The sequence below is a fragment of the Panthera uncia genome, chromosome X, assembly GCF_023721935.1.
Source record: "Panthera uncia isolate 11264 chromosome X, Puncia_PCG_1.0, whole genome shotgun sequence".
NCBI lineage: Eukaryota > Metazoa > Chordata > Mammalia > Carnivora > Felidae > Panthera > Panthera uncia.
Window position 1 is genome coordinate 31,445,906 of NC_064817.1, and position 136,155 is coordinate 31,582,060.

At 41.4% G+C, this 136,155-nt stretch overlaps 2 protein-coding genes across 2 annotated transcripts in view; both read left to right on the plus strand.

The window, feature by feature from the left end:
• Positions 1–27,001: 27,001 nt before the first annotated feature.
• LANCL3 (LanC like family member 3) lies at positions 27,002–121,445 on the plus strand. The gene is made up of 5 exons (XM_049643677.1): positions 27,002–27,650; positions 102,535–102,658; positions 105,888–106,085; positions 112,556–112,763; positions 119,595–121,445. The coding sequence occupies exons 1-5, from the start codon at positions 27,078–27,080 to the stop codon at positions 119,752–119,754; spliced, it is 1,263 nt and encodes a 420-aa protein (XP_049499634.1). The 5' UTR covers positions 27,002–27,077; the 3' UTR covers positions 119,755–121,445.
• A 9,140-nt stretch (positions 121,446–130,585) lies between these two features.
• Positions 130,586–136,155, plus strand: part of XK (X-linked Kx blood group antigen, Kell and VPS13A binding protein) — a 60,231-nt gene continuing 54,661 nt past the window's right edge. The window contains exon 1 of the mRNA XM_049643225.1: positions 130,586–131,082. Coding sequence (XP_049499182.1) covers positions 130,679–131,082 — 404 coding nt within the window. The 5' untranslated portion in view covers positions 130,586–130,678. The remainder of the gene's footprint in view (positions 131,083–136,155) is intronic.

The following is a 136,155-nucleotide window of genomic DNA, read 5'->3' on the forward strand; positions in this document are numbered from 1 at the left end:
ATTGTACCACACTTTGGCAGAAACCAACTTCTGAAATTTATAAAAATCTGAGATACAAAGAGGCTATTAAGAATACTTGTCTAGCCGTGTAGGAGGACGCTGGGCTCACCGCACATCCTGCTGATCACTTAGATTCCACCTACACCTGCCTAAAGAACCCAGAAAACCGCCAGAGGATTAGCAGAATGGAGTCTCCGGAGCCAAGCGCAGACGAGAGGCCCACGGAAGAGGGTAGGAAGGGAGGCTAGGAAGGGAGGAGAGGCGGTGCGTGCTCCACGGACTGGCGGGAGGGAGCCGGGGCAGAGGGGCGGCCCGCTGGTCAAGCAGAGCCCCCGAGTCTGGCTTGCAAAAGCGGAGGGGCCGGACGGACTGTGTTCTGACAGCAAGTGGGACTTAACATCTGGGAGGTTATAAGCTAACAGCTCTGCTCGGAGAACGGGAGGGCTGGAGGACAACGGGAGGGAGAGTTGTTGAGCCCCGGACTACAGAGCTCAGCTTGGCGGGGAAAAAAGGCGCTCGCCAGCGCCATCTCCCTCACCCATCCCCCAGCCAAAATCCCAAAGGGAACCAGTTCCTGCCAGGGAACTTGCTTGCACCACGCAAACACCCAAAGCTGTGCTTCTGCGGATCCATCCCTCCAGTGGCGGATCTGACTCACTCCCGGTGCCACAGGGCCCCTCCCGAAGCGGATCACCGAAGGAAAAGCGAGCTGAGCCTGCCCCTTCTGCCCCTGTGCACCTTGCCTATCCACCCCAGCTAATATGCCAGATCCCCAGCACCACAAGCCTGGCAGTGTGCAAGTAGCCCAGACGGGCCACATCACCCCACAGTGAATCCCGCTCTTAGGAGAGGGGAAGAGAAGGCACACACCAGTCTGACTATGGCCCTAGTGGTGGGCTGGGGGCAAACATCAGGTCTGACTGCGGCCCCACCCACCAACGCAAGTTATTCAAGACAGCACAGGGGAAGTGCCCTGCAGTCCTGCACCACTCCAGGGACTATCCAAAATGACGAAACGGAAGAATTCCCCTCAGAAGAATCTCCAGGAAATAACAACAGCTAATGAACTGATCAAAAATGATTTAAACAATATAACAGAAAGTGAATTTAGAATAATAGTCATAAAATTAATCGCTGGGCTTGAAAACAGTATAAAGGACAGCAGAGAATCTCTTGCTACAGAGATCAAGGGACTAAGGAACAGACAGGAGGAGCTAAAAAATGCTATCAATGAACTGCAAAATAAAATGGAAACAACTACGGCTCGGATTGAAGAGGCAGAGGAGAGAATAGGTGAACTAGAAGATAAAATTATGGAATAAGAAGAAGCTGAGAAAAAGAGAGATAAAAAAAATCCAGGAGTATGAGGGGAAAATTAGAGAACTAAGTGATGCACTAAAGAGAAATAATATACGCATAATTGGTATTCTAGAGGAGGCAGAGAGAGGGAAAGATGCTGAAGGTGTACTTGAAGAAATAATAGCTGAGAACTTCCCTGATCTGGGGAAGGAAAAAGGCATTGAAATCCAAGAGGCACAGAGAATTCCCTTCAGACGTAACTTGAATCGATCTTCTGCATGACATATCATAGTGAAACTGGCAAAATACAAGGATAAAGAGAAAATTCTGAAAGCAGCTAGAGATAATCGTGCTCTAACATATAAAGGGAGACCTGTAAGACTCGTGACTGATCTCTCTACTGAAACTTGGCAGGCCAGAAAGGAATGGCAGGAGATCTTCAATGTGATGAACAGAAAAAAAAATATGCAGTCGAGAATCCTTTATCCAGCAAGTTTGTCATTTAGAATAGAAGGAGAGATAAAGGTCTTCCCAAACAAACAAAAACTGAAGGAATTCGTCACCACTAAACCAGCCCTACAAGAGATCCTAAGGGGGATCCTGTGAGACAAAGTACCAGAGACATTGCTACAACCATGAAACCTACGGACATCACAATGACTCTAAACCCATATCTTTCTATAATAACACTGAATGTAAATGGACTAAATGCGCCAACCAAAAGACATAGGGTATCAGAATGGATAAAAAAAACAAGACCCATCTATTTGCTGTCTACAAGAGACTCATTTTAGACCTGAGGACACCTTCAGATTGAGAGTGAGGGGATGGAGAACTATTTATCATGCCACTGGAAGTCAAAAGAAAGCTGGAGTAGCCATACTTATATCAGACAAACTAGACTTTCAATTAAAGGCTGTAACAAGAGATGAAGAAGGGCATCATATAATAATCACAGGGTCTATCCATCAGGAAGAGCTAACAATTATAAATGTCTATGCACCGAATACCGGAGCCCCCAAATATATAAAACAATTACTCACAAACATAAACAACCTTATTGATAAGAATGTGGTAATTGCAGGGGACTTTAACACCCCACTTACAGAAATGGATAGATCATCTAGACACATGGTCAATAAAGAAACAAGGGCCCTGAATGATACACTGGATCAGATGGACTTGACAGATATATTTAGAACTCTGCCTCCCAAAGCAAAAGAATATACTTTCTTCTCGAGTGCACATGGAACATTCTCCAAGATAGATCACATACTGGGTCAGAAAACAGCCCTTCATAAGTATACAAGAATTGAAATCATACCATGCATACTTTCAGACCACAATGCTATGAAGCTTGAAATCAACCACAGGAAAAAGTCTGGAAAACCTCCAAAAGCATGGAGGTTAAAGAACACCCTACTAAAGAATGAATGGGTCAACCAGGCAGTTAGAGAAGAAATTAAAAAATATATGGAAACAAACAAAAATGAAAATACAACAATCCAAACGCTTTGGGATTCAGCGAAGGCAGTCCTGAGAGGAAAATACATTGCAATCCAGGCCTATCTCAACAAACAAGAAAAATCCCAAATACAAAATGTAACAGCACACCTAAAGGAAATAGAAGCAGAACAGCAAAGGCAGCCTAAACCCAGCAGAAGAAGAGAAATAATAAAGATCAGAGCAGAAATAAACAATATAGAATCTAAAAAAAAACTGTAGAGCAGATCAACGAAACCAAGAGTTGGTTTTTTGAAAAAATAAACAAAATTGATAAACCTCTAGCCAGGCTTCTCAAAAAGAAAAGGGAGATGACCCAAATAGATAAAATCATGAATGAAAATGGAATTATTACAACCAATCCCGCAGAAATACAAGAAATTATCAGGGAATACTATGAAAAATTATATGCCAACAAACTGGACAACCTGGAAGAAATGGACAAATTCCTAAACACCCACACGCTTCCAAAACTCAATCAGGAGGAAATAGAAAGCTTGAATGGACCCATAACCAGCGAAGAAATGGAATCAGTCATCAAAAATCTCCCAACAAATAAGAGTCCAGGACCAGATGGCTTCCCAGGGGAGTTCTACCAGACATTTAAAGCAGAGATAATACCTATCCTTCTCAAGCTATTCCAAGAAATAGAAAGGGAAGGAAAACTTCCAGACTCATTCTATGAAGCCAGTATTACTTTGATTCCTAAACCAGACAGAGACCCAGTAAAAAAAGAGAACTACAGGCCAATATCCCTGATGAATATGGATGCAAAAATTCTCAATAAGATACTAGCAAATTGAATTCAACAGCATACAAAAAGAATTATTCACCATGATCAAGTGGGATTCATTCCTGGGATGCAGAGCTGGTTCAACATTCGCAAATCAATCAACGTGATACATCACATGAATAAAAGAAAAGATAAGAACCATATGATCCTGTCAATCGATGCAGAAAAGGCCTTTGACAAAATTCAGCAACTTTCTTAATAAAAACCCTCGAGAAAGTCGTGATAGAAGGAACATACATAAACATCATCAAAGCCATTTATGTAAAGCCCACAGCTAACATCATCCTCAATGGGGAAAAACTGAGAGCTTTTTCCCTGAGATCAGGAACACAACAGGAATGCCCACTCTCACTGCTGTTGTTTAATATAGTGTTGGAAGTGCTAGCATCAGCAATCAGACAACAAAAGGAAATCAAAGGCATCAAAATTGGCAAAGATGAAGTTAAGCTTTCACTTTTTGCAGATGACATGATATTATACATGGAAAATCCGATAGACTCCACCAGAAGTCTGCCAGAACTGATACATGAATTTAGCAAAGTTGCAGGATACAAAATCAATGTACAGAAATCAGTTGCATTCTTATACACTAATAATGAAGCAACAGAAAGACTAATAAAGAAACTGATCCCATTCACAATTGCACCAAGAAGCATAAAATACCTACGAATAAATCTAACCAAAGATGTACAAGATCTGTATGCTGAAGACTATAGAAAGCTTATGAAGGTAATTGAGGAAGATATAAACAAATGGAAAAACATTTCATGCTCATGGATTGGAAGAATAAATATTGTTAAAATGTCAATACTACCCAAAGCTATCTACACATTCAATGCAATCCCAATCAAAATTGCACCAGCATTCTTCTTGAAACTAGAACAAGCAATCCTACAATTCATATGGAACCACAAAAGGCCCCGAATAGCCAAAGTAATTTTGAAAAAGAAGACCAAAGCAGGAGGCATCACAATCCCAGACTTTAGCCTCTACTACAAAGCTGTCATCATCAAGACAGCATGGTATTGGCACAAAAACAGACACATAGACCAATGGAATAGAATAGAAACCCCAGAAATAGACCCACAAACGTATGGCCAACTCATCTGACAAAGCAGGAAAGAACATCCAATGGAAAAAAGACAGTCTCTTTAACAAATGGTGCTGGGAGAACTGGACAGAAACATGCAGAAGGTTGAAACTAGACCACTTTCTCACACCATTCACAAAAATAAACTCAAAATGGATAAAGGACCTGAATGTGAGACAGGAAACCATCAAAACCCTAGAGGAGAAAGCAGGAAAAGACCTCTCTGACCTCAGCCGTAGCAATCTCTTACTCGACACATCCCCAAAGGCAAGGGAATTAAAAGCAAAAATGAACTACTGGGACCTTATGAAGATAAAAAGCTTCTGCACAGCAAAGGAAACAACCAACAAAACTAAAAGGCAACCAACGGAATGGGAAAAGATGTTTGCAAATGACACATCGGACAAAGGTCCAGTATCCAAAAGCTATAGAGAGCTCACCAATCTCCACACCCAAAAAACAAATAATCCAGTGAAGAAATGGGCAGAAAACATGAATAGACACTTCTCTAAAGAAGACATCCGGATGGCCCACAGGCACATGAAAAGATGCTCAACGTCGCTCCTCATCAGGGAAATACAAATCAAAACCACACTCAGATACCACCTCACACCAGTCAGAGTGGCCAAAATGAACAAATCAGGAGACGATAGATGCTGGAGAGGATGTGGAGAAACGGGAACCCTCTTGCACTGTTGGTGGGAGTGCAAACTGGTGCAGCCACTCTGGAAAACAGTGTGGAGGTTCCTCCAAAAATTAAAAATAAATCTACTCTATGACCCAGCAGTAGCACAGCTAGGAATTTACCCAAGGGATACAGGAGTACTGATGCATGGGGCACTTGTACCCCAATGTTTATAGCAGCACTCTCAACAATAGCCAAATTGTGGAAAGAGCCTAAATGTCTATCAACTGATGAATGGATAAAGAAATTGTGGTTTATATACACAATGGAGTACTACGTGGCAATGAGAAAGAATGAAATATGGCCGTTTGTAGCAACGTGGATGGAACTGGAGAGTGTGATGCTAAGTGAAATAAGCCATACAGAGAAAGACAGATACCATATGTTTTCACTCTTATGTGGATCCTGAGAAACTTAACAGAAACCCATGGGGGAGGGGAAGGAAAAAAAAGAGGTTAGAGTGGAAGAGAGCCAAAGCATAAGAGACTCTTAAAAACTGAGAACAAACTGAGGGTTGATGGGGGGGTGGGTGATGGGTATTGAGGAGGGCACCTTTTGGGATGAGCACTGGGTGTTGTATGGAAACCAATTTGACAATAAACTTCATATATTGGAAAGAAAAAAAGAATACTTGTCTAAGTTACGTGCTAGTGTGTCGCAAAACCAGAACTAAATTTATATTGATCCTTCCTTCCTGGTGAAAAAGAATATAGAGATAAAACTTGGAAGAGATTGAGAGCTTTGAACTATTTTTACCTCTCCTGCTTTCCAATTAGCTTAACATTACAGCATAACTGGCTCAGTGATCAGGGAAATTTTCAGTCACCAGGTACTTTCAGAAATCTCATTCTACTAAAGATAGAATATCTGATCATTCTTGTCTACTCCTGGTGGAGGAGTAGACAACTGTTTCCAACTGTCAATGGAAAGTGAGGGTAACAAGGGGACTGCTCCTTTTGATTTAATTCTAAAGAACTAGAAATTGATGGTGATGTAGAAGTGTTAGAGATCCGAAGAATATTGTTATCTTGTTGTCTTAGAAACTGCCTGACTTAGACCTTGGATATATCTGGATACAAATTTGGGAAGCAAGGATTTCAAAATTCTCACAGAAAAAAAGAGAAATAAACTCTCCTATAGTTGTGCTATAGGCATGGAGGTGAAAGATTAAAAAGAGTTTGGGATGTTTTGTTTGGCCAGCATCCTTTACCTTGTGCTTAGAATTAAACACCTTAATTTCCACTGGAGAATCACTTCTCTTCCACTCCCAGAACATGTAATTTGGTCCCACACATGAGCATAGGACTAGTGTGACCAATCAGATTTGTTCTGGAATGGGCATGTGACCCATATCAAGCCAAAGAGAGTTAAAATTTTATTTGAAATTTATTAAGTTTGCTAACCTGTAGAACTGAAGCCTGTCTCCACTGTCAACTGGATGCTATTTTGTCAGCACAAGGAAAGAGCCTGCCTAAGAATGAATCCAACCTAGGGGGTATAGTGCAGGGAAGTATGTGAGAAGAAAGAGGGAGACAGAGAAAGACAGAGAAACACACACACACACACACACACACACACACACACACAGAGAGAGAGAGAGAGAGAGAGAGAGAGAGAGAGAGAGAGAGAGAAATTAACATCACTATTTTAACATTTGGTTCTAGCCATGGCAGGATATTTTGGTTAAAAGCCTGTAAGTTCCCTTTCATTGAAATTCAAGTAGAGAGGTTAAATTGGGTCCTGTCTAATACAGAATAAGTATCTAAAGAAACCAATGCAGTTACATAGGGAATTTTCTGAGCAACAAAAATTTTTTTAAATATAAAAACAAGATAAAGGAACTAACCAAATACAAATAAGTAGGAGTATCATGAAGCCTTAAGAATGGCATTAGCAGGGCACCTGGGTGGCTCAGTTGGTTAAGTGTCCAACTCTTGAATTTGGTTCAGGTCATGATCTCATGGTTTGTGGGTTTGAGCCCCATGAGCCCCAGGCTCTGTGCTGACTGCAAGGAGCCTGCTCGGGATTCTCTCTACCTCTTCCCTGATCACGGGCACGCTATCTCAAAATAAATAAATAAACTTAAAAAAATAATGGCATTAGGAAGACACAGACAATTTAGGCTCACTAAGTAAACACACAAAAAGAAGACATGATTCTTTTTTAAAAATTATTTTCTCAGTAAGAAGATATAGGAAATTACAGGCGTATTCATTGGGTCATAAAAGATGATAGAAGGAAAGCCCAAACTATTTCACTTCTATTATTTTCCATCGAGGAAAATTATTTTCAAATTGAAAAGGTTAGGACAACAAAGATCAGGAGAAAATACACACTCTAAACACTTATAGATTCAAGGTTATGCCCGTCTGAAAACAACTTTGACTGATTTGAGCAGAGAAGCGATTTATTAACAGGAGGTTGGGTAGCTCCTAGAAACTCTGGGAGGGGTAGAAAGCTGGACACAGAGACTAAGGGCCAGAGACATTGACCTAAATGACCCCAAAGAATAGCCTCTTGAAGATTCAGCTGTCCCCATCACTGTGCAGTGGATACTAAAGCTTCTGCCACAACTACAATGGTAGTGGACATTACATGCTACGACTAGAACCCTGTCTCTCCTGCCCTGGGAACTCTGTCTTGATACAACTATACTTTCCACCTGAGATGTATCTCATAGCCACAGATTTTTGAGCATCCTTGGCTTCAATTCAAAGACTGAATGCACTGACAAATGTATCCGATTAGCAAAATGTAGTTTTGTACTCACATTCTCAGTGCAAAGAATGCTGGAGAAAATCTGAATCTGAATATGGCATTTTTAATTCTACAGGAGGAGGTAGGTTCTGCCTCTCACTCAAACTCATGAAGTGTGGATTCCTCAAACAGAGGATGAAATTCAACTCATGTGCAGCCAAAACAACTGGCAATACCCTCCACAGACCACAGTTAGTTTGTTTGCTTTGAGGGGTTGATTCTTAAGGATTATTGACAATGGGAATTCCCAGGAGAACCAGAAGCATTTGGAAACCAATTTTTATGAATAATAATTGAGGGAATTGGCAAACTTTAGTCTGAAGAATGATCCATTTCCTATAGTACTGTGAATACTAAGATGACAGCATCACTTTTTCCAGGAATGTTGTCTAGTCCAAACCTCATGTGCCCCACCCACCCAACTCTTCCATATTGGTCTGTTGCTAGAATTTTCCTAGGAGATAAAACTGGGATAATTGGAGCTTGCTCATTACAGATAAGGATATTTTAACAGATGTAAATGTCCTCTCATGGCCCAACTCTAGATTCACAATAAGCTGCATTTCCAGGGAAATACTTGTAAAAAGGCCAGAGGATCATAGCCCCTAGCAGAGACTAATATATTGTAATGTATGGGCATATAGACCATATAACCATATTGGCTATATGGAGCCTACAATAGCATCCTTTATCCCTTTACTCCTTAGTAATAAAACCCTAGTTTTATATACAGTGGCAATACACCCGACTAAAAGACTATGTTCCAGTCATCCTTAAGTTAGAGAGGGCAATATAACTGAGTTCTGGACAATTAGAAGGAAGGAAAAATATCCTGTGGGATTTCAAAAAGAGCACCTTCAAAGGGCTAACTCAGCTTAGAAGAACAACATTTTGCCCTCCCTCAATTCATTCTCTTGCTGCAAGCTTGGAATTTAGACTTTGTAGCTGGAACTACAGTAGCCATCCTCAGCCATAAAGCGTCTCAGAAAATGAAAGCCATGTACTAAATACAGAACAGAAAGACAAAAGCACACCAGGCCCTTGGTGTCATTGTGATGTTATCTTATTACTCCTGCCTCTGTGCCTTGGGCTTTTTTTTATTGTGGTTAAAAAACATGTAACAAGAAATCTATTCTCTTAAACTTTTAAAGTACAGCACAATACTGTTAACTATAAGCACAATGTTGTATAACAGATCTCTAGAGATCTTCCATCTTGCATGACTGAAATTAGACCCTTCGAACAACATCTCCCCATCTCCCTCCCTCCCAACTTGAGCCCCTGGCAATCACCACCTACTTTCAATGAGTTCCACTACTTTAGATACCTCACATAGGTGGAATCACATAGTACTTGTGCTTCTGTGACTAGCTTATTTCACTTAGCATAATTACCTCATGGTTCATTCATACTGTAGCATATGGCAGGATTTACTTACTTTTAATGGTTGAATACTCCACTGTATTTATATATGATATTTTCTTTATCCATTCATCCCTGGAAGCACATTTAGGTTGTTTTCACCTCCTAACTATTGTGAATAATGTTGCAATGAATGTGGAAGTACAAATATCTCATTGAGATCCTAATTTCAATTCTTTTGGATAAATACCCAGAAGTTGACTTCCTGGATCATATGGTAGTTCTATTTTTAATTTTTTGAGAAATGCCATATTGTTCTTCATACAGTGGCACCATTTTACATTCCCACCAGGAGTGTGCAAGGGTTCCAATTTCTCCTGTTCCTAACAGGTGTGAAGTGGTACCTCGTGATTTTGATTTACATTTCCCTAATTATTAGTGATGTTGGGCATCTTTCTATATACCTGTTGGCCAGTCTTCTTTGGAGAAAGGTCTGTTCAAGTCCTTTGCCCATTTTTAAATTGGGTGTTTTGTTTTTGCTATTGAGTTGTAAGTGTTCTTTATGTATTTTGAATATTAACCCATTATCTGATATATGGTTGGCAAATATTCTCTCCCAATCTATAAGTCACCTTTTCATTCTGTTTTTTGTTTCCTTCACAGGTTTCCTGTGCAAAAACTTTTTTTAAAATTTTAGTCAACATACAGTGCAATGTTGGTTTCAGGAGTAGAATTCAGTGATTCATCACTTACATACAACATCCAGTGCTCATCACAATAAGCGCTCTCCTTAATACCCATCACCCATCTAGCTCATCTCCCACCCACCTCCTTCTATCAACCTTAAGTTTGCTCTCTATCATTAAGAGTCTCTTGTGGTTTGTTTCCCTCTCTCCTCTTCCACCCCTTTCCATGTATTCATCTGTTTTGTTTCTTAAATTCCACATGAGTGAAATCATACAGTATTTGTCTGTCTGATTGACTTATTTCATTTAGAATATATTCTAGCTTCACCCACATTGTTGCAAATGGCAAGATTTCATTCTTTTTGATGGCTGAGTAATATTCCATCATATATATATGTATACATATATATGGGTATATATGTATGTATATCACATCTTTATCCATTCAGCAGTCAGTGGACATTTGGACTCTCTCCATAGTTTGGCTATTGTTGACAGTATATGCAGAAACTTTTTTTTAAATATTTATTTTGAGGGGGGAGGGGCAGAGAGGGAGGGAAAGAGAGAATCCCAAGCACAGAGCCTGATGCTGTCAGCACAGAGCCTGATGCAGGGCTTGATACCACAGTTGTGAGATCATGACCTGAGCCGAAATCAAGAGTCACTTAACCAACTGAGCCCCCACAGGCTGTGTGTGCAGACCCTGTGTACAGAAACTTTTTAGTTTGATGTAGACCCAAAGCTTTTGTTGCCTGTGCTTTTGGTGTCATATTCAAGAAGTCATGGCCAAGACCAATGTCAGAAAGCTTTTCTCCTAGGTTTGCTTCTAGGAGCTTTTATAGTTTCAGGACTTAAAGCCCTTAATCTATTTTGAGTTGGTTTTTGTGTGTTTTGCAAGACAAGGGTCAAATTTCATTTTTTTACATGTGGATATTCAGTTTTCCCAAGACCATTTATTGAAGAGACTATCATTTCCCCATTGCGTATTCTTGGCACACCTGTCAAAGACCATTTGACTATATATGCATGGCCTTATTTCTGAACTCTGTATTCTGATCCATTGCTCTATATCTCTGTCCTTAGATCAGACCATATTGATTTTTGATTACTCTAGTGTTGTGATATGTGTTGAAATCACTAAGTGTGAGGCCTTTAGCTTTGTCTTTCTTCCTCAAGATTGTTTTGGCTATTCAAGGCCCTTTGTGGTTCCATATGAATTTCAGGATTATTTTTTCTATTTCTGTAAAAAAATGCCATTGGCGTTTGATGGGATTTCATTAAATTTGTAGATCACTTTGGGTACTATGGATATTTTAGCAATGATTGTCTTATGATCCATGAACATAGGGTGTCTTTTCATTTATTTGCATATTCTCTAATTTCTTTCAGGAGTATTTGTAGTTTTCAGTGCAAAAATCTTTTGCCTCCTTAGGTAAGTTTCTTCCTAAGTATTTTATCCTTTTGATGCTATTGTAAATAAGGATGTTTTCTTAATTTCCCTTTTGGATTATTCATTGTTAGTGTAGAGAAATCCAACTAATTTTTGTATGTTGATTCTTTATTCTGCAACTTTACTGAATTCACTTACTAGTTCTAAAGCTTTTTTGTGGAAACTTCAGGGTTTCTACATGTAAAATCATGTTATTTGTGAACAGAGATAATTTTACCTTTTCTCTCATTTGGATTCCTTTTATTTCTTTTTCTTGCCTAATTGTTTTGGCTAAGACTTCCAGTACAATGTTGAACAGAAGTGGCAACAATGGGCATTCTTGCCTTAGTCTTGATCTTAAAGGAAAACATTTCAATTGCTTACCATTGAGTATAATGTTTGCTGTGGGCTTTTCATAAATAGCCTTTAATATGTTGAGGTGAATTTCTTCTACACTTAGTTTATTGACAGTCCTTTCTATCATGAAAGGGTGTTGCTTTCTGTAAAATGCTTTTTCTTCATATATTGATATAATCATGCAATTTTGATCCTTTCTTCTGTTAATAAGGTGTATCACATTTATTGATTTGGGTATATTGAACCATCCTTGCACCCCAGGGATAAATCCCACTTGATCATGGTGTACGATCCTTTTAATGTGATGTTGAATTCAATTTGCCAGTATTTTGTTGAGAATTTTATATTCATTGGCCTGTATTTTTCTTCTCTGGTAGTGTCTTTCTGGCTTTGTTTCCAGGGGTAATGCTGGCCTCATAAAATGAATTTGGAAATATTTTCTCCTCTTCATGTTTTTTGAGGAGTTTGAGAAAGATTGGCATCATTTGTTCTTTAAATGGCAGAATTTACCTATGAAGCCATCTGGTCCTGGGATTTTCTTTGTTTGTGGATCCATTCAGATTTTCTATTTCTTCATGATTCCATTTGGGCAGGCTATATGTTTCTAGAAATTTATCCATTTCTTCCAGGTTATCCAATTTCTTGGCATGCACTTGTTCTTAGAAGTTTCATGACCCATTTTATTTCTGTGGCATCAGTTGTAATGTCTTCTCTTTCATTTCTGATTTTATTTGAGTCCTCTCTCTTTCTTAGTCTAAAGGTTTGTCAATTTTGTTGTTCTTTTCAAAAACCCAACTCTTTTATTCTTTTTTTTCTATTCTCTATCTTTTTTTTTTTTTTTGAGAGACAGAGCAGGGGAGGGGCAGAGAGAGAGGGGGACAGAATGTCCGAAGCAGCAGGCTCTGCACTGTCAACACAGAGCCTGATGCAAGGCTTGAACTCACAAACCATGAAATCATGACCTGAGCTGAAGTCAGACACTTAACCAACTGAGCTACCCAGGTGCCCCTGCTCTAATCTTTATGATTTCCTTCCTTCTGATATCTCTGGGCTTAGTTCATTCTTTTTCTAGTTCCTTGAGGTGTAAAGTTAGAGTTTTTATTTGAGATTCATCTTTTTTAAGGTGGGCAGTTTTTGCTTCCCTATTTGTACTGCTTTTATTGTGTCCCATAGTTTTAGTGTTTTATGCTTTTACTTTGATTTGTATCAAAATATTTTCTAATTTACATTTTGTTTTCTTTGACCTATTGTTTGTTCAAGAATACGTTATTTAATTTCCACATATTTGTCAATTTTCCAGTTTTTCTTATGCTACTGATTTCTAGTTTTATTCCATTGTGGTTGGAAAAGATACTTGGAGTGATTTCAATTTTCTTAAATTTGTTAAAACTTGTTTTGTGACCTAGCATGTGATCTATCCTGGAGATTGTTCCATTTGTACTTGGGAAGAATGTTTATCCTGTTACTGTTGAGTGGAATGTTCTATGTATGTCTGTTAGGGCCATTTAGCCTATAATGTTGTCAAGTTCTGCATTTCTCATTTATCTTCTGCCTGGATGTTCTATACATTATTGAAAATGAGATATTGAAATCTACTCTTACTACTGTGTTGCTGTCAATTTCTCCCTTCAGTTCTGTCAATGTTTGCTTCATATATTTATATCCTTTCTTCTTGGATGCATATATAATTCTTTTATCTTCCTGAAATTGGCCACTTTATGGTTATATATTGTTTTTTGTCTCTTGCAACACTATTTTACTTGAAGTCTATGTTATCTGGTATAAGTATGGACACCCCTGCTGTCTTTTGGTTACCATTTGCATGAAACATCCTTTTTCATCTTTTTACTTTCAGCTTATATGTGTCCTTAAATCTAAAACGAGTCTTGTAGACAGCATGCAATTGAATTTTTAAAAATCCATTCAGTCACTCTGTTTTCTTGAAGATTTTAATCCAATTACACTTAAGGTAATTATTGATAGGCAATAACTTTTTGCCATTTAAAAAAATTAGAATCTCACTTGTTGTTTTGTCCCTCTTCTCCTCTTTTGCTATCTTCGTTTGTATTTTTTTGACTTTTTTCTGTAGTAGCATCATTTCTCATATTCTTTTGTGTGCTTCTTAAAGGTATCTTCTTTGTGGTTACCATAAGGCTTACCAAGAACACCGTATAGTTAAAACAATCTACTGTAAGACGACAGCAACTCAACTGCAATCAAATACAACAACGTTATACTTTTACTTCTTCCCCACCATACACTTGGTTATTGATGTAACAAATTACATTTTATATTGCATATCCATTAGTATATTTTATAGTTTTTATACTTCATATTTTAACTTCCATACCAGAGTTAAAAGTGATTCACACATTGCCATTTCAGTATTACAGTATTCTTTTTTTTTTTTTTTTTTAATTTTTTTTTTCAAAGTTTTTAATTTATTTTTGGGACAGAGAGAGACAGAGCATGAACGGGGGAGGGGCAGAGAGAGAGGGAGACACAGAATCGGAAACAGGCTCCAGGCTCCGAGCCATCAGCCCAGAGCCTGATGCGGGGCTCGAACTCACGGACCGCGAGATCGTGACCTGGCTGAAGTTGGACGCTTAACCGACTGCGCCACCCAGGCGCCCCCTACAGTATTCTTTACTTGTCTGTATATTTAACAGTGAGCTTATATTTTCCTATGCTTTTGTGTTGCTGTTTTGCATCTTTTCAACTTGAAGGTCTCCCTTTAACATTTCTCATAAGGCAGTTCTAGTGGTGATGAACTCCCTCAGCTTTTGTTTATCTGGGAAATTCATTTAATTTTAAATGTGGTGTGGCAAAAAAATAAATAAAAAATAATAATAAAGGGAACATTTTGCCAGATAGAGTATTCTTGTTTGGCAGCTTTTTCTTTCAGCACTTTGCACTCCTGGACTGCAAGGTTTCTGCTGAGAAATCCACTGATATTCTTATAGGGTTCCCTTGCATGTGATGAGCCACTTTTTTTCTTGCTGCTTTCAAAACTTTGTCTTTGACTTTTGATAATCTCATTATAATGTATCTCAGTTTGAAATCCTTTAGTTTCCTCTTATTTTGTATCTGTTGGGCTTCCTGAATTTGGAAGTTCATTTTCTTACCCATTATTTGTGAAGTTTTCAGTCATTATATCTTGAAATAAGCTTTCTGCCCTTTTCTCTCTCTCTCTCTCTCTTCTCCTCCTAGGACTCTAGTAAAACACAGATTGGTCCTTTTTTTGATGTCCCGTAATTTCTTTAGGTTTTCTTCACCTTTTTTTTTTCTCATTTGACTGGATAATTTCAAATAATCTTTTCTTCAAATTTGCAAGTTCTTTCTTATGCTTGTTCATGTCTGGTGTTGAATCTAAGGAACTTTTCAATTCAATTATTGCATTCTTCAGATTCAAAATTTTTGTTTGCTTTTTTTATATTTTCTCTTTGTTGAACTTCTCATTTTGTTCATTCATGATTTTCCTGAGATCCTTGACCATCCTTATGACAGCTGTTTTGAATTTTTTGGCACGTAATTCATATACCTTTGTTTCTTTAGGGTCAGTTCCTGGAGATATGTTTTGTTCCTTTGGGCCGTTTTCCCTTGTTTCTTTATGTTCCTTATAACTTTGTGTTGGTATTTGCACATTTGAAAAAATAGTCAACTCTCCCATTCCTTACAGACTGACTTCATAACAGAGAAATACCTTCACCAATCAGCTGAGCTAGAGATTCTGGGGGCCTCTAACCCTTTTTTTGTGATGGTGTTTTCTTGGATTTGTGCATGTAGATTCCTAGAGAGATTTTTTTTTTCCAGGAGCTTGTAATCTCTTGCTCCCTCTGGTGTATATCTTCTATACTGTTGGTCCTCTGAAGCAGCAGCATGTTGCCCAGCTCTTTTTTTGTTCTCTGCAGCCCCAAGGCATCTAGAGTATGTATGCCAGTTCCTGTCTGTTTTCGGAGACAAGTGAGACGGAAATGCCAGAATGTCACATGCATACTCCACTCCACTCCTCTCCAACTGAGGGAGAGGCCACCAAACTATATTAGCCTTTGTCTGCTGGGCCATGGGCCTTCTCGAACAGCAGCATGCCACACAGTTCCTTTTTGTTCATAGTGGCCCTGAGGCATCTAGTGTATGCTGGGCCCATCCACACTCTGAGATAGGCAAGGTAGAAGCCAGTCCCTCAGGGAGCCCCCCAAAATCCAGAATGGTGGAGACATGTTCCAGTCTTCTCTTCCCCCACTAAAAGAGAGGCTGCTGAGTTATGTCATCTCTGTCTATTGTACTGTAGTTCCCTAGGGCTTTAGCATGCTCCAGCTCATTTTTGTTCTCAGCAACCTCCAGGCACCTAGACTATGCCAGTTTCCCATCAGTGTTCCAAGACAGGTGAAACAGAAGCCAGTCCCTTGGGCAGGCTCCTAAAAGTCAGAATGTTGGATGTATGGTTTGGTCTTCTCTTTCACTTCCTAGGTAAACCTGGAGCTAGGAGTTTGCTGCATATTGCATGGCACTGTGCCAGGGAGAGGGGCTGTGGCCAGAGCGTACCACAAATGCTCCTATGGACTTCAGTGTCACTGGTTTCATGCTTGTCCTTGGGTGCAAAAACCTCTTAACTGGCTTTCTGAGTTCTCACACGGGGAATTGGTTCATATATTGTTGTGGAATCTATTTCCCTGGGAGGGAGGAAGGTCTGGGGCTTCTATTCTAGTATCTTATTGACATCACTCTGTATCTGTGAGTCTTTTAATATGTGAGAGAAATTACTGTGCCTAAGTTTTAACATATTTTTCTTCTTAAGCAGCTAAATCTAATCCTAATGGATGCAGATAGATGCCTACTTTAGGTGGTAGGTAATATTATACAAAGTCTTAAAGCTTTATAAACATAGGATGATATAAATCTAAGATTCAAAGTATTTTTCTTCTCACAAATATTTTATGAAAAAGAAGTTTAAAAGAACAATAAAAATACATAAAAGTGCAGTTCTCAGGAAAGCAAATCCTCCTCTTTGATTTATTTTTGTTTTTACCCATAGGAAAACAATGGCTCTCATGCTGTTTTGGTTAATTAGGAAGAAAAGAACAGACATCCAGATGTTAATCCTTTAGCCAGCCTCAAACTCCACATTTTTTTGTGGGGGGGGAGGGTCTGGATACTTAGTCTGCACCACAAACCAGAGTGAGCTTATACTAGATAAATGGCTTCATTTTATTTATATTTAATCATTTGGTAAATGAAATAAAGCCTTTATAAGAGATAATAGACCTCAGATTTAAAAATAAATATTGAGACTAGATAAATATCTCTGCTTTTTCATGACATTTATCTGGCAGCAAGAACCTATTAGACTGTCATGATGTTCTATTCCATTGACTGATCTTCGGGCTCCCTTTTATAGAAGGCCAATCTTTTGGATGCCTTTACACTCATCATTTATATGTACTTACCTACTTATCTCTCCTGAATCCACTAGTATTCTATATCTGAATTCCAATTTTGTATGTCTCAGGCAAAACACAAAATCCAAATGCACAGTGGTTTTGACAAAAAGAGGCTAGGTGTCACCATCTGAATAAAAACCAATTTTACCGAGTAGTGGTGGCCTAGAGCTTCAGTTATGTGAAGGTTCTAGTTGTGAATTTCAAGTAACTATGGTGAGCTACTTACCTGCATGTTAAATACAGAGATAACATTAACAACTTTCTGAAACATCTTAATTGAAAGAGAAAATATAATTAAGAGACTGAATAGACTTACTTTTTTCTTTTTTCACTAAGTTTGGGTTGTACAACTTCTAGCCAAGAATAAACTGAATTTCTCTGTCAGTCTTTTCCGAAGTAGTTCAAATAACCAAAGCAACCAAAGACATCTTAGGGTTGTTTCAAAGTTGTGAGAGTTTGGGGAAGTAGGGAGAAACTTTGAAAAGCTTCCATTGTACTTAAAAGATTGAAAACCAATGAGTCAAACATCCCCCTCATACAGCGCCTGCTTATCCTCCTTTGCACATCTGCTCTCCTCCATGGCTTTATGTCATATGTTTTTACTTTCCTGCCTACTCTTAGCCCTGCAGAACCAGATAGCTTTCAAAAAGATTAATTTTATTCTGTCTTATGCATCAGCAACAAAATTTGTCAACTTGAATCTTTATTATTAGCAATCACATCAAAGCTGAAAAAACACAGCATGATTTCTTTTTCTACCTTAGAAGTTGAATTTGTCACGCTAAAAAAAAAAAGAAATCTTTAGGCTTCTAAATGGAACATGTTTGACTTAGGAATCACTGAGAAAGAATAGGCAGGCAGAACAAATAAACAAACAAACCCTCCCCTAGCAACTCTTTTCTAAGGAGAATCAACTTAGAAAAAGAGGAAGATACAAGAGGTTAGGTGGTAATCAGGCAGCAGGAACCCACTTCTTGAAGCAACTGCATGCAGAATAATAATGATTTTGGACAAATGCTAACATTTATTCAGAGCTAGACATCAAGATAAACCCTTTATAGGCATTATCCTAACCATCCTATGAGACAGATTCTCTTATTGTCACCAACTTATAGATAAGAGAACTGATGGTAAGGAAAGTTAAATTACTTTCTCAAAGTCACACAGTAAGATTTGGTGGAGCAGGAATTTGACATCAGGTCTCATTTCAACACCTCCACTCATTCATTGCTGAAGAGCTGTTCTCAGTCAGTTCTTGTTCTCAACCATTCCTCCAAACATGACTTCTAACAACCTTTCTAAACATTTTTCTTGCTTCCCTCCCTGCCTACCCAACTTCTCTAAACAAGTCAAAGCAAACTACTTTAAATTATCAAAAACCCCAATTAGTCCAGACTCCTTTCTTTTGTAAGTGACAGACACCCACTTGAGCAAAAGGAACATATGGGATCCCATAACTAAACAGTTCTTCAGGTGAAGCCAGGCACAGGTGTACCAACAGTGTCATTAGGTCACACTTTTTATCTATGGCCCACTTTTTATCTACTGCTTTCCTCAGTGTGGCTTTAGGCTCAGCCTGCATTCTCCTTGCATTCATAGCATGGCCACAAGCAGCTATTTAATCCTACTTTGGCAATCCCAGCTTTCCCGATGGTTCTAGCCTCCCATAATTGCTTCTCTGTGGGCAGGCCTAGGATATATGCTCACCCTTGGGGACACGGGAATGGCTTAGCTCCCTTCAAACTACATGTTATGGGAATGAGGGATGGCTGTTTCTCAAAGGAAACTCAAGATATTACGGTATCATTGATTAAAGAAGGGAATGGAAGTGGGGTTGGCAAGCACAACAGACCTTGCTCTGAAGTCTAGCTGCATGCCTTTTCCCATATTTTCACTATATGAACCCATTTCCAAAGCTTACTCTCCACCTCTCTAATAAGACTGAAAGCCATACTCAAAAGTTTTAAAACTGAATTATCCACTGGTCTCCTTCTCATACCTCATATCTGTTCTACTACCTATGTCCTTTGACCTAGTGTACAGCACCTCCATTGGCCCAATTGGCCAGAGCAGAAACCAGCCATAATCACTGATTTTCTTTCATTTTTCTTCCTTACTCCCACATCCAGTCAGTCACCAAAGCCTGTAAATCCTACCTGCTTAATATATCATGACTCCTTCTAAGTCTCTCCATCCTTCCTGCAACTGACCTAGCTCAGATTTCCTCATTTCTTGATTATTCGGCTTATCATTCTGATAAATCTTCCACTTTTCAAATATAGCCTATAAATTCCTAGAAAAAAATCTTTCTTTTTTTAAAATTGTTTTTATGTTTGTTTTTTTTTTTTTTTTTGACGTTTTATTTATTTTTGAGACAGAGAGAGACAGAGCATGAACGGGGGAGGGGCAGAGAAAGAGGGAGACACAGAATCGGAAGCAGGCTCCAGGCTCTGAGCCATCAGCCCAGAGCCCGATGCGGGGCTCGAACTCACGGACCGCGAGATTGTGACCTGAGCTGAAGTCGGACGCTTAACCGACTGAGCCACCCAGGCGCCCCTATGTTTGTTTATTTTTGAGAGTACGCACATGAGAGCAGGGGAGGGGCAGAGAAAGAGGGAGACAGAGGATCAGAAGCAGGCTCTGTGCTGGGCTCAAACTCACAAACTGTGAGATCACGACCTGAGCCAAAGTCGGATGCTTAACCAACTGAGCCACCCAGGCACCCCAAAAATTGATCTTTCTAAAGCACAGATATGATCCCATCACTCCTCCTTCCAATCATTCAGTGACTCCCTATTGTATGACTGCCATGGTCCCCAGTTTCCTCATTGTTAGAGGAAAGGATTAAATTGATGATTTCTTGGATCTTTTCAGCTTCACTATTCTGTTCATCTTTGCTAACTCAAAGCACTTAGCTTTCTTTGGTTATCTGGTAATGGATTTTTCTGCCTTTTGGACTATAGGCTAGGACCCCAGTTCTTTCTGGATATCACTCCTAATTATATCTCATGAGAATGCTGGGCCAAGTTATATTGAGAAGTCATTTCACATTGAGGACAACTGGAAAAGTGTGAGCGTGAGAATTCCAGAGTCATAATCAGTTATCAATTATCTAAGACATATCTGATCTTTTAACTACCACTTCTGCATTCATGCAAATGTTTAGCAATTTTATCAGAGAAAAACTCTATATTTCTAACATCAGCACTTCTTTCAACAATAAGAACTATAGATGTAGAAGTAGAAATATTTTTTATCACAAGACAAAAAGCAGGAGTATTAATTAATACATTATTCATTACCAGGTCATATTTGACACCTGTTGAACTATACCACCATAGGGGTTCTCAATCACTCCTCTACTCCTAATCCTGAATATTAGAGGAAACCTTAAAAATGACTACATGTAGGAAACTGTTAAAATTTTCAAGTTAAAAAATTTACTCTGGCCAAAGGAACACCCCTATCTTCACTTGCCAATTTAAGGTAACTTTACAGAGATTCATCAGTTTAAAATAGAAGCATTTGTGTTTTAGTACTGCCCTGCACAGCAATAATTGATTATAGTGCATTCTAATCACATATCCACACACATACATTATAGTACTCAAAGGTATAATTGACACGTATTTTTCTCATATCCAGTAAGGTAGGGTGTACATTATTACTTGTTCTTGACCAATGTGACTGATCACACTGGGCTGTCCCTCCTTCAGATAGAGTGATAGGTGACAGTTTACTTACTTGTGCCTGGTTCCTAATCTGCCATTACATTGTGTACTGGCAATCATGTTTGACATACAATAGCTAAAAAATGCTTAAAATGGATAATGCTGGATGTAGAGAAAAAGAGACAAGAAAGAAAATCAAATCTCATGTTAAAAATGCACATTTTTTAGGGCTGCTTGTAAGAGGAGCACTATCGAGAAATTGATCAAGAAAGCAGACAGCAAAGCTTAGCCATGAATTAGGGATTGGTGGAAGTTTTTGACATTAAGAAGGGTATCACAGACATCAATAAATACTTACTGTGCAAAAATTGTGTGCCAGGCATTAATCTAGGTGCTGGGGATAAAGCAGGGAACAGAGACAGAAATTCTTGTCCTTCTGGGGATTACATTCTAGTAGAGGGAGAGATACAATAAACAACATAAATCAGTAAAAATATATAGTTAGTAGATACTAATGGTTGGGGCAAAGGGCTGTAATTTACATGATAAGTTATAGGGGTGCCTGGGTGGCTTAGCTGGTTAAGCGTTGACTTTGGCTCAGGTCATGATCTCAAGGTTTTTGAGTTCCAGTCCCACACAGGGCTCTCTGCTGTGAACACAGAGCCTGATTTGGATATTCCCTCTCTCTCTCTCTCTCTCTCTCTCTCTCTCTCTCTCTCTGCCCCTCTCCTGCTCATGCTCTACCTCTCTCTCAAAAATAAATCAACATTAAAAAATTTTAAATAATAAGTTGCAGAAGACTTCATTAACAGAGAGGTGAAGGGGCAAGTATATCTTTTGAAGAGAATTCCAGGAAAAGAAAACTGCAAAGAAAACTTTCAAAGTTTAGACTCGTACTAGTTAGTAGGTTTGAGGGCTATCAAGGCAGCCAGTGCGGCTGGAACTGAAGGAGCAAGGGGAAGAAGAATAAGAGGGTAAGTCAGAGAAGTAACAAGGGCCAGATGGCAGTGGACCTTTTGGGCTGTCATACAGGCTCTGGAGTTTACTTTGAGGGACAGGTACAACATTGACATCAATCAGAAGATAGGATCTGACTTGTATTATTCCAGCTGCTATTTTGAGAAGGGGCTCTAGGGGGCAAAAGAACAGAAGCAGAAGTCTCTAAGGTTTAGGTAGCTGAAAAATCAGAGATGCATTTCCAAAGAGAAAGTAGTATAATGACTAGACATAGCACTGACTCAGTTATCTAAACCATTTCCATGATGCACCCTTTGAGCAAAACTTTGGAAAACTTTCTGAAATTTTTTTTAATGTTAATTTATTTTTGGGACAGAGAGAGACAGAGAGCGAGCAGGGGAGGGGCAGAGAGGAGACACAGAATCTGAAGCAGGCTGCAGGCTCCAAGCCGTCAGCACAGCTGACAGGGCTCGAGCCCATGAACCCCAAGATCATGACCTGAGCCAAAGGTGGCTGCTCAACCAACTGAGCCACCTAAGCACCCCATCCGAAAGTGTTTTTAAGGTGGTTTATACCCTAAGATGTACTAAACCTTAAGTGTTGAGATCTGACAGTTATAAAATTACTGATGTTTTTTCATATTCACCCTTAGGCGGCAATGATTTGCATAAGATAAACCCTTTGATTTTAATATTTTCTTTCTGGATAGTTCTGCATCATTTTTATGTGATTTTCTTGACAAACCCACTAAAACTATTTTTCCATCCAGAGTTTTGCATAATCTGAATAAGGAAATCCTGAGGAAGCACTAGGAACTGGGCAATTCAGCAAGATCACAGAAACCATGTGTTGGGAGCTGCTCGTCAGCAAATGCTGCCAGAGATTCTGTAAAGATCGGGACAAATCTCGCAGATAAGGGCAAAATAATTGTCTTTGGCAAGATTTTGTATAGGCTGCATATTTCTTTGTGGGGTCACCGCTACTTCTAAAGAACCCAACTCAAATTATTATTTTGGGACACAATTTTCTGTGTGCCTGAATATTTCCTGTCTCCCTGTCCAGAGTTCCCCCAAATATTCCTCTCCCTAACTATCTGCTGCCCTGTTGCATGAGCACTATTGATTACAGGGGACTTTATGGCATTGGACAATGGGAAGCTAGCAAGATACTCTGGTTACCATTGCCGCATAACAAATTACCCTAAAACTTGGCAGCTTAAAACAACTATTTTATTTTGCTCTTACTATTGTGGGCCAGGAATTCTGGAAGGGCTTGGGATGGTGGTTCTCACGGAGCTTCTGTCATCTGAAGGTTCAACTAGACTGCACATCCAAGGTAGCTCACTCACCTAGGGTGGCTGGCAACCCAAGAACCTGTAAGTGGCCTCTTCATGTTATCTGCGCTTCCTCACAACATGGCAGCCTCAGAATAGTCAGATTCTTACAAGGCAGTTCAAGGCTCCAAATAGGAGTGCTCCAACATAGAAGATGGAAGCTGCATCTTTTTTTTTTTTCAGCTTTGGATGTCATGTAGTATAGTTTCCATCACATTCTGTGGGTTATAAGCCCACTCAGATTCAAGAAGAGGGGGCACATACCCTACCTCCTAATGAAAGGAATGGCAGGGTCACATTGCAGAGGAGCACATGGCAGAGGAGATGTTGCTAAGGGCCATATCTGGAAGATGTAACCTCCGACACAGAGTTAGTAAAACCAGATTGTGTGAAGTCACTGGAAAGTGTACCGGCCACCAGACCGTGGAGAGACAAAGAAAGGAGGTAGAAACTGCAGAATGTTTACATTCTTACATTCATAACAGCAAAAAGGAGCCAAGAAAACAATGGGGGGGGGTTAATCAAATCAGGGTAAACTTTCAATAAAGGCTTCATTCTTCATTCTATACTCCAGGTTACCTTGCTATGATGCTCTCATAGTAATTCGTTTACCATTTCACAAACTATTATTGAGTGCCCACTACATGTGCCAAGGACTGTTGTAGGCTCTTGGTGCATATGAGTAAATCAATGTAACAAAAAGCCGTATGCTCATGGAGAGTGTTTTCTAGTGGAGTCATGATATGAAAATAAAAAACTACTGCTTACAAATTAAGTAAGTGGCAATTGGAGGCAAGGCCTCGTGTGGCCTAAAGAGCTAGCTCTACCCTGAAGGATGCCCTGGACTGAAGTTTTTCCGGGTACAACAGACCAAGTGGTGAGGTCTTTGGGAAAGACATTTGTAGGTAAAAGGGTTAATGTGTCCTGTGAGTTTAAGAGGACTTCCGGATGCCACTAGCTTCCTGCTTCTCCCAAATCATGCTGTTTCACATCCATCTTGTGCCCTTTGTTCTACTTGTTGGCATCACTGTCCAAACACCTAGGAACCCCAACACTTCACCCCACCCTGTAAACACACCCGTTGTCATGTACTTTGGAGTTCCATACAGACACCCTGTATTTTTCATGTGATTTGCTAATAAATTAAGGCAGGTAAGAATGTGCCAGTCCTAAGACCAGACCTAAAGAAGTCTTGCATGTTTTCACTTGTGCTCTTGCCCCGGTGCCACTGCCATGTAGGCATGCTGGGGTTGGCTGGAGGATGAGAGACATGTGAACTAGACAGAGCCCAGTTACCCCAATCACCCCAGGCAACAGCCAGCCCGCCCCCAGACACATGAACGAGCCCAGCCAAAATCCCAGATGCATGAGCAATGAACTTCTTGTTACAGGCTGTAAGAGCTTGTGGTTGCTTGCCTTGCAGCATTTTGGGGCAACAGAGGAGGTGATGCAACTGGGAAAAGGCAGAGCTCCCTCTCGTGGAGGTCTGCTTACAGTTTTATTTTGAAGTCAGGCGGCACGAATCCCTGCCATTGCTGCCGGGATATATAAAAGGATAATCAAAGTCAAAGTTAACAGAGTTGCCTCTAGATTCATGGCAAGGGGGAAGCGTGGAGAAATGAAGTGGAATAAGGCTTCATTTCTGCCTGTGAAGGTTTTCATTTTATGTCTCCTTGTCTGAAGGAACGAAAGTCACTCCTAAATGCTTCCTACGCCTGAGGGATGAGGAAGAAGCCCCACGGAGAAACTGAACATTCCAGTTGCTTCTTTGATACCTTTAACTCAGCAAGCTCCCTGCCTAAAAGTGGACTTAGCTTTTTTATTGTTATAATTAAAAATAAAACCTGTTGGGGCGCCTGGGTGGCTCAGTGGGTTAAGTAGCCCACTTTGGCTTAGGTCATGATCTTTCGGTTCGGGAGTTCAAGCCTTGAGTCGGGCTCTGTGTTGACAGCTCAGAGCCTGGAGCCTGCTTCCGATTCTGTGTCTCCCTCTCTCGCTGCCCCTCCCCTGCTCATGCTCTGTCTCTCAAAAATGAATACACGGTAAAAAAATTTTTTTAAATAAATAAAAATAAAACCTGTTTTGGCAGCGTTTTATAGGATGGATGGAGGCCATACCATCCACTGTGTGGACGCGTCAGTCCTGGCAGTAATCCTGGCACACAGAGCTCCTTTTCCAGAATGCATCAAGCAAGGACAGAGGGGCAGGCCATTTAATCTCTGCTTCCAGATCATTGTGACAATTAGCACTTTTGAGGAAAAAATTGCCTCCAAACAAAAACTGGCCTTTCAAGTAAGTTGCTCTCCCCACAAAGTGTCAGGAACGTTTCTACCAGTACCAGGAGACACTTATTCTTTTGTGTCCTGCACAGTCCCTATCCAAATGCAAATACCCCTGGGAGAGGAAACCTTTGGCCTTCACTTGTCAACACTTTGGGAAAGGAAGATTTTAAAACAGCTGAGCAAAAGAAAGGCAACTTGTTTGTGTAAGTGCTCATCTTCTTTCTCAGCGGACTACAAGCTCCAAGAGGCCTAGGACCATCTCTACATTGTTTATCCATCTAGTTCCACAGTCCAGGACACATAGGAGACCCTCAATGACGCCTGGTGGAAGGAGAGCAGGAGGGAAGAAACACAGGGAGGAAGGGAGGAAAGAGGTACCTAAGAACACGCAGAAAAGGGTGAAAAGGCCTAATTCAGATTCTCCCGCAGCATTTGCCTTTATATTACCTAGTTACTGACGCTTACTATGCATGCATGGGAAGGAGGGGTCTCTAGAGTAGGAGAAAGACAGAACCCCCCCTCTCTTACCTTAGCCTGGTGTGGGTCTTTGCATTTTTACTCCTGTACGCTCCGAGAAAGGCCACGCGACAACCAAGGCCAACGGGGTTTTCCTATGGGGGCCTTCCACCGATTCCATGCTTGAAACGTGATGGCCCCAGCCTTTGGGATTGAAACATTCAGAATGAGAACTCCAAAGTGACCAAGATGAAAAAACAAGTTTCAGGAGGGCGCTCCGTTTTTTCCTAGTTCCCCCCCCCCTCCCCCAGCTCAGTGGCTTCTCAACCTTTACTGTGCGTGTGAATCACCTGGGCTCCTGCTAAATATGCTGATTTTGATTCAATAGGTTTGGGACGAAGTCTGAGCATTTTTAACACGCTCCCAGGTGGTGCCGATCTGCTGACTCGAGGACCACGCTTTGAGTATACTGGGGACTCGAGGTCTTTCACCTCCACCGCCAGGTGCGTGTGTACGCCCAGCCTCAGCGTTCCGGATCCGTGTCCCGCGCGTCCCTGGCCTTCCGCCGGGAAGGGAGGAGCCGGGGGCGGAGCGGGAGGAGTGGCGCGGGCCCCGCGTGGGTCCTGCCGGAGATCACCTCGGCCCCTTGGAGAGGCGGCCGAGCTGCGGCGGCGCAGGAGGGGGCGGGTTCGGCGAGGGCGCGGCCTCTCGGAGGGGGGCGTACGACGCGCATCCCCCGCGGCCGCCTGGGCCACTCGGGAGCTTCGCGGCAGCCGGGTGCCCCACTTGGCAACCCGCTCCGTGCTTCTTCCTCGCGCCCGCCTCCTCTTGTCACCTCCCGTCTCAGCCTCCTTGCTCCATCCCCGCCGCATCAACCGCCGGCCGAGCGCCTCCGAGAGCCAGAGGTGGTGCGCGGGGCTGCAGGGCGCGCCCTCAGGCGGACCCCGGCCCGGCATTGGGGGGCACGGGCGGCAGCATGGACACCAAGCGCTGCTTCGCCAACCGCTTCGATGACTACCAGGGCAGTCTGCTGGCGGGCCAGTGCGAGGAGGCGGTGGCGCCCTTGGTCACCGCCACCATCGAGCGCATCCTTCAGGAGCTGCCCCCGCTCGGGGGCGGCCCTGAGGCCCGGGGGGCGGCGGCCGCGGCCAGCAGCTGCCAGGGAGGGCTGTACGGCGGCGTGGCCGGGGTGGCCTACATGCTCTACCACGTCTCGCAGAGCCCGCTCTTTGCCGGGGCCCGGGAGCGCTACCTGCGCTCGGCCAAGCGCCTCATAGACGCGTGCGCCCGCGCGGAGGAGTGGGGCGAGCCGGACGCCGACACCCGCGCCGCCTTCCTGCTCGGGGGAGCGGGCGTGTATGCCGTGGCCACGCTCGTGTACCACGCCCTGGGACGGTCCGACTACGTGCAGCCGTTGGGCAAGTTCCGGGCTCTGTGCGCCGTCTGCGCGCCGGTCTCCTTCCTGGAGTGCGGCTCCGACGAGCTGTTCGTGGGCCGCGCGGGCTACCTGTGCGCCGCGCTGGTGCTCAAGCAGAAACTCGCCCAGGAGGTAAGAGGCAGCCCCGGCCGCGGGGGGGCGCTCGCCGCCGGCCCGGCCCTTCCCGGGACTCCTGGCGGCGGGAGCAGCGCTCCCTGGCTCTTGGTCACTCTGGCGCTGTCATTTCCTTAGTCTACAGAGGTTCATCTCCGGTGTTTGTCTTCCCTTCTGTCTCTCATTTGTTGGGATTCCGCGCCTCTGCGATTTGTTCGTGTTTTGCGCCGAATGCGGTGGCCTCCCCAGGTGCCTCTTTGCGCAACAGCTTCAGGGAGGCCCTTTGAAGTGAGAAAAGAAAAACTAGAAAATGAAAGGGATATCCCTTTCTTTGACCCTCCTGCCAAAAAAGCTGAAGCACCCTCGAACCTTAAGAGGGCTAGCAAAGTACTGGAAGTTTTGGGGGCTGGATATGCTATCATTGTTTGTATCGCTAACGTGGAGGTAAATTGCTTTGGCGACCGATCTCCCCCATTCCCTGCGCCCCGGGTCTGTAATTCAGAATTCCTGCCCAGCTGCGGGTCTCCTGTGCTTACTGTTTGCTTACTATTCAGTTCATCTCAGGGCTCTTTGAAAATGTATATCTGATGGGGCTGTCCTCTTTTAAATACATAAATGCAAACAGAATTCTACCCCATTATAATAGAATGTGCATTTTTTCATTTTAAAACGCGTAGTTAGGATTGTCAAGACAACAGCATACTTGACAGGGCAGGTTTTCTTAATGAAATAGCTTTGCAGTGGCTTCTTGAAGTGAATTGGATCTCACAACTACATATGGGGTTTTTTTTTTTTCTGGATCCACTTTGAATACAGCATGTAACTATTAGAAAAGAATGTGCCAGTTCCTGTGGTGTAGGGGGAAAAAATCCTCCAAAGGATCATAGTAACTAGAACGGAAAGAGGCATTTCATTCATAATCCACTGGAGCCAAATATTGTTTTAGGGAGGAAGTGACACATTTAACTTTATTTGGGTGAAACAGGCGTTTGAAGAAAACTTAAAGGTGCACAGAGTGTTTTAAAAGTGTAATTAGATAACTTCCAAGATAACAGGAAGACTTGATATTTTTTTGTTTATTTATAGCAGGTGAGGTTGATCCAAGTGAGAAAAAAAATCACTAAAGACTGTGCACTGTGCTAGCAGGACAGCAAAGATCTGTGTGACAAAGTTGTCTTGAAATAGTTCACTCTGCTTCTGAGTCACTGTTATCTGCTAGCAGTTCCCTAAGGGCCCTTCCAATTGTATGAAACCTTTCGGAAGGCCACGGGGCTATTTACATATCATTTGCATCACATTTGCATCTGCTCCTCAGACCTTGCAGTCTGGTGGTAGGCAATTTTCAAATTCGTTATTTGCTTCTTTCCTTTGCATGCTTTGGGGCCTTCTCTCCAGAATGGAGTGACAGAGTGGGAGACCCATCAGGTCATACAGGTGGAAACAGACCAACAAGGACTCCTTGCCCCAAAACTGGTGACCCAGGGCCAGTCTGAAACGCTGATCCAAAAAGACATTTATTAAGACCTCTCTTCTGCCTTCCTGCCAAGCCAGATGTATCTTTTTATACTAATCAATTTGAGGTGCTTTGGCCCCTGCTCCCAGGAGATAGAACAAGCTCTGAGGGTTAACATACACACACACACACACACGCTCTTAACCTGAGCAAGGAAGCCAGTCTCCGTGCCAGCCTCAGCTGCAGTAATCTGAGAAATTCAGGCTTGAAAGGTGCAGGGCAGGGGCTAAGCATGCCTGGCTTGAAGCCCTTATGAGGGGAAAATAGAAATCTTCTGTCCCATCCCCACTCGCGCGTCCTAGCCAGCATATGGCTTTGCCCTCAGTAGATGATCCATAAACCTTGATTAAATTGAGTTGCGGACTTCTGTCATTTCTCTCTAAAGAATCTGTTCTTCTATCCTGGGTTTCCTTCTTTTCAATGTCATTTATATGCACTTTCCTCTGGCAGTTCCCTCAGTTCTCACCCTAGTCTAGATCCTCCCCACACTACTTGGCACAGCCCTGGCACCTAATAAATAGTTGAACAAATGAATCCCCATTTACTAGGATTAGTGCAGTGTACTCTGGGCTGGATTCTCTCAAGAAATTGCATGTACCTCTGAGAAACCAATCTTAAAAGTACTTCATCATGTTATTTCCCCATTCAACATCCTGCGGTGGCTCCCTATTACCTTTTCTCCAGTGGCTTCTCATCTTTTTTAGAGCTAAGACACTTAAAATGGCTGACAGGGTCCCACATGATCTGGCCCCCCTGCATACCTCTTCCACTTTTGCTCACTCTGCTTCGACCACACTGGCCTTCTTGCTGTTTCAGGCATTTATTGTCTCGTGATATTTGTACTCGCTGTTCCCTTTGCGTGGAATACTCTTCCCCTAGCTATTTTTATAGCTAGCTCTCTGACCTTGTATAGGTCATTCCCTCATCAGTGAGGCTTTCCCTGTTCACCCTGCTTAAAACTGCAACCTCGTCCCCTGATTTCTGCCCTTTTCTTGTTTCATTTTGTTTATGTTCTTTCCCAATTAGAATATAAGCTCCGTAAGTGTGGAGAGTTTTTGTATTATTGCTATATTCCCATATTAAGGTGGCGCCTGGTACATATTTAGTTACCTCAACCTTTCTTCTGGTATTATTGCAAATATTGTTTACTCTGTGGCTTGCTTTGCCACTCATTTTTAATGGTGACCCATTTATCAATATTTTCCTTTATGGTGGTGGCTTTTGGTGTTCCATTGATAGGAATCCTTTCCTACCACCAAGGTCTCAGCAAATCTGTGTTGACTGAATAAGTGAATACTGGTCTCTTAGAAATTTTTTTGGCGTAACCTTTAGACCAGTGTTTGTTGAACTTTAATGTTCAGAGGAATCACCTGCAGATCCTGTCAATAAAATACAGACTGATTTAGCAGGCCTGGCATTGGACCTGAGATTCGGCATTTCTACCAGGTCCCAGGTGCTCCTGCTGGTCCAGGGACCATGCTTCGAATAGCAAGGCAGTCCAGTGCTGCATAGGTTTTGGCGTTATACCAGTCATGCCTGCTAAGAGATAGCATAAGATACCTTTCTCTGAAGCTTGATCTATTTTTTTCTAAGGTTGTAGTTGAGAATACTGATTACTGTCTCCTATCATGCTCTTGTTGTAAGGATCCACAAGGGGAATTTCTCTCAGTACTTAGACACAGGAATAGTTGTGCTCTTCCTGGAAATTGATTGAATTTTTTAATCTTCAGAATATGTCACATAACTGACATGTTCCTCGCTTGATGGTGGCTACTGGGAGGCATATGGCAAGAATTGTCCACATAAGCTTGGGTAAAGTGCCTTATCACATGTACTTTTGTATGCTAGTGTTTACCCAGGGGTTTATAATTTTTTTCTTTCTTAGTTTACCCTTTTCTGAATTTTCTTTCTTACATTTGATTTTATTGTTGGCTTTTATAAGATTCAGAGAGAAGAAAAAAATGTGTGTATATGCATGTAGAGAAAGACAGCAAAAGGAAGTGTCACTCTTACCAGGTAAGATATTTTTGTTCAATTTAGCTCTCCTGGAAATACTCAAGGGAAGTAGCTTTGATGGTTTGTTAGGCAGATATCCTTGAGCGATGGGACACTAAAGTCCTGTGAAATCACACCATAAAAATTTGTACTGGGTCCACTATGCTTTCCAGATTGGTGAAAATGTAGCAGGGAAAGGGAAGTTAGAAAAAAACGGTGGAGGGATAAAGGGAAGGCCTAGGGGCCACAGTTAAAATAATTTTGCCACTGGAGACCTTGGACAAATAATTTGACATCTCTGAGCCTCAATTTCCTTACTTGTAAAATGGATAAATGATAGCTTCGTCATTAACTTATTCTGTCGTTTATTCCTTCATTCCGTGAATGTCAGGTTTCTACATGTTCCAGGCACCTTGCTGGATGCCAGGAGTTAGTAGTGAACAAAAATCAATGTAATTATGTTATCGCAAGTGCTCTGAAAGAACTTAACAGAAAATAACTGGGGACGGGGCAGGAGAGGGGAGGGGTGCTGCTTGGCAGACATTAGACAGGAAGATTTCTCTGTGGAGGTGATGTCCTGGCTCATCACTGAAGCATGAGAATGAAGTGGCTGCTTTAAGAGCAGGCATTCCACGCAGAGGAGACAGCAAGGACGAAGTCCCCAAGGTGGGAATCCGCTTGGAGATTTCACAGAAATGGAAGGCTGCCAGCATAATGGGAGCAGAGCGAACAAGGACTGGAGGGATGGGAGAGCTCCAGACCAGGTAGGGGTGGGGAGCAGGGTCAAATCAGATCCTGCAGGGCCAGGTCAGTCAGGAGTTAGCACATGCTTCAGGTGTAAATGGTAATGTCTGTATCTTCGTTACCTTTGAAAAAGATCACCCTAGTTTTCTGTATGGATAGTGGATTGAACAGTATTAAGAACAGTCATAAAGGGGACTGGTTACAGGAGTCCAAACCCCTTTTGTGCCAAGGACTCCTTTATAAATCTGGTGAAGCCTTAGCATTTTTAGATGGATAAAATTAACACGTAGGACTACAAAGGAAACCAATTACATTGACATCCAGTTACCAAAACATTTTTAAAATTGTGATGCAGTAGCGTATGTGTTTCTTTATTAGCACATTAAATAACAATATTTTGCAGCAAGCCTAAGGATTGTGGTACCTTTGAAACAGTGATGAGGGTCAACGATGTTTCGAGCTGCCTTCAACAGCTGCGGTGTGACAGGAATATATCTGTGATTTTATAGGTGGCAGAGTCACAAGTACTTTGGTAGTTTGTGGTCTTCATTTGTAACGAAAAAAAAAATGCTAAATTGTTTAAATGAGATTTGAGAAAACCCAGATGTGATTTTATTTCCCCAACCAAAGGGAACTGTTCGGGAAGTTGCTGTGGTGACTCACTTTAGGTAAAGTGCCTAGTGTAGTGCTGGGTGTATAGTAGCTGTTTAATGAAATCAATGTTACTCCCTCTCCTGTCTACTAACAGAAAATCGAAAGTGATTCTGAATAGCCCATAGAAAATTACATGCAGTAATTTGAAGGAATCTATCTTCTTGCCATGATTTAAAAAAATATATATGTATATTGCTGGATTGTTAATTGGGTCCTTGGCTCACTCCTAAGGCAGGTGGTTGGCAGCTGTGTAAGTGGGGAATGCTTTTAGCTGCAGATAATAGAATGTCCAGTAAAAAGTGATCTAAATAATGGAGACATTTATTACCTCACTTTCTTGTTTTTTAATTTTTTTTAACATTTTATTTTTTTTTTTTTTGAGAGAGAGAGAGAGAGACAGAGCATGAGCAAGGGAGGGGCAGAGAGAGAGGGAGATACAAATCCGAAGCAGGCTCCAGGCTCTGAGCTGTCAGCACAGAGCCTGAAGCGGGGCTCAAACTCACGAACCGAGAGATCATGACCTGAGCTGAAGTCAGATGCTTAACCGAGTGAGCCACCCAGGCGCCCCTATTACCTCACTTTCTAAAGGGTGTCAAGCTAGGCCATTTCAGATTGGTCCAGCAACTCGAGAAAGTCATCAGAACTCCAGCCCTTTCCAACCTTTTTCTCTGCAGTTCTCAGCGTCTGAGCTATCTCTCTAGGGTTGTAAGATAGTTACTATCATTCCAAACATTATGTTCCCTTACACCTGAAGTAGAAAGGAAGGATCTGAGGCTTTTTTCTTTTTTCTTTTTTTTTTCATTGTATAAAACGTTTTATACTTGAAGAATTTCCCTTCTGTCTCATTGTCCAGCACTGGCCACTTCTGGTTTCAGGGGAGGCTGGGAAGACTAGTGTCCTCCATTTCTAACCTCTGTCATTGGATGAAAGTTCTGACCAGAAAGAAGAAAGGCAATGGAAATGGCTGTTGAGTGGTTACCAAAATGTCTACCTCTTGACACCCCTCGGCAAGGTCTGTCTTATCACCTCCCGCTTCCTTGGCTATTGTGAATAGTGTTGTAGTGAACATGGGGATGCATACATCTTTTTGAGACCCTGTTTTCATTTCCTTTGGATAAATACCTAAAAGTGGAATTGCTTGATCGTCTGGTAGTTCTATTTTTAGTTTTTTGAAGCACCTGTTTTCCATACTGACTGTATCAATTCACATTCTCACCAACAATGCACAAGGGTTTCCTTTTCTCCACATCCTTGCCAACACTTGTTGTTTCTTGTCTTTCTGATGATAGCCATTCTAACAGGGGTGAGGTAAGATACCATAGTGGTTTTGATTTGCATCTCCCTGATGATTAATGATGTTGAGCACGTTTTCATGTACCCATTTTGGCTATTGGTATGTCTTCTTCGGAAAAATGTCTATGCAATTCCTCTGCCCATTTTTAAATCAAGTTTATTGAATTGCTAGGAGCTGTTTATATATTTTGGGTATTAACTCCTTCTTCAAAATATGGTTTGCAGATATTCTATTCCATAGGTTGCCTTTTCATTTTGTTGATGATTTCCTTTGCTGTGCAGAAGCTTTTCAGTTTGATAGAGTCCCACTTACTGATTTTCACTTTTGTTGCTAGTGCTTTTGGTGTCGTATCCAGAAAATCATTGCCAACACCAATGTCAAGGAGCTTTTTCTTTCTTTCATGTTTTACAGCTTCAGGTCTTATGTTTAAGTCTTTAATCCATTTTGAGTTAGTTTTTATGAGTGGTGTAAGATAGAAGTCCAGTTTCATTCTTCTGCATGTGGTTATTCAGTTTTCCTAGCACCATGTATTGAAGAAACTATCCTTTCTCCATTGAATAGTCTTGTTCCCATGTCCAATATTAGTTGACCATGTATGTGTGAATTTTTTCTGGGCTTTTGATTCTGTTTCGTTGGTCTATATGTCTGTTTTTATGCCAGTACCAGACTCTTCTGATTACCATAGCTTCATAATCAGGAAGTGTGATGCCTCCAGCAGTGTTGTTCTTCCTCAAGATTGCTTTGGCTATTTAGGGTCTTTTGTGATTTCATATGTATTTTAGGATTCTGTTTTTTAGTACCATGTTGACTAGCCGTGGTGAGCATGAGCACCCTTGTGTCTTGTTCCTGATCTTAGAAGAAAAGCATTCAACCTTTTATCATTGAGTATGATGTTAGCTGTGGGCTTCTCTTATATGGCCTTTATTATGTTGAGGTATGTTCCTTCTATACCTAGTTTGTTGAGAGTTTTTATCATAACTGGATGTTGAATTTTGTCAACTGCTTTTTTTCTGCATCTGTTGAGATAATTGTATGATTTTTGTGTCCTATTAATGTGTTCTATCACATTTATTGATTAGCATGTGTTGAACCATCCTTGCATCCCAGGGATGAATCTCTTTTGGTTATGTTGTATGATCCTTTTGATGTGTTGTTGAATTTCGTTTTCTAGTATTCTGTCGCAAATGTTTGCATCTTTATTCATTAGGGATATTGGACTGTAGTGTCTTTATCTGGCTTTGGTATCAGGGTAATATTCCTTCTTTTCAGTTTTTTGAAAGTGTTCAGGAAGGACTGATGTTAATTATTTTTTAATCGGCTTGGTTGAATTCTTTAGAACCAGTTGGTCCTGGCCTTTATTTGATGGAGGTTTTCAATTACTGATTCCATCTCCTTACTCCTTATTGGTTTGTTCAGATTTTCTATTTTTTCATGATTCAGTCTTGGTAGATTGTATGTTTCTGTGATTTCATCCATTTCTTCTAGATTGTCCATTTTGGTGGTGTATAATTGTTCACAGTAGTCTCTTATCCTTTGTATTTGGGTGGTGTCATTTATAATGTCTCTTTCTTTCCGATTTTATTTATTGGAGTCTTCTCTTTTTCCTTGGTCTAGCTAAAGGTTTGCCAGTTTTGTTTATCTTTTCAAAAAAACAATTCTTAGTTGATCTTTTCTGTTGTATTCCTAGTGTCAGTTTTGTTTCAGCTCTAAACTTTATCACTTCCTTCCCTCTAACTTTGGGCTTTGTTTTTTTTCTTCTTTCTCTAATTCCTGGAGGTTAGATTGTTTGAGATCTTTTCCCCCCTGGTTTTTCTTGAAAATTATTACTGTCCTCTGGGCATCTGTGTGGCTCAGTCGGTTAAGTGTCTGACTTTGGCTCAGGTCATGTTCTCATGGTTTGTGAGTTCAAGCCCCATGTCGGGCTCTGTGCTGACAGCTTAGAGCCTGGAGCCTGCTTCGCGTTCTGTGTCTCCCTGTCTCTCTGCCCCTCCCCGACTTGTGCTCTGCCTCTCTCTCTCTCAAAAGTAAATACACATTAAAAAAATTATTACTGTCCTCATACTCACAAGGTAAAACCAAACAATTAGAGGATACAGAAGGATACATAACAAAATGAACATCATTGTTAATGATTTTTTCTTTTTTAGACACATTCAATGTAAAATACCTATATCTTTATCCATCTACACAAATGATCATATTATATATATTCTAGAGTTTATTTTCTTAACGTACCTTGGACATCTTTACACATGACTGCATAGAGAGAGGTCTCATTCTTTATACTGGTTTGATTACATGGCTATACCATAATATAACCATTATTGATGGACATGAAATGGATTTAAGTTTTTTTATTTTTTTGCTGTCGAAACCAATGCTGTAAAGAACATACACAGATAACAAGCATCTATACATACACAATACTTACATGTAATGTGCACCTACATACATGTCTTTTTATACATGTATCTTTGCCTTCCGTTGTGCATGTAGGTTAAAATTTTTAAAACACAATTGCTCAGAGTTTACAGATACTTTTCATTTGCTAGAGATTATCAAAGCTGCTTTCCAGAAAGATTTCATCAATTTCCTTTCCCTCCGTGAGTGTTTGGGAGTGCTGGTGTTTTCCTCATTATTTTTGACGTTGGGTTTTATCAGACTTTTAGTATATGACAGACTGATGGGTGGAAAATGAGGATGGAAGTTTCTAGGGTAGAAAATGAGTCCCCTTATTGTTCCCTTCAACCCCCACCAAACAGAATACATAGGCAGGATTTCACTCAGTCTGGATGTGAGTGGTCTCTGTTTGTAAGCAGCTGTGTACTGCACCCCACATCAGCAAACCCCTGAAGTCTGGCTCGATATGACGGCAAGTTGGGGAATGTGGATTTTTGTAGGCTGAGTCCAGTTCCTAATCGCCTGATCATAGACTGCCTAGGAAGTGGGGCACTTCTGTGGATTATAGCTTAGATCTTTTGTTACTCTTGAGCCAGAACCCTGTAACTGCTAAAAGGATGTAAGAACAGTGATGGATCACTTACTGCTTATGCTGTTGTAAGCACTTTACATATTTTATGTTATTTTATACTACCAGCAATGTTATGACTTAGGTACCATTACACTCTCCATCGTACCCAGTCAGGAACCTGAGGCACAGAGAAGTTGTGGAAGTTGTTCCAGGTTACACAGCTGGTCAGCGGCAGAAATAGGGTTCTACCCTCTACAGGCTGATTATCAAATTTGTGCTATCAATTAGTGCTTCTCACACTTTATTTTTTTATTATTTTTATTTTAGAGCCCAAATCTAGAGGGAAGAGAGAGAGAATATCTTAAGCAGGCTCCACACTCAGCTCTGAGCCTGATACAGGGCTTGATCCCACAACCCTGGGATCATGACCTGAGTAGAAATCAAGAGTCAGACACTCCACCGACTGAGCCACCCAGGCGCCCCTTTGTTGTGCAGACTTTCATGTGCACACAGATCTCCTGGGGATCTTGTTAAAAATCAAGTTTTGATTCAGCAGGTCTGGGGTAAGGCCCAAGATACTGCATCTCTATCAGGCTCCCAGGTGGTATTGCTGCTGGCTCATTAAGCAGACTTGAGGAAAAGCTCCAACTCACTGTTTTTCTTCCAATTTTATGGGATTGCCTATGAACAGATTTGACCGAGTCCCCCAAAACTTCATGATTTTCATCATTTGTCTTTTGTACTGAAGATGATTTCCATAAATGCCAGAATATTAGCTTTTCAGTTCGCAGTTAATGCTTAAGGAAAAATACCCTGCCTTGGCCCATCCCCTTGCAGGTTTAAGGACTCTGTTAACATCTGTGAATGAATGCATGGATTTCCTTTTTTTTTTTTTTTCTGGTAATTATACTTTCATACTATTTTCTTAGAATTCCTTTAAAGGCTCAAATAGACCAAATTCCAGCAGTTTTAAATTATTTCATAATAATAGAAAAGATACTTTATTACAACATTTCCAGATGAGATAGAAAATATGATCTTGATGCTCATGGAACCACTCCCATTTTAGAACCATCCAATGTAATTTACCCATGTGATGTATTGCTGCCCTACTCTAGTTCACATGGAAAATGCTAGACCTTTTCCTGTTTATTTTTTACGATACAGTGATTTAACAAACCTACTCAGTAATGCAGATTTCCTTAGATAGAATTTATTCTTAGCTTTCATCTATTAATCCACATGCCACTAAAACCTAAAATTTCCGTTTGTATTGTAATTATTTGGCAAGAGCATGGTTTGTAATTTTCTTATTAATGAATACATTGGGGAAAATGTGCACAGTAAAAATTCTTTTAAATGTATTGAATTATTCATTTGGCCAATAACTTAACCTCTCTGTGTTCTCTGAGGAGGTTGTTTCTATGGAATTTCACTATATTGATTGGCCTCTGAATGTGAAAGTGATAGATTGTATTAATTTTTTATTAACTTGGCTGTTTTCATTCTTGCTGGTTAATTTAATGAGTGATGTTTGTCATGTGACTGGCTCCTACAAAACACACAGTAGATTTCTTTTGAGTGTCAGGGAGTTCCTTTAATATCTCCACATGGTGATGGTCTCTTGGCAAACTGGCCAACAATCCATGATGTGGTCAAGTTAGTGTTTTTCTTCATGATTCACTTGTACTGACTGATCTCTGACCTGTATTCATTAATTAAGTACACCTCGGATGTGTGGTTTGTCCCAGAGAAAAAAAACATGTTCTCGTGCATTATTTGTGTATGTCTAAGTCCACTTATCTTCTCCTAATTGTTTTCTTTATGGATTTAGTTACTAGGGAAACCTACCAAGTTAACAGACTCATTACTCTTGGGGTGCTAGCCACTTGGACAAATTAAATTTTCAGGAAGTTATTTGATCCATCTTTTAGCAAGCTGAACAAAGAATTTGTTCTGTGTAAGATCATATTTCCTTTTCTGAATAGCTTTACCCATTCAACAGCCCAAAAATATAGGACTTTGACACATTCAAGTGCGAGTATTGCTACCTGGCCCATAAAGAAGCTGTTTCTCAGATAAGAGGCAGTCCTACATACTTCATGGGTGAGAACATCATCTAAATTAGAGGTGGCAAAACAAATATTGGTCATAGCACTATGTGCAGTTACCTGTCACTGTGCCCATCTGCTGGCTCCATTGCTTTGCATGGAATGTATTTCCCTGTGCTCAGTGGTGTGTTGAAATCTAGTGTCCATGGCAACTAAAACATTACCAGTCTCAAAGCAAGCACTGTGGGGACCAGCTGAATCTCCACTTATACAATGACTTTAGGAGGGAGCTACATTCCTAGCAGACTTTACAGCTATCTAAGGCTGAATAGATCCAGTGCTCAACCAGAAAGGAAGTATTATTCTCATGCACGTTCCAAAAATATAATCTTACTATTTGAAATGTTCTTTTCTTCATGAAGCAAAGAGAAGTGCACATGCATCACGAATCACAACTGCTGAAGTAGGTTGGTCTCTCAATGAAGGCATTAGAACATAGTGGTCAAGGGCAGCCCTTTCAGAGTCCAATAGCTGTGGGATTGAAGCCTGGCTCCACCACAGTACTTGGTTGATCTTAGCCAAGTTTCTTAGCGTCTTTGAGCCTGAATTTCCTCATCTGCAAAATGCGATCCAAGCAGCACTCACCTTGCAGGTATGTTATGAAGATCCATGGCGGGGGGCACCTGGGTGGCTCAGTAGGTTAAGCATCCAACTCTTGATTTGGGGCTCAGTTCATGATCTCAGGGTTATGAGATCGACCTCTGTGGTGGGCTCCATGCTGAGAACTCCCCGCCCCCACTCTCTGCCTTTCTCCTGTACTCACTGGCTCATCTCCCCCTTCTCTCTCTCTCTCTCTCTCTCTCTCTCTCTCTCAAAAAGATCCACTGAGAATATGCATGTAATATGCTTAGAGGGTCTGTTAGGCACAGAGTAAAGACTGTAAGTCAGCCATTATTAGTATTTTGAGTATTATCATCATCATTGTGAAGTGATACTCTGTGTTGGCTAAATAACATAGGTATGCTTTTTGGACATTGAGCCAGTCTGTCTAATATTCCTTGTGGTGGCATTCAGAGCCGCTGTGCCCCTCCTCCCCCGCCCCCAGTCACAGCAACAGACCTTTGAGATCTTCATACAGAGGCCATAAAGGGCTGGAGGGATATCTCTGCCATGCCATGCAGGATTAAGCTGAGCAGCTCAGAGAAATTGTGTGTCAAAGTAAATTGAGTGGCTGGTCATCACCCCTAAGACCCGAACTTATGTGTGCTGCCCTCTGCACTTTACTTTCTTTGGGAAAAGGGCTGTCCTTTTCTTAAAATTTCAGGCTCTTTGTGGACTTATTCTAGGAATTGGCTTTCTTGTGTCTCTGATGTGTACTCCTCAGAGTAAATCACCTAATTGGCTTTCATCGAGTGGAAATTGCTATGCAAGTGATGTTGGAATATTTCTTGGTCTGTTCCCCTAGAATCTGAGTGGCAGATTCAGGGAACTCTCTCTTGCTCTTAAGTTCTCTTCTTCTAAAGATCATTTGCTTGCATGGCACTAATTCAGAATTTGAGACGAATTTCAATAGTTGAATCTGGTGAAGTGACAACATCAAATGAGTTTTCCTCAGCAAATGTTCCAGATCGTATATATTTGGTAGCTTGTTTCAGAAAAGGATTAATACAATTAAGGATTCTTTCAAGTGTTTCTTAAGCTTCTGGGCCCAGAAATTACGTTTTTCTTGCATTAATGCACTTTTCTATTTGCGTTTCAACACCACGTCACATAGGCTCACTGTCAATTCTACGAACTTAAATCAACCTTTTTCTCCTTAGCTCCCAACTCCTGTTTATATTCATTTATAACATAGTCTTAATATTTACATTGCTCTAAGAATAAAAGTATGACTTCCTCCTATCCCTGATCATCGAGTGGTTATGTATGTTCATTAGTGGTGCTTACAATCTTCACTACTACCAACTGGCTCTAGGTCTTGGACTTCATCTTTATGGAGGTCTGTTATATTTTTCTCTGATCTGTGGCCTTAGGTCAGTATTTCTCACATGTGAGCATGTATTAGCACCCCTGGAGGGCGTGTTCTAACACACATGGTTGGGCTCCATCCCACTTTCTGATTCTGTAGGTCTGGAGTAGGGCCTGAGACTTTGCACTGTTAACAACTTCCAGATGCTGCTGCTCATTTGGAGACCACATATTTAGAACCACCGCCTTAGACTATTCCCATAACCTTGAGCAGACCTCTCAGAAATGTGGGAACTAGGTGAAGGCGTAGGGTGATAGCACCCCAAACCTTTAATCACCACCAGAAAATAACTCAAGGACAGGACTTACTATATGACAGGCACTGTGATCAGCATATTTTATCCATTTTAGGGGAAAAAAATTATGACTGAGGGAGGTTCAGTAACTTGCCTGTCATCACACAGCTGGTAAAGTTGTTGAACCCATGTTTGTCTGACTGTAGAGCTACTTCACTTCCAGGGCTTTAAGTCAGGTAAGACTTGTGCATGTTTTTCTACTGAAGAGGAGAGTGAGTTGTACCCAAACATTTGGAAGAATAGACTCTACGAAGCTGAAGTTGTTACTGAAGTTTAACTTAGAATTGAATAAAAATGGGGGCGCCTGGATGGCTCAGTCGGTTAAGCGTCCGACTTCGGCTCAGGTCATGATCTCGCAGTCCATGAGTTCGAGCCCCGCGTCGGGCTCTGTGCTGACAGCTCAGAGCCTGGAGCCTGTTTCGGATTCTGTGTCTCCCTCTCTCTCTGACCCTCCCCCGTTCATGCTCTGTCTCTCTCTGTCTCAAAAATAAATACATGTTAAAAAAATTTTTTTAAAGAATTGAATAAAAATGGCAGTACAAGAAGGTGTTCTACAATTGTCACAAACTTCCAGAAGCCTCAGCTTTCTGGAACACTAGAAAGGTTCAGGAATGGGAGGTTCTCAAAACCCATGGTGGTAGTGTGGGGGCTTGAGTCAGGTCTGAAATAGAACTAGCTGCAAGTAGCATAGCATGGTTAGATCTCTGGATCCTTTCCCAAACCCAAGCAACTAGATTATGGTCTTGGGCTAGTTCTCCAAGAGCTGACTCTGGGATGTAGATTGATGTGGAAGTGCTTCATCAAGAAAGTGTGTCTAGGAGAATCCAGCATGGGGGGGAATGGGGGGTGAGAGTGAAGGACAGGAAGCCAAGCAAAGGTGTGATTTAGCTTAAGTCCCAGCTCTGTCTCCTCCTGTAGAGGAGCTCTGAAGTGTAAGTTACATCACAGAGTTTGTCCTGATTAGAGGCCCACTCTTAAACCAGAAATTCACTGCAGCTGGGGATGTGGGCTGGAATCTTCACAGGTATGTCCATTCTGTTGGCATATGGCCAATGTGGCTCTTGTAGCCTAAAAGTTGAACCCTGGAAGAAGGCGGCAGGTGAGGGTTGTTAGAAGCAAAACACATGGACCCTGGGGGCGGGGGTGGATTCATAGATTCAGTGGAAAGGATCTGAGGGGATCTGGTAGGAACACACAGTTCCAGACCTCAGTAGAAGGCTGGATATTCACGTTCTTGACAGATTGAATTAGAGAATTCTAGGCTTTGAGGCCCAGGTCACAGTCAAGGGCAGAGATGAGGTACTTCACTGAAAATAGCAACATTACATGCTGAATGGTGAGACATCTCCCCTGCCCCCCACAACACACACACACACACACACACACACACCCTAGCCTCTTCCTTAACCCCCAGAACACTAGGAGACATGCCCACCAAGTGGCAGACTGAAGGAGGGCTTATGGTTGTCAAATAGATTCAGCAAAAAAGAACCACAGATATTGGCATCTGTAGATGTATCCCCTCCCAATGACAAAGCAGTTACACTGCCTTGTCACCCTACAGTAAATCCCACCAATTGGCTCTCATTCTTCCCCATCCAGAGTTCCCAGTTAGCTTTTTAGGTTGAGGCTCTTAAATAGAACCTGTCAGAAGACCTTTGAAGAAAGCATCTGATGTGAAAGACAGTGATCATAACAGGAAAACCAAACTTGGAGTAAACAGTTAATATTGGGAGCAGAAGAAAATTTCCTGAGTGCCCAAATCTATAATTAATACTGTCAGAGAGGAAAGCGATCACATGTATGAAGGCAGGATGTTATTGAAAGCAGTATTCAGAGGACAGAAAAAAAACTCTTTGAAATTAAAAATATGATCGCAGAAGTAAAAATAATTCAGTAGAAAGAGTAGAATATTAAATTGGGGAAATGTTCCTTAAAGTTCAGCCAAAAGACAATGAGATTGATAAAAAGAGCAAAGACTGATTAGAGGAAGTCCAGCCTCTGTCTAGTAGTCCCAATAAAATAGAACAAAGTAAATGAAAGGGAAAGATGATGAAAAAGACTCAAAAATAGTTTCAAGTGCAAGACCTGAGTTGTCAGATTTAAGGGGCCCGACAACATGTTGAATGGAAAAAGAAGAAAGAGCTGCTTTTTTTAAAAATGTAATTTATTGTCAAATTGGCTAACATACAGTGTGTAAAGTGTGCTCTTATTTTCAGGGGTAGATTCCCATGGTTCATTGCTTACATACAACTACCCAGTGCTCATCCCAACAGGTGTTCTCCTCAATGTCCATCACCCATTTTCCCCTCTCCCCCATCCCCCCCATCCACCTTCATATGGTTCTCTGTATTTAAGAGTCTCTTATGGTTTGCCTCCTCCCCTCTGTGTTTGTAACTGTTTTTTTCCCCTTCTCTTCCCCCCATGATAAAGAAGAAAGAGATTCTAAAGACTTCCAAGGAGGAAAAAACAAAACTGGTTCTGTAAAAGGATTAGCATTGGGCTTTGAATAGCAATTGAGGAAGCTACAAGACAATGGAGCAAGGCCTCCAAAATTCACAGAGAAAATTACTTATCAGCCAGAATTCTATAGCAGCCAAAATGATCAAGTGTGAGAGTAGAAAAAAAAACATTTGCAAGGTCTCAAAAACAATTAAAATATTTTTTCTTTCAAAAGCAATTTTTTTTTCTTTCAAAAGCATAAGACCTAAGTACTCTAGGCTCACAGAATATATGTTAAAAGAATTTAGAGGCCAGAGGTTCCAAATAAACCAGCCACCATCTGGAACACTGCAACAAATTTTTAACTGGTAAAAAAAAATATTTTTGATCCATTGCAAAGGAGGACTGAACCAAGAAATAGGACAATATGGGAATCTCAAAACCTGGAGCCCCATTGCAGGTGGAATCATAGGAAGCTCCCAGAGTGATGGTAAAGACAGCCCAAGATGACAGCTGGGCTTGAAGGCAGCCTTGAAGGCAGCCAGTGAGTACTGAAGCAGGGCTAGAGCTGGAATGTTGACAAGAGGGGAAAAAATTAGGTGGCCTACCTGATGTGTTTCCGTATACCTAAGGGAGTTTTGTAGGTCAGTTGGAAAGTTCGGGCATGAATTTGTTACAGGCAGAAAACCCAACAACAATAGAAAAAGAAAAGACAATTATTAACCCTGAGGTGGGACCAAGTAGGAGAAAAGAAATGGTAATCACTGTACCTAGTTTTGCTCAGTGAGTGTCGATTGAACCAAATATTGTTTTGGCAAAAAATGTAATAAAACTATTTTGGGTGTTTGAGAAAGGAAATGTATGTATGGAGAGATAAGAGAGCTAAATCTTCATCTTCCATGTTAGGAGATTAATAGCACCTAAAATGGAAAATTCAGGAAATAGCTGTATAAGAAGAAATATGAAGATAAATAGGTAGCAAAAATACAGGTAAGTGTTTGAAGTTTTTGCCTCAGAGGAGCAGAATATGGATGGAGAGGGGCGGGGCAGGAGCCTGCTAACTCCTTTTTAAAGCAATGCACGTGTATTTTTTTTTTTTTTTTGAGAACTCTCAATACCAAGAAAATAACTCTTTTTAAAATTAACCTTGTGCTTTTGAGTTGTGATCTCTCCATATTCTGTTCTGTTCTTCACATTTATGCTGTTCCTGCTCAATGATTCAAAAGTGTGCTGAGAGACCGTTTATGGAATGTTACCTAGTAACGGAAATAATGTCATTTATAGGTAAATTTTGTCAACAAATATTTCCTCGTCAAAAATCTGGCTTGATCTATCCCTTATATCCTTAGAAGTCCTACTAAATTAAGAAATAATGGTATTTCATTAGTTTGAATGGTCAAATAGCTTTGTGTCCGTTAAAATCTTCGTGTGGTTCAATTTAAATAGTCGTGCCTTCCTTAAGCCTAAAGTATTGGCTTTATTAAGGACCAGAGCTACATTTGAGCTTGTACCCAGGAAGGAGGAGGAGGAGAGAGCCCAGTTAAAATAATTACAAGTGAAAAGATGATTAGAATATGATAAAGACTGGTTGAAACACTTATGTAAAGCAGAACAAGAATAAAGTGCTTCCAAGTCATTGCAACCAATAGTAACTAATAATTATATAGACCATTAAGTCTGCTCAGTACTTTTCACATAAGCTATCCCATTTAGTTCTCACAATATCTCTTTAAGTTAGGTATTATTACTACTACCATTTTCAGAATAGAAAATAGAAAACATTGCAGAGAGGTTAAGTAGACTTCTCAAGGATATAAGGTTGATAAGTAGGATAAAGATAACATTTCCAAGTCCAATACTTTTGATAGGAACCAACCAGTTGGAAAGAGACAAGAGATAGAATCAGAGTTTACCTATAGGACTTGCGGCTCCCAACAGATAATGGACTGAATCTAGTCTGGAACTCATGTTCTCCTCTGAGGTCATTGTCTGCTGCTGTGGGCTGGCGGTACCATTAATGATGTTAAAATTCCCCATTCCCTAAATATACTAATCACTGTTCACTGAATGGCAGATCATCATTTCCATTCATGGAGAGAACCCTTGAAGGAGTTGGCAGAGCCCCTAAATCGGCCCTGGGGATCCAGGACTGAATTAGTTGCTCATTCCCACCCCCGGTTCCTCACAGCAGCTTGAAAAGTCAGAGACAGGAGGTGTCTGGAAGGCGTTCAGGTGCCAGTGAGACGTGCCCAAATAGAGCATAGTCCAAGAACTGGTAGTATGATGTTGAAGACCAGCATGGACAATAACGGGTGAGGATGGAACGTAGATGGCAAATTGTGAGATAAATCATCCCTAGCAGAAAGTTTCTAACACCACATTTGTTATTTTTCTGAGTTTCTTTTGTTATTTTTCTCACAAGCCCTTTTTCTTAATCATTCCCTTTCCGTGGCATGTCTGGCTGCCCTTTTGGGTGTACCGTTCACTGCACATTTCATGTTTGTTTTCATCTTACACGTTTCCGAGGGAACCTTCCCTGCAGCATACCTGGGGCAACTCCGAGCCGTTAATCTCCACTCCCTTCTTTCTACTACTGAGCCGAATAATAAGCACAATCCTGGCAAACAGAGGATTCTTAATACTTATTTACTGAAGGAAGGAAGTAATGCAGACGAAATGTTTTTAATTTCATAAAAGTAATAACCCCCTTTATTTGAAGCTCAGGAAGGCACAACCCATGTTTTAAAAGCAGCTCTTACCTAAATGTGTTGTAGCTTTTATGGGTCTGACAGCAGAGCCACTTAGGATTAAATATTTGATGGACAGGATACTTGGTTACTCGTGAATATTGTCATATTTTCTCTCACAATCAGCTTTGTGACAGCCAGAGGATGGTAAAATTCTACCACTTTCACATTACAAAATGAGAAATTTACCCAGCTTGTGACAGTTCGGAATGATCCACTTCGGCATTTCTGGGCTGACACATAGTACTCTCTGATTGTTAACATTAGAGAGACCTTTTAGGAAACTATAATTTTGGACTTGTACAGTACCTGACATCTAAAAAGGTTTCTCTTTTGCTTTTTAAAATGATCTACTTTTATATTCATGTGGGTGATAAAACCTTCTGTATGTTTCTCAACCTTTATCTCCCCCTGTTATAAGTTTGCTTTGTGCTTGGTAACCACTGACAGATGTAGACACCTGATCAGCTATTAGAATGTCTTTTTTGTTTGTTTTGAAGGACTTAAGCTTTTCCTGTAAAGAAGAAAATAACTTACAGCAGAGAACTGTCACTTTAATTGCATATGAAAATACTGTTACTTAAGCAGTTGTTAAATATTTATGAACCATGTATGTATAAGAGTGGAAGAGTGCAGGCACTTTCTGTAAGTATACTTTTACTATAGCTGAGAAATGAATGCCTCATCAAATCCTTGCATAGTGAATCAACAGATAGCTGAAGAGATCATTGAATCTGAGAAATTAGAAGGAAATAGGAACCTGATTTTTTATACAGCATCCTATGACTTAATATTTCTCTTCAGCTTAGTGTGAGCTTTTAATGAGCAAGATGGTACCCGGTACGGCACAGCTGTTTCTGATTTCTGCTGTTGACTATAGACCAACGTGTAACTAACTCCCCATCAGCATTCGCAGCAGAGAAAAACCCTCAGTTCTTCCTCTTGGTGCTTGTGACTTCTTAGAGATTCTAAGTAAAATTGTGTCAAAATGGCTCTTGGGTATATATCTAGGAATAAAATTTCTCAGTCAAATGGTAACTTTAACATTTTATGAAACTGACAGCCTGTTTTTCTAAAGCAGCCGCACCATTTTCTATCAACACCAGCAATGTATGAGGGTTCTAGGTTCTCTACAGTCTTGCTAACACTTGTTATTATCAGATTTTTTTTTTTAAAGTTTTTTTTTAATGTTTATTTATTTTTGAGACAGAGAGAGACAGAGCATGAACGGGGGAGGGTCACAGAGAGAAGGAGACACAGAATCTGAAACAGGCTCCAGGCTCTGAGCTGTCAGCACAGAGCCTGACGCGGGGCTCGAACCCATGAACCGTGAGATCATGACCTGAGCCGAAGCCGGACGCTTAACCGACTGAGCCACCCAGGCGCCCCTATCAGATTTTTTTTTGATAGCCACGTCAAGTGGGTGTGAAGTGATATATAATTGTGGCTTTGATATATATTTTCCTGGTGACTGTGATTTTAAACATCTTTTCATCTGCTTATTGGCCATTTGCAAATCTTTGGAGAAATGTCTTTTGGCCCGTTTTTAATTTGTAATTGAATTATTTTTTATTAGCGAGTTGTAAAAGTTGTTACATATATTTGTGTTGTATATATATGTATATACATACATATGTATATATATATATATATATTTTTTTTTTTTTTTTTGAGGGAGTGTGAGCGCATGACCATGGGAAGGGCAGAGGGAGGGAGAGAATCTTAAGCAGGCTCCATGACCAGTGCAGAGCCTGATGTGGGGCTAGATCTCATGACCATGACATCATGACTGTGAGATTGTGACCTGAGCCAAAATCAAGAGTCAGACGCTTGACCAACTGAGCCACATAGGCCCCCTGATTATATATTTTGAATACAAATACCTCATCAGAAATAGGATTTGCAAATATGTTCTCCCATTGTGTGGGTTGTCTTTTAACTGTATTGATGAAGCACAGAAGTTTTAATTTTATAGAGCCCAATGTATCCACTTTTTCATTTGTCACTTGTGCTTTTGGTGTTCTAAGATGAATACCTTGAGTTCACGATGCTCCCCATTTTTTTGATATCGGGGCTTCTCTACCTTGGCTGCACATTGGAATCACCTGGGGAACTTAAAAATTCCTGAAGCTCAGGCTGTGTTCTAGAACAATTAAATGAGACTCTCCTGGAGTGGGGCCTAGGCATCAATAGTTTTATAGTTCCACAGGTGATTCCAGTGTGCAACCAAGGTAGAGAACCAGGGCTCTGTATCCCTCTGGGATCGGAATGGACATACAATACCTTTTGTATCACTTCATATTGCTTATCCTTTCTTTTACATTTGCCATTTTGTTATTTCTCTGTGTTACATTCTAGGCAACCTCTTCAAATCTATCTTCCAGTTCACCCATTCTCTTGAGCAACATTTCACCTGTTTCGCCCATCCATTCAGTTTTATGTATGTCAATTTTGTTTTTCTTTTTTGTAAGTTCCAGGTGAGCCTTTCTTAAGATTTCATGTTGCTTGTTAAGTTTTGTGATTTTACTTTTTTTTTCGAGTTTTTTTTTCTATTTTATTTTATTGATATAATTTAATGTCAAACTGGCTAACATACAGTGTGTAAAATGTGCTCTTGGTTCCTGGGGTAGATTCCCATGGTTCATTGCTTATATACAACACCCAGTGCTCCCAGCAATAGCACTACGTGGAGCTTTTTTTTTTTTTTTTTAAGTTTATTTATTTAGCGTGAGAGAGAAAGAATGTGAGAGTAGGGCAGGAGCAGAAAGAGGAGGAGAAAGAGAATCCCAAGCAGACTCCGTGCTATCCGCACTGAGCTCCATCTTATGAACTGTGAGATCATGACCTGAGCTGAAATCAAGAGTCTGATGCTCAACCGACTGAGCCACCCAGGAGCCCCAACCTTTTTATGGAGCATTTAATGCATTGTTTGGTATATAGTATCCGTTAATTTAAGTATTGGAAATCTTTGGTGGTCTAATTTTCTTGTTTGTTGTTTCTGCATATTGTCACTCATGGTGGCTTGTTTCCTTGGGTTTTTACTCTTTTACCATGCACACATATTTGGTTGATTTTAATAAGTGGTGCCTAAACAGGATGTTTTCTTACAGAGATTTGTGTTTGTTCTTTCTGGGATTCAGGAATACCCCCAGCCTGGAACCACTTTGGCCTTTTTCCTGAGTTCCCAGGTTAATACAAGAGATATCAACATTTGCCCTCAGGGCAACCTTCCCTTGCTTATCACATATACTTCAGCTCATGTTATTTATTTTGTTTCACATTTTTAAGGGGGACCTTGGGACTTCCCCTTATTGTATTTGAGCCTAACTATGTATTGGTAAATGGGTCTTGTGAAGGATATACAGTATTAAATCGATTATAAGACTTTGCCATTTATATGATGCATTTTTCTCATGTACCAGTGAGAAAGAGCAAAAACAGTCCATTAAACTGACACAATACTTTTTTATTTCTTAAAGAGTTCTTTTTAGAGTCATTTTAACATTGACTTTTATCATAGATCACTCTTGTGTACATCTAGAAAAATATAAGCAAAATAAATTTGTTACGGTATTCATAAAACTTTCTCACATTCACACTCCAACAGGTCTGAATTGCTATCTCCTTTGACTCGCTGATGTCTGTGATTTTTCAGCAAATACAGTCCCCTGTGCCATCAAAAGCATTGCAATGCAACATTTCTTAAAAGAGTGTTCTACTGGCATTTTTTTCCAAATAGTTGACATCCATTTTGGATGTTTTGATGCACATGCACAGACCACGTGAGCCAAGTCCTACTGCCTCCAGACAGAGAGTGATTTGGAGATACATTCTGATTTCAGAGATGTTAAAATGTAGAAAATAGGTGCATCTCAGAAATGATGAAATTACGTTGTTCCTTTATTAAAAGGAAAGGCCTTTCTGAGTATTTAGACCAGTGCCACTCAAAGAGTATCTTGTAGGCCAGTGCCATTCTGCAAATGTGTTACTGGTCTAAAAGGGTATAAGTACAGAAATTGAGAGTAAGCACTTAGGGACTTCTTTAGTAATTACACCAAAAACTTTTGTCGGTTGGATCTAATAATAAAAAAAAATGGACTTGTATTTAATATGTATTGTAATTTAATTTTCTGGCAGTGGATCAGTACGTTATTTTTTTTAATTTTTAATTTTTTTAAATGTTTTATTTTTTTAAATTTTTTACATTTATTTATTTTTGATAGGCAGAGAGAGACAGAGCACAAGTGGGGGAGGGGCAGAGAGAGAGAAGGAGACACAGAATCCAAAGCAGGCTCCAGGCTCCGGGCTCCAGGCTCCGGGCTCCAGGCTCCAGGCTCCGAGCTGTCAGTACAGAGCCCAATGCGGGGCTCGAACTCACAAACCGCGAGATCATGACCAGAGCTGAAGTTGGACGCTTAACTGACTGAGCCACCCAGGCACCCCAAATGTTTTATTTATTTTTGAGAGAGGGAGACAAAGTGCAAGCAGGGGAAGGGTAGAGAGAGGGAGACACAGAATCCGAAGCTGGCTCCAGGCTCTGAGCTGTCAGCACAGAGCCTGATGCGAGACTCAAACGCACGAACCGTGAGATCATGACCTGAGCCATAGTCGGACACTTAACCAACTGAGCCACCCAGGCACCGACGTATGTTACTTTAGAAATAGAAAAGCAAAATCGGTCCTTCACCACTGATACTCTGAATGGCATTGATCTTAATAGTTCTCAAAGTTTAGCTTCCAGCAAAATCACCTGGAGAGCTTGTTAAAAGACAAGTCTCTGTGCCTTGGGTTAAGTGTGGGATGGGATGTGAGAATTTGTAATTCTACCAAGTTCCCAGTTGATGCTGATGCTGCTGCTCTAGGAACCTCACTTCCGGAAACACTGCCTTGGACCACCACACTGCTAGAAGCAGAAATATTTCCAGCTCGGTTTATAGGGCAAGAAATCCTGATGTTCTCTTGGAAAATGCCTGCTTCCGGTGAACACTCTTAATGAATTTAAAATAAGCTCTCTCAACTCGAGTTTCATCTCCTTTCCTTGATACACTGTCAAGAACACCACTGACTTGCAGGGCTGACACAATCCACGGAGGCTGCGGGGTACATGTGATTTTATTTGATTAGATGATCACACTCTTAGTAGAGCAAAATGTGCCTTTTACTTTTTAAGCAAAGTGGTACCATGATTTGGGTGTACATAAGCTCCCAGTTCTTAAATAATGCTGCGGATGATCTGTCAAAGCATTCTAGGGTCTGACCAAGTAGCACAAGTGCCCAGGATAACCCTTTGTGGTGGCATAGTGGCATAAACCAGACAGCACACCAGGCTTCTGGGATATTTGTGTTGCTTTGTTGAAGTGACAGGAGGAAGCATCTTTATGAGACGCCTGTCTTGCATATCCACAGCATAGCTCCTGGCAACAAGTGTCATCTTGAAGAATGTGTATTAACCTTAGAGACCTTGATAAATGACCTTTTAGGGGAAAATTAATATCTTCAGACCAGTTGAATATATTAATCATTGGTGCCATGGGCAGAGTAAATTTTTTTTCTGGCTGCCATGGCAAATACTATAAATCTTTGCAGCGTCCACAGGCAACATTTATGGCCCACTGAATGTTAGACGCTGCCTGCCATTCGCTGGCATGGGAATACTTTACATCCCCTGAGTTCTGGTGTTGTAACGTGCTAGCAACGTTCTTAGAGTTTTAAACCAGTGTTTCTCCAACTTCAATGCATCTGAATCACCTAGATAACCTATTAAAGATCTAGGACAGGACCTGAGATTCTGCATTTCGTAGAAGCTTCCAGTGATGCCATTGTTCCTGCTCTGAAGACCACACTTTGGCAAGATGCTAAACGCTTTTGAACCACCTCCTTTCAGAAGGGTACCCCTTCTTTCAAACTAGCAAGTGGGGTCCTGGCATAGCTCTTCACCCAGAACGTTAGCCTCCTCACCCAAACTAGTCATTGCCCACATCCTTCTGTTCACTTAGAACATTCTGCTTACTCTGTAGACAGTCTTCTCATCAGGAGCCACTCCTTTTATGTCTGTGTCCTTTAAGGTCTTTTTGCTTTGGCCATTAAAGATGTCAACTTTATTCCCATCAGAAAATGCTTTTGAGCCAAGAGTTGTGATGAGTGTCACCCTGAAGGTAACCCCACAGCATCATATCAAAGGAATAAACCCCCAAGTCCCAAGGAGAAGTGTAGGATGCAGGCTGTGTGCTGTGCCACCTGATGACGTCCTCAGAAGGCTATAGTTTTCACGTGCAAATCCAACTTAGTGATCAGTGGTGCATGGAAGTGAGTACCGCTTTAATAACAGTTTCATTGCTTGCTTTGGTCTTGAGGGGGGAATAGAAGTGATGAGAAGAGATATTATTAGAGTCTATGTGCAGCCATTGCTCACTGTGAGGCCCTCGTATGCTTCTGTTCCCAAGGAGCAAAGGACGGTATTCTAACAGGGATTATCTCAAACAAGGAAATCTACTCAGATCTGAACGTGAAAGCTGGATTCCTCTCCTGGCGGAATGTATCGGTGATGCATTTAGTTGTGGTAGCAAACCTGACTCACGGTGGCTTAGGCAGATGGGGTTTTTATTCTACCATGCAAACAAGTCTGCAGTTAGGTGGCTGCTGGCATGCGTGCGAGAGTTGGTGGCATACCTCTTTGCCTTTCCCACCTGAAGGTTGCAGGGTCTGTGGTGAAGCTCCAGATACAATGTCTGTGTTCAAGGCAGGAAGCAGAGGGAAGGCTGTCCTATGTCTGGACCCACCAGGGAAGCAAAATCTGTCCACGAAATCTCCAGCAAATTTCCCCATCTGTCTGTTGACCAGAACTGTTGGCATGGCCACAGAGAGGGGCCTGGGAAAGCTCGTGTTTATCTGGGCCACCTTAAAAGCTGTTGGGGTTCTGTTAGGGGGAAACAGACATTGGGTAGGCAACTAACCATATGCCATACCTAACGTAACCAGAAGCAAAATTTTTCTGCCCTCTGTGACTAAACTTTGCTCTTTTCTTAGAATCTGATATTCATTACTAGGAAATAGGAGAAGTGTATGCTGGGGGGAGGCTTGGTACAGGGAAGAAGCAGCCTTTCGACACCCAAACTTGATTCCTTCTGAGTCAGATACATATGCACATTGGGTTTTGAAGGAACAAATTACACCTAAAATTGAAAGGAATGGTAAACGGACATTGTGCACACAAAGTAGCTTGGAAATTCAAAAACAGAATTTCCAAAGTCATAAATATGGCAGTACCCCTTATCCTACAGTTTTATTAGCAAGTTCAAGTATTAAACAGCTTGTGTTGTCAGCTTAATGAATCCCTAATGACTCTGAAAGAAAACCTTGTACTATTAATTATAATTAGAATGCCTCTTGGGACCCTTCAAGATTCACTTCTTGATAAGGAGCAATCAATAAGGTGTTTGGATAAAGAATAAAGCAACCTGGAACATGAAAATTGTGAGAGTATATTCCTTTTAAAAATGTTCCTTGGACATTGATTCTTAAATAATAAACATCTTACCAGTGATGTTACTGTGTTTGCTGTTGATTTTTAGACAACATTTTGTATCAAGTAGAGTTAATTAGACCTGTGTGAGATTATGATTTTCCACACTTTTGAGCTGGGTAACTGCCTTTTCCCCCCTCTCCTTCTTCATTTAACCTTATTAAAATAATTTAGTTGCTAGAAGTTAACTCTTCTTTTGAAGATGAAGAAAAATGCAATTTTGGGGAGAGGGCGATGTATTTCTCTTGATTAAAAACATGGTGTGTATGGTCAAGATCAGGCTTTTCAGGTTGGCTTTGTAACATTTTGAAGGTGATTGCCTTGTTTAATCCCCTTTCTCCGTGCTTTCTGGCTCTGAATTAGCTCAGACATTTTTATCTGTAGCCTGGTCACTGGATGAAAGGGAATGATGATTTCTGTCTTGTGCAGATTTTAGAATTTGGAGGAGAATAGTGAAATAAAAGGCAACGTTTAATTTTATTTTACTCATCTAGAGGAAATAGAAGTGTTTCACAGGCTCCTGTACAAAGTCTGGCAGGAGATGGTGATTGTGAAAAGATATGGGTGGGGCCTCCTTTACTCTGTCTCGAATCCGGAGATTAGTTCTTAGAATTCCCTTTCCTGCTTCCAAAAAGAGTATAAAATAGTTCGTGTCCAGGTCTAAAGGATGGGCAGGGTCTCGGTAGGATTATGTGGCGGAGATAGAACAAAGGAGAATTTCAGAGTTTTTCATGTACTCCTCTGAGTGAATGAACAAGACTCCAGGTCCCTGGGAGCTATGAACAGTGGGAGGCTGGGCTCTAATTTCACATCACATTGGCTCATCTGCCCTTTTGACATACTTGTAAGTGTTACCCCCTCTTTCGTGTTTGCACAGAACTTGGAAACTGCTTCCACCACAGCACTTGGCACTTTGGGTCCTGAGCTGTGCCAGGGCTGAGAGCTCCTCGTGGGCAGACCCAAGAACTCAAACTCTAGGGGGCAAGGAGTCTGTGCTGTCTTATTTTCTGTCTTCCTTGGCACCAAATAAATAGATGCATGAATGGGGACGCCTGGGTGGCTCAGTCAGCTGAGTGTCCGATTTCAGCTCAGGTCATGATCATGGTTTGTGGATTTGAGTCCTGCGTCAGGCTCTGCGCTGAGAGCTCAGAGCCTGGAGCCTGCTTCAGATTCTGTGTCTCCCTCTCTCTCTGTCCCCACCTGCTCGCTCGCTCTCACTCGCTCTCTCTCTCTCTCAAAAATAAACATTAAAAAATTAAAAAAATAAATAGATGCATGAATGCAGAACTCCACTGTGATTGTTAGTTTTTATGTCATTTTATGATCCACATTTTCATTGGAAAGTCGGGCCTGCTTTCACTGTACTTATTCAACTTGTTTTGAGAGAATTCTCGGTATGACTTTGAAGGGTACTTGAAATATCTTGACCTTTTCTTTTCAGAGCACAGTGATTAGAGGGGATACCTTGTGCAGCAGTCAAGGGAAAAAATGGAGTTGAAGAGAATGAAAAAGGCGTTGAGGTTGATGGGCACGGACACATTCAGGTTTTGAATTAACCTTACACGTTGCCGCCTAAGAAACATGCAGTAAAATGGGCAGCTCTGTTGTTCTTGGGAGATGAAAATATTCTCTCAGCTCTGCACAACGAGGCTGTAACATTGAAACGCTGCCAGCCTCCCCACCGGGCAGCCTGCCCACGCTTCACCCAGGCACTGAGTTCTTTCTCAGCTGCTCTGGCGTCTGTGCCCTTCCTGCCGTTCCCCGCTTTGCCAAAGGCCAGCCTCCCTGAGCCATGCGAGAATCTGCCCTTTGTTGTACTTGAGCAGAGATCGTTTCCAACATTTCAATTGCTCTTCCCCTGGCCAGCCAGAGGGAGAGAAGCAGTGTGACAGCTGTTGGACTCCAAAGTCCAAATGGAAGGGCTGTTGGAAGTTAAGCATCCCATCCTGGACGTGAGTGGCCTCCCTCCAGGTCCTCCTGGCTTCAAAGTGGTAGTCGGGTGGGCCTTTGTCCTAAGCGATACTACGAGAGATTCCACAGTGCTTTTAGCTCTGGAGCTCCTGTTATGAGTCATCTGGAGAATTCTTTCAGAGACACTCAAGCTTGGGCACGTGTGTCAGTTACCAATGCAAAACAAAACTACTTCACAACTTAGTGGTTTCTGTTTCGTTTGTTATTGCTCCCCAGTCTATCTGACAGTTCTGATCTGGGCTGCACTCGGCTGATGGTGCTGATATATCTGGAGTTAGCTGAAAACATGTATGTACTCTGACATATCTGGAGTTAGCAGCTAGAACTGGCTGGTGGGGGATGGCTTCACCTGTGTGCCTTTCTGTTGGCCAGCTGTTGGCTGGAGCTATAGGGGTGACTGGATTCCAGGAGTGGGAGTAGAAACATGCGAGGCCTCTTGAGGCTTAGGGTCGAAAGTGGTGCTTCATCACTTCCGCTGCGCGTTGACTAAAGCAGGTCAACCGGTCACATGACCGGTCCACTTTCAAAAGATAGACTGTTGGACTCCCTTCCCCCATTGCTGAGAGGAACTACAAAGGAAAATTGCAAGGGCGTGGATGCAGAGAGGGAAAGGCTTGGTGTCAGGCTTTGTAGTCTGTCACAGTGTGTGATAAGAGAGGCAGCGTGAAGCAGTGTGTTGCGCCTGCATGTGTGGATGTGGTGTCTAAGGCTTCTAGACTTCTGGGAGGCACAGGCAGGTGTGTGTGACAGAGAGGGTGTGGGGCAGGTGCTGAGTTTTCCACACACCCCCACAACCCCTTTTCCCTTAACAGGTCTCATTGAGGCTGCCACAGGTAATCACAAATACCTTTCTTCACCTCACAGGTATCGGACCCTTGATCCCTCTGCCCCTCTACATGGCCAGTGCGAGGTATTAAATGTATATAACTGCAAGGTGAGGCCTGAATGATGCGGTGGTGCTCAGTGACGTGCCTTTGCTGCTCACATGAAAAACAAAAAAGGGATAGCAGGTTGTTGTTTTTTTAAAAAAAGTATCTCTAGTTTTAATTTTTTTTAAATTTTAATTTATTTTCAAAGAGTGAGCACAAGTAGGGAAGAGGGACAGAGGGGGAGAAAGAAAATCCCAAGCAGGCTCCACACTAAGCGCATGGCCTGGTGTGGGGCTCGATCCTATGACCCTGGGTTCATGACCTGAGCCGAAATCAAGAGTCAGATGCTCAACCACCTGAGCCACCCAGGCACCCCTGGATAGCAATTATTAATCCCAATTATTAAGCTATTATATGGTGCTTTGGACATAATTCTTACCTTAAGATTGAAATACAGTGACTCAACACCTGAGATTTTCCTTCTCAGACCAATACAAATTCACATCCCACTTAATTAGCTATGCACATCCCTGGTGTGTGTATTTTTGTATATTCACCTCACCCTTGACTTCCTCTTAGCTATCCTACTCTAATTTTTATTTCTGTTACCCTCATGATGGCCTATGAGGCCCTGTATAATGGGCATCCGCCCTTCCTGGCCTCACCTCTCTGACCTCATCTCCTCCCTACCTCCCCCGGCTATCACTACTATAGACACACCAGCCTCCTTCTGTTTCTCAAACACCTGGGCACACTGCCATGTCAGGGTCTTTGTGTGAGCTGTACCCTCATCTAGAAAGTTCTTCCCTCACACATCACTTTGGTTAATATCCTTACCTCCTTCAGGTCTTTGATTAGATGCCACCTTTTCAATGAAACCTACACTGACCCTCCCGTTCAATACAGTATGCTCAGCCCCTTCACCACAACATCTAATCCTCCTTCCCTGCTCTACATTTTCTTCTCTCCTTAACACCAAGCACCTTGTAGTACACTAGATAATTCAGCCATCTATAGTATTAATTGCATAGTGTCTGAACTTCCTCCTCTTGGGTGTTGGGCATCCAAGACCACCCCAGGACCAATGATTCACTGGGAAAACTCAGAGGACTCAGTGTAATAGTTATAACCATGGCTATGATTTATTGTAGCAAAAGGACACAAAGCAAAATCAGCAAAGAGAAAAGGGGCCTGGAGTGAAGTCTGGAGGGGGAAACTGGATGCAAGTTTCCAAGGATCCTCTCTCAGTCGATCCAAAGGACATGCTTAATTTCCCTAGCAGAGAGTTGTGACAACACGTGTGAAGTGTTGCCCATCAGGGAAGCCCATTAGAGACCAAGCGCCCAGGGTTTTCACTAGGGGCTGGTCATGTAGGCACGCTCTTCCTGGCATGTCCCCAAACTCTAGCCTCCCAGAAGGAAAGCAAGTGTTCCCAAATAAACTGTATTGCTTGCTTGCACAAATAGTTTAGGCAGAGCAGGACACTCTTACTAGTCCTGGGAATGGTTGCCCAGAAATCCAAGTTCCCAAACGCCAAATGAGGGCCAGTCTTGGAAGCAGGCCTTTCTAATGATGGCAGTCTCAGGCCTGCTGCGATAACTCTTCTGTCCACACCATGCAAGAATATGAGCTCCTTGAGGACAGAGATCTTTGTTTTGTTCCATGATGTATCCCCTGGAACAGTGTTTGACACATAGTGAGTGCTCAGTAAATCTTTACCAAATGAAGAGATGGAACCCAGACGCTTGAGTGGACTTTCTCTCCTGATGTACCCTAGTGAGGCTTTACCCGAACCGGCCGATGCCTATACTCCCACCCAAGGCAACTCCCTGTCCGGGAGGCTTGAAATACACTGAGCTTCCACATCCTAATCGAATTCTCTTGTTTCACGTGTAAGTCCATCTCCTCCACAAAGTGTCATTCTTATGACGGGCTCCTGCAGCATAGGAGCTGGAAAGGACCTTTTCCCCCCACGAGTCCATCTGTGCAGGAGCAATGCGTGCAAAGCAGCCTGGTTAGTTGCTTAGTGAAGACCCTGGTCTCTTGATCCCATTTTGCCCCTTTAACCACATCTGCTTTTTTTGCGGTAGCACGGTGCTAAGTAAATGTTATATTGTCCTCAAACATTGTTAGCTGGTTTGGACAAAACAGTGGCCCGGGTTGACCATTTGACTTGTGTCCAGTTGTGACATTTATGCAAGTAATGTCTTAGTTTCTTCTCTTAATGTTTATCCTTAAACGCAAAAGTGCCACGTTAAAGGACTTTTCCCCCCACACCATATACGTATCCTTGCTTTTCTGTGTTTCCAGATCCCGAAACCATTTTTCACTGTGACTCTGTAAGCTCTGTAGTTTACCTATTATCACAGACTCTTCAGGGAAAAACCTCATTTTTCATTTCCCGTTCCCTCAGTAATAGAAAGATTAAGCTAATTTCAAAACTACTTGTGTCAGGATTTCATCCCACCTGAAAAATCTATTTCATCAGAAGCTTGCTTGTCACATTCCGAAGTTTGACAAATGGATGGAATGAATCATTTCTTGAGATTCAGCAAGCTGCTCCCAGCCCACGTTCTGTGTCTCCACTTAGGATTGGTCTCGGCTCAGAAATACCGAACTGAATTTATTAGCAGGAAAAGATGAAAGGTTTTCAAAAGGAGTATCATGGTACCCTCTTGCCATATAAATCGTACGTAACATTTGCTATCAAAATTAAGTTTTGATATTATTGCAAGAATGTGTTGAAATACCATTCCTACTGAGAGAATATGCCAGGTTGGCATCTTAATAACAATCCTACCGAATGCTGAGTCACTTTTGTACAGGAAAATATTCTTCTGAATGGAAGGGGAATTATGAATCTATTTTTAGGACAAATAAAAAATAATTGCACATCAAGGTTCCTGGACTGATCAGATGAATTAATATTTCTGGCTAAGAAATGATAAATTCTGAGGGAGATAAACTGTCAAGGAGCATTCACCAGCAACTTTAACAAATGACTTGATCTTGACAGAAACGTTTTAAATACTGCTTCTAGCTGTTTAAAGTATTTAGTCATTTTGACAAGATTGGGTTAGCCTTTCCTGAAACTTTAAAAAATCTGACATGAAAAAGAAATGGAATCATATGCCATGACATTACAGTACTTGGCTAGTGCTCTTGAAGGCAGTGACCTTGTTACTTTCTACAAGTGGTAAGGACCTTAAAAGAAGTTCTGTCCCAAGTTCTTCGTTCTAAAGGTGAGAAAACTGAGGTCCGGAGAGGTGCAGTGTCTTGACGAAGGCCACACAGTAAACTAATAGCAGAGTACAGAACAGGACTCAGGTCCTTTCAATTTCAGGTAACTGTACCATTCTGATCCAATTTTATGTTCTAAAGCAGTGGTTCTCACAACCCAGCAGGCCTCCAAATCACCTGGAGGGCTTGTTCATACACAGGTTGCTGGGCCTACTACAGAGTATCTATTTCCAGAGGCCTGGGCTAGGGGCAGGGAATTTGTATTTTTGTCAAGTTCTCAGGTGATGTTTGATGGTCCTGTTGCCGTGACCATACTTGGAGGACCACTGAGTTAAGGGGTAGAGGGAATGGTCAGGAAACTAAGAATAAATGCAAAATTTTCTTGGGGTCGGGGCGGAGGCGGGGGGGAGAGGAATGATCGATTTTAGCTAGTCCTGAGTATCTTTGTACTCAGACAATGGAAGATCTGTTAGTAATTTTATTTTTCCCATTGCACTTGTAATTATTATTAAATAAGGTTTCTACTGTTTGCACAAATAGCTGGTAAATTGCTTACCTGACTTAGAATTATGATGCACTGGGTGCCTGGATAATGGGTGAAAGGGACCATAGGAAACCAATGCCAAGGAAAAGAAAATACCTAAGATCTATCTTAAAATATGGAATGATGGCTAATTGTAAACAACTCTTCAGAATCTAAGTCCTCACCAGGAAATCCTCAAATTGTCTTTATTCATGTTAAATATTCACATTCATGTCAGAAAAAAGAGAGCCAGAAGTGATGACTGAAAACAAACAAAATCAGGTAATTGAGTTGACAGAGGGAATTGAACTTAAAGCAGAAATTGGATCAAATTGCCAGAAATGCGCTTTAGGTGTTCCTCGGTGCTACAGAATGGGAAGTCTTCCGAATATTAAGATTAAATCTAAAAACTAAATTCGCTCAATAGATTCTAAGACACATCTTTTCATTAACAAAGGTTCTTTACTTATTTCCTGTTTTTATCTTTTTGTTGCTATTCATTAGCTAGTTAGATTTAAATGGATGCTTTATAATATATTGAGACAAAATCAATTTTGGTGGTAGCATCCTTCCCTCCCACCTTCTTCCAGAAACCTTCTCCCTGCCAAAAAGAAACACATATTTCTCTGCCCAGAATCCCCTTTTATTGTCCCTCTAACCTTCCTTGAGTGGGTAAAAATTACTCCTTGCTGACCTAGAGGCTAAATCAAGGTTTGGGGAGAAGGGGAGAGAAAAGAGAGCGGGGGGTGGAAAGGAAACCAAGTAGATTCTGGGACTTAAGAAATCTTTGGTGTATAAAATGTTCTGAAGCAGCTGGAATGGACAAAGGGATTGGAGAATGGGGAAGGGGTTTGAGGAAGTATTACTGAGGGTTATGAATGGATTTCTATTATTGTACTTTGAAAGACAAGTAAAGAAAGGAGCTGCTTTTTGATGATCTGTAGCTGCCAAAAGAGACGTGGCTCCAGGATTGGACCACATGGGTCCTTGGATTTATTAGGTTTACCCAAAGTACCTAAGACTCAATCTCTGCTCTAATAAAATTTGTTTGCAAGAGGGAATCCAGGGAATCCACAGAAAATTAGGTTTCCAAGGATACTGGCCTGGACAGGATGAGGGGAACACTATGCCTGTCTCTTGGCTGACAAATATTTACAGTCACGTGGAAGCTCTTGGCTCTTGGCGAGACGGGAAGCTTTCCCTATTGCTCTAGCAGAACTGGTGAAAGAAGGTAGAGGTCTGGAGGTCCAGGAGAACACTTGAGACTGCAAGCTTCAGAATGGGGAAGATCTACTCTGGCTTTCAAAAAAGGGTTTTGATTAAACACTCTGAGTTAGCTTTCCATTCTTGGGAAACTATATCAGTTATCTACTGCTGCCTAACAAACTGCCTCATGAGACTCAGTAGTTCAGAACAATAATCATTTGTTTTGCTCAAAAATCCGAAATTTGGGTAGGGTTCATCTCAGTAGAGGTGGCTTGTTTGTTCTGTTATCAGCTGGGAGGGCTCAACTTCGGACTAAGGGAACCATTATTCAAGATGGCTCACTCACAGGGGTGGCAAGTTGGTGCTGGTTGTCTCTTGGGAGCTCATCTGGCATTGGGAGCCTTGGTTCCTCTCCACATTGGCCTTTCCACAGACTGACTGCCTGGGCTTTCTTACACCATGGTGGCTGGATTAAGTGAGCACCCTGAGAATATGGCAGAAGTGCATGGCTGTTCATGAACTAGCCTTGGATGTCATATAGCGTCACTGCTAAAGTACTCTGTTGGTCAGAGCAGTCACAGTGGGCATTGAGGCTCAAGGGGAAGGAGAATGAAAAGGTTCTGGAAAAGCATGTGGATGGGCTGTTGTGGACATTTCTGGGTAATGTAGCCTGCCACACAGGGGAACCTGAGACATGCTTTAGGCTTTAAATTAGTGTCTCCCTATTTCTCATCTTGTTTCTTTCCCCCCTTTTATCCCTGTAGACAGAATGCTTGGCCCTTACTAATAGTCTAATCCCAGAAACCGCCCCATTTTTTTTCTTGCATCTTCGTTTTAGAAGCCAGTTTTGGCCATTTTTAAACATTTTGGGCCACAGACCTGGAAAGGAGAGAATAAAAAAGAATTCAACAGGAAAAGCAGAAGTCGCAAGTGTTCATCAGTGGCTTTGCCAGCCAGCAGAGCCCCTCACACGCCAAGAGGTCCATCAATTTGAGAACTTCACCTGTAGTTGCCACTATATTTATTGTAAACACTCCTTGTCTTAGTTCAGGTTCCCCTAAAGTATACCCTGAGACAAGGATTTGGGAACAAGTAGTTTACATGGGAGGTGATCCCAAGAAGCATAGTGAGGGAGTACAAAGTGAGGTCAAGGGGAGAAAACAACAAACTGTGTGATGATAAGCAGGTTACTTGTAGGCAGCTGGGGCACAATGCAATGGGGACCTTTCAGAGCTGGTGTAGAAACACACCCTAGCGTTGTCCCTTAGGAGGAGTGAGGAATGTGGCGTGTTTGTCTACCAGTTCCTGTCCCTTATTAGTTGGGTGCATTAACTCTAACACCTCCAGCCTACCCCATGTCCAGACCAAACACACCCATAAAGCCAGGGAAAGGCTTCAGACAAAGAGCACTAGTCTTTACACGATCTCCCAGATGATCTGGCTGCTTCAGTCCAAGACAGAGAAGCAGAGTGCTGGATGCCAAGTAGTTTTCTCCCCTCTTACCAGCGACCGCCCTGTCCCTTGGCCATCTCCTCTGCTCCGTGGCTGTGGCCTTGTCTTTATCGTCTCCCATCCCAAACCATGGTTTGAGATGTGTTTGCTTACCTGTCTTACCATGGTTTGTGTTCTATTCCATCCTTCTCGTGGATATAGACCTAGTCGTCATTTTAAGCATGAGGATAGGCCCTGCGGTCCCCTTCTGATGTGGGAAATTTGAGAGTTCCCTAAATGGGCCAGGTCAAAGTAACAGTAGTTCTAGATAGAGGGTGCAGGAATTGAAGGAAAAGACTGTGTTTTTAGGCCCGTGTTTAACGATGGGGCTCCCAGACCACCAGCGTAACTGGCTGTGAGTTCATACCGGAGGGCAGTTAACTGAGGAGCCTCACTGCATAGGCTTTGGATCGAGTGCCCGTGTTTGAATCTCAGAGCTACTCACTCGTGTGTTCCTAGGCAAGTTACTGGAGCCTTCTGTGCCTTATTTTCCTCATCTGCAAAGTGTGTCATAGGATTGTTTTGTGGATTAGATGAGATAGGACATGAAATGCATTTAAAATGATGCCCAGCAATCACTAAGCATTCGGTAACGTTGTTGTTTTATTATTCTGGCCCATATCTCAGACCTAGTGAATCATAATCTCTGAGGATGGAGCCTGGAAACCTGAATTTCTCACCAGCCCCTGAAGTTTGAACACCACTGCTCCAGGCCGAGAGGTAGAGAGAGATCAGGTGATGTCAAGACAAGATTGATTAGCACAGTAACACCTCATTTCCCTAGAAGCTTTGGGAAATGAGGAGTTTCCTGTGAGTTCTCCAGATGGCTGATACTTTTCTCTTGCTTTAAACACGCAGTCTTAAAAGTTAAAGCTTGATGTGTTATTCATTCCGAAGTCTAAATTCTATTACATGCTTACGCAGAGAATTCTGTAAATAGTAATGTTGTAGCAATATCTTGGGGGTGACTCAACTTCATCAGACATCCAGGCAGATAGTAAATATGTACTGACCACTGTGCTATGTCCCTTTGTTGTAGCAGGTACCGGGGATACAATGACAGGCAAGACCAAATCCCTGCCCTCAAAATGCTCACTGTATAGTGGAGGAGAGGGCCGGCAATGGCAATGATACTGTGAGAGACGTGATAGACCAGAAGGCTGTTTTGAGCTTTATCACAAGGATGTCCTAAAGGCTAATGAAGTGGGAAGGTCTGTGGCGCTCACACTGGGTCATCTGAGTGCTTGGACCTGCTGGTGGACAACTCCTGCATCCCTGCCTTATTGTCAGTTGACACTCTTTGCTCTGTCACTTTGTCTGCCTTCAAATGATGTTCCCGTCCTCATCTAATGCACTGCTTCTAATCTGCTATGAGGTGGAAACCAGATACCTTAAACTTGCTGGAGTGTAGACCTCTCAGAAAGGCCTTCTCTGACCTTGCCATCGAAAATAGCATGCCCAATCCCCCCCGCCCCGCTCCCACCCCCCACCCCCACCCCCCCCCACACACACACTGCAGCCCCTTACCCTGCTTGATTTTTCTTCGTGGTATTTATCACAATCCCAACCTGATGACCTATCACACGTATTTGTTTATGTTCTGTGGTGCGCATTTTCACTAGAATATAAGTGCCATGAGGGCAGGGGCCGTGTCAGTTTAGTGCACTTCTGTATCCAGCACCTAGAACATGGCCAGGCTCAGACGAGGCCTTCGGTAAATACTTCTTGAGTGAGTAATAATAGCAAGTGAGTTTTTCTTTATTAAGGTATACCTTGCATACAGTAAAGTGTGCCCATCTTCCGTATTCAACTCCGTGACCAGTGTCTACATGTGCACACGTTATAATGCCACCCAGACCAAGATACAGAGCATTTCCAGCACCCACCCAGCAGGCTCCCTCAGGCCCCTCCCAGTCAGTGCCTTCTCTAAAAGATAACAGCTCTACTACATTCTCTCACCATTGACTGTTTTTCTCCATTCTTGACTTTCATATAAATGTAGTCATGTAGCTTGTGCTTCTAATGTGTCAGCCTTCTCAACATTATGTCTGTGAGATTCACCCATGTTGCTAAGTGTAGTGGCAGTTCATGCTATATTTCATTGCTCGTGATATTCAGAATAAATTTATTGCAATATATTTAACCTGGTCGGCTCACATGAGGGTTGTTTCCAGGTTTGGCTGATAGGGAAAATGAGTTTGAGGAATGGTCCTTGCAAAGTTTTGAGCAAAGGCCATAGGTTTTATGGCAGTTGTTTTGGATGGTTTCCTCCTTACCCCATTTGTTAGTCCTACGTTTGTGCATCTGTCCCCTTTTTCCCTCCTACTTCAAGATTCTGATTTCTGCTTGGACCTGTGATGAACGTCTAGTACTAAATCACATCTGTGAAACCTCCAGTTGGCCTGGTAGAGAAAAAGCCACATTTCTGGTGGTTCATCCCAAGACATGGAAACAGAATGCTGATGATCCCTTCTGATAGCCTTCTCTTTTTCTGTCTTTTGTCCTTGATCCTTGTTCACTTTCTGCTGATTCCTTCCACTAACTGGGGGCACCTTTGGGCCTGATGTGTTTTATAGCAGTGTGTCTCAACCATGGCTGCACGTTATAACCACTTGGGGAACTTTAAAAATAATACCCATGCCTGAGCTTTACTCCAAAGCAATTAAATCTGTATCTCTGAGAGTAGAGCCTGGGTTTTAGATTTTTGGAAAAGCTTTCCAGACGATTCTCAGGCAGCCAAGTTTAAGAACCATTGCAGGACACACCTTGTCCTAGGAAATAGCGTAGATGTATAGCATCAGGTGAGCCCCTTTCCCCCAGTCGGGCAGAAGCGACTTGTTTCCACAAAACTTACCAGATCGTGCTCTTGTGAATGCTGTTCCCTTTATAAATCTTGGGGAGCAACATAGGAGAACTTCTTAAAAATGAGGAAGCCAAGGAACGTGGCTTTTTCTTCCATTATATTAGCCACTCCATGGTGTCCAGAGCAGTCTTAACTCAAGTTTGGCTCGTGAATTATAATTTAGATCAATCGTTTAAACTCCAGGCTGTGGCATGGATGCCTTGACTACCATTGAATGGGTGCTTCAGAAAGACTGTTACTGTGATTTTTTTTTTTTAAATGAGTATCATGTGTAAACAGAATTAGTACCAATAGGTCCTAAGTGTCATGAGGTCAAGGTCTAGTTTTAAATCCTGTTTCCTGACAACACCCAACAGTATATTGTCCACTACAGCTAATATTTACCAAGTACTTTCTATTTATTTACTGCCCTCAGCATTTACAACTCAATCCTCACTGTAACAATAGTCTTACTGAATACTTCTGTGCTGTGTCCTTTTATAAGCTCTTCACGCATATTCATTCATTTACTTTTCTCAACAGAGAGTTTTTTTTTTTTATTATCCCTATTTTATGGGTTAGGAAACAGAGGTAGAAATTGGTTAAGTGCTGTTTTAAAGAGTCACAGATAGTAACTGGTAGAGCTAGGATTCAGGCAGTTTGAGCTCAAGAGACTGTTTTCTTTCTCTGTTTTTGGTTGTTTGTTTAACATATTTATGAAATTTGTCCAAAAACGTGGATTGAAGAAAAAAAATTACATTAAGAAGGACCTTGGAAACTCAGCCTGTGATTTAGAGACGTTTAGATTTATTTTAATTCCAGTATTGTTAACATAGTATGAGTTTCAGTTGTACAAAACTTCCATACAGCATACCCAGTGTTCATCACACTGAGTGCATCCTTAATCTCCATCACCGATCCCACTCATCCCCCTGCCCACCTCCCCTCTGGTAACCATCAGTTTGTTCTCTGTAAAGAGTCTGCTTCTTGGTTTCTCTCTCTCTCTCTCTCTCTCTCTCTCTCTCTCTCTCTCTCTCTCTCTTGTTTGCTCATTTGTTTCTTAAAACCTGCATATGAGTGAAATCATATTGTACTTCTTTCTCTGGATGACTTATTTCACTTAACATTATACTCTCTAGCTCCATCCATGTCATTGCAGATGGCAAGATTTCATTCTTTTTGATGACTAATATTCTAGTGTGTGTGTGTGTGTGTGTGTGTATGTATGTATGTGTGTGTGTCTATGTGTGTGTGTATGTATATGTATACACACACACACACCACATCTTCTTTATCCATTCATCAGTTGATGGACACTGGACTGCTTCCATAATCTGGCTATTGTAAGTAATGTACCCCTATAGATATAGGGGTACGTGTATCCCTTTGAATTAGTTTTGTGGTTTTTGTGTGAATATCCAGTCATGTGATTACTGGATCTTAGGGTAGTTCTATTTTTAACTTTTTGAGGAGCCTCCATATTGTTTTCCACAGTGCCTGCACCAGTTTGCATTCCCACCAACAGTGCACAAGAGTTCTTTTTTGTCCCCATCCTTGTCAACACTTGTTGTTTCTTGTGATTTTGATTTTAGCCTCTGACAGGTGTGAGGTGATAGCTCATTGTAGTTTTGTTGTTCCTTTCCTTGATGATGAGTGATGTTGAACAAACAGTCCTAAAATTAATGTGGAATCACAAAAAAAGCTCAAATAGCCAAAGCCATTTTGAAAAAGAAAAGCAAAGCTGGAGGTATCACGATTGCAGACTTCTAGTTATGTTACAAAGCTGCAGTAATCACAACAGTATGGGACTGGCACAAAAATAGACACATAGATCAATAGAACAGGATAGAAAACCTAGAAACGAACCCACAATTTTATGGTCAACTAATCTTCAATAAAGTCGGAAAGAATATCCAGTGGGAAAAAGGCAGTCTCTTCAACAAATGGTATGGGGAAAACTGGTCAGCTACACGCAAAAGAATGAAACTAGACCACTTTCTTACACCATACACAAAAATTCAAAATAGGCTAAGGGACTAAATGTGAGACCTGAAACCATAAAAATCGTAGAAGAGAGCTCAGGCAGAAATGTCTTGGACATTGGCCCCAGCAACATTTTTCTAGATATGTCTCCCGAGGCAAGGGAATCAAAAGCAAAAATGAACTATTGGGGCTACATCAAAATAAAAGCTTCTGTACAGTGAAGGAAACAGTCAACAAAACTAAAAGGCAACTTAGTGGATGGGAGAAGATGTTTGCAAATGACATATCCAGTAAAGGGTTAGTATTCAAAATATATGAAGAACTGATATAACTCAACACCCAAAAAACAAACAATCCAATTAAAAATTGGGCAGAAGACACGAACAGACAGTCTCCAGAGACTGTTTTCTTCTCTATCCAGTGCTTGTCAAATTTTAACATGCATAGAAATCACTTGGGGATCTTGTTAAAATGCAGATTCTGGGGGCGCCTGGGTGGCTCAGTCGGTTAAGCGGCCGGCTTCGGCTCAGGTCATGATCTTGCGGTCCGTGAGCTCGAGCCCCGCGTCGGGCTCTGTGCTGACGGCTCAGAGCCTGGAGCCTGTTTCGGATTCTGTGTCTCCCTCTTCCTCTGACCCTCCCCTGTTCATACTCTCTCTCTCTCTGTCTCAAAAATAAATAAATGTTAAAAAAAATGCAGATTCTGGCTCACTCGATCTGGGGTGGTGGCTAAAATTCCACAGTTCTTACAAGCTCCCAGTGGTGTTGATGCTGCAGGTTCATGGTCCACACTTTGAGGGGCAAGGACATACTCTATGAGATCATTTCTATTACTGTCTCCATTTTCAGGTGATCACTCTGAGGCTCAGAGATGATAGTGGTTTCACCAGCTTAGCAAATACACAGTGAAGCTGTAATTAGAATTCACACAGTGGGTTCTCAAAGGTGATTGTTAACCACTGAGCTGGGGTATTCAGTAAGTGGTTCTTGAATGAATAAGTAAACTGACGTTGGGTGCTGGCTCCAACAGATCACCCCTGTAAATTCAGAGGCTAGAATGTATTAAATAGAGCCCAGGTAATTTGTCTTATGTCGGTACTTTTTAAAACTTGGAAATGAATCTATCAGCTTTTATCTTGACTACATTTTCTTCGTACGGCCCAAACAGGTCAGTTCACCACTTCCCTGTTAACAAAGAGGAAACAGCACAACAAATTTTCATTGGGGATATCTTTCTGTGGGACTTTTTTATTTTTTTTACCATTGACTTTGCTTTTGAAAAAGTGACATAAACCTGGCATCCTGCTGACAGGAATATTTCTTATTCAACTGTCTGAATGGCTTTATCCATTCAAAAATAATGCTGTTATTTAAGGTTTGGTCATCAGCAAAGAGATTATTTTCCACTTTGTGGATGAAAGGAAATATTTCCTTCAGTAGCCTTGGCCCCCACACTCAGTGCAATTGTGTGGTGGATGAGATTCAGGCTCCCCCCCACCCCCCGCCGACTCTGTCCTAACACCATAGATTTTCTTCTTCATGAGGGGCCTTCTGAGAACCAGGCCCATCAGAAAACAAAATAAGAATCAAATTTAATGTTCCTTGCGACGATTCAACCATTACAGGTTCCAGGAAGAACTCTCTCTGCACTCCCACCATTCTGGATAATGTTTTCTAACCAGATAATGCATATATGTGACAAAGAGGTTTTGCCTGGAGGCAAATTTATTTACTTATTAGATTATTTTAAGTGGCACTTCTAGGCTCAGAGAACCAGAAGGAACAAAGCGTATAATATAAAATTTATAACTCCTAAAAATACGTGACCTCAAGCAACAGAAACCGGGTGAAGTTCTAGCATCTCTACATTGTAATGGGGTCCAGGGTTAAGAAAAGGACTCTTGACTGCATTTTACTGACTAGAATTCTGAACCTGGGCAGAAATGTCAGTTGAGGCAGTAACTTGTCTCACATTTATCACTGTTGGGAATAAGAAAGGTTAGGAAGCTGTATTCACTTCACTCATTCACTCCATTCAGTTACTCCGTAAAGCTTGTAAGCTAGGTACTCTGGAGGTACCAAGGAGCATGAAACATGATCCCTGCCCTCAAGGAGTTTACAGAGTTACTGGGGATACAATACAAAAAGAGGTTAACAGGGGGTGTGTGACAAGGATAATAGAAACAGTATTCCGTGTCTTACAGCGGTGCTTCCTCAAACGGTGGTCCTGGACCGCACATCTCCATCATTTGAGAACTTGTTTGAGATGTGTATTCTTGAGCCCCACCCCAGAACCACTGAATCAGATGCTCTGTGGTTGGGGCTGAGGGATCTGCATTTCTAACAAGATCCTAAGGTGATTTATATGCCCATTAAAAAAAAGAAAAGCTGTTTTTAATGCTCAACATTTCCTAATCATCTGAGAAATGCAAATCCAAACTATAATGAGATGTCACCCCCCCCACACACACACACCTCACATTCTAGTCACAATGGCTGGAATCGAAAAGACAAGAAACACCCAGTGTTGGAGAGGATGTGGAGAAAAAGGAACACTCATGCACTGTTGGTGGGAATGTAAACTGGTGTAGCCACTGTGGAAAACAGTATAGAGGTTCCTCCAGAAATTTAAAAAAAAAAAGAACTACCATATGATCCAGTAATTTCACTACTGGGTATTTACCCAAAGAAAACCAAAACACTAATTTGAAAAGATATATGCATGCTATATTTATTGCAGTATTATTTTACAATAGCCATGTTATTAGAAGCAACTTAAGTATCCATCGATAGACAAATGTATAAAGAAGATGTATATATGTGTGTGTACATGTATTAATGTGTGTGTGTATATATATATATACACACACATATATATATATATATATATATGTATGTATAACGAAACATAACTCAGCCATAAATAAGGATGAGATCTTGGCATTTGCAATAGCATGGATGGGGCTAGAGGGTATAATCCTGGGTGAAAGAAGTCAGGCTGAGAAAGACGAATACATGTGATTTTGTTCATATGTGGAATCTAAAAAACGAATAAACAGAAACACACCCATAAATACAGAGAACAAACTGGTGGTTGCTAGAGGGGAGGGCATGGGGGGGGATGGGCAAAATGGGTGAAGGGGAGAGGGAGGTACAGGCTTCCATTTATGGAATGAATAAGTCATGGAGATGAAAGGCACAGCATAAGAAGTGTAGTAAATGATGTCATAAAGCATTGTACAGTGACAGACGGTAGCTACCCTTGTGGTGAGCATAGCATAATATGGAGACTTGTCAAATCACTCTTGTACCCATGAAACTAAGGTAACATTGTGTGTCAATTAAAAATTTTAGAAGCACTGTTTTAAAAGACCACTTCTATCAGAGGAGGAACACATTAAGGTCTTGTCCTCATGGGCCTATAATTTAAGAGAAAAATAAAATTTGAATATGAATAATCAAATGTGATAAGGAACATTAACAGCTGTGACTATAGGCACAAAGAAGATGGAAGTCGAGAAAAATTTTGCCTGGTTGGCATGTGGAGAGATCTCTCCGTGTTTCCTGGAAGAGGCTTGGGAGGATGGGCAACCTATGTTAGGAGAGTATTTGGCTATTACAGATAACCTGATTGGCAGTGAATTGAAGACGAGGGTTTCTTACACAAGAAGTAGTCTGGAGGTGGGTGGCCTCCAGTGCTGATTCAGGTATTCAAGGATGTCAGGGTTCAGGGTTTTAAATTAAGGTATAATTACCAGATAACTTTTTTAGGTGTACACCATGAGGATCTAAATTGGTATATATTTCAAAATGGTCACGATAAGTCCAGTTTATATCCATCATCATACAGAGTTACAATTTTTTCCTTGTGATAATTTTTTAAGATTTACTTTATTAGCAAAGCTTTCAAGTATACAATACAGTATTATTAACTGTAGATGCCATGCTGTATGTTACATCTCCATGACTTACTTATTTTACAACTGAAGGTTTGTAGATTTGACACCCTTCACCCATTTTGCCCACTTCCCATACTCTACTTCTGACAACTATTCTGTCTCTGTATCTGCTTTTTGTTTTTGTTTTTTAGGGGGTGGTGGTTAAAGATTCTACATATAAGTGAGATCACATGATATTTTTCTCTTATTTCACTTAGCATACTATATCCCCAAGGTGCATCTTGTTGCAAAAGTGTAGGTCTCTTTTTTTTCCCCTTGTGATCCCAAGATGGCTGTTCTAGCTGAGAATCACATCCTTATTCAACTGTATTCAAATGCAAGAAGCTGGGGTTTGGGTGTGGGGGAGATGGGACAAAGAATTCTCCTGATTTCCTATCAAGGAGGCAACTGCTTCCTTGGGCTTCTCAACCAACCTCCCCTTTGCCTCATTGACCAGAATTGGGGCCTATGACCACCCTCACCAGGGGCTGGTCCACCTTCTATGGTGTTTAGGAGTTCTAGCTCAATATTAAAGTAGAATTGGACTTCTTTTTGCGGGGAACAAGTATTTTTAAGTGGCAAAGCTTTTGGGTAGTCCAGCAACACCCTGTGGCACAGGAGAACATTAGTTGGTGGAATCCGGAGTAAAGGCATTCCCAGGAGAGGGAAAGACATTAAGGCAAGGAGGGCCAAGTGTGTATGAAGAATGGTAACTAGATAAGCTTCACTGAAGGGGTCTTACAAAGGCATTTCAAGGCATTTATCTTTAATCTGTGGAACCCTTTGTTTAATTGGAATCATATGTGGCAACCCTATTCGGAAAGGAGAGAAAAAGAGAAAAGTGTGGCTGCTTTGGTCAGAAGTAGGATGGGAGACTGGAGCCAGCCTGCTCAGCCTCTGGCCTACTCCAGCTGAGAGCTCCGCCCCCCCCCCACCTTTTTTTTTTTTAAACTGAGATGTAATTGACATACAGCGCTATATAAGTTTAAGATATACAGATAAGGGTTTGACTTACATATATTGTGAAATGATTACCATGGTAACTGTAGTTAACATCATCTCATGTAGATACAGAAAAAAAAAGGAAAAAATGTGTTTTTTTCCCCTTGTGGTGAGAACTTTTAGGATCTATTCTCTTAGCAACTTGCAAATATACCATATAGTGGTGTTAACTCTAGTGATCATGTTGTACCAAAAGGGCTTTTTGAAGGCCAAACTGACGAACAATGCCCCAGACACTGCTACTTTGACCCTACCACACTCAGGGTTCTCTGGGGCCCTCTGTCTCCTTGGAGGAGGAGGCCATGATGCATTCAGCGAGGTCACCATTTGGCCTCAGGCTGGAACTTCACAGGTATCTATACAAAATATAGCGACCCAGGCTGGGGATGTGTATTTAATGGTATTGCTCTTTGCAAATACCACAGGTGGCCCTGCACCTCTCAATCCTATTCCTGATACTGAATCGCTACAACAGAAGTTAAGGAGAACATCATGGGAAAACAACCAGTGGAAGGGGAGTACTATTCCTTGTAAGAAGTGGTTCTGCTCACCTCTTGCCTTTACCACCCTGTATTCATTTCCTAGGGCTGTTGTAACAAAGTACCATGAACTTGGCTTTATAAACAACAGAAATTTATTGCCTCATAGTTCAGGAAGCCAGAGTCTAAGATCAAGGCATCAACAGAGTTGTTTCCTTCTGATGGCTGTGAGGTCCGATCTGTTCCAAGCCCTTCCCCTACCTTCTGGTGGTTTGCTGCCAGTCCTTGGCATTGCTTGGCCCCATAGAACTCTACCTTCATCTTCACGTGGTATATTCCCTCTGTGCCTTCACACTGTCTTCCCCGTGTGCATGCCTGTGTCCAAATTTCCACTTACTGTGCAGACACGGTCATGGTGGATTGAGGCCCACCCTGGTGGCCGCAACTTAATCATCCATTTCTATATAAGGTCACATTCACAGGTACCGGGGGTTAGGACTTCAAACATCTCTTTTTGAAGGGATACAGTTTAACCCGTAACACATCCCATATTCCACACCTTCCACTTCTCTTTCTCTGGGGACTCTCCCTCCCCTTCTTGATCCCGGTGGCCACAGTCCAGTCATTTATTCTTATACCCATGGAATTTACTAGGGAAGGTGGGCTCTTGCAAGAATATTTCATCCTCTTCTGTTTGAAGAGATAATTGTGTAAGATTAATGCATGAAAAGAGACACTGGGGCTAAATTATATACCTATATTCAATCTTGTGCATGGGATCCTAACTTTGAATTAAAAAAAAAGTAGAACCGAAAGACTCAATAATTATAATTATTACCACTATTATCATTTATAGAGTGCTTTCACACAGATTCTTATTTGGAACTACATTCCTTTCTGCCAATGATGAAAATCCCCTTTTCCCATCCACTTTTACTCCATAATAAGTTATCCTCGAGAGTATTTTCTGACAGGATTGTCTGCAGAAAACCCTTTACTTAGAGATGTAACCGGATCTGCCTAAATTTAGCAGAGTTCATGCAACACTGAGCTGAAGCCCAAGTAAGGGAAAATGGAGAGAGATAGTAAATGAGACACTGAAGAAATAAAAAGTGGAATTAAAAAAATCATTATTCTTTTTTTTTTTTTTAAGGGCACTGACACGGGATTAAAATTTGGCTGAGCCATTTTTAGATTATATGGTTCTATTTGGTAACGTACATTATTATTAAATCTTGAAACTTGCTACTTAAATACTAGTTATTAGTGACAAAATCTGCCCTTGATCAAGGAAGCAAAAAGGAGAACTTACTCTGCAGCCTGTGGTCTCTGCACTTTCTTGCATTCAACCGTGTTGTCAGATGCTCTGACCATTTCCTCTTACTCAGTGGAGATTTCCTGCCATTCCATTTTTCCTGGAAATGGAAGACAGCTGAACAGAACCTCCATTCACCCCTCCCTGTACTCAGACTCTCATTGTGTCATTAAGTCTTCTCTCTCTTTTACCCCAGTCTATCAACACACTCCGTTCATTTCTCTTCTTCAGAGTACTTTAAGCATGACACTTGGCCATTGCTCACACTGTCATTCCCACCTAGAATGTTTTTCCCTCTTCATTTATATATCCCTTCTTCTGTCAAGATTTAGCCAAGGAGAGAGCTCTGGAGCAAATAGAAAAAGGCATAAAATAGGGATGTCTTCAGGGTGCCTGTGTGGCTCAGTCACTTCAGTGTCTGACTTCAGCTGGGGTTCATGACCTCCCAGTTCATGGGTCGGGCCCCCATGTTGGGCCCCATATCGGGTTGCACGCTGGCAGTGTGGAGCCTGCTTGGGCTTCTCTCTTTCCCTCTCTGTCTGCCCCTCCCCTGCTTGTGCTCTCTCTCAAAAAAAAAAAAAAAAAACCAACTTAGAAAATGGAGGGGGGGGGCGCCTGGGTGGCTCAGTCTGTTAAGCCTCCCACTTTAGCTTGGGTCATGATCTCATGGTTCATGAGTTTGAGCCCCACATTGGGCTCTGCACTGACAGGATGAAGCCTGCTTGGGATCTTCTGTCTCCCTCTCTCTCTGCCTGCCTCTCTCTGTTTCTCTTTCACTCAAAATAAATAAATGTTAAAAAAAAAAAATGGGGATGCCCCCAGAAAGGCAAGTAAACAGATCCTTAGGTGACACAGCTTGGTTGCCTTCTCTTTTTCTCTGTAGCCCTCCTATTCAGCCATGCCTGAAGTGCTCATCATTATTGACCAGTTGGAGTTTTCTGGAACTCTGCTCTCCTAAGACCCAGCTAACTGCTCGGGTGAAATACAGAGTGTGGGAGTCTGCAAAGGATGACAGTCTAAGGCAAAGGAGCAGATGACTCTTGAGGTCTCTGATGTGGAACGATCACTACAACCAACAGGAGCACACATGTAGATTTGGGTACTACTTGGGCTACTGGAGGATAGAATCCTTCCTAAAAAAAAGAGGAGGCAGATATTTGGGCCTGTGATGGAGTCAGTGATTTCATCCCCCCACTTCCCATCAGGTCTAGGGAAATGAACACTATCTCCAGTCTCCCTAGACCACTTTGGTGGTCTCACTGAAGCTAGGACACGTTGATCTTCTTGCCTGGCCTGTGCGGATCTTAATTGCTGGTGGCCCCACGTCCAGAACCACAAATCCCAGCATTATTATGGCTCTCTTACTTTCCACTGCCACTGGGAATTTGCAAATGGGGCCAAGACTGTAGGAATAACCATGAGACCATGGCCAATATGGACAGATTTAGCTATATTCCCTATACCTTTAGACCAGTGACAATAGCTGTTGAAATGTGACAAATGAGCTTTTGTGTCCAGAACAATCATTTGGATCCTTGGTTATTCTTTAACATCGAACCCCACATGCCTGACTTAAAGGAGTGTCCTTGTCAAAGCTGAGAGGCCCTTGCCATCATGTGCACTCTTCTAGTACATTCCTGGAATGACCCAAAAGGCTGAGGAGGTGACGGCAAACTCTTAGCTCACAACTTTCTAATGCTGATCCCCACCACTCACAACCTTGTTTCTGTCACATCAGTCACTCCCCCATCTCATTTAAATCCAGATTAAGGAAAGCTTTTAATACAAGATTTCAACATTTCTAAATTAGACCGAGCTGGCTTTAGATGTCTCAGTAACAAGTACTTTTGTCTTTTTCCTCTCCGTTATTTTGCTCCTCAGACGATCTCTGCAACTCTGGTAGGTATTTGCATAGCCCTCAGCCTCTCGTCCAGTTATACATCCTTTGAGGTCATGCGCTGTGTCTCTTATTATTTTTGTAGAGATGCTACACAGGGCTTGATACTGCTTTTGCAGAACATGCATATACTGTTGCTTGACAAATAAATTTAAGATATTTGGTTGATTCTGAAGATCAGTTATGTAGTCTCTCTCTAGCTGTAGGCATTAAGTTCCACAAAACCCCTCTGCTGAAGGAATTTCTGGGTGAAGGTCACCTTCATGGTGGATCGACAGCAGCCTATAACAAATATTTTCACATTCTCTGAAATCAAACATTAAAAGCAGCTTTCTAAATGGAATACCAGTAACATTTTATCACCTTAAATTAGTATTTGGTGGGTTTTTTTCTATTTACCTCAGCTCACTTGAGAACTATGTTTTTGTCCCTCCAATGTCAATAAAGTGATTTGTTTCAATTTGTTGCAGAAAATACTCATTTGTTAAGACAGCTTTGGACCGAGTCTAGTCCTATGTCCAGAATTTCTGATTTTATGACTTGAAATTGTTGACTTTGAACTCCAGGTGGTCCACCTTAGTGAACCACTATATCCCAGCAATAGGGAGGCACTTGGAAACTTGAGATGGGAAAAGTGATCTTGGTGTGGATCCAGCTCAAACCCTGTCCCCACTCCCCCCTTCACTGCCTTACCACGTGATAACAGATGATCAGCCGAGGGGAGGAAGGGAGGGTCCTGGTCCTTGGACCCATAGTTCAGGCCAAAGCCGTCCTATCAGCTCCTCTCACACTTGTCTCTCAGGTGCCCCCTGAGGATGGTTTACAGTTCGGAGGCCTAGGCTGATTCTCCTCTTCCTTTGTCTTCCCCAAGACATCCTTGCCAAGCTTCTGCTCCTCTTTACCATCTGTTTTACCTCCTGCTTCTCAGTTCCCTCTTTATTCGAGGAGCCCCCCCCCCCCCCCGCAACAGCATTGACCTCCCAATAAGAATTTCCTAATATCATACTTCTTAGAGCAGTGAAGAGGTGTCATAATTCTATGTATGGAAAAGGAACTTCAGTTGGAGGGAAACCTGTGTAGTCATAAAGGAGAGTTTATGTTAAGTGTGTAGACCTTGTACAAGTCCTCACCCTGCTTCTTTGGTCTGAAAGCAGGAGAGGTTCCCTGTTGCCTCTGTGTCCTTTCCCAAACAGAGTGTGATACTGGAGATTGTGCAAAAATATGGACTTTGGGTCAAATATTTTCTTTGCAAACTCTAACCCATTCTTGGAGATTCATACTGTGCCGAGAAATCCTATGTTGGGGGGAAAACAAACCTTTTTTAACCTAATATTTAGGTTATCTCATATATGCTTTAAGTTTATTTTGAGAGAGTGAGAGAGAGCATGAGTGGGGGAGGGACAGAGAGAGAGAGAGGGAGTGAGAGAACCCCAAGCAGGCTCCGTGCTCTCAGTACAGAGCCCGATGTGGGGCCCGAACTCACGAACCGTGAGATCATGATCTGAGTCAAAATCAAGAGGTGGGTGCTCAACTGACTAAGCCACCCATGCACCCCAGTTATCTCAAATATTTAACTGCAAGGGCCAGGACCCTCCCTTTCTCCCCTCTGCTGATCATCTGTTATCACATGGTAAGGCAGAATTTTGGAAGCACGTGGGTAACACATGAATTGCACACTTCCACATGGCTTCCAGGCCTGCTGCAAAGTGGACTGAGCTTCTCTGTTCAACCTGAATGTTCTCTCTCTGTCTTTAACAGCATGGGGCGCTATTCCACTGGTGTCCGTTTTCTCAATTTGCTGGCACTCCACCTCTGTGCCTTTGCTCACGCTATTTTACTTACCTGGATACTCTTACCTTTAGGCATAGCTTATGTTCCAAATCCTGTGTAAAGCCTTCTCTGGCTTCTTTTTTCTCCAAATGCCGGGAACTTTGCCTTCAGTACTGCCTCAATTAAAACCCAACTTTGTCTCCACAACAAAACTGTACATTCCCATAAGGCATGCCCATATCACATCCAACTGCACTATTTCTCCTTAGCTGCTTTTAAGGATGTAAGAAATGCACTAAATGCCTTGTCATTGATTGACAGGTGATGAGGATATTCATTTGACCATGGAAGTAGCACCTTTTAATAGGCAGGTTTTGTGCTGTCTTCTGTTGTTTTGATTTTTTTTGGGTTTGTTTTGTTTTGTTTTGTTTTTTACATTGAGTGCACTTTCCTTACCCACGTACAGTGGAGCTATTCTGCATTTACCCCCAAAAAGGCCCCCCACACACTTCCATTGTATTTTAAGGAGAATGATTGTTAGGGGTTTTTTCACCCAATTTGACAGAAGGGATTGCTTTCAAATTTCATAATGGCTCAGTGCCTCAGAAACACTTTAATCCTCCTGGACCAGTCATGCCATAGGTGTGACTCGAGGGTCTTTTCCCTTCGACCTCTCTGCAGAAGATGAGCCATGAAGATAATGCAGACCTCATCTTTCCTGTGTCCTGTTATGTAAATAACCGTACCTCCCTTACTGACTGAAAAACTGTCATTAGTTTCGTTTTCAGGTCATTCTCTGTCTACTGAATGAAATTCAATAGTCCTTGAAGAGTCAGCCTTCCACAGTCTAATCACTAGATCATTGTTAAAAAAAGTTTTTGCATTGATTTTTCTAGAGTAATAGGAAGGTTATTAGGCTTTCTTTTCCCTGTGAACCTTTAGGGACTGTTCAGTTATTCCATTTATCTGTATTAACTAGACTTTCATTTTAAAAAGTATTGCATGCATTTGGTACACACACACACACACACACACACACACCCAAGTGTAAAAGGGGGTGTATAAAATGAGAGAAAAGTCTTCCTCTCATCTCAGACTGCCAGTCTCCAGTTCTCATCCCCAGGTGCAAACAGTGTTACCTCTTTCTTGTGAATCTTCCCAGAAATACTCTGAACATCTCCACACAGATGGATGTGTGAGTAGAGGATGCTACGAATATTGACATACACCCTACTTTTTAAAAACTTATTTATTTATTTTGAGAGATAGAGAATCCCAAGCAGGCTCTGTGCTGTCAGTGCAGAACCCAACCTGGGGCTCGAACTCATGAACTGTGAGATTATGAGCTGAGCCAAAATCCAGAGTTGGACGCTTAATTGACCGAGCCACCCAGGTGCCCCATGCACCCTACTGTTTTAATCCAACCATGTATGTTGAAGAACTTTTCATGTTAACACATACAGATCTACTTTGTACCTTTCATGGCTCAACAGTATTTCATTGTATGTGTGGTACCACACTTCACTAACTGTACCCTCTTAACAGGCATTTTGGTCGTTTCTAGTCTTTTACCTTTGCATATAGTGGTGTAGTGTATTATACCTATATCTTTGCACGCCTATAGCTAAGACAGTTTTTCCCCAATGTTTTATTTTTTCCAGTTTTATTGAGATATAATTGACACACATCACAGTATTAGTGTAGGATATACAGGGGTGCCTCGGTGGCCTAGTTGGTTAAGTGTCTGACTTCAGCTCAGGTCATAATCTTGCAGTTTGTGAGTTCAAGCCCTGCATTGGGCTCTGGGCTGACAGTTTATAGCCTGCTTCGGATCCTCTGTCTCCCTCTCTCTCTGACTCTCCTCTACTCGCATGTGCGTGTTCTCACTCTCTCTCAAAAATAAACATTTTAAAAATTAGAATATACAGTATAGTAGTTTGACTTACATATACTGTGACGTGATTATCACAATGTTTAATTAGCATCCGTCATGTCTTATTGATACAAGAAAAAGAATAAAAAAAGAAAAAAGAATTTTCTCTGTCTTAAGAGCTCTTAGGATTTACTCACTTAACAACTGTCCTGTATATCCTACAGCAGTGTTAGCTGTAGTCATTACACTGCACATTTCATCCCTAGTACTTATTTATCTTCTAACCCCCTTCCTCCAGGTCCCCCACACCCTCCTCTGGTAACCACAAATCTGATCCCCTTTTCTATGGAGTTTGTGGGGGGGGGTTGTTTTTTTTGCAGGGTGGGGGTTACATTCCACGTGTAAGTGAAATCACACAGCATTTATCTCTATCTGACTTACTCCCATAGCTTAATACTCTCAAGGTCCACCCATGTTGTCACAAATGGCAGGATTTCCTTGATTTTTACAGCTGAATAATATTCCGGTGTCTATACCATATACCACAACTTCTTTACTATTCATCTGTCAGTGGACTTTTAGGTTGTCTCTGTGCGCTAAGACAGTTTTTGATCAGTGTTGCCAAATTCCCTTTCAGAGAGGTATCACGTATTTACCTCCCGCCTCGGTAGTGTATGGAGTGCTTGTCTCCCCGCCAGTTACCTATGCTATAAATTTATTTACTCGTTTCTGCCACTCTGCTAGATTAAAAATGGTATCTAATTATAATTTGCATCTTTCTAATTGGAAGATAATTTCTGCATAAGTTGGAAGTCTTTTGCATATCATTATATGCAGATTCCTTTTTTATGTCCTTTTCTGTTTTTCCTTTGAATTGTTGCTCTTTCTCGGTTTGTAAAATTTAAAATATTAGTATCGTCTGTCGTATATTTGGCAACGTCTATGAAATCCTTCCTATGCATTTTCTTCTACCATTTTTATGATTACTTTCTAAGTATTTAAGTATCTTATCCATCTGGAAAGTATTATAAGCAATGATTGCCAAAACAATTCTATGTACATCATCACAAGTTCCAGGAGAACAGAGGCAGAGGTTTTTATTAGCTGTTGCACACCTAGTGTCTGACACCTGTATTTAGTATCAGCTGTGGCCACAATATAACGGGTAGCACATTTCTGGCATTTTCTTTGTTCTTATCGACTGTCTCTGACCTGAAGTTCATTTTCTTTGTTCTTCTTATCAAAAGATTTCTCTGACCTGAAGTTTAGGAGAGTAAGTGTTCATACCACACTTTATTGAGGTATTAGCAGTTGGGCAGCAACAGTATAGGTAATGGTGGCGGCGAGGGAGTCATTGTCAACCTTGTCTCTATTGCTTCCTCCTTCAGAGTGCGCAGGGCTGGGGGTACCCTAACAAGTGTATCAGCCTACATATAGCACCTTCCTGGCATTGCCATGTGAGGATTGGTCCTGTTTGAACTGCCTCTGGAGGAGAACCCGCTCTACCATATACCAGTCAAACTGAGTGCACTGGGGAGAAAGGGCTGTCCTAGTAGATTCTTTGGAATGCTCTTAGTAACTACCTGGGAGTACCATGTGCAGGTACCCCTGGGTAGTCACAAATGGAAGTTCACTTGTACCATTAGCTTCGAGTCTGGACTTGATAGCCAGGTAGGGCTGGGTAAATTTCAACACACTATTATTTTAAAATACGTAACAGACACCTTTAAATCTCAGTGGGTTGCGACAACGAACATTGGTTTGTCCTCACTCGTGGGGTAGTTCTGTGTGGGTTCCGGTTGGCTCCATGTGTGTCCTCGTTCTGTTGGGGTTATTGGTTGCCTGGAGGGTGATCTCATGGCACGAGCAGAAGTGCAAAAGGGCAAGCCAAATCATGCCACCATACTGGGCTCACCAAGATCAAGTTGAAGGGACTTCCACGTAGCTTCTGCCTATGTATAGATAGAACACAACATAGGGTACTAGTAAAGATAATGGACTTTGGAGCCTGACACCACTGGGATGGCAGATATTGTTGAATGGCTATTCAAAAACCCTTTATCTCCTTTTTCTTCCAGGATGGTGGACCCTCGTCTCCACAGTAGAGGCTCATAATGTCAGATACTTTTCCAGCCTCGCTTGTAGTGTAGGAAGCCATGTTACATGCTTCTGGCCAATGAGACATCAGGAGAGTTCTTCTGCCCCTGGGAAATTACTTTCCTGTTTGAGTAAGCCATTTCTCAATACCCTAGTATTCTCATCTGCAGGCAGGGGCTAGCTATAGTTCGCATTGTTGTATTATTAGTCCAATTTACTTTGTAGCAAACAATCCCAAATTTCAGCAGCCTACAATAACAAATACTGATTTTTCTTGCGGATGATCTGCAGGAGGTGGAGTGGATCTGCTTCAGGCTATGGGTAGGGTTCAGCCCAACTCCATGTATTTCAGGACAAGACAAACTACAGGAGCATGTGTGAAGCTTCTACTACGTCACTAAGATCCCTTTGACCAAAGCAGTTCACCTGGCCAAGCGCATCAGTAGGACAGGGAAATATGCCCCACCCACCATGAGAAATACTGCAGTTACATAACAAAGGTATGGATGTATAATCCTACTACAATAGAACAAGGATTTAGAACAAGAATCCAACCTTCCCCCCTTCTTAGGTGTGTGAGCATAGACAAATCACTAGTTTCTGAGAACCTTAGTTTCCTCATCTCAGGATGGCACGGGGCTCTTTTCTCTGGGAGGCTGTGAAGGTTAAAGGTAAACCATGTGCTACAGGAGGCCCTTAGCCAAAGTTAGCCCAGCCCCCCCCCCACCCCCCCACCAAACTCAGTTTATGAAATGGGTTCCTCCCAGAGCACAAGTGTATGATTGAATGCTGGTGTTCCATGAGGTTGATGCATGGATGAGAAGTCACCAAAACAAAAAGCTCCCTGAGGGAGGCAGCAAAGTGTTCATTCGTTAAATAAACATTCATTGAACACCTGAAGTCATTATCTCAAGGTCATTGTCATGCTTTCATGCTTCAGTAAACTGTAACTTTTTCTTTTTCTTTTCTTTTTTTTTTGTGCGAGGTGAGGGGGGCAAATGACCCTTCACTGCCTCTGACAAGAACATATGACCATTGTAATTCAGGGTTGATTTTGGCTGTTTCATAGGCTCCCTCTGCTGGAGTAAAACGGCATCTTTTTTTCTTAAGATGAAGTCCCTTTCCCTTTAATTGAAAGCAAATGTAATAAGCAATTTGCTGCATCGCTCGACTGGCTTTTCATATAGTGTTTCTGCTGCCATGTCCTAAATTTACCTGCCACAGAGCTGTAACACCAACCGGCGCTTCTTGCCTTTTCAAAACAGAGCCTTACAGAAACCACTGATTTTAAAGAATTTGCCAGAAATGTGAATTGTTAATAATCAGGTTCGGATTTCCTGTGAGTAATGCCCTTGTTACTTCCATTCTAACCTTCTCAGTTCTAGAACATCTGGGAGTATTATGGGAAGGCTGTGACGGGCCTATTTGGAGGTGCTTGCTAAAAGGAAATTAGCCTGAGTCACCAGGTTCATTATGTAGGTAGACTATAATTTTCTAGAGAAAAAGTGAGGATTGATGCAAAACCAACACCTTCCCTGGCAGGGGTAGCCACCCTGTCTTGGGACACGCATGTTTTCAGGGCTATCAAAATGAGATTTTATGTGACTTTATTTTTAGGAAGCCATTATTCATTGCTTAATGTTTACAGAGTTTCACTTTATTTCTGGCTTGGCAGTGTGCCAAATAGGCTCCTTTGCCTTTGTCACCTCTTTATCTTTTTAGAGTCACTTTGGGGCTTTAAATGATATAGTAGGGTATTCAGTGAGTTCTGAATTGATTGATTAAAAGCAGCTTCTATGTGGTGGTGTAGAGGGGAGTCTTACAGTAGATGCTGACTCTAACGTACAGGAGGTGGTGTTGGCACATCCATTGCTACCGTAGCCCAAACCAGTGTTCCCTTACAGCTTTGAAACCCAAAGTATGGTCTGGCATCACGTGTGGACAGATTGGTTAAAAACGTAAAATATCAAGCCTTATCCCAGACCTGCTGAATCTGACTCTGCACCTGTACAAGATCTCCAGGGGATTCTTATGCACATTAAAATTTGAGGAGCACTGGCCTAGAGTAAGGGGAAATCGCACAGTAATGCCACCCCTGAGGTATGCAAGATAGTGCTGGCACCTCAGAATCGGCCATAGCCAGAAACAACCTTACTCCTACACTCCACTGAGGTCTGTGACTAACACCCACGGGCCTGGAGCCAGCTCCGCTCACTAGCTCTATAGTGCCGGGCAGTGAGCCCACAACCCCTGCCCTGCAATCAGCATTTACTGTCCTTGTTGATTGGTGCTTGCAGACTTTGACCTCATGGACTCTGACTTCCGGGACCTACCCCTCTCCCTTCCACTGACTTAGCTGACTTTCCTAGTGATTTATCACAGGTCTTCTTTGGCCCAAACTCCTACTTCCCAGCTGGGATGTCGCCAGGCCTAAGTGATGACACATGTTGTTGTTGAAACCGTATTAAAAGACCCCATGAGTCATCAACTAAACCCTTAAATTAGTCATAACTTTAAAAATCTCTGACGATCGAAATTCAACTTGAAGTACCTTACTTTTAAAAGAGGGGCACCAATAGGGATCACATACCATGCCATGATGTCTGAGATATTCCTGCTCCAAATGCATACCTCGAATCTGATCATGAGGAACACTGTGCACATCCTAATTGAGGGATATGCAATAAAATAAATTGCTTGTACTCTTTAAAAATGTCAAAGTCAAGAAAGACAAAGGCTGAGGATCTGTTCCAGATAATGAAGTCTAAAGGACATGACAGTCAATGCAATGTGTGATTCTGGATTGGATCCTGTAACAGGAAAAAAAAATCCTTAAGGGGAATTATGTGGGAGTATTAGAAAAATTTACACATGGGCTGTAGATTAATAGCATTGTATCAGTGTTTGATTTCGTGATTTTGCTAGTTACACTGTGGTCAGATAAGAGAATGTCCTTGTTTATGGGAAATATACACTCAAGTACTTTGAGGTAAAGGGGCATCATCTCTGCAACTTACTCTAAAGTGCCCCCTCAAGAAACAGAACGAAAAAGCAAACATGACAAAATGTTAACAAAACATGACTGCGCATAAATAGTATATGGGAAATTTTGTACTATTCTCATAATCTTTTGGAATTCTGTACTAAAAGTTTACAAAAATAAAAGGGAGTTTTACCAACAGAATACTGGGGGACTTCACAGAATTAAAGGAAGATATGTAAGACTCGGGGCAGCACGGGTACCTTCAGAACCAGAGGTGAAGACTTGATGCCAGCGGAGCAAACTCTGATCTGGACCACCTTCTTTAACAGGGTAATGGAAACCTGGAAATTCAGAGTAAGAAAAGGGCTTTTAAGGTCCTTTAATATCTCCCATTTCATGGATGAGAAAACCGAGATCCAGACAGCAAAAGTGTCTCGCCCAAGGATTGGCAGAAAATTAACAATTTCCAACTGCAGGCATTTACAACTCCTTTTCTTATTGGTTGATAAATGGATCCCTAAAGTTTGTGCTTTCCCTCATACTTTTAAGTTAGAACACGTTGAAGCAAGAACAAGAATAACATAAATGAAACTTGCGCTGTATGTGAATTTATGTTCTATGAACAAACATCTAAACAAGATTCCCCCTCACGTGTTTAACCTCTCCCCCCAATTTTACCTTTAAATGTGTTTATGATATTTAAACATAAAAAGCAGTGGTAATAGTCTTTTAACACATTTTATTTATATGTCAAAATCAGCCAGAAGATTTGAATTTCTCCACTTATCATGTGAGTGAGTACATTCTGTCCTTTTCCATGGCATTTTTCTCACCTCATAGAATACGTCATCTTCCGGTTGAAAAATAACACTAATCTAGACTCGGTTCTTGGAAATGTCCCCGTGATTTGGAGAAACTCTGATTGCAGTCCATTTGGAAAGGATAATCTCAGGCATGTAGGGACACGTAAAAGCCATCTAGTCCCACCCATTCCTTCTAAAGGTGAAAACTGCCTGCAGTTGGTAACTCAGAGACTCTCGTCCCTTCACTTCCTGCACCTGCTTCACACTAAGGAACGGATTTAAAATGGAATAGTATCTATTTATGTATATTGAAATAATTATCTTCGACATCACTTCTGAAATAGCGGTATAGTTAGAGAAAACAGAGCTCCTTTAATCATCCTTCCTATAATCCTGTATTATCTGTATAGAAGAGGCATTTGTGTAGTGGCTGGATAATGAGTCTGGGAGCCGATAAACCTGCCTTGACCAATTACCTCCATGACAGCTTTCGAAATAGAATTCAAATCCTAGCTGAAGGATCCTACGTGATGGAGTGCAAAATTGAATATATGTGTGTGTGTGTATATATATATATATATATATATATATATACACACATACATACAGTGGCTTAGTGTGTGGTGAGAAGCAATGAATTAAAACAGAATTAAGTATGCTTTCCATCACCTGTGTTCAGACACGATCATGAATGGCTAACATAAATTTTTCAGAGAATATGGATTCCAAAATTCACTATGGTGACAGACACTGTTGCCTACTAGATATCCATTTTCCACACCATCCTTACTAACAGAACTGTAATCTTGTTTGACGTAGCATTGTTCTCAGATAATTACTTGATTTTCCAACCTCTCTGTCAAGGTTGGAAGGCTAAATCAAGGCTAAATCAAACAGTACTAGCTAATAATATGTCAATGTAAGTCTACTCGGGAGTTCTGGGAAACCTTTCCCTTCCCTGATTATCTATATATATATAAAGAAAAATGGATATGAGTGGTGCCGCCCTTCCCCATTTCTTCCTGCTTTGGATATAAACATGGTGTCTGGAGTTACAGCAGCCATTTTGTACCTTTGGGCCAACATGGGGGAAGGAAGAAAGAATTGGGACATTCTGGCTAATTCCCAGTAATCACTGATTCACAAATCACTGATCACAAATCACTGAATAGTATCAGCAGCCCACCACTTCCAGACTTTGTTATATGAGAAAAATAACCTTTTATTTGATGAAGGCACTGGAAGTCAGGTTTTCTAAAAATTTAACTTAAATACATCACTGATACAAGTATTGTAGATCCTTCTGAGGAAGTCTAGCTAGCTCAAAATAACCCCAGTTCTCTGTGAAAACCCTGTCCTGCCCCCTCTCTGACTGGACTTTTGCACCCATGTTGAGGGAGTTGGGGTAAATGTACCTGGCCGAGGCTGAGCCAATCACATTCTCTCTCAGGAATTTGAAATGGGTTTCATTGGTTCTACTTGATCTTGCAGTGTGGCTAAATTTGAGGAACGTTATAAAACTAGGAAGCCGGTATGTGTTATGGTATGATGGGAGGTCATCGTCAGCCATAGAGAGGTGGAAAAATGGGTCTGTGGAAAGTGAAAGAGTGAGGCAGAGACCAATGTCACCAAGACGGAGAACACTACCTGGGGCCTGGTGCACTTCTGGGTCCAAGTATTAGTCCCTTCATAGGTTTGGCTGCCTATTCCAGGAGCGGCTCCAGCTTCCTTCCAGAGAGCCAAGCAGCCCTTGAAGAAAGAGGTGAAATCCAGCCTCCACATTTTGGTCACTAAGCCTTGACTGGGGGTTGCATCATCCCAGAGATAATGTGCTTCTTTATGCAATTCGTTTGCCAGAAGGGAGCACACCATTTTTAATTTCATACAAGATTTAAGAAAGCCCTTCTTCAGGATAGCTAGTAAGGTTAGTGTCTTATAATCAAAGGATCTTGACATTCAGACAAAATGTATTAACAAACAGCTAAACCATTTGTTCTAGTGTTGGGCAAATACGTTCATTGTTCAATACCCTGATTTATTTTGCTTTTTAAAATGAAAGCATAGGGGCACCTGGGTGGCTTAGGTGGTTAAGCGGCCGACTTCAGCTCAGGTCATGATCTCGCGGTCCATGAGTTCAAGCCCTGCGTCGGGCTCTGTGCTGACAGCTCAGGGCCTGGAGCCTGCTTCAGATTCTGTGTCTCCCTCTCTCTGACCCTCCCCCGTTCATGCTCTGTCTCTCTCTGTCTCAAAAATAAATAAAAACGTTAAAAAAAATTAAAAAAATAAAAAAAATAAAATGAAAGCATAGTTTCCATATAGCAACGTGTACAAATCCTAAGTGCATAGTTCAATGATTTCACTGTATAACTCGCATACTCACTACCCAGGTTAAGAAAAGGAACATTTCCATCATCCCAGAAAGTTCCTCTATCCCAGTCAGTACCACTTGTCCCCCCCCCCAACAACATACACACAAAGGACACAGGGAGGTAACCACTCATCTGTATCACTGTAATTTGTTTTGTCTCTTCTTGAACTTCATATAAATGGAATCATACAGCAAGTACTCTCTTGTTCAACATGTTCATGAGATCCATCCATGTTGTTGCATGTATCAATAATTTGTTCTCTTTTTGTGGAGTAGCATTCCATAGTGTGAACATACAATTTATTCATTCATTTTAGGATGTTTCCAGGCAGGTCTTATAAATACAGCTTATGAGAGGCGCCTGGGTGGCTCAGTCGGTTAAGTGTCTGACTTCGGCTCAGGTCATGATCTCACGATTCGTGAGTTCAAGCCCCACACTGGAGTCTCTGCTGTCAGCACAGCACTCTCTCTCACAAGTATCAAACATTAAAAAAAAATGACTAAAGCTTATGAATAAACTCTTATGAAGAAAGCTGTTGTGGACATTCTTATACAAGTGGACCTGGGTACTTATTTCCCCCCGACACTGATGTACTATAGAAGAAGTCCAAGTTATACATCTTACATGGTAAATATATCTATTTACATAGATCTGTAGATACATATCTCACATGCATGCACCTGGATAAATTTTGTCTCTAGTTGTTCCTTTATAGTGTAATTGGGAAACCTTATTTTGTAAGTACCTCTTCATAATTATATTTTAATGTACCTACCCACTTTACATATTAAACATGGGGCTACACTCTTAGTATTATGGGGATTCATGCCTTTTATTTAAAAATTGCTAGGGGTGCCTGGGTGGTTCAGTCAGTTAAGCGTCCCACTTTGGCTGAGGCCATGATCTTACGGTTCATGAGTTCAAGCCCTGCATTGGGCTCTGTGCTGACAACTCAGATTGTTGGAGCCTGTTTCAGATTCTATGTCTCTCTTTCTCTCTCTCTCTCTCTCTCTCTCTCTCTCTGCCCTTTCCCTGCTCACACTGTCTCCCTCTCAAAAATAAACATGAAAAAAAATTTAAAAATTGCTAAATGGTCAGTAGGATTTTGTGTTACAACTAATGAAACAAATTTATGGGGAGGTTACCTGGCATTAAACTTATAATTAAAAGTCTAGTCTGCGACCAGGTATAAATACAGCAAAGCTACGTGAACCACGTAAGACAGTTCTTTGTTCCAAACACCTGTGCAATTTGCAATACTAAATAGTACTGGATTTGCAATGCAAAGCCCTATAAAGCAGTGCCTGTGTCCCAGCATCATGAGTGGGGCTTTTTACAAAATGTGAGTGTCCAGTCGTACCCCACCTCCCATAAAATCTTGGTCTGAAGTGGGGGCTCTGTTTTTAAATCCCTTCATATAATTATATGCTATATAGTAGCTGACCAGCTCGCCATTTCTTTCCTATGTCCATCCTTAATTCTGGTGATTACCCTCAGTTGAACATCGGTGACTGTGAATGGCTTTCATTTCCTGTTACACTTTCCCCAGGCAACATGAGATGAGGCACACAATTTACTAAAGATATTTCTTTATGAAGACAGCCACATTAAAATAATAACAAATGATGGAGAGTGGCCGAATAAGACCCGTTTGGTTAATATAGAGCACATAATTTATTCAGACTAGAATATCATCTCCACTGATGGCAGGGAGTTTTCTCTCTTGTTCACTGATATTCTTCTGGTGAGCCATAGGAGGGCTCAATAAATATTTACGGAATAAACCCTGTATAAAGCAAGGATCTTAGTTCCTAACTTATGAGGTTATATATCCTGCTTTGCTTAGTACTGGTTATATATCCCAGCTGCTCACCCCAGCTCCGTTAAGGACCAGGAAAAAGCCTCCCTAGGTCTGTTGATTAGGCAGCAACCCACTTGGAATTTGTGGGAGCTCAAATCTAACAAAGAGGACTTGGGGACCTTCTTGTCCTTAACAGAGGAAAGATGTCGATTTACTTCATTCTTCTCTCTTCATCCACAGAGCCAGCTCCTCCTAAGATTCTATATTCCTTCTCCTTCCTTTAGGAGTAAAATGAAAATCGAAACTAACCACGGAGACTCTTTTCTTTATCATGGCCACCTGATCCCTAACCAGAGATGATGGTGGCAGCTCCCTTCATGCCCAGGTCACCCAAAAGGTCCTTTTTCAATGTATCGTTTATGTAGAAAGTGATTCTAACGGAATTTTATAGTCTAGCTCTCCTAAGATCACTGGCTAAAACTTTCTGACTGGAAACCAGAAAACAATAAACCAGAATCACTTTCCCTTTCAAGTACCTGAAAACACAATGTCAACATAACAAAAATACTTTGGACATGATCGCACAAAGCGTTCTCTACCGAAGTGAACACAAAGGGAAGAAGGAAAGTTCTACACATATGTATAAATCATACAAATCATGAACCAGAAAGGTTGTGAGTCAGTAATGTCGTTTTATAGATGAAAACCATGAAGCAAGAGAAGTTAAATCACTTGCTCAGGGCCATATAATGACAAAGGCAGAAATTCTGAATTTCCCAGCCATGGTCAGACACCCCACCTCACCCCCACCACACCGGCTTTAGGTTTCATTTTTGTATACAGAGATGGTAGCACTTATGGTCAAACCCCCACTGCATCACACTGGTTCCTTTAGCCCCAAGGAACAAATTTACTAAAATGTATTTTAAGGTATTGTGGGGAAAAAGAAAAAAAGATCTAAGCAATTTTAAAGAACTCTGCCTTCCCTCCCCTGTTTCTCTGACCTTCAGGGCACCCATCACTCCTGCGGGCCCACGTCAAAAAGCTTGGGGAAGGAAACCTTTTTAGCTTGTTCTGTCAAAAGCATCTAGGTAAAAGAGTGATTGAGCCCTAAAATGTCACAAATTGTTCAGATACTGTTCTTCTAAGGCCATTTTTGTGAACAGCTCTCTAAAGGGACAAGGTAGGCAGTAATCACTTAAGTTGAGGTGACAATGGTTCCTGGAAAAGAAGATAATTGCTTCACAGCACTTGTTGCTAAGGCTCTCATGCACTTCCTCCCTGTCTTCCCGAATCGACCTTGAGGATTGGGGGACCTGCTTTCATGGTGGTGGATTGGAGAGTGCCCATTGTCTCTGATCTGGAGCAGGATACGTTGAAGGAGAAGGGAGATCGCCCAGGACAATGGTAGCAAAGGTGACCATTTGTTTTCCAGGCCTGACCTCTGGGCTCTAGGACAGCACTTAAGAAAGATCAATCACAACTTTGTGAGCGCAGCCAGAACTGGAAGCTGCATTTGCATTTGTCAACTTAGACAGTCAGCCTCACTTTAAAGAGCTGCGTGGCCAGGGCTTCTGTAGAAACAGAGGTACACGTGGGCAAAAATTGCTTCGCCAGGAAATGAATGCTAGCAATGCTGTTAGGTTGGCACTTTATGGCTACCCAGTTGATGGGAGTGTGGCCGTTAAGTCACCCAATGAACAGTGACTTAAAAAGGGAATAATTTTTCCGTCCTGACAAGAGTCTGGAGACAGGTAGTCCTGGTTGTGGTACAGATGCTCAATGATTTCCAGAAACTGCAGGATCTTTTTTCCTCCTCCATCATTCTTTGCATGTTGGCCTTTGATCCATGTGATCATTGCCTCAGGATGCAAAATGGTTGCTGTAGTTCTAGGCCTCATACAAACATCCAAAGCACCAAAAAAAGGAGAGGCAGGTAACAGCCAAGTCCATCCACTTTATTTTCATTTATCACAAAATAATAAGCTTTCTAGGAAGCTCTTGCCCCAGCAGATATCCCCATTGGTCAAAATGAGGCTACATAGCCAACCCTAGCTTCAGGGAAGGCTGAGAACTGAGTATCTGGCAAGAGACAAAAGGATTGAGATGATTGGCTGAGGCTGTTCACTATTTATAACCTGAAGCTAAATACAGTTGTCACTCTAATAAAATTGAGATCTAGTTATCAAGGAATAAGGGGGAGAATGGATGCTGAGTAGCTAACTAATGGTGGAAGGCACAAATATGTAATCAGAATTTCCTATTTGGAAAGGCATTTACTATATACTATTACTATATACTATATACTATACTATTACTATTTACTATATACCTGATTACACTCAACTACTCATCTCTATTTTCTGTACTCTCTAGCACAGTGTCGTGCACCCAGCAAGTACTTGAAAAAATGTCTGTTGAACCATGATTTGAGAATATTGCAATGATATATTCATTCAGCAGTGGCTTAGAGAAGGGTGTGATGTGAAATGTCAACTATGCATCCAGCCTTAATAACATATGTATGTATGTATGTATGTACGTATGTATGTATGTATTTAGGTGATCTCTACACCCAATGTGGGGCTCGAACTCACAGCCCTGAGATCAAGTGTCCTGTGCTCTTCCGACTGAGCCAGTCACGTGCCCGTCATTCACTTTAGAGGCATCAAGAGGCCAGAGACTATAATATTCAAGTAATCAGTGCCAAGAGGCTAAAACAATTTCTAGTTCTTTAAGCTTTCTACTTAGGAAGAAAGTACATAAGAGAATATGCATCTTGATAACATACCTAGGATAGAGGACAGGTTAAACATGCATTAAGATCTCACTGCAAAGGACCTTTGGCCTAGCCTATAAGAAATGAAACCACTGAAACATACCATCTCATCCACATCCCAGAATTAGAGCCCAAATAAGTATAGATAAATTTGTAAATAGTTGTCATGAATCACAAAATAACAAAATTCTATTGCCAAAAGCACATTAAAGACCATTTTGGAGCTCCTGGGTGGCTCAGTCATTTAAGCGTTTGACCCTTGATTTTGGCTCAGGTCATGATCTCAGGGTTGTGAGATCGATCCCGGTGTTGGGCTTTGCGATGGGCGTGGAGCCTGCTTGGGATTCTTTCTGTCCCTCTGCCCCTCCACCACTTGCACACGTGCACTTTCTCCCACTCAAAAACAAAAACCAAACCACCAGCTTAACTCCTTATTTTTTCACATGAGGAAACTGAGGTCCAGAGAGGTTACATGATTGGTCTAAAGTCACATAGTTAGTGAGAGACTTGTCTAGAAACCAGATAATCTTGAGAGGTATTTTACAGAAGCAAAGAAACATGGTTTGGGGTAAGTGGGACCCTGTAAGCTCAAAGTTTGGGGATGAGAAAAATAAATACACACACATGAAGGGCCATCCATTACTAGCATATCAATTATAAATTACAACAACTTAGGGATGTGAGCTGACACAAGCTGGTCCTTGGGTGGAGCCTGGGGCTGAGTGGTGAGCAACAGCAGGGTTATTTTATGATACAGATACTGAGCACAGACCCCCCCCCCCCCCCGCCCAGGCCTATGGTACTGAATGGTGGGAGTTGAGTCACTAATTAAACTTTGGATGTCTGTTTCAACTATAGCTTATGTATCAGCTATAGCTTATAGCTTATAGCCTGTTTCAATTTATAGCTTATGTATCGTGCATATGCTTAATGCCAGAAATTGTGCTAAGGGTCTTTTGTGGAGTCCTTGTAGCAATGCAGTGAGATGGGTAGGTCTTACTTTTGCTGCTTTTTCCAAACGAGTAAACTGAGGCTTAGAAAGTACAGCAGCCCCCCCCCCACACTTATCCACAGGGTATACATTTTAAGACTCCCCAGTGGATGCCTGAAACCATAGATAGTACTGACCCCTATATGTACTATGCTTTTTCCCATACATACATACCTATGATGAAGTTTAATTTATAAATTAGGCACAGAAAGAGATCAATGACAAAACTAACAATAAAATAGAATTAAAACAATACATTGTAATAAAACGTATGTGAATGTGGTCTTTCTCAAAATATCTTACTGTACTGTACTCTTGTGCTGATGTGAGATGATAAACTGCCTACATGATGAGCTGAAGAGAGGTGAATGACACAATCGTTGGGCGTCTGGGTAGCACAGTCGGTTAAGCATTCGACTTTGGCTCAGGTCATGATCTCATGGTTCGTGGGTTCGAGCCCCGCATCAGGCTCTGTGCTGACAGCTCAGAGCCTGCTTTGATTCTGTGTCTCCCTCTCTCTCTCTCTCTGCCCCTCGTCTGTCTCTTTCTTAAAAATAAATTCACATTAAAAAATAAATTAAGGTGGGGCGCCTGGGTGGCTCAGTCGGTTGAGCGTCCGACTTCAGCTCAGGTCATGATCTCGCGGTCCGTGAGTTCGAGCCCCGCATCAGGCTCTGGGCTGATGGCTCAGAGCCTGGAGCCTGCTTCCGATTCTTTGTCTCCCTCTCTCTCTGCCCCTCCCCCATTCATGCTCTATCTCTCTCTGTCTCAAAAATAAATAAATGTTAAAAAAAAATTTTAATTATAAAAAATAAATTAAGGAAGTTAGGGGCACCTGGGTGGCTCAGTCGGTTGAGCATCCAACTTCGGCTCAGGTCATGATCTCATGGTTTGTGAGTTCGAGCCCCGCATCTGGCTCTGTGCTGACAGCTCAGAGCCTGGGGCCTGCTTCAGATTCTGTGTCTCCCTCTCTCTCTGCCCCTCCCCCACTTGCTCTCTCTCTCTCTCTCTCTCTCTCTCTCTCAAAAATAGACATTAAAAAAATTTTTTTAAATGACACAGGCATTGTGACTTAGCAATAGGCTACTATTGACCTGATGACTCATCAGAAGGAGAATCACTTCTTCGGGACTGAGTTTGCCCAAGGGTAACTGAAACCACAGGAAACAAAAGCTCAGATACAGAGAGCTTGCTGCGGAAGTAACTTGCTTAAACCCACCATGCTAGAAAGTGCTGAAGCTAAGTCTGGAACTCTGGTCTGTCTGATCTGAAAGCCCCTATGTTTTCTTATCATGCTGTGCTCCTTCTTTTGGCTCAAGAGCCAGACCCCTTCAATGCCTCGGGAACCAGAGTTTGGAATCCTGAGGAACCTTAGAGGCCACCTAGTACAGTGCTGTTCACTGGGTTGTTTCCAGACCAGCAGCATGCCCACTACCTGAGAACTTGTTAAGAATATAAGATCTCAGGCCCCAGTCCACAGCTGTTGAGTCAGAATGTCTGCGGGTAGGGCTCTGTTTTAGCTAGCTAGCTCACTAGGTGATTTTTAACGCATACTAAAATTTAAGAAGCACTGGGTTAGTAGACAGATTCTAGTCCAGTCTCTGTATGTTAAAGATGAGGAAACAGAGTTGTGCTGACTTAACCATGGTCACTGTAGCAGAGTTGGATCTCAAGCCCAGACCTCCTGAATCCTAGTCCAGTGTGCTGTCTGCTGTGTTCTTTAGTTTCTCTATTACTGTCCCACAATATGTGCTTTGGTTCCTGTCTTGGAAACACCGGATGAGGTTCAGTAGACCTCTGACCTGACCTAGCATATCCACTCATGTGGCATATCTGGTTTCTCCCTTCCACTCCTCCGTGATTCAGACCAAAGGTGTTTATCCAGACCTGGGACTATCTTCTGTTTGGGAAGTCTTTTCCTCTTCTTCCCTTTAGCTCTTCTCCTGTCCTCCTTTTCCTTCTTCATCATGTATTATTATTATTATTATTATTATTATTATTACCTTGCTTTTGAAAACCATTTTGCATTCATTCAATATTTCATAGCAGTGATTCTCAAATTTTACCATACTTTGGAATCGCCCAGGGAGCTTTAAAAATACTGATGCCTGAGTCTCACATCCAGACAGTCTGATGTAATTGGTTGGGGGTGTGGCCAGGCCTTCATGATTTTTAAAAGCTCCCCAGGTGATTGCAGTGTGCAGCCAACCACTGGCAACTGCTTTTTTAGGAGTCTCACCATGACTGGAGGAGGTAGGTGGGGCAAGTGTTTGTGATCCCCTTTCCATAGATAAGGAAGCTCAGGCTCTGAGACATCTGGTGTCTTGTCGAAAACAATGAAATCACCTAGTGACACTTGGTGGCTTACCAGGTACTTATAATAAATCTTTAAAGCCAGCTGTCAGTCTGCAAGAATGGGGTAAAACCTGTTTTTCTTTTCTGGTTCCCAGTGTTTTTTGGGCTTGTGTTTCCTGACATGAGAAGGGAAAAGACACAACTTTGCAATGGCATCTGGGACCAAATGGTTATAACTGAAATTCCCTGCTCAATGCCTTTAATAACTCGAAGATAATCATGAACTAGAGCACCCCCCCCATCCCCCCTGCCATTCATCACCCAACATAATAATGGTCAGAGAACATCAGGAAAACCAGATGGAAGAGACTTGCTCATTCTGCACCAGCACATGTGCCCCATTTGGAGACCAATTAAGAAAATAACAAACCTGGCCACATTGGCTAAGGGAACTCTCCACTGGGGTTTGCAAATTTGAGCACGTGTTTCCCATGCATGGTATATTGGAAGAGAATTTCCCATTGGTGTTTGCTTCTCTTTTCTGGGTATCCTGATCATTTAAATTATGGTGTGCAGTGTTCTTGGCTGGTGCTCGCTTTTATTTCCCTGGATGTCTCTGGGAACTTCCTATAGTTCCTTCAGTCTAATTTCTCACCCTTCCCAGGAGAGATCGTCTGCTGCAACCAGCCTCTCTGTTCCCATAATGCCTTGCTCCTTCAGGTGTGTTCCCTGCACCAGCAGCCACAGCAACAACATTACCACCTGGGAGCTTATTAGAAATGTAGAATCCCGGTCCCATCCCAGACCCACTGACTCAGAATCTGCGTTTTAACAAGAACACCCGAGTAATTGGCACGTGGTGCTTTAAGAGGTGTTGCCCTAATACCCAGAGTTTTTTCCCCATCATCCCACAGTTTAAAATGCTCTCCCTCCTGGCTACTTTCATTTATCCACTTCCTAATTGTCCTTCAAAGCTTAGCTTGGATCCCTCTCCATCTGTGAGTCCCCCAATATTTATTCCCTCCACCTTACCGCTATAGGTCATGACTTTTAGAATTTGAACCAATATTGAATGTTTCGTTATTTAAATAGTTTGGGTATTATTAGCCTAATTATTAAGATTACTTCCTCCCCCGAAGTGCCTTGCACAGGCTTTGCACAAACGAATTGTTCGGTTCATCAAGATCTATTTCCTGCTTGAAAGCTGTCCTTAGCCCTATCCTTTCTCTTTACGCTCCTTCTACCTTAAAGGAGCTTCCCTGAGTTTTTGTCCCCTCAGCACCTGAAGTAAATCTCCACCCACTCCAGAGATTTTGTGAAGCCCTGGCTCTTCTCTGTAACCTACTGGGTTCCAACCAAACCACAACTCCAAAAAGTCATAAAAAGTAAAAAACAAACCAAAAAAACAAAAAAACAAAAACCTAACCAATTGTGGATATTGACTTTCTCCAGAAAAGTTTCCCTAACTTTTTCATTTGAAATTATTTGGACTGGGCATTTTTAAAAAGAAGTTTCCTTTTGGGGTTGGGGTGTTTTTCCTGCCTTACGATGGTGCCCATGGGAAACTTAGGATTGTCCCTGGCTCTCTCGTGGGATGTGCCATGAAGTGTTCTCTCTTTTACTGGCCCCAGACCCTGAGGCAAGAGACACATCTTTGAGACTACCATCTCCCCAAATTGCAGGAGGGAGCAGGGGGCACGTATCCTAGCTACCTATAAATCCCAAGACCTATCCCGGGGATTGTAGGCTCTCTCCTGAGGCTTGGCACAAGGGGGTGTAGGAAGGAGAGCAGGAGCTCCAAACGAACTTTGAACTTCCTGGTTTCCTTTCTGTGTCAACTTTTCCTACCGTGAACAGCTTTTAGTTCCATCTTGACCTTATATGTCCTTCAAATCTACTGTTTATGGTATCAACTTAAAGTTCAAAAATACCCAGGTTCTAACAACTCAAAAACCTTTTCCTCAAAGCTGTGGTCCATGGTTATCAAGGCCTTTTAATGTTCACAGGTGGTCAAATGGCTTGTTTCTTTGGGAAGAAGCCTCTGCCAGCACATATGGTAGTCAAAGGATTGGAGTCAGATAAATTGCTGATGAAAACACCAAAATTAATGTAAGATTTAGTCTGCTACATATTGGTGTGATATAGGAGTGGCTTTCTGCATTCCATGTAGATGGGCAGTCACACACTCAGGACGTTTTGGACTGTTGGTTATTGACATTGGCACTGGCTGATCTCTAGCTATAGTAGGACTGCCACTTCAGAGGGCCTGTGGGTAGGACACTTGCCCTGGAAAGATATGTGTGGTGAAGGAAGCTTTCTATGGCTTGGTTCATCTCATGGATTTCCTTAATGAAAATCTCTCCTCCACATGGAGGTGGTTCAACCACCGCACAACCTTCAGGTCGGGTCAGGAAACATAGCGTGGGCCTTATTGTTCTCTGTCTCTTCAATCTCAGAGTCCAGCCCAACAGGACTAGTTCACAACAGACACCTGTTTGAAAGCCAGTGAAGGGCATCAGCTAAACTAATGAAACTGCTTAAATCAAACCACAGCTGACTTGCTTTGTAGTTTTGAGATATTGTAATTTATTTTAATTCAGTGTAAAAAACAATTAAAGAACCAAATCCATCCAAGATATCAGTACACACACAGGCCTTAGGTGCTACAAATACAGGAGAGGGAGTTTGGGTTTGTTTTGGTAAATGCCTAATGGGCAGGGAGCCCCTTTTCTTCCATCCTGTCACTCCCCCTCCCCCCACCGCCCCACCCCACCCCGAAATGTCACTTCCTCATTCCGGGGCCTCTGCATCTCAGAAGCACAGTGGCCATCTTCTCAGAGGTAGAATGTGTGCTCACGTGGGTGTTCCTGTGTGCCAGGTGCAGGGATGGAAGAATGCCGGAGGAAGCAGACAGATGCGGTCACGTCTCTTCTTTCTGTGCTGTTTGCTCAGGGGGAAGAAAAAGAGCACACTCTTCATCTGTGTTCCTCCTCCACACACCTTTAATGAGCACTGTTTTCAGTTTTTATTTGCTCATCAATAAACCCAAGGGTAGGTCTTGTCTGTTCCCAGAGATAAAGAACTGCATGCATAACTGGTCTTTATCCAGCCAAACAAGCACAGTTTCTCTTTGTTTGTCACAGTGTTTCAGGGAGATAAGAGGAAACCACCCAGACATGATGCACAGACCCAGGAGGTTTTGAAATCCTTTGTAAACTCATGCTCTATTCTGAGCTGTGGATTAGTGATGGAAAGAAAGGAAGAGGGCATCACATATAACCTAAGTTGATTTTGCTCCTAGGTTTAAAACAAGCAGGTGAATCCCCCCGCCGCCCCCCCCACACACACACAAAGAGACAGAGAGAGGGTGGGGGGGGGGAAATCATTAATAAATGTTCAACTGAGGAAAGAATAAGCTGATTCAATTATTAGCACAGAAGTAAAAATAGGGAGAATTCAAATGAGAATATACCCCGAAAATAGTGGACCTTTTTCCTATCACAAAAACTTTCTGTCTTATGGATTCAGACCAATATTGGCAGACAGGATCTAAGTTCAGTTGAAGAGCCACATATATTGCCAAGAAAACGTGGGCTGGGACCAGGTTAGAATCCTATTTTAAATTTTTTTCTAATGTTTATTCATTTTTGAGAGATCAAGAGAGACAGAGAGTGAGTGGGGGAGAGACAGAGAGAGAGAGGGAGACACAGACTCTGAAGCAGGCTCCAGGCTCTTAGCTGTCAGCACAGAGCCCAATGCAAGGTTCGAACCCATGAACTTCAAGATCATGACCTAAGCTGAAGTTGGACACTTAACCGACTGAGCTACCCAGGTGCCCCAAGGTTAGAGTCCTATTAAGTCCATGCCTTTTGAGGCTCTTGCAGGTTTCTGAGAGCAAGGCAGCCTAGAGGGGTTGATGTGAGACTGGTGATGGAAGCTATTAAGTAGAGTAACATTAATAATAAACATAAGATCAGTTGGCACCGATAGAAGGGCACAAAGGAAAAGATGTTTTTAATAGCAAATGAAAATTTGGGGTAGCAATTTGAGTAGATGCAGGAAATCTCCTAGGAAATCATCTAGGGGAAATTTGCTATTGAGCTCTGGAAAAACCCAAGGTTGAGCCCTGAAATGATGGTGGGAGTGCCTGGGAGGATAGAATCGTCAGGAATTTAAGGCAGAAAGGAGAATACCCAAGAGACAAAGATAGGTAGCTAATGGAAGGAAAACTTAAGTTGAAAGCCACAACACCATTGCTTCAGAGCAACCAGGTAGAAAATGAGGAGATAGTGAAGTCTTAGTGAAGCTGAATGGTGCTTCATGGTCTGTGACACATATTCTGCATTACTGTCTCTTTCCACCCTTAGGCTCATGAACTTAAATTGCCCTATGGTAGACTTTTGACTATATCTCATCTCCAGTTCTGGATAGTGAATTCCCTGTAGGGAAAAGATATGTCCCAGGCTTTCTAGAATTTCCCCTATAATACCGAGTATGGGGCCTCACTGGAATAGTAGCTCAGTAAGTGTTAATTGGCAGAATTAGTTAATGAACAGCCTCCTCTTTAAGAAATTAATTAGGTAATCCCAAATAAAATGCTAGATTTGAGGAGCCAAAACCTGGATTATATGTTACCCTTCTCATGTTGACTAAGTCAGAGGAGCAAAACCCTGCAGAAGGAAAGAGAGAGAGGAAGAGAGAAAGGAAGGAAAGAAGAGAGGGAGGAAGGAAGAAAGGAAGGAAGGAAGGAAAAGAAAGAAATCATTAGTACTTTATTTCAGAAGGAATCGGTGAGTATAATGCTAGATATCGGGCAAAAAGATTTGAGGTGTGAGTCTTAGGAGAGAGGCCAAAATGGAATGGACTTTTCCTTGATCCTTGATTCATTCAATCAGGCCAAGGCTGAACTTTAGGTGATTTTTGGAGGGGTGGGTGTGGAGGTGGGCAGTGGCCATGGTTACTCTGGCTAGTAATTTTCTGCTGCAGGTTTGTGTTTTTGGAAGGTTGACTTTGTGAAAGCAGAGGTCTTGTCTACCTTGTTCGCTGTCATACCTCCAGCATCCAGAACAGCTCTCTTGCCATATGATAGGGACTTAAGAAATAATTGGGGAAAGAAGGGAAAAAGGGAGGGCTCTGCTTTCATGCAAGTAAACCTGGTACTTACTCACTCCCTTATGGGTTACCAAAGGCCCCCTCAGGTTCTGTGTTAGCAATCAAAGATACCAAAAAGGTGAGATGCCACAGTCTTTGCCCCCAAATAAGTGATCGTCTAGTGGAGAGAGAGGGAGGGAGAGACAGAGAGAAACATACCAGGTGGTAAGTGCTCCTCCAAAGAGTCATGGTAAAGATAGAGTGGGCCAAAGGGAGCAGGGAGCATCTCATCTGCCCTGAGGAAGAGTGGGCGGCAGAAAACATCTCAATCCTGAGCAGAATCCTAATAAACTCAACGAGGCTTTGTAGGCTTGAGAACGTTTTAATCTCTATAGTCCTAAAACGGACTGTGGGTATATTGAGTCAACTATGGAAGATGGCGAGTCATTGCATTTTAGCCATTGTCTATTCAGGGTCATTTTGCTACTGAAAGTTATTTTGCCTTGGTGCCCACTGGACTTTGGTTTCATTCCGGGAATGCAAAGGCTACAGTGAGTCTGTCATGCGGCAGCGTCTCATAGAATTGTGGCTTTATAAGCGCAGTCTAAATGACACAGACCGAAGGCCCATTGTCTGGTCCAGACCTGCACCACACACTGGGAGTAACAGCTTTGTTAAGCATGATGGGTTAGGCCCAGTCTTTGTTCTTTTCTGAGCACTTTCTCGTTCCTATGACAAGGATTAATGATACAACCACTGTAAAGTGGTCTTTGCATTTTATAAAAGCCTTTAGCAATAAAAGTGCGTGTTTCCCCATCAACACAGCAAATTTTCTGAAGAGGGTGGATAAACTTGACAACAGCAAGAGCATCAGTTGTTTGAAAAAAAGTTCTGGCTGGCTAAGCTTATTTACACAAAGGAAAAGGATGTGTGGGGTGGGGGGTGGATATGCTGATGAACTCTTTAACAAGAAAATCCAGGGTCTGAGGAAAACAGAAGATCCTGATTGGACTTCTGCTTCTTGATTTCCTTACACAGGTACTGAGCCCAGCACAGATCAAATCAATTTGCCAGGCGATTCTGGACTCTGGGAAGCAGTACGCCATGAAAAAAAGGAAGCCATTCCCTCTGATGTACTCTTACTATGGAACTGAATACTTGGGTGAGTGAAGGTGTTGTTGGCAAAGTCCTGTAGGAAGAAGGGAGTCCCTGATACCCGCACTGACTACAAACTAGATTTTTTTTTGGGGGGGGGCATAGGTCATTCCTCTTCATTTCACTAGAAAGACTTTAAAATGCCACTTGAAAACAAATATTGATAGATACTACAAATCACAATTGAATGTTTGTTTTCATAGCTTGACAGAAAGGCAGCTATTGTAATGATTACTTTTACTAAAGACTAAAATCCTTATTCTAGATCGTGAGTTCATTGGCTGAATTTCACTGAAAGTTTGTGAACAGTTTATACACTCATTGCCAATAGTGCCAATGCACAGGGACACACGATGAAGCCAGTAACAGTTTCAAGTGTTTAATGCTAGTGGGTTACTAACAGACTGCTTACTGAATCACAACGGCCCCTTTTGAGCTAGAAGGCATGTAAAGTGAAAATTACTTACTCCCCTTTTGAATCTTTCAGTGGCTCCCTGAAAGAGAGTCCTGAGCATGACTCGCAAGGCCCTTTGTAGATTCCTGTTCCCTTCTCCAAACTCAGGCTTTATCTCCCTCCCTTTTCTGGGTCTGTGCAGCGTAATCTCCTCCAAGCCAAGTGTTCTCATAGCTTCAGAATCTCTGTGCCTCTTCCTTTTGCCTAGAAGGCCCAGCCTCCTCCAACCCCTTCAATTCTCTGTAATACTACTACACAGACTTCAAGACTGATCAGACATCACCAGAGCTATTGAGAAACTTGGTGCTTTTGGAAAATGGGTCTATTGAATCCTCTCTGGAAAAACATTCACATGTTTCAGGTTTTGCCCTGAAGCAAAATTGGCCTGCCAAGTGTGGTCACCCTGCCACACTTATATTGGAGCCCTTATCACATCACACTCTATTTAGTGGCTTACCTGTCCGACCGCCTCAGCCGGCTTTGTGCACCTTCAGGATGTGGACTTTTGCTTACTTATCCTTGTGATCCCTGGTCGTTTACCAAGAACCTGTGCCTAATGAGGGTACCCAAATGAATGAGTGAATAGCTGATGAACAACTTCAGCAGTGAGCATATAGACTGGGAGTTCTCTGAGAGACTTCTCAAAGAACCTTTAAGTTCCTGACTGAGTTTCTCTAGAATCAGACCTTGAGACAAGGATTTGGATATAAATGGCTTGACCCTAGGAAGTGTTGATAGAGGAATGAGGAAGTGAGAGTACAGAAAAAGGTTAATAGAGGATGTAATTGTGAGCAACTGTGGGTAACTCAGGCTTGGTCCCACTGGGGTCCCTGAAGGCTGTATAGAATGTACCTCAGAATTGTCCCACCTAAATAATGAGGAAACTGGAGTATTCATCCACCAACTCCCTGCTTCATGGGTTGAGGGGCTGCTCCCACACCTGCTAATTCCCTAGGACTTCCACCCTGCTCCTGTGGGCTGGGCATACCCCTGTGGCCAGAGAAAGCCTCAGGCAGAATGATCAATGCTTCAGATGGAAGGTGAGGAGGAGGATAGGTGCACCAGAATGGTGAGTGTAGACGAGGTGATGGGCAGGACACTGACAGTGTCTGCTAGAGTTCCTTAATAGAACTATTCTTTTCATTTTTTCATCTTTTTTAGAGAAATTAACATTCTAGACATTTACATGTATAGCACAAACCAGATGGCTATCTGATGCATAAATATTTTCCTGGAAAGGAAGCTTTTTTTTCCCTAACAATTTAAAAGCCATTGAAAGAAAGGCACCTTCAAGTATTACAACTGAATTTTAAGAAGAATCATCTTTGACAGGATAAAACTGTAAGGCCTTTTTTGGGCAGTCAAGAGTTCCGAGGGCCTGAGTGCAAAGAGAAAGCTTCACAGTTACAGAGTTGAGTTTAAAGAACAAGCCCTCCGAATATATTGAACCCAGCACCTCCCACCAACCAGCATTCTATTCATTAGGAATGAGTGAAAACCCCTGCAGGGCTGGGCTGACTTTTACCTTTGGTGAGCTAGCTCCTTCTCTGAAAGCAGGCTCAGGCCTTTGCTAGTACAGTACCCTATGCTGGAACTCCTAGGAATTCTTCAAGACTTGCTCAGATGACACTACCTGTGTAGACAGAACCTCAAGTGCCCCCTCAGATCCTCCCATGGTTCTGTTAGCTCCTGGTACACATCTCTCATAACAGCATTTATCACTTCATATTCTATTTGTCTATTTATGAGTCTGGCTTTCTCACTGTACCATATGGGGAGGTCTTCAAGAATCAGACCAAGTCACATGCATCTGTGTACCCCCAGGGTTTAGTGCCCGATATACAGTGCTAAATGTGAAGGATTAAGTAAATTAATACCTGTTATTAGTGTTTAACTTTACAGAAGAAGGGATTTAGTCTGTTTTGTTCATTCATTTATCTTCAACACCGAGAACAGTATCTGGTACGTATTAGGTGCTTAATTCTGATGTGTTGAGTGAATGAATGAATGTTTAGATACCTAGAACAAATTATTTTTAAGCACTGTAGGAGGATTTTCATAAAAGCTATTGGTATGTTAATTACAAAGTTTAAATTTTTTTAATGTTTATTTATTTTTGAGAGAGAGAAAGACAGAATGCGAGCAGGGGAGGGGCGGAGAGAGAGACACACAGAGGATCTGAGGCAGGCTCCAGGCTCCAAGCTGTCGGCACAGAGCCTGACGCAGAGCTCGAACTCAGGAACCGTGAGATCATGACCTGAGCCGAAGTAGGACGCCTAACTGACTAAGCCACCCAGGTGCCCCACCTTTCTTTAAAAAATTTTTTAAATTACATTTTATTTTTCTATGTTAATTGAAAAGTTTATAAAAAAATCTTTTCTCTAAAACAGGGGTTGTCACTAACTATTTTTCTATAAAGGGATAGACAATAAAGATTTTAGGCTTTGTGGGCTATATGTCTCTGTCACAAACACAGCTCTGCCACTGTAGCACAAAAGGAGCCATAGATAACACACAAATGAATGAACGTGGCTCTATTTCAATGAATCTTTATTTACAAAAACAGGCAGTGAGTCAGATGCGGCCTGCAGGCTGTAGTGTGCTGATCCCTGTTCTAACATATGCTCCCCAGAAGCCTAGTTCTTAGGAGCTTTATTATTATATGACTGTGTGTGCTTCACGTAATATTGCCATTCATTTTTTTATACTCTGTCCTTTCACTAAACCAAACGGGCTCTCTTCCCAATTGTGTGAATTAATTATGCTTTGTGTGTTGATATAGGAGCGGCTCATGGCCTGTCGTCCATTCTCCAGATGCTTCTTTCTTACCACGAGCACCTCAAGCCCTCAGATCAGGAGCTGGTATGGCAGAGTGTGGACTTCCTCATGGAGCAGGAGCAGAACTGCAACTGGCCACCTGAGCTTGGCGAGGCCATCGAGAGGGAGAATGAGCTGGTGCACTGGTGCCATGGCGCCCCAGGTCTCACCCACGCTATTATCTGAAAACATTGCCTTTCACTGAGCTTAGCCAAAGAGAGGTGTTTTTCTCTGAGAAGTGATGGTATTTCTCATCTATGCGATGACTACATGAGATTGAAAGGTCAAGATGAAACTTGTCAAAGCCAAAAAAGTCTTGATCCGTAAAGGATCTCCAGGACTGATCCTGTAGTTTTAAGAATACATGATCAGTGTCTATTTGTATATAAATTAAACTAGCACTGTCCAATAAAATATAAGATGAGCCACATATGAAATTAAATTTTTAGTAGCCTCATTAAAATGTAAAAAGACACAGGTGAAACGAATCTCAGTAAGATATATTTTATAACCCAACATACCCCAAGTATGATTTCAACATGCAAACAATTTAAAAATTAAGCTGTTTTATACCTTTTTCATACTAAAGTCTTGGAAACCCAGTGCATATCTTATAGTGATACCCCATCGCAATTCCGACTAGCCACATAGAAAGTACTTAATAGGTACATTGGACAGTGTGGATCTGGAGGCTGGTAGTTCAAAATGTGGTCCCTGGACCAGTGGCATGGGCAACATGGAGCTGGTTAGAAATGCAGAGCTTCAGGCCCCACCCCAGACCCACTGAATCAGAATCTGCACGTTCACAAGATCCCTGCGTAATCTATATGTGCATTAAAGTTTGAGATGCACCATTCTATAATTCTTCAAATGAGGATTTTCATCATTACCTCGTAAAAAGTCTAGAGAACTGAGAAGCCATTTGCAGTGAACTCTCTGGAATTGAGCCTAGAAACTTATCAGACTCCATCTTTTCTTTCTCTTTTTTAAACAAAATCCCATTACACTGTTAGGCCTTCTGAGAAGGGGCAGTTTGAAATAAGTTAAATTCAAATAAATCAATTAATTTTGGTCGAGTGGCCGGGGGAGAGATTTAAAATAGCAAAATAACACAAAAAGTTTGGATTAGGAACAGATTTAATTTTCAAGGCTATGCTTCAATGCCGTGAGCACAACTGTAGAATATATTAGATTTCTCTGTAGTTTGCTACCTGATTTTTATTACTTCCTTTCCCCTCCTTCTCTAATTAATGTTCTTTACTCCCACTGTAATTCGGTTTTTTTCTTTGGTCCTGTCTCAGTTCAATAATAACATAAGTTTTGGCTCATTGGCCAGATTCTCTCTGCCGGCCGCATTTACCTAAGGAAGGGACTTCAAAGGCTCCTATGTGTGCTTGTACCAGCGCCAGGCATTGTGCATTATGTCCAAGCTAATTCCCGCTGGTGGTAATTTGAGTCCATTTCTTCTTGCTTTGAACTTTTTGGAGAAAAACACGGTTGTTGACCATTCTGGAAATGCTCTCTCTTCATGTTACACTCAGCACTCCACTTCCCATTTCTCGTGAATCATTTTGAGTGATGGTTTGAGTGATGGCGGATACGCCAAGCACCCCCAGAATCCTTGAATTTCAGAGGTGTCCCAAGTTAAATATAGAGTATTTTAAAGGGACTCAATGTGCTGGTAAGAGCCCTATGAAGCATGGGAAGATAATCCATTAAAACAAGTGACTGGGTCAGTTCACTGATGTGGGTGTCTTACAGGGCACTTATTTTGTCCTCTTTATATGCCACATGCCTTCTGTCTTTGTAAATCCTGTGCTGTAACAGTATAGCGTAGGATTCATCACCTTGGGGACTTTATTTGTCCTCATATATCATTCACGTTCAGTGTCTTGGTAAGATTAAATATAGGCTGCAGAGCAAAATCATTTAACCCACGTTTTCACTGGACTGCCCCAAATAAACCAAGTCACAAATGAATAAAGAACCAAATGGGGCCCGTTATTTATGCCAACCTGCACTCCCAATCAAGGGTATTAGTCTTCCTTTTATGAAATGTGCCCAAAACAGCATAAGAATGATTATAAATCTGATAAGTACAGGTTAAAAACCATCATGATTTTTCTGAATTCAGCAACAGTAAGCTCTCCCAAAATTCTAAAACAGATGACTTAGAAAAATAATTTTCACTTGTTCGAGGAAAATATTTTTGAGGCTAGATTTGTGAACAGCACAGATGGTTTGGGGCAGCAGACTGATTCTGTGATTAAAAACCTGCCAGAGATAATCCAAATGTGGAATTTCATCAGTGATACCTTATCTCCCCCTATAATTGTTTCCTATTGACTGTCCTCCACCCCACCTCTACAGGTGACAGACAGCCTTAGTTACCATGTATGCGGTGTGGAAGTAGTTCTTGACTCGAAGTGAATAACCTTGGGTTCTAATTGTAGCTCCAACACTAACCACTAAATGACCTTGAGAAAACGCTTTGTGCCTTTTGTGCCTCTGTTTCTTCATCTGTGAAATGAGTCTGTTGAGATTCCTATGACCTCTTCATAGCCTTAATGATTCTGAAATGCAGGATGAGAGTCATTTACAAAATCATTAAAATAAATGCTGTGGCTAAAATAAACTCTGGATTGCATTATGTTATGTCACTACTGTGGTGACACTGACAGTGCATTTCCTTTACTCTGTGTGAAACACAGGTGTGGCTCTTTTTTAACATCATTTCACAAGGGCTCCTGAGTATGTGACCTTGAATGGAGAACAAGGGCTTGTGCAGTGCAAGTGTCTTTGGTCACTAAACCTTGTCGTGCACTGTATAATGCACACCTCTGTGCAATTACGGACTGCACAGCGGACTTGGGTGGTGATTCTCCAATGTGTTGAAACTATGCATGCCAAGTCGAGCTGTCACGGGGCTCTGCTAGATTGCATGCTTGCACAGGTTTGGCTTCTCAAGCCATATTTCTTAAGTAATGATTTCTTCCCCCCCCCCCCCCCCACTTGTGTTTGGTAAACACATAATCGTTGCTGACTTAGGTTTCTTATCAGTGCTCTGGCGACAAAATGACACGGTTCCTATCAAAAGCAAAGAAACCCAACATCCTTCCTTTTAGATTAAGCAGCCTTATTGTGGATTTCAATGGGGTCAGGTTAGAATATGTTTAGAAGTCTTCTAAGGTCCCTTCCATGTACCATTCTGTGATCCAGGCTGCAGGAAGAGGCCCTTTGTCTCTTGCCAGAACCATAGAATCAATGGCTATTAAGCTGCCTTGGGCTAATACATCCGTTGGACCGTATCAGCCCTTCTTGTTTCCACACCTCATTTCTGCTTCAGGGTTGGCCTGTACCGGGGTGGGAAATGAGACATTCTAAGGTCAGCAGACATTTATGGAGCCCCTGCCATGTCAAATGCCATGCCACAGACTAGGGGAGCAAAAACGGATGGGATGGAGTTCCCGCCCTTGGGTGGTTTGCACTATCCTAGGGGAGCCAGGCATATAAACAGGTAATTTTAATATGATATAGTGTAAGTGCTAAGATTTGTATAGGGAATGATGGGAACTCAGGAGAGGGATTCCTGGTGCCCCTCCAGGTTTAGGGAAGGCTTCCAGGAGGCAGTGATGCCTGAGGTAAGTTGGCCAAGCCAGGAAAGTTGGGAAGTGTGTTCCAAGAAGAGTCATTTAGAGGCTCGGAACCACATAGTGAAGGAAGGGGAACTGTGGGTGGTTTGGTTTTACTGAAGTGAAGAGCTTCAAGTAGGTAATGGAGGAGAAGAGGAAGAACAGAGTCACAAAGCTCAGTCACAAAGGGCTTTCTGTGTCTCACCTGGATACCAGCTTCACCTGGTCCTGAGGGGAAGCTGAGAAGCACAGATTACACCACAGAGTTGGTCCATCTTGAGGCAGGAGAGCTGACCTTTGGTATCCCTGGGTCAGCCAGTCATTGGCTGAAATCTGTGGGGCTGGTGGGCATATAGCATAGCCTCCCATTTGACTGAGGGCAAATCTCCCAGGAAGAGGGCAGCTGTGAGCTTTATTAGTGGCCAACTCCTAGCAACTGGGAGATGGGGCGCATGCCAGTAAGGTCAAGGGGATCCAGCAGAACACCCAGGGCTTTCAGTTCACCTGGCTAATACCTCCTCATCTTTGGTAGTCAGGCTAGATTGTGTCCCTCCCCCTAGTGGGCCTTTCCTGCCTCTAGGTGTGGGTTAGGAGCCTCCCTGTGTGCTTCCCCTCACATAACCTAATGGATGCCTCCAGTTAGGTTATAAACACTATGAAGGCAGGGGCTATTTAAAACCTGGGACACCTACTCCTGTACCTGGCATATGGTAGCTACTCAGTATCTTAACAGCCACCAAGTCCTGTGAGCCTTTCATTATTTAGCCTCTTTGCCATCTTTCTGCCAACATGATCAGCTCATAGCTACCCCATTGTACTTCTGGAGGTCTCTCGACACCACTGTGGGACATTTTGTCTGTAATGCTAATCCTGTCATTAAAAATAAAAACCAGCCAATCCCCAACAAAACACTGCACCACTGGTCTTCATGTGGGTTTTTTGTCCTGGCTCCAAACCTTTGCCTTGTTGATCTCGATGCCTAGAATGCTCTAACTCATGTTGGGCCTGGAGTTGCCTATGCATCCTACAAAGTCCTGAAGAAAACCCTACTTCTTTTTTTTTTTTTTTAGTTTTATTATTTAGAGAGAGAGAGAGAGCACAAGCAGGGTAGGGGCAGAGAGAGAGGAGAGAGAGAATCCCAAGCAGGCTCCGTGCTGTCAGCGTAGAGCCAGACTCAGGACTTGAAGTCACGAACCATGAGATCATGACCTGAGCTGAAATCAAGAGTCAGATGCTTAACTGACTGAGCCACCCAGGTGCCCTGAAAACCCGACTTTTATCCTAGGCCTCACCCAACTGTCTCCCTCAGGGAACTTCTACTTTTCTGATCCCAGTAGTGTTATTAACAGCATCATTCATTTTATGCTCCAACAGCATCATGAACTACATGTCCTATTATGTGTTAGTCACATGTACAAATTTTTCTCTCCCTTTCTAGACAGTGCCTTCCTGAAGGTCAGGAATCTTGTTTACCATTTATTTTATATTACCCGGGGCCAGGACTGGCTACATAATTTAGAGGGCCCAGTACAAAGTGAAAATGCAGCCAACTTTTAAAAAATGATTATTCATTTCAAGGTGGTAACATGCCCATGAAGCAAGCCCTGCCTGGGGCTATATATACAGTAATCAATGAACACTTACAAATGAATGGATACAAAAAATGAATAAACGTATAAATAAGCTCAGTTCTTTCAAAATCATCTTTCAGCTGGTGGGAGACACTTTGTTCCTAGAACTGAAGAAACACAATGCTATAGGTGACCATTGTCAGTGATTGACTGGAAAGCCTTGGCTGAGGAGAGCCTGTTGTTATATGCTAAACATAAGAAGTGTTGAAGGATAATTTCTAAAAAGAGATTGAAATCATGACTCCTACAAATATAAAATAAACATATATCAATGATTTTATTTAGCTCATTAATTAATGAGGGAACCAGAAACGTGTTACAGTTGGTTTCAAAGGAAAATCCAAGGAGCAGATGTACTTCTGCCTATTAGGAATGCTGACATGAATTTGCTTATTAGATGCAAAGCTGGCTGCTTCTGAGGGAAGTCAATCCAACCTCTACCAGACAGAATGTGATTTCTAGGAATAGGAATTATTTACATTGCTATCAGTTTTCTACAAGGTAATTTCTAACTCCGCAGAGTTGTAAAATAGCCTAGTCAAAATGCAATGAAAAGCAGAGATAACCCTAGTTGAGATACCTGCGAAATTCTAGTCTTTCTCACTTTATGTAGGAGAAAGGTAGAGGCCATTCAGGAGAGAGAGTGATCTTGCGTTACTAATCTCCTCTCTGAATATGAGCACCTGGAACTTGGGGAAAATCGTTTCTATTAATAGCTGTCACTTCTCTTGTTTCTGTTCCTGCCCGTGTAATTGAGATTGCCTTTGTTGAGGAGTTTTGAAGGCAAGTGTCTTCCTTTGGAACAATTGAGTAGGGAAGGACTGGCTTCACAGCTGGAGTAGAAGTCTTAGCCAAGTCGTTTGGAATCATTATTATTTCTGGAAGGACTCCCAGTTTTGTCTTAAGAAAAGGTGTATAGTTATAAGTACTTTAACATTACAAATTCTGAACCCCTGTGGGGGAACAGCAGACTGTATAAACACTTAGCCATTTCAAATAGCCAGCTTTACATAATGCTTACCAGAGTATGCATCATTAAATATTAATCCATTTGTGAATTACAGATTTTATCACTCTATGTACTTGTTGCTCTTTCTCCAGGGGCCAATACCACAATACCATTCAAACAACTTAAACTAAATCTTACAGGTAAAATAGGTTCTAGAATGTTCTATAGCATTGCTACTCAAAATGTGGTTCCTAGAAGGGCATTTGTTAGAAATGTGGTATCTCAGGCCCCTCACTTCAGACCTACCAGATTAGGATGGGTATTATGCACTGGTGATTTGTAAGCCTTTTATAGTTTGAGAAGTTCTGCTCAATAGCATCAAGCCCAAAAGTCACCTCTGATGTCTTTGATGTTTTCACAGGAATTGCCTACCTGTTTGCCAAAGCTTATCTCGTTTCCAAAAAACCACAGTACCTGGACACATGTATCCGGTGTGGAGAACTTACGTGGCAGAAGGGCCTGCTAAAGAAGGGGCCTGGCATTTGCCACGGTGTGGCTGGCAGTGCCTATGTCTTCTTGCTGCTATACCGGCTCACAGGAAACTCTAAATACATCTACCGAGCCCAAAGGTCAGCTTCTCTGCACATGTATTTTTTTTTTCTAAATGACATGTATTTTTTTTCTAAATTTTAATCTAATTCATGTTCTGAATAGGTAATAGGGTCACATAGTTTGAGAAGCGAAAAAAGAAATACATCAACTGTGCACTCCAGCAACTCGGTTCACTTCCCAGGTGACCATCAGTGTTACCAGTTTCTTAATGATCTTCTCAGAGATATTCTGTGTATATATATAAGCGAATAGGTGTACTATATATAGAGTTTTGTCTTTTTTTTATACCAGTGGTAGCACCTTGCTATCTTAGCGATTACCCTAAGTACATAAACGACTCTTCATTTTTATTGTTGCATAATATTACATCATACGATGAACCAGAATTTAGTCACTGGGTCCCATGGAGAGGGATATGTGGATTATTTCCAATCTTTTGCATTACAAATAATGCTATCATGAGTAACCTTGTGTTTATATCATTTTGCATGTGTATGGGTATATCTGAAAGATAAAGCCCTAGAAGTGGAATCACTGGGCCAAAGGGTGTGTATATTTGTGATTGCTTTTTTATTACGGTAAGAACATTTCACATGACATCTATCCTCTTAGCATATTTTTAAGTATATGATACCATATTGTTAGCAATTGGCACAGCGTTGCAGAACAGATCTCTAAAACTCATTCACCTTGCATAGCTGAAACATTATGCCCATTGAACAATAATTTTCCACTTTCCCTCTGCCCCCAGCTCCTGGCAACCACCATTCTATGCTTCTGTGAGTTTGGCTATTTTAGATACCTCATATAAGTGTCATCATGCAGTATTTGTTTTTTGTTTTTTGTTTTTGTAACTGGCTTCTTTCACTTAGCCTAATGTCCTCATTTATCATTTAGAACGGTGTCTGACACATAACTGCAATGTAAGTGTTTGCTGTTATTATTACTAAGAATTAGAGTTCTATCATTCCAGATATTTCTCTATGCACAAATGCATGTTTGTATACCTGTGGATATCTACCTACCTATCTATGTATATATTAATAAGATCCTACTATTATGTATTTATAATAATACTATACATACTGTTCATAGATTATAATTTTAAATGAACAATTTTTAAGGGATATCCTTTGTTTTGGTTTGTATAGATCTATATCTACCTCATTGTTTAAATGACTATATAGTTATTCATTAAAGATGTACCATGATTAATTTAACCAGTCTTTAAGTAATGGACACTTGGTACCTGTGCAATCTTTACTAATAGCAAACAAAATTGTCCCACGTATCTAGTGCATACATAGCTATGCACTTGTGCAAGCATTTTTTGTCAGAAAAATTTAAAAATTGAAGTCATTAGTCTCATAGGTCTCTCTAGCCTGTTTTTTTTATCTTTTGCCCATTTTTTCCTATTGTGATGCTTATATTGAGAATTGTAACTCTGTTACGATATATGCTGTAAATATTTTCCTACTTTGCCATTTGTCTTTCTACTTAGCTCATGATCTTTGGCCAGACCAAAATTTTAAATATTTTTCTTGTCAAACTTTCAAGATTTCTGGATTTTGTGTTAAAAAGACCTTTGCCACTCCAAGATTACAAAAATATTAATTTACATTGACTTTTAGTACCTTTGTGATTTTAACTTTTAAAAAATAAATGTATACCTCCTTCACCCATTTTTCCCACCCATTTAAAAGTTATCTTAACTTTCAAATCTTTGATTAATCTAGAACTGACTTTTTTTTAATGGTGTTATCTGGGTATCTATCTTTGTGTTTTTTAATGAAAAAACAAAACTTTCCATTAATATCTGTTAACCAATTACCTGAATGATTTGAAATGCCAATTTTATCGTAAACAAATTTATATAAACAAAAATTTATATAAATGTTTGTTTCTGGATTTGCCATATTTTATTATTCATTTGTTTCTAGTTTTTCTTAGCTATTTTCTCTCATTTTCTCTTCCAATTGTATTTTAGAATGAATTTTCAAATTTTAAAAACTCCTGTGTCAATTTGACTGGAATTTCAATAAATTTATAGTTTATTTAGTGAGAATTAACATCTTTAGAATGTTGTTTTTCTATCCAGGAATATGGTATGTTTTCCCTTTATTTAAGTTTTCAGAAATATCATTTGGTAAAGCTTTGATCTTATGAAGAAGGTCTTGCATGTTTCTTGTTAATTTTTATTCCTAGATATTTTCTGTTTCCAGGTTTGTGAGTAAAATCTTTTCCTGCATTATATTTTCAGGTCATTTATTACTGCTATTTATGAAAGCTTTTTAAAATATGCATATTATTGCAGTTTAGCAATCTAAGATACACTTCTTGCCTATAAATCTACATGTATCTTATAAACATCTTGGTTTATATATATAATGATATATCTGTCCACCTTTCTGAACTCCATTACTATTTCTATGAGATTTTCATTAGAGTCCATTGGGTTTTCTAAACAGACACACATATTTGCAAATAATTATAATTTTGTTACTTCCTTCCTCATTTGTATACTCCCCCTCCCACCTTTTTCTATTGCCTGGGTCAGAATCTCTATAACAGTGTTCATTAATAAGAGTGATAGTAATGCTGATTTTATTAGGAATGCTTCTGTGTTTCACCCTGACGTTCGAAATTTATCCTTAGGATGTTCATGTCAGATCATGACATTCCTCTGTTCAGGATAATCCAGTGGCTTCTCATATGCCTTAGAGTAAAAGCCAAAGTGTGTCCTCTGAACGAACAGCATTATAGGATCTCGCCTCCCATTACCTCTGTGAGATTATCCTCTACTCTTTTCTTTCTGGTTCTTTCCACGGTGGCTTCCTTGTGATTCTTTTAAGATACCAGGTGCAACCTACCTTGTGGTCTTCCAAGTGTCAGTTCCCTCCACCTGTAATGCTCACTTTCTACATTTATCTCCCATCCCCCTCACTTCATTCAAACCTTCACTCTAAAGTCGTTTTCTCAGAAAGGCCTTCCCAAGCCAACTTACTTAATATTCAGTGTTAAAAAACATGATATATTGGGGTGCCTGGGTGGCTCAGTTGGTTAAGCGTCCAGCTCTTGATCTCGGCTCAGGTCATGTTCTCATGGTTCATGAGTTCAAGCCCCACATCGGGCTCTGCGCTGACGGTGCAGAGCCTGTTTGGAATTCCGTCTCTCCCTCTCTCTGCCCCTTCCCCGCTTGCTCTCTATCTCTCTCTCAAAATAAATAAATACACTGTGAAAAAAAACCCATAAAATATCCTCTATGATATTTGCCTGTATGCACTGAGGGAAAAATACTAACGTATGTCAGTCCTCCATTTGAAGCTTCATTGTTCAGGAATTCTGTTAACATATTTTGATTCATGGCTGCCTAATCTGTTTGGTTGCAGCCTGACCCTTTATTTCCTAAATGTAGAAAAAGAAAGTGATTTGGGACTCTGTCTAGACTAATGCAATATCACCTTTGGGATAGATTTCATCAGAGATTGTCATGCCCTAGAAAGCCTATTAAAAAGGGCCAGAATGGGGCATCAGGGTGGCTAAGTTGGTTAAGCATCCAACTCTTGATTTCAGCTCAGGTCATGATCTCAGGGTTGTGGGATCAAGGCCCGTGTCATGCTCCACGCTGAGTGTGGAGCCTGCTTAAGATTCTCTTTCTCCTCCTGCCTCTCTCCCCTGCTTGTGTTCTCTATCCCTCCCCGAAATAATAATAAATAATAATACTAATAATAATAAGGGCCAGAAGAACCCCTCTATTTTTCTGGTAGACCAGTCCCAGCTTACAGAGTCTTAGTTATAAGGTTCTGGGGTCCAGGGCCCTTCAGACAGCTTCCATTTCTCACTTATAGGTAGAGCCTGAAAATGTGCAGGTAATATCTGAATATTTGGGGGTCACTGCATTTAATGCTTTAGTGTACTGAAATTTCCACGTCATTATAATTCAAAGTTAAATATGTCATGGCCCAAATTGGGGAAACTTGCCTAATTTTGGCAGTTCCTAAAACAGTAATGTCAAACAATATGTACCTTTCTTTAATAAACATTACTTGGTCGTCAGTTGAAATTTATAGTTGCAAAAAAAGAGTTGATAATGATTTCAGATTTTTCTATCATTATTTAATTATTCAGGTTTTCTACCTCTTCTTGAATTAATTTTGGTAGTGAAGATATCTCTATGAAAATACTTAGTTCATATGGATTTTCAAATGTTTTATGTAAAGCTTTAACAGTAGAGTTCCATGGTATTTTAAATTTCCCATATCTGTGATTATATGCCCTTTTGCATTCCTAATGCCTTTCCTTTCTGGTCAGACACCAGCGTTTTGTCTATGTTGTTCATCCTTTCAAGGAACTGAGTTTTGGTTTTGTTTATTGATTCTTTTTGTTTTTCTTTCACTGCTTATTTCATTACTTTCTGCTTTTATTTTGATTTTTCTAGTGTTCTTTTCCTTTATTTTCTACAGTCAAAAAGGTTAATTAGAATACCTTACACCTTTCTAATAATAGCAATAATAATAATAAAATCCTCACGTGAATGAATTTTCCCGAGTTCAATTTTTGTCATAATCAATAGGTTTTTATATGTAATGTTCTCAGTGCCTATACTTCTTTTTAGTTCTATAATTACCATTATGACTTATATTTTCACAGAATTTTTTAGAAAAATGAATTTGTTATTTTGAATTTTGCATCAGTGTGTAGATTTTGAAACAGTCATTATCATTTTAATATGATAACGCACGATACCGGTCAGAACACACTGAAACTGCTACTCTCATACATTTCTGACCATTTAGGAATTATTTTGAAAAGCACAAAAATGTTTATCATATTATTTTTAAGTAAAAAAATGTAGGAGACTAAATATTGTACCGACTATAATTTCAATAATAAATAAATCAAAGCTGAGGGGAAAAAAGGTCAGAAGGAGAAAGAGAAAAATTAAAGTATGGTGGAATGACAATCTCTGTTTTATAAATATTCTGCTATGTTTATGTGAAGAACGATATATCGAATGCTTGTCATATGCTCGGAGCCTAATATATGGTATCTTTAATCTTGGCCAAGAATCTTTTTTTTTAATTTATTTATTTATTTTTTTTAATATATGAAATTTATTGTCATATTGGTTTCCATACAACACCCAGTTCTTGGCCAAGAATCTTACAGAATTCTGCAACTTCACCACTTTAAAGTCAGATTAAGAAATTTGCCAAAGGCCGTATAACATGAAATTATCAGGGTTGGGTATCTCAACCCCAAATGCTTCCTCTTTCTTAGTCTAGGGTTTGTGAATTTACTTGAGAAAGTATTATGTGTCGAACTGAAATGTCGCATTGTCTTCAACTCTGAATGTGTGTAGTAAGCCACAGGAGAATTAGCAGTGGCTGTGACTCTCACCAGTAGAAGTCATAGATATTCTCACATCATATGACTCTTGTTGCAGATATTATTAAATATATTTGACTCTCATTGCTACTTGGAAATGTCAGCAGCTATTAGACCTACTACTAGATCTTGTTATTTAATGTGTTAATAAAGAACACATATATTATTATTCCACAAATTTGCTTTAAAAACTTCTGCTAACTGTGCCTTAATATAATGAATTTCCTTGGGGATCCTATGCATTTTATTTTCTGAATTTGAAGACTTTCTTCTGGAAGGAGTCCAGACTGCAAAATGATCCGTGGCACTGTAAAGGTTATGATTCCTTGAAGCTATACTTTGAAGTTTCATTGCATAATTACAAATTTTGAATTAACTCTTAAGAGGTGTCATTATTCTACTGTTTAAAATCTTGAACCCCGTTTAAAAAGTACATACTCAGGAAAACAGTTGATAGAAAAATTGTACCAAACAGAATTGCAATGTGTTTCTTGCTGATTTATTTTAAGCTGCTCTTGATAATTCCAAGAGCCCTAAAAAAGATCAAATAAGTAATTATGCTTTGCAGGCCCCCCCCCCCTTACATAGTAGCAATAATCTAAATTTATGGCAGTTTCAGCTCTCAGGCCTTACCAACCCGTGAGTTCCAGCCTCTGAATCGGTGATTGTTTGTGTTGTTGACAGAAACCAATAGAGCAGGTCCCTAAAGAGATGACACAGGTCACAGCATTTTCAAAGCTGTAAACTACTAAAAATGTTACTCATTATAAATAATTTGGATAGGATTTGTGGCAAATACAGGTAGAAGAAAAAGGATCTTTCATGGAGAATCTAGAGGCCAGTGATTTAGTTTTAAGGCAGATGTCCTAAAAATAATCTATCTTGTAGCTGAGTTTGCTATTTGATGTCATGATTATAAAATGTTGCTTGCCTTTTCCCATTTATCTTACTCCTTTGTTTGCCCAAAGCACAGATTGTATAAAATCTTGCCCATTTATTTTCACAGCCTCTGCTCTCTGTCACATATAAATGAAACCCAGCTCAGAAATGATATGCCTGCAGAAGCACAGCGTATTTACTCTTTTAAAGGAACAGTCATATATCAGCTTGCTTCTATTCAAGATAAATAAAAAATATGGCTATTTATCTGTCTCTTTTACTTTTCACTATTGGATGACAGAAGGAATGAAGTCCTTAGAAAATACCAAACTGCTCTGCTTTGCAAACTCTGACAATAGTTGAATTTGCTTGTCAAGATAATTTATTGTGAAACATACACAGTGATATAATGGATCCTCTTTAAAAAAACAAAAAACAAAAAACAAAAAAAAAGCTTTCTTGAAATATTATACAGTTCCAGAAAGAAAATGGTGCTAAAACTTTAACTTAGCAGAGAGGAGGAAGAAGCAATCCAAAACTATTAATATGTTAAAAGTGTTCATATTTTCTTCTTCTCTTAGGTTTGCTGAGTTTTTATTTACCGAGGAATTCAAGGCTGGTTCTCGGGTCCTTGAAAGTATATACAGCTTGTATGAAGGCTTCTCCGGGACGGTGTGCTTTCTGATCGATCTGCTGCAACCCAATCAGGCGGAGTTCCCTCTCTTCAGCGTCTTTGTCTAGAAGGCTCCATCTCCCACTGTGGCCCTGCAGAAGGTCCCTGAGATTTCCCAAGCCTACCCGAGGCAGTTTCCACATAAGCCACATTCAATGGTATCACAACCATGAGCCTTAACATTGCCGCCCGGAAGGAAGGGAGGGAGAGAGGGAGAAGGCAGGTGAAGGCAACATGATGCTAGACTTAAGGGAGAACGGTTTGAGAACCTGCAAAATAAAGACACCACAAGTCCTCTAAAAACCGTAGAGATTTAACATTTCAGGGAGTAGATGTGAAACCTGAGATCAGAGGAAAAAGGGAAAGAGAAATCATGGTTTTCAGTCATGGCATAGAAAACAAAACTGAAATGTGGACTGGGGTAATAAAATGGCAATACCTTTGCAATTGGAAAGAGAATTTGACCATTTGTGGGTGCCTTCCACCCCTAAATTCAGAAATAAACACAACCGAAAGCTAAAATAATTGCCCAGCTGAAAATTGCTAGCTAGGAGGGATGAAATGTCAGGTTGCTGAAGGACAAAAAAGGAAACTCCTGGTTGTTCAATCCCTTTACTTGTTGACATTCATGATTTTTACTGAATGGAGAAGTTTGCATATGAATCTCTATTTTTAATCACTACCCTGATCACTTTAAGGGAAACATATCATAACTTTTTTTAAGATTTTATTTTTAAATAATATCTACACCCAACACGGGGCTCAAACTCACAACCCCAAGATCAAGAGTTGCACGCTCTTCCGACTGAGCCAGCTGGCCACCCTGAAATATATCATCACTTAGTTTAAATCTTGAAATTCGAAGTTTCTTTAGGCCTTGCATCTCTTTTCCTGGTTCCTTTTTCTTTCCTAAAGCTCAATTAGAATAGTAAAACTCATAGGCTAGCAAATACTGTGACAAGTGTTGCTGTCGAGTGTTTTTCTCAATTTGAAGCCTGAGCTGTGTATTGTCTATTGTTAATCAATGTTAAAATGCTTATGCAATCCCTATGAAGCTATCAGCTGAATTGTAAAATACCCTCGTGGTAAAAATCACTCACTCGTCTCAAAGATCAGGGTAGCCACTACAAAGGTATGTCTTTTCTGCCTTTGAAGGAATACTGTGTCCCCTGGGACAGGCAGACCCTGGCTGAAGAAGGGACCTGGTGATGGTGAAAAGAACATTGCTAAAGTTTCTGCTATTAGATTAACACATGAGTAAACTCCCTGGCTAATCACCTTACTTTCCAAGACACAGGCTCCACTAGAAACTGTCTACAGTACCCACTGAGCCAAGTTGCCGTATTAAATCCAACCCTCCTGTAAACACACAGAAGTTGTAAAACTACTTCAGGTAAATAGGGGTTTGCAGAACACTGTAGAAGCATTTGTCAGATGAGAACACACACTGACCCTTTCCTAATATTTGGCCACTGGCAATTTCATATATCAGAGGAAGGAATTGTGTACTGTATAAGATTTAAGAATTATTGAAATAGTCATTAAATATTTGCATATGTGATAGATGTAAAAAATATATATACATATTCTACATCTATCTCCATGTAAACCTAAACACTAAGTTCAATTGTTCCTAACTTCTTGATTTATAAACTGAGAGGAGTTGGGGATATTCTGTTGCCTAAGAATATGTGTGTGTGTGTGTGTGTGTGTGTGTGTGTGTGTGTGTGTGTGAGCACGCGCTGGCGTGTGTGTGTGTGTGTGTGCTGTGCGTGTGTGCACGCTCATTTTTCTGGGAAGAGGTTCTCTAACATTCATAAGATTCTCAAAGAATCTGTGGCTGAAGAAAGGTAGGAAGTACCTTTGTATATTTTAAGACTGAATGTTTACACTCAATCAGAACAAGGTTGGACAAAATGGTTCGAAAAGCATGCACCTTTTTTGTTTATTGTTTCCTTTTCATATCCTCAGATATAAATATATAAAATTGGCCACAGTTGTTCATTTTTGAAGATACTCAGGTTGGAGCAGCACCACATAAATAACAGCTTTCAGATGACTCCCAAAGTTGGGTTCTAGAGGTTCTTTCCTGAATAGTCAAGGCCTCTCAGAAAGCCTTACGTCAAAATGCCTTGTATGGTATGAAGTAGTCTCCTTTTGAAAGGATGGTGGTATTTGCTTTTCAGCATCTGGGTTTTTTTAATGTTTATTTATTTTTGAGAGAGAGAGAGAGAGACAGAGACAGAGTGCAAGCAGGGGAGGGGCAGAGAGAGAGGGAGACACAGACTCTGAAGCAGGCTCCAGGCTCTGAGATGTCAGCACACAGCCTGACACGGGGCTCAAACTCACGAGCGGTGAGATCGTGACTTGAGCCAAAGTCGGATGCCCAACCGACTGAGCCACCCAGGCGCCCCTCAGCATCTGGTTTTAAATTCATTTCCTTTGGCTGGAAGTAATAAGCATCCTATATACAGGGCTTAATGGAAAACATGCTTTTTTCATCATCCAATAACCCCTTGAGGTGATTTAGGTCATTGATCCAAAAATCTCACAGCCAGGAAGGGGCAGAATGAGGATTCACATCCAGGGTTTCACTTCACAAGTGTATTTATTCAGTATCCTAGACTAGAATCTGGGGATACAGCAATGAACAAAAGTACCCCTGGAAGGTACCTTCTGTTTCTGTTTGCTGACCCTTCTACTATTCATCCGTGAGACCTTAAACCTAAAGCACTCAGAAGTGATCATCTAGTTCAACATATCAGTTTCATTGCTAGGAACTTCAGAACAATTGGACCCATTCCTGCCCACCCACCCTTTCAAGGTCTAGCAGGGTAACTATGACATTGTGCAGACCCTTATGAAATGACAACCCTTTCGGGTGTCAAATCCAAGCAAAGGCCATGTTCGAGTGTGTCTTTATGAATTGACACCTTGGTAATTTAGAAACAAGGGTAAGCTTGTTTAGCACTTAAACATGCTGAAAGTTTTCATTTTCCTGAAAGAGTAGAATTGTAGGTTTAGGAAGATCCTCTTCTATCTTGTTTTCCCAAGAAGTGGGGAAAAGACCTTTTTTTTTTTTTTTTTAATGTTTATTTATTTTTGAGACGATGCAAGAGACAGAGTGCAAGCAGTGGAGGGACAGACAGAGGGAGACACAGAATCCAAAGCGGGGTCCAGACTCTGAGCTGTCAGCCCAGAGCCCGACGCAGGGCACGAACCCACGAGCCGTGAGATCATGACCTGAGCCGAGGTCGGATGCCCAACCGACTGAGCCACCCAGGCGCCCCAGAAAAGACCTTTAAGTGTTGCTGTTGAAAGCATGACATGGCACTTCTTATTTAATTAACTAATTTATTCCCTTCTTTTTTATTATTTTTTTAAAATTTTAAAAATTTATTATATATATATATATATAGAGAGAGAGAGAGAGAGAGCGCACATGTGATGGGGCGGGGTGGTGGGGGGACGACAGGGGCAGAGGTGGGGAGAGAGAGAATCCCAAGCAGGCTCCACACTCAGCCCAGAACCTGATGCAGGGCTCCATCCCATGACCCTGGGATCATGACCTGAGCCAAAATCCAGAGTCAGACACTCAACCAACTGAACCACCCTGGCGCCCCCAATTTATTCCCTTCTAAGCAGTAACACCCTTTTTTGAATAAGTGCTTAGGCAGGTTGCCTCGTGAAGGCTACAGGGGCATTTTCACCACCACTAATGTAACTTTAATATTAGTCATTATATGTGGCATGGACAATTGTAAACCCAGAAGGTAACAGTGGAAATATTTGAGGATAGATTGAAAGAATCTCTCAGCAATGGGGAGACTGCATTATACTTTAAGAGTAGGAAGTTTTGAAAAATATTACAACTCTGTGTATTTTGTTTCATCAACACAATTACGTACCTTCTCTTCCACACATACCCCCAAATAGATATTTTGCCCAATCCCATTTCAGTCATCAGTTTTTACTTTTTTGCTCTGTTTATAACCTAATAACTGAGGTTTGACAAACAGGTTTTTCAGCATTTACACCCCTGTGATTCTTCAGGTAACTGACTGCACTATTAAGATAATAGTATTAACTTTCTGATAATTCGAGAAACAGTCATTTTCTTGGTCTGTGTTAAATTGGAAACTCTTTCATGGCAATTTATAACCTTAACTTTCTTTGACACACTAAGATTGTAATCAAGGTAGCACTCAAATTGTTTCAATTTCTGTAGAGAGCAAATCTCAATAATTTCAATGCAACCAATGTAAGCTTGTGATTTATAACCATGTTAAGGAAACGAATAAAAGGAAAAACATTAGTAATGCAAAGAGCCCTCTCCACCTCACAGGATTCTCATGAGAGGTGTCGGTGATAAAACAAATATCAGAGAGTTTTGTAATAGGCAGTTAATTTGTATATTTTAAAGGGAAGCTGTATTTTCAGTACCTACTATGTGCATAGAAAATCGTGCTCAATTTTGACTTCAAGTAAGCATGTCAGCCACATGGAATCTCCCTATGGATGCAGTGCTTGGGGTCTGGATCACATGATGGGTAAAAATGAAGTGCATGTTTTTTATATTCTAGAACCAATCCTGACTATAGTATTCATGCCTCAGTAGGTTCTGGTTCACTGGGGCTTAGTAAATCGGAATAGGCTGGTTTAGCTCCGGAGCTCCTTTTAATGCAAATATTTATTTTGCTTGCTGGAAGCAAAGGATTACAGTGCCAGAAAGGAGCTGACAGGCTAACTCAGCAGAGCAAAAGTGAACTGGAAAATAAAGTATTTTTGGTGGAGTTTGGTCTGCAGTGTAATTCAGGACTCAGAACTGTGCAGCACATAGCGATAGAAATATACTCTCAATTACATATAAGGCCTTCCTTTGGGGATCTGGGTTATTTATTCAACACAGTCCTGGTTTAATAGCTAAATGACCAGCCTCAGATTCGCCAAGGCCATGTTATCTTGGCACAAACTTGGCAAGGAAAGCAAATGATAGGGCAGCCTAGGGGTGGGTGGGGAAGGCTTGCTGGAGCTGGGCATCTCAGTGTGAGTTGCGGATGTACTTTTAATGCTAAGAACCAGTCATCTTACTGGTTCTGTTGCTGCTGGGTTACTGGTGGGTTCATCTTACTGGTGGGCTCTATCGCTTCCTGGGACCTCTACACACCCCCACCTCGATCTTGATTCAGCAACTTCTTGTTCTCCCTTTGGTCTTTAAATAGTATGTTCTGATGTTTATTTTTTCCTGTGTGTGCTTAATCATGTGACCTCCTTTTGCCTGGGAGGGCAGGCTTTCTCCTTATCTCTTCCATCCATGTCAGTCAGTTCGTAGTTAAAAGCTCCACGCTGAATAAAGCTGGACTCCCCTCTGGACAGAAGGGGAGGCTTCTGACCTTGAGGTCAGCCACAGCAGGAGTTGGGCCCACTGTGCAGTCAGGTCACAGGTCCAGGACAGCTCACCCTAAGTGCAGCCGTGCAGGAGAATAGAACGGCAGCCGCATTTATCCTGCTTCTCCTCCATAAAGAAGCCTGGTCATTTTATTTGTACTGTTGTGAAAAATGCCATAGTTGATGCTACATTAAGTATCTGGGCCTCCTGCATTATCCTAAATCTCATGGCGGGAGGGCGGCCCTCTCTCCTGTTTCTTTAACAGAAAGTACTACTGAATTGAGTGGATAATGTCTTTAGGGTTAAAAAATAATTTTAAAAAATTAAAAAAAAAATTTTTTTTTAATTTGCTTCGAATACTGAACCTTGTCATTTCCACCTAGATTAGACTCTTCCACAAACGGCAAAGTCCCTTATCTGCAGAAATTCCTGCATCTTCCTTTGCCTTTGTACCTGTTACTTAACACCTCTGAACTGAATTTGGAAAATCACTTAAAATGAAAACCAAATCCTAGTTTTGTTCTTTGGAGGGGTTTGTCGGTGAATAGTATGGTCAAAAGAGCAGACTATCCTTTCTTTTGTTGTCTTTCTTCTCTCCGTACAGTATTGAGGAAGAAGGGAGAGAGGAAGAAAAGATACAGGAGGCGAGGCTTGACTGTCAAGGACTGTGAAAACCCGGTTTACAAGCCCTTCCTGTTTGTTTCCTCTTTGGTTTTTCTTAGTTGTATGTGGGTGTGGGTGTAGGTGTGTGTGTGGGGGGGGGCGGAGGGGGACGAGAGGGAGACTGACTTAGGGAGAGTCAGTGTCACATATGATATAAAACCCAACAGTTAGCTGTTAACTGCCTTCTAATAAATTAACACATAATTAACGAGGGCGCTAGTTATAGTTCTCATTGTCTATTTTAAGCATTCATTTTCATTAAAACTTCTGCCAGGTTAAAGCCATTAGTAGCCAACTGTAGAAGATAACAGGAGTTTCACAAGTAGAGCCGCAAATGTGAGTTACACGTTATTTTAAAATTGTCTAGTGGCCGCATGAAAAAAGTAAAAACAAAAAGATGAAATTAATTTTAACAATGTAGTTAATTTACCCCAGTAGATCCAAAATATTATCATCTCAACCCAGAATCAGTGTGCAATTAGTAATGGGATATTTGACTTTTCTTGTATGGAGTCCTCAAAATCTGGCATGTATTTTATGCTTACTGCATGTCTCGAATCAGACCAGCCACATTTCAAGTGCTCAAGAGCCACATGGCCACGTGTGGGTTGGCTACCGTATTGGACAGTGCAGGGCTGGCATCCCACCTCTGTTTCAGGATATTGAAAAAGTCTCCCTGCAGCTTATGTATGTTTTTGTTGTTAGGAGAGAAAAGTGGAAACAAAACCCTGCACTGCATGTTGTTTGAGTACTGTCGTGTTTCCTCAAATTTGGGACACTAGTACCAAGAGCTGCCCTGGGAGAATGGATTCTGTGATTAAATGTTAGGAAAGTTCTATTCTTCTACCCCCTTTTGGAGATTTATATGGTGCATTAACATATCACAGACTGAGAAAACTCTCTGTTGCCCAGCCGTCGCTATAAAAACGTGGTTAGTCTGGCATGGTACGTTTATGGTATACTTATAAATTTTCTTCTTTCTACGGAGGAGTTTTAATACTCTTCCCCACCCCCTGGCCCATTAAAGATACCAGAACAATGCTTCTGTCCCAGACTATTAATCCCTATTAATTATCTTGCCCTCACAAAGACCTGAGGTCATTCTTTACTACACTTTGGAGGACAAGAATTCTGGAAATTGCCACAAGTGTCTCTACATAGGAAAAAATTTGTGTCTTCCCCTCCTTCTCCACTCTTCTTGGAGCCTATCTCTACTTATTCTTTGAATTTAGAATCACCTGAGAGCCAAGATATATCTTGTTCTAGAACCACCTACTAAAATTGAAACCAGCAGATGGCTTTAATGTCTTGCACATGGACCTAGATCTTCAGAGGGTACCCAAATACACACCTTCCTCTCATTCTCTCAATTATGAGCCCTCTAAAAAGATGAGGGTAGAAACATCTGAATGTGAATATGTGTAAACACAGAATACAGTTTCTTAATTAGAGGAATACCGTTCCTGCTATTGCTTTCTTTTTCTATTTTGTGTGTGATGTTCATTTACATGCTTTAATGTGTACTGTTTTTGTAAAGTGTGTAAAGTAGCTGTTAGTAGTCAGTTTAAAGAACATGTAGACTATACTTAACAGCTGTCAATCCTCAGCAAATTATCTTCTTGCCTTTGTTTTAGTGGGACCTCTGATGCCACCCCATAGGTTTCGTTTTACTATCTGTGCTTACGTGGCAATTACCAATTATTAACTTCTGTGGCTGAATTTGGTCCAAATTGCAGTAACTCTTACAATGTCGATGTATTCAAATAAGATTGATTTTAATGATCAATTTTGTCTCTGTTTCTTAGGACATTAGTATTTCAATATGAGAAATGTCTTCTGAAGTTTTATATAGACTCTCCAGGAGTAGGAGTGGAACATTCGAAATGCAACCGTTTGGTTTTAGAATCTGTCTGATAGAAGGACAGCCCCTTCTCTAAAAGGGTAACAGGTTTCCCAACTTTGAACATCTGGGGGAGCTCTAGTTGGAAAGGAAGTCTGAATTTTAATCTCATGGATTTAATGGCGCTAAATTAACATTTTTAGAATGGATTTTGTAGAATCCAATTATTAAGGGAAACATTTTGCAAAGCCATATAATGGGGGAATAGTCAAGCACCACATGTTAGTTTTGGAGTGTGTGTTTACCAAGTGAATAGAATTTATTTCACCAAAAAGATCTTTTGCACAATTCACAACACTTACAGAAATATGATTGTATCATTGGAGGAAAAATTCTCACCCTCCTAATGATACATTTCACATTCTCTAGTAAACTAGCGCAATTCCTTATTATTTTAGGGGATACAAAAGAATAATCTGTCACTAGACTATAACTGCTTATTCCTAATTGTATCTAGGAAGGAATACATACTATTATTTAAAGTAGTATTGAATTTTAAAGAACTGATCAATAAATTATTATTAATAAAATTGTACTCTTTGCAATACATTTGCCTCAGCACAAATGCAAAGTTAACATAAAATTATAAAAAATACACCAAATAACGTAGATTAGTTGTTATCACTTTAAACTCCTAATTTCTATTAACATTAAATCCAAGTTATCTGTTGTATATAACTAAAATTTTGGAAGTCTTGCACACAAAATGAGAGGCTTCTTAAAAAATGCGTTTTTGCCAAAAACAGGTTCTACGACCTCTTGCTAATTATTATATTTCTTTAGGGGTACTTTGAGGCGCTTTCAAAGACATATCTTTAGCAGATAGGTCTAAATTTAGAGCAGAACATTCTGTTAGATATTTTACTATATCACAAAATGTTGTAGTACTGTATTTTATAATGAAACCAAATTCTCGAGTATTCTGGTATGTTACATATTATTATACCAAAAAAAAAAAAAACCCACTTTCTATAAGACTATTATTATGTACATAGTATTTTTAAAAATGGGTAGTTCAGTCCCAGGAAGAAAGTAATGCAATACATGACATTAAATTGATCTTTAGTCAAAATCCATTTAGGTATTACAGGGAAAGAGCAATCATAAGCTCGAATGTATACATTATTCTCAAGGACAAAATGGTAACTGATAATGCATAAAGACACGGTCACTGGGGCAAGTTAGCTGGTGTGCACGCTGAGAAGAATCAACTTGCAAATGCTCATCAGATTTTAGCTTTTCGTATTGGTTGTTCCTGGAGGGGGAAGTTCGGTTGATGTTGCCTCCCCTTTACGTGGGGGGTTTTCTCACAGCTGCTGCATGGCATAATGAAATCTCTTTAGAAACAAGATTGAGTCAGAAGCTTAGAGATGCACCTTACTGTTTTAAAAACTGCTGTTACAATGTTCTAAACACTGTGATCTTTCCAAATGTGTTTTCTGTATTAGTTTTGTACTGTAGACAATAGTTCATCATAAACTGGACTCTATAGTGTTTAAAGCAATGTTATTTATTGGCTTATCCTTCCCCATATTTATGTACAGTCTACTTAATCATATGAAACCTGTGATAATCCTTTGCCTTAAAATAAAATCCAATCCTAAATATTGAGTGCGCTCAAATTAATAATTCTAAGCTACAAATTAACTTCTCCTTTAAAGCTTAAGACAGTGTCAAATAAAATATTACACAAATATTCTGCGGAGTGTTGCTGTCTATTCTGTATTTGTGACTGTGTATGTATCTTGATCCAGGGCATGGTGGCCTGCTGGGTTCTATAAATAGATATTAGTAATCCTTTTAGAGAATGGGCCTGCTACCTCTCAGCTGTCGGCTGAATCTTCCTCTTAACCCTTGTAAATAGATTTTCCTATGCCACACAAGAACGAAGAAAAACAGTTCTGTGCGTTCTCTCCCTCTACCATTTTTGTCTTGATTTCTTCTGAATGTTCATATTCTATTTGTGTTGACAACATTTTCCTAAGTAGAAAAATGCCAGATATGCCTTATGATTGATGGAATCACCTAATTTCAGCAGGGAAAGGAACCTTGTCATTATTAAGGTCTGATCCCTTATGGAACAGGTTAGGACCGGAGTTCCAGAGAGATTTAGCGAGTTGCTTAAACTCTGAGGGACAAGGGTGGGCTGAGCCCATCCCGACATTCACAAGGTTGTCACAAGCTCAGTGAGTGAAAAGGAATTATGTTAGTCCCGGCCTGGCACACACTAGCAAACAGAGGTATGCCTTGGGCTAGAAAACCATTTCCTTATTAGGTCCTGGTTTTCACTCTGTGTTAGTCATAGTTAGAAAGGAATACATTCTGTAGGCAGTTTTTCTGGGAGAGAAGGTAGTGGCTTCGAAGGATTGTCTGATGCTCCTTCACCACTGGATGCAATGTTTTACACCACTGTGTCTGGAAGACTGAAGGGCACGCTTATTCGGCCCATTGAAATGGTGAATCCTGGGTACATGACTTTACACTTGTACTTTGAAAAGCATCTCTGTGGTCTGGTTATTTTTAAGTGACCGGAAACGCTGGTCCTTTGAGGAATTAGGCGTTCCCCAGGCCCACAAAATAGAGACTGGGATGTAAAGGCGTCTGGGCCCCATTGGTTGCAGTTTTTCAAAGGGATGCGATCCGGAGCTGGGGACAAGGGCTCTAGGACCCAGAGGCTGAGCGCGGGGCCAGCTGGGCCCGCCGCAGCCGTTGGGGCTGCGGCAACAGCGGTCTTGGGACGCGAGTTCGCGGCTAGCCTGAGGTCGGTCGCCGCAGAGACGCAGCGGGCACCGCGACGCGCGGGCGGCGCACCGTGCGCGTGGGCGTGTCTCAGCGGGGCCGCGCTCCCCGCCCCACCCCGGCCCGGCCCGTCGCCCCCAGGCCCAGCTCCAGCGCTCCGGCCTCTGGGCCAGCCCCGTGCCCTCGGCGGGCTGCGCGGAGCGCGGGAGAGTTCGGGGCCGGGCATATGTCCGGAGCCCCTCGGGCAACCGCCGCCGCCGCTACTGCGTCCGCTGCCGGTGCGCGCCGCTGACGCGCGGAGATGAAATTCCCGGGCTCCGTGCTGGCGTCCGTGTTCCTGTTCGTGGCCGAGACGACGGCGGCGCTGTACCTGAGCAGCACCTATCGCTCGGGCGGGGACGGCATGTGGCAGGCGCTGACGCTGCTTTTCTCGCTGCTGCCCTGCGCACTCGTGCAGCTCACGCTCCTCTTCGTGCACCGCGACTTCAGCCGCGACCGCCCGCTCGTGCTGCTGCTGCACCTGCTGCAACTCGGGCCGCTCTTCAGGTGCGTGCGGGTCCCCGGCCCCCTCCCCCACTGCCCTGGCGGAGGGGGCGGCCTTCCGGGAGGAGCGGGTGGCTGGACCCGGCGCCGGGCCCAGGCCGGCCCGCCCTGCTCCTGGGCCCCACAGTTCCAGTCACGCGAATGCGACGGGATCCGGGGAGAGTGGGAATAAAGCTGGGGCGGACCGCGTTCCTGTTAGGTTCTCGCGTAGGGCATTGCCAATATTCAACTGCACTTGACCAACAGAAATGGCAATTGCAGGTGGTTGGACCTCATGAAATGCAAGCCTTCTCTGGGGTCGGGTGGGCTCTGGCAAGATTGGCTTGTGTCGTGACAAACCCTTGAGAAGTGTGTGGGCCAAATCGCCTTTAGAGCAAAAAGCGTGTGCAGATTCTTTAATTTGCCAAACACGTGGAGTTTACTGTGTGCCGGACACTGTTCTGAGCACTTTGCAAATATTAATCTACTTCTCATACCGAGTTCTAGAAATCCACGCATCGTTCTCTTGGTGTAGAAACGTACAGGGTTGTAGACATGCCTTCCGGCCTTGCCTAACTTAAAACACAGTCGTTGAAGCTGGAACATAGTGTGCCATGAAGACAGAAAGTTGCAGTGCGTTAAGAAAAACTATTAGTGACATTTCTGGAAATTAATTTTTATTAACACAGAGCAAGTAGACTGCATGGTAATGAGGTAGACTCTGGCAGATCTAAGGACCATGAAGAGAGTTTAAAATGTGTTGTTTTGACGGCTGTCAACCCTGTAGGAAACGCAAAACAAAGGATTTTTATCTGGATTAGAAAGCAGTTTCTAAGACTGAATTTAGACATAGGTGATAAAGGAATTGGAAGAGCTAGAAAGGCCACAGCTCAGCTACCAGAAAATTCAGCTAGCCAGGAACCTTTCCTACCAGGCACTATCTCCCCACCCTCACCCCACCCCCAACACACACATAGACAAAAAAAAAAAAAAGTCCAGTGGCAAGATAGATTTCAGAGAGCCCTATTATAAAACTTCACACCTCGTATTAAATACAGCTATCCCCACCTACACTCAACGATACTGACTTGGGGTTCACACACAATCAGGACAAACTTGGTTAACAAGTTTCCCAGCCTCCAGAAGCCACAGAATCCTAGAAGGGAAGAGAAACCGGTACATAAGCAGGACAAAGACGTTGCTACTGCCATCTAAGAGCAAGAGAAGGGTTGGGGGGTGGTGGGAAAGGGGAGAGAGAGAGAGAGAGAGGAGAATTTTTAAAGTCGTGCTGTTTGGAGCCATTTAGTGAGGAATTAGTCGTCTCTGGCCAAGTAGGCTACAGCATCCTGACTGTAATCCTGCTCAGTAAAATCAATGGGATCTGATTTTGGGCAAGGCACTCATCATTTATTAACCTCACCTGGGAAAAGAAAACTCATTGCTCACGTTTAAATGAAGTGACAGATAAAGGGGGACTGATGTTTCTCAGGGCTCCTTGTGCTGAGTGGTTTGGTAGGTACTTATATCCCTCAGTACATTGAATCCTCACCTTGAAGTAGATGTCACTGTTCCCATTTTATAGATGAGGAAAATGACACCCCAGGCCACATTCACAAGGCTTCTTAGAAATGGAGTTCGGTTAATTATGTTCCCTGCTCTCTGTGAAAGAAAGCAGAAGATTGTGGAGTATGTTTTACCAGTAACTTCCATCTTAAATTAAGTAAGTTTGGTCATCTTGGCAAAATTAAAAAAAAAACACACATACAACGTAAATAGCTATCCGGGTGAGTGATCTCTACCATTACTGCCATTTAAAATATTTCTGAATACAAAGAGTGATCCAAGACAAAGCTAATGACATAATATGTATAAAAATAGGATGGCACATATAAACCTGAGCTCTAGGAAATATACCAGGTTGCAGAGAGTGGTAATTTCTGGATGATGCATTTAAGGGTGGTTTTAATTTTCTCCTGAAAAATATAGAAAAGTGCATCATTTTTTTCATTTATTTTATACTTCTCTACATTTTTCAGGTTTTATAGTAAAAATATTTCAACTTTATTTAAAAAAAGTTTGGTGCTTTGAAGAGATAACTTCTCAGCTATATAAAAAGTTGCAACACCATAAAAAGACCTCTGTTGACAGAAAATTCTAAATGAGTCATTATGCTCTTGGGGGAAAAATAAAATAAAACAGAAAATAAAGCAACAAACAACCTCCTTCTATCAGCAAGGACTCTCTCATTCTAATGCAGCTGATTTATTTCAAGGAGATCTTGGACCCATGATCCTAGAGCTGAGATACACAAAATGTGGTTCCAACCCTCTTAGCTTCCAGATTATGTGAAAAGCAATTTGCGGTTGTATATTAGCATGACTTAATATCTTATTGGAAGTTTTTCCTGCTGACAGTTTGATTCTTTTATAACTCCAAGATGTCAGCTTTACTTAAAGATCAAAATTATTTCCCCCAGAGACAAAGGAAAGTCATGGTATGTTTCTTTACCATCTTTATTGATTTGACTTAGTCATACTTTGAAATTGCTTTTGGAAAATTAACTCTGTTTATTTTTGGTTAGGTACTAACTAGACAAACTCAGGTTCTTTTCAGGTGAGATGTTGTTTTTGAGTTCACTCAATCCCACGTTACACTGTAATGATTATGGGCTGAAGACTAAAAACTAGGCCCCGCTCCTTCTTTCCTTTAGAGAAGCACTAGGAGAGGACCATAGTTCATTTATCAGTCTTCTATTTAAAACTGTAGTTGAAGTTTGTCTGGTTGTTTCCTTATTAAGGCTGGGTTTGAATGATATGAGCAGTGAACAGCATCTTGAATTTCTTTTTTTATTTTAAGGGCAGTCTTTTGTGAATGATAAATAGATATTCTGGAAAACCAAAGGGGGGGGGGAACTTCATAACAACAACAGAATTTATCATTCTTTTACAATTATGTTAATTTTATAAAATTATCGGGAGAAGGAATAAATATAAACAAGTTTCAAGTGCAAGCAGTTTTTCTCCATTTTTGTTTACTGGTAAAATGAGGGGAAAATGGTACATGAAAATCTGGGTTTATAAGAATGAAAGCTGTGAATTTCCAGTAATTTTGTATAGAACATAGTATTTATTTCTGTAATAAGCTTTCACAAGACTTTATAAAATAATAGTCTAATTTTGAAGAACTTTTTTTTGTTTGCAAAGTGCTTTTATATACAGTATATAACTCCATCCACTGTAAAACCCTGTGACTTAATTGTCATTATCTTTTTTGTTACAGTTGAGACATTGAGGCTCAGGGAGATCATGCAAGTGGCTTTTCAAAGGTCACATGGCACTTTGTTTACCCAGTTTGATTCTTGTGTCACGTCATAGAGCATGTACGTGTAGGAAATAACATGGTGTATAGGAAATCATAGTCAGTATTTCTTTTGAAAACGTGTTTTTTACTAACTGCTTTAGTGGGTCTCCAGTACCACAGATTATTTGCGCAGACACGAACAAGCATGGTTTCAGCTAAGGAATAAACTCCTTCCACTGTGATGCCTGAAAATGGGATAAAGTGAAAAAAATGGATCCGCCTACTGATTATCTACATTATGGGCCGGCAGACTATGCCTCACAGGCCAAATCCCCCTACTGTCTCTTTTTGTAAATAAAGTTTTATTGGAACACAACCATGCCCATTCATTTAACGTATTGTGTATGGCCACTTTTGCACCACGGTGGCAGAGTTGAGTCGTTGCAATACAGACTGTGGCCTGCAAAGCCTAAAATATTTACTCTTTGTAAATACTTTACAGAAAATGTTTGCCAACCCTTGGTCTATATGATACTGAAAAGCAACCTTGAACAATTTCGATGAAAATACTTAATTTACAGCTGTATTTAGACCATCTCTCAAGCAAAAAAACAATTTCTTTTTGGAGTAATTAGATGAGCCTTGCAGAGTTCCAAGAAGAATGGTAGTTTGTTTCTTATCAGTTTTCTTAACCAGGTAGTGGCAAGTAGTGAAGTCTCAGCATCATATACAAATTTATCAAACACTTACTATGTGTTAAAAAAAAAAAAGTCTGTGCTAAGATAAATGTAGTGATTGGGAAATACAGTGGGTTGTGAGGGTGTCCATCTGGGCTTCAGGGCCACCTCTGTGATTAGCCATTCTGGGACTTTCTGTTGTCTACCAATGGATACACTAAGGTTTCAGTTTGTCAACAATTCTGCACATGCTTTCTGTTTAAAACAGCACCCTCAACATCAAGAGAATTGCTTTCTCCTCTGAACCTTCATTTTCATTCATTCACCTCTTAGCATGTGCTGGTGTTGGTTGGTTGTTTAGTGTTTAAAAATTCTAAGCTTGATTTTTTTCAGGTGAAACATATTCATTGTTTAAAGGACAGAAGAGCAGAAAACAGATAAGCACAATTTACAAAAACCCTCTAATTTGCCTAAAGAGAACAATTTTTAACATTTTCCTGTATGTACTTACTAATATTTTTATAGTGGTAAGCTGGCAAACTCTCTCTTGGGGGGAAAAGCCCTGAATTGCAGTGTTTGCTGATTTCTGTGATGTAAATACTCCCATCATGGCCTATTTCAAGCTACTGGTTTTCTTTTTTAATGTTTATATTTTGAGAGAGAGAGTGTGAGCAGGGAAGGGGCAGAGAGAGGGGGAGACAAAGAATCCGAAGCAAGCTCCAGGCTCCAAGCTGTCAGCACAGAGCCTGACGTGGGGCTCAAACCCACAAACCGTGAGATCATGACACCAGCCGAAGTCGGACGCTCAACCGAATGACCCACCCAGCCAGCCCTCAAGCTACCAGTTTTTTAACAACAGGCTCACATGATTCCTAACCACTTAACAGTTTGTTGAGTCAGTATGAGCCAGTTCAAGCACTCTAGTGTGTATGTGTATGTGTGATTTATATATATTTTTTATATATGTAATTTTCTTTTTATAAAAAATGGAATTTTCTATATATATTCCATTCTAATTTACTCCTTTCACTTATAAAATATAGTAAACATTTTTATGCATTAGTACATGTGTGTCTATACCATCAATTTTAAGGACTGGGTAATACTTCATTGACTACATGTATTATGACTTATTGAATTATTTTATTTGGGGACCCTTAGAGTATTCCCAGAACTGCCATTACAAATAATGCTATGATTCAAATTCTTGCATTAGGCTTTCTGAGTTAATTAATCAGAAATATTTTATAAACTGAAAGTGCTATATAAATATTAGTTG

Bases quoted from the DNA above. Each gene is read 5' to 3' on its own strand.
- LANCL3 (XM_049643677.1), top strand. From the start codon at position 27,078: ATGGACACCAAGCGCTGCTTCGCCAACCGCTTCGATGACTACCAGGGC. The intron at 27,651-102,534 runs GTAAGAGGCAGC...TTCCTTACACAG, and splicing joins AGCAGAAACTCGCCCAGGAG to GTACTGAGCCCAGCACAGAT. The intron at 112,764-119,594 runs GTCAGCTTCTCT...TTCTTCTCTTAG, and splicing joins TACATCTACCGAGCCCAAAG to GTTTGCTGAGTTTTTATTTA.